General features: G+C 40.1%; 1 long non-coding RNA gene across 4 annotated transcripts; it reads left to right on the forward strand.

Moving 5' to 3' along the window:
* The first annotated feature begins 39,302 nt into the window (after window positions 1-39,302).
* Window positions 39,303-80,260, forward strand: LOC120248031. Of its 4 annotated transcripts, XR_005532474.1 has the most exons (7): window positions 39,303-39,475; window positions 43,348-43,521; window positions 47,045-47,137; window positions 53,211-53,280; window positions 64,492-64,604; window positions 72,487-72,537; window positions 73,308-73,779. It is a non-coding gene; the product is annotated as an uncharacterized LOC120248031 (long non-coding RNA). The 4 variants fall into 4 exon arrangements; XR_005532476.1 differs by lacking the exons at window positions 72,487-72,537; window positions 73,308-73,779 and adding an exon at window positions 80,110-80,260; XR_005532475.1 differs by lacking the exon at window positions 72,487-72,537.
* The last annotated feature ends 63,919 nt before the right edge of the window (window positions 80,261-144,179 follow it).

Here is a 144,179-nt window from a genome sequence, read left to right on the forward strand (position 1 = left end):
ATAGACAAAGGTCAGATTGTGAGAGGTTTTGCAAGTTCTCTGGACTCATGGCAGTAGAAATAGTGATTTTATCAAAGGAAAACAATATCACAAATTGGTTGCACTGGTAAAAAGAATCCTTTACACATGTAGACTTTTGAATGATCATCACGTCACTTTGGATTAACCAAGTTGTCAAGAGACTTTACGTTCTATGGTCATGCTTGGGGTCCAGTGTCTCTCTTTTAGAGCCACTGCTCTCCATGGAGCCAGTCTTGCATATGTCTCATTTCCCCAGTTGTCCTCTCCTACTCGCTTGGTATTAGCAAGAAGTATGAACAGGGGATCCCTGTCTTTATTCCTTATTGATGCCACCACTGTTTTTCTTTCCTCTTTATTTTTTCCACAGCAATGGCTCCTCCCCCAGCCATGCAAACTAAGAAAAAAATCCCTTCCCATTTTCTTTTTCCATGTTCTTGTGCTGAGTCATCAAATCTGGCCAATCTTCTGCCCTTTGCCCCCCCGAAGCAGTGCCCATTTTCTTAGTTTACCAGGGACTAAAAATAAAAGTCCACACTCTGGTAGCAAAATTGCTACTCCAATCCCTATTGAGTTCCTTTGGTGACACCTTCCTTTCTGCTTTTGCCCTGTCCCCAGGGCTTTGGCTGCTAGTTTGAAAAAGAAAGAGTGCTAAAGAATGACTTCATAAATGGATATCCTTATTGCATTTCCAAGATGACCATTCTGCAGCCTGAAATAAAACCTGGGAACCCTGAGTCAGGTCACTGAGGCATAGATGGTGCTGACATGTTCTCTGTTTTCACTGAGCATCCAACAAAGGGAAATGACTCAAACTCTAGTAGAAAGTATTAGATAAACAACATATAGGGCCATGTCATCTTCTGCCCAAAAACATGATAAAATTACCTTCCCAAGGTAATCCTGGAACCTAAAAATACATTTGAATGATAATAGCAGAACATTCATTTGCTCATTCACTAGTCATATCTTTTCTAAGCTCCTGGTGTAGGGCAAGTGCTTTTCTAAGGTTTGAGGAAACGAATCAGTTAGATTTATTCTTTCCCTCATAAAGCTCTCAGTCTAGTTGGAGATGGAGATACATGTGTGTACATGTTGAGTCTTATTAGACAGCCATGTACAGGGTACCTGAGAAGCAACAGATGAAGCACAAAATCACCTGGGAAGAGTTAGGCAAAGTCTCCCATAAGTGATGTTGAGTTGATGTTGAGACAAGTAGGAGTTCTCCAGGTAGGCCTGAGGGCAAAACCCCTCTCTCTTTTTTCTCCTGACCTGGACACATACAGGAGCACTGAGGACTTGGGTGGAAGAGATGCTGTTAAAGGTGGGGAAAATGGGAGACAGGCCACAACTTTTTCCCATTATATACCTGTGACTGTATTAGACCAAGTAAGAGTGAAGTAGGTTACCTGTGTTGGGCAAAAATGGCAGGTGTCATTTTTTCAAGGTAAAAGTCCAAGGATACAGAATCTATATGGTACCAACTTTTGGTAGGAAGAATTTTGGGGGTCCCTCAGGCCTGGGAGGGCCGTGGCACCAGTGAGTGCCATGAATCTTCACTAGGGCTGCTCTCTGGGTTCTAAGGGCCATTGGACACAATTATACAGGAATACCCACCATGACTTTGGAAGGCGTATTAACAAAAGATTTTCTAGTCCTCCAATTCTTTTCAGTTGTTTGTATTTATTTATTTATCATTTTATTGAGATATAATTGACATATGCTCCCTTCCCCCCATTTCACTGTTGAAGAAGCTGAGTGACTTGCCCAGTGCCACATTCTTATCCTGGCACCAATGGGCACGTCTTCTTGGCCAATAGTCTGGACTCCTATTAATAGTAATAAAGGCAAATCACTACAAATTTGGTTTGTGGCACTGCTGGAGAGTGAAGGAGGGCAGGCATGGAGGCCATATTTGATTACCAATACTTGGGAGAAGGTGGAGGAGGGTGAACTTGGCAGGGAATACACATGGACATTAGTAGCATGCAGGGCTGTGCAAAGTGTGGTCAGATGGGCTATAAAGTCACATCCTTGCTCTGAGCCAGAGGATGAGGAGAGTTAGTTCTTTGAGCTCTTGGCCATTCCTTTTGTCTGGCTTATGGTCTTTATCTCAAGATAGGAAACATCTCTGGAGCCCTGACCCAGCCTGGCTCCAGACTGCTGCAGGCCCCCTGTCCAGGTAGTCTCAGCTGGTTTTTGGTGTGTTGTCCAGAGTGGAAATCTTAAACCTCCCTGATGGGCAGATGCTTCTTCTGAACTCACTTTATGTGGCAGTAACAATATTGGATTTATAGAATCTTAGCATAGTAGGGCTAGAGTCCAGACCACGTAAAAGTAGATATAGAGAAAAAGAGGTTATACATCTATAAACTTGGATCCTTGAGGTACATTTGAGAAGAGCTTTGTTTCCTTCCTGTTTGCTATGCTACAAATGCTCTCTTCTCCCTCCCTTCATTCTCCTCCACCGCTGTAAGATACATGCTTAGTTGGCATTTTGACAACAAGAGTTGTACAGAAAACCAAACTGTAACAGTGAGTTAGACAAATAAAAACATTTCTTTTTCTGGAAAATTCTGGGTGGATGGATCAAGAATGTGACACTCCATGGTGTCAGGGACCCAGGCTCCTACTCTCTTTCTGCTTGACCATGTGTAACCATAACCTCGTGGTCCAAGATGGTAGCCTTGTGTTCTAGGTTAAAGGAGAAAGGGACAAAGAAGAGGCAAAGGGTGTGCTATGTGCACCTCTTAAGGATAATGAATAAATGCTACCAAATGCCACTGCTGTCTGCTTCCCATTGGCTGTAATGTAGTGACATGCCCACACTTAATTGCAAGGGAGTCTGTGAAATATAGTATTTATTCCAGGTAGTCAAGCATCTAGCTAAAAATTGGGAGGTCTACCAGCAATCTCTGTCACATATGCATTATTTTACTTGATTTTTACAGTGACCCAGTCAGGTAGGCATTGTTGATCTTTCTTTAAAAATGGAAGTAAACATCAAAAAGACCACACAGATGGAGGTACCAGAAATGGACCCCAGTCTAATACTGTGCCTGTCCCAATATGTTACTTTACCCCTAATGTTTATCAAGTGCTTTATACACAGTAAGTACACAGCAAGTGAAGATAATTTCTATTTCTGCAAACATACATAGTATAAAATAGAGCTCTGTTCTCTCTTTGGATTATTTTAAGGACTGCTTTTAGTTTGCAGGGTCCCAGTTTTCTACACTGTGCACTCTTTCTTGTATTGCGGGATGATTTCAGCCCTATGACAAAACCATTTCTCTCCTAGGGAGAAGCGTCTCCTTAAATATTGGAATTGCTTGGATCTGCATTGCTTTCCAAAGTGAATCAAGCCAATGGTGTATGAAGGGCAATGAATACACCCAATTCTTAATCATCGGATAGGTTTTCTCATTTTGGTCTTGTTAGTCAATTCAGTGCAGTACAATTAAATCAGGAGAGAGGGGGCATTCAGTTAAATGGCTTCTCTCCCAGCCTGCAGCCTTTCTCTTCTGCATTGGAACATTGTTGGATGGGAGATTTTCTTTTCTTCTGCCCCAGGTAGCCAATGTGCAGTGGCTTAATTGATTTGTATGAGTTCTGTTTCCATGGGGCCAAAGGTTATAAGATTATATTAGGAAAAGGGTTAATATGGGTGGTTGAATTATTGAATTAATTGACTGATTAACTCATGTATATTTGGCCCCAGAGGTGGCTCACAGCAACCCAGTGCTATGTGAACTGAGCAATCTCCAGCCTTGCTTTGTAAAATCACCTTGTCCTGTGCCTGAAAGGTACCATGGACACCAAATTAAATATTAATTCTTTGCAATTCAAATGCATCATCTTACCCTTGTTAATCTTCCTGTAGCCAGTCAGATATTATCTGACTAAAAGAGAGGTCTTGGAGTCTATACATACTTAAAAAGCCATTTTATTATGGTCATAACACTTTTCTCACCAGAAGGTTTTCTTCCCTCTTTATTTCCTCTTTAGGTCTTGCTGAAGAAAATACAAGTCCACAGTGTTTTGTACAAAAATGCACATGAACATACAAACAGAAAGCTACTTACTGAATTGAATAATTTATCTCTACATCCCCAAACACTTGGCAAAACCTGAAAGAGTGAAGCGGCTTCCAGAAGCCTTGGTCATGGCTTGACACAGAGACCGTGGAAACTGTGAAACCAGAGTGCGGTCTTGGTGAGAGTGGGTGGAGGTGGCGGTTGGGACCCTAGCCTTGGCATCCACCTGTCTGCTTCTGAACCTCTGCTTTTCCACTTGGCAGCCATGTCACCTTGGGCAATCTACTTAATTCCCCTATGTCAAAAATTACTATCTATACATTAGGACTGACTGATAATACGGAAGTGATAAGGTTTTGAGGATTAGTAAGAAACCTGTGTTATATTTAGACAGTGCCTGACACATAATACATGCTACACATTAAGTGCATGCTAAAGTCATTTGGTCTTTTTCTCTAAGGCATGGTTCTTACTCGATGTGAACATTAATAAAAGACATACAATATCCCCAGGATGGCCCGAAAGACACAAGCACCACTCCAAGTGGCCCGAGGCAGTTGTTGATTGGGCCATTCATCTGTCAGGATGGCTCTGGGCTCCCCAGAGTGGAGCTGTCAGAAGCAAGGGCTTTGGGGTCAAACAGGTCAGGGATTAAATCTTGGCTCTGTAACTTGTAAACTGGGTGACCTTGGGCAAGTCACTTATTCCTTCTGAGCCATGGAATGTTCACCAGTGAAGGATCATTGGGGGAGGGATTCAAAGAGGCAAAGCATGGAAAGCACTTTGCATAGTACCTGGTCTGAGGCGAGTGCTAGGATGGGTAGCTTTTTATTGTAGTGATTACATCTGGAGAGAGGCTATCCAAGAGCTTAGACTAGGAATGGGTAAGCATTTTTCCCCTGTAGGTCTTTATTTTCCCTGGCTGTACGGTTGAAACAAATTCTTTTGCTTAAGTAAACTCTCAAAAAGCCACTAGGGTTAACTGCATGTTGACTAGTTAACTTCAATTATTCAGGGTAGGTGGGAAACCTTTTGACAAATTAGACCAAATTACAGCAGAAGGGTAAGAACATGAACATTCCAATTCACAGCATGTATAGAAATTTCACTGCAGGGCTGGGTCTATCCACAAACAATTAAAAAAACCTACAGTCTTCTAAATTACCATTTTGATGGAATTTTTAAACTTTTCAAATGGTTGTTTCTCTGTCACGTTACAAGCTAAGGTACGAATTAAGCTATATACACATTTAAATGCAAAAGTCACTATCGCTGATAATTTGCCTCCAATTTTGTACAATACACTTGTAACAAATGTGAAGTGGGAGCATAATTACATGTGCGGTGTTGAACACAGAGGCCTGGTAGTTGTAACAATCACTGTTTGCTATTCGAGTTATCTTATATTTTGCATAATGCATCACATCAACAAATATTTATTGCCTTTTATATGCAAAGTAACATGATAAACTTAGAGGGGAAACTTAACGCAATGCCATTAAAATTTGTCTTAAGAAATGGATTTTTATTTTACCCCAGTTCCAATAATTACCCAATAGTGAGAGAAACTCTCTCTGATAGGACATGATGTGAAAAGCACTGGGGAAGTAATGGGGAGCCAGCAGCCTGGGAACAGAGCCCCAGCCCATTCCTCTCCCTTTGCTTTCCTGGATATAACTCTTTCCTACCCCCCAGAAAGTACATTAACTTTGTGGGGAAACTGTCTGGTCACTTGCAATGGCTTCCTGTGGGTCGCTGGTCATTTGAGACAGATGTTAGTGGCATGTTTTTGCTCAGTCCATTTGGGTTGTTCAGTAAATATCAACTAATGATCAGAAGACTTATTAAAGAGTTCTCAGTGTCCAATGTTGACTTCGCTATATATAAATCTTTTTATTTTCAAAAATATTTACACAAAAAATAAAAAAAATAAAAGATTAAAAAGATTTATCATGAAAATATTTGAAAATATTAGAAGCCTAAAAAGGCAAATAAAAACCTGCAATCACAAATTAACTTATATATACTGTTAATATCATGGTGCATGTCTTATTGGAAAGACTTTTAAAAACATAAGTTCTGGGGACTGAGAAAACCTGGAATGGCACCGTATATATATTTTTTGTTTATTTATTTATTTTAAGAGACAGAGAGAGAATCTCAGGCAGGTTCTACACTATCAGTGCAGAGCCCCGCTAGGGGCTCGATCTCAAGAACCATGAGTTCATGACCTGAGCTGAAATCAAGAGTGAGACGCTTAACTGACTCGCCACCCAGGTGCCCCAGCACCATATTATTTTAAATAAAAAGTGCTGAGTGCTCAGTATGAATTGGTCTCCTGTTCTAGCCCTTTCTAGACTCCAGTTCCCAGTTCTTTACCCCGCTCTGCACATGTTGCTTTCCTCTCCTCACTCCCTCCCACTCAGACATTTTAAGTTTAAATCTAACTTGCCATCATGACATAAGATAGGGTTAATAATAGTTTTCATTTATTGTTAGCCAGTGAAATACCATGTTAATTTCTCTCTCTCTCTCTCTTTCTTTTTTTAAGGTTTTATTTTTAAGTAATCTCTACACCCAACACGGGGCTCAAACCTGCAACCTGGAGATCCAGAGCCATGTGCTTCACCGACTGAGCCAGCTGGGTGTTCTGGTTTTTCTAGCATCCCATCCTCACAACTGCTGTCTGGGGCAGGTACCTTCATTTCACAGATTAAAAAAAAGATGAGGTGCAGTGAATTGATTAGCTTGATCAAAATCACATGTTACGTGCCAAAGCGGGGCCGGGGGGGGGGGGGACTCAAGCTCCTGCCTAACACTGATGGCCTTCCTCCACCTGGACACTGCTTCTGTTCAGAAACCCTACTCACGCCTGTAGGTCTATTTACTGTTCTTCAGCCTCTCCATCAGGACTCTGTGTGCTGCCTTTCCTACTATCCAGTTAAATCCCATCTCCGTCATTTATCTGTCCCTTCATTCATTTAACATTTATCACATACCTCTCTATGCCAGGCATGATCCTAGGTGCCCCTGTGGATCATTTCCCAGCCTATGCTGATTGCTCCCTGATGGTCATATCATTTTTTATATTTTTGTCTCCTCAGCTAGATTTTAAACCGTTGGTTCTCAATATATATTATGTACAATTTAAAAAATAGATAAATATGTTATATATTATGTATATAACATATTATTTATACATTGTATATTATATTAAACTATAAACATATATAGTATACTATATAATATACATACTAAAATCTGCATAATATATAATGTATATTATAATGAGGTGCTACTGGCATTTGGTATCCGGAGGACTGGGATATTAAATATCACACAATTTTTGGGAGAGTAGTGCACAATGGAGAATTATGCCGCCCAAATGACAATAGTACCCTCCCCTAGAAATGCTGCTGCAAAGGGACTGAGGGCAAACACTTTCCTTTTAATAACCCCCTGTGCCTTTATTAAGTCCGGTGTCCTACCCGCAGAGAGTGTTGGTTGTCTGTGATGATGAGGCTCCCTTGATTAACCAAAAAGTTTAAGCAAGGTTTTCAGAGAAAGAAATTCATTCACAGACATGTGGAATGTGAGGATTTCTGAGATTTATTTAGATGAAGGAAAATTATGTTTTCTGAAACAAATAGAAAGCTTCCCCCTACTCATACATGAAACCCTGAGGCCACAGGAATATAAAAACTCCTTCCTTGATTCATAAAACGATCCCACAAATATTTCTTTGTACCTTCTAAAGAAGGCAATGAAGTTCACCGCTGTGCATAAGGTTATGTCTATGTGTCTTCTAGTCACCAGACTGTGAGCCAGGGCCACAACCCCTCTAAGATCCACTGATTTTCAGCAGATTAACAAGGAGCTTTGATAAAAGGTAGTTGAGAGAAACGATATCTTTATCCGTCGTGGACATGTGCCATTATGATTTGGTCATCCAGTATCTAATTTCCTTCCTATTCTTGGGGCAATTCCTCATCAGGTATGGTCCTGGTGGGAGGCAGGATTTGCATCTTACTGCCTTTTGGCTGCCAGGGTGTGAGCCCAGGATTTGGGCTTGGACAATCAAGGACTGTGGCCCAGGACCCTGGCTGTCAAGTGAGTGACTGTCTTAAAGATGTAAGGACAGCTAGAATGTATTCACAGCAGCAGGGAGCAATGTCCTCTGCTGATGGTGGAAGATTCTGGGGCAGCGGTGGTAGTCACCTCGCCACTGCTCTTGTTCAGAGATGATGTCTCTCCTGTTTCTTGACCCTCCAGGGCATCCTGGCTGTCTTATACTGTCGGGCTGCTGTAACAAGAAACCACAGACCAAGTGGCTTATAAACCACACTTATTTCTCACCGTTCTGGAAGCTGGAAGTCTGAGATCAGAGTACCAGTGTGGACGGGCCAGAAATTTGGATTGTAGACTTCTTGGCCAGGGATTTTCTGGACTGTAGACTTCTGGTTGTATCCTCACATGGTAGAAAGTTCTAGGGAGCTTTGTGGAACTTTTTTATAAGAGCATTAATTTCTTTCACCGGGGCTCCACCCTCATGATGTAAGTCTCACCCCAGTCCCCACCTCTTAATACTGTCACCTTGGGGATTCCGATTTCAACATGTGAATTTTAGGGGGACACAGAATGCAAACCGTTATGTTGGGGTTGCTGTGACAGAGGTCACTAGATTCTGCCATATCCATTCTCCAGAATAGACCCCTCACATCCCCAGATTTTAGCTTGGCATGGAGCTGCGTGGCTAGAGACTAGTTTTTTTTCTGGTTTCCCTTCTAGCGAGGGATGACTTTGTGACTACTTTTGGTCAGCTGGCAGTAAGTGGGACCGATGTGCACAACTTTCAGGTCACATCTTAGAAAGGAAGCTGTTTACTCTTCCTCGTTCTCCTTGCCTGTGGTTGGAACCTGGCAGTGGTGCTGGGAACAACCATGTAGATGAAGACAATGCTTAGAGAATGGAAAACTGGGTACAACAGCTTATACCCCTTGCTCCTTTCTCCCCCTAGAGAAAGAAATGGGTCTATCTCGGTTAAGTCACTGTTGCTTGATCTCTGTTAAAGCAGCAAGATCCATAATCTAATTTGTATAGTAACTACCTGTTTTCTTTCTTTCTTTTAAATGTTTATATATTTTTGAGAGAGACAGAGCATGAGTGGGGGAGGGGCAGAGAGAGAGGGAGACACAGAATCCAAAGCAGGCTTCAGGCTCTGAGCTGTCAGCACAGAGCCCAATGTGGGGTTCAAACGGACGAACAGTGAGATCATGACCAGAGGCAAAGCCCGGCACTTAACTGACTGAGCCACCCAGGCCCCCAGCTACCATTTTCTAAGCCTGGTCTTCCAACCTGCTGCTGCTCTGTGGACTCTCAATAATTTTTCAACAATTTCCTTTTTATTTAAAATTGTCAGAATCTATTTCTGTTCTTATGCAACTGTTAATAGGAGTATTTTATTTATTTTTTTAGGTTTATTTATTTATTTTAGAGAGAGAGAAAGAGAGAGAGAGAGAGAGCATGTGCATGTGAGTGGGGGAGGGGCAGAGAGATAGGGAGAGAGAGAATCCCAAACAGGCTTTGTGCTGTCAGCACGGAGCCTGACATGGGCTTCCATCCATGAACCATGAGATCCTGACCTGAGCCAAAAATCAACTGAGCCACCCAGGTGCCTCAAAATGAGTATTTTAGATAAGTACACCTAAAAATATGGAATTGGTTGATCTCAGAACATTGAGGGCAGTGAAGTCTCACTATTCAAGTCTGGAGAATCATCTATTATCATTCCCACTAGTAAGATCTTTTGCCTACAAAGGCAGCCATATTAGGAAACTTGGTGGAAAAACTTGAGGACATCGGACTATTTTAACTCCTTCTTCAGCTTTAGTAAGGTCTTACTAAAAGGGCTATACTTACCCCGAAATTGAAAACAGAGAAGGAAACCCCCCTTACAACTTTGCAGAGGGGCCTTTTATGTAGTAGGATATAAATCCCAAGTGGTTTACGGTCTAGGAGAGCTTTCCAAGCTAAAGTTAGTTCAAACAAAAGCAAGAAGGTCAAAGACTCAGCTGAAAATAAGATTGGAACTGAGACAAGCCTGATTTGTCCAGACTTCTTCCAGGCTCCTCCTGCTCTGTACTGGCTGCTGGAGGGCAGAAGCAGTTACTGTTCTCTTGAAGATACAGTTGAGATGGAGTCTTCCTTGTACAGTCTGCTTGGAGCTGGCCCAAGGTGAAAACCATTAAATCGAGAGCTATAGCAGATCATTGGAAGAAAAATACTTCTAGCTATAGACTTAAAGTCCATGACTTGACAAGATACCTGACTTGGTTACTAGGCATATTGACTGGTTCAGGGGCAGGCACAGGATTCACACCAATGAGAGTTAAGATGTTTCTGGAATTTTCTGGAAAGGGAATTTTCCTGAGGTTTTGTGGGTTCCTAGGCAGCTGCCCTGTGCCCTGAGCTTGAATAAGGAAACACGTATGGCCCTGCGACCTACTTGTGAGTATGAGAGGGCCAGACCTGAAAGAAAATTGGGTGTTTCCTGTCGTGGTGAAATGGTGTATCAAGCCTGGCCTAAAACTCTCTTTATCTCTGGGCTTTTTAGTTAAGTGAGCTAGTAAATCTACTTTGCTTTTCAATCTGGGCCTACTGAATTTTCTCTTAGCTGCAATAGAAAGTATCACGAGTGATGTATCTTTTTTCTCAGTCATCCCACTTAGAAGTTTGGCTTTATAACATTTGAGAATCTGCAAGGTTTATACCAATATGACCAACCCTGGTTTAACACAAGTCTTGCCAATGAGAGCTTCCTGTAAGTGCCAACTAGCCGGCACCAGATCCAACCTTCCCCCGAGGGTTCAGTATCATCTTAGTTAAGATCTGGATGGGTCTTGCGGATAGCTCTAAAGCCCCAGACACCTGCTCTTCCACCGGTATAGTTACCCAGTCATCTCTGTCCATAACATTCCCATGTAAGGTGCTTCCTGGGGCAGAGCACTTCCCAAAGATTTGCCTTCAGACTTTCCACCTGCAGTGAGAACTTCTGTCATCATTTCTTCCAGAAGCCCTTAGTCAATCACCCAAAGAATCACTATATTTAATGTTTCTCTTCCTTTTCCTTGGGAAAGATGGGGAATTAACAAATTGTTCTTAGGCAAATCACCAAAACTGGTATGCACGTTTCTCAGAAGAGGAAGTTTCCATTATTGCACCAAATAAGGTATTTATTATACTTGCACACTTGCTGTGAAAAATGTTGGTTCAAAATGGTGCCGGATTGCTCTTTTATGTGGTTAGTAAAGATCCTAAGAGACCTGTTCATTTAAAAATCCTCAAATAAGGTGATCGAGTTATGGTTGAATTCCAGCATTTATATCCATAGTTTATAGGGGCATTAGGTCATTTTCTCCTACAAGCAGTCACCTGTCTGAAAACTAAACCCTTTCTTACTTACCAGGTAAGAGGTCCCAATCTGCTTGTTCCCATGAAAGAAGAATCCCGCACAAACAGGACTCAGACAATGCCATCAAGTAGGGTTATTCTGGGTAGAGAATTCCAGACAGAATAATACTTCATTCCTCTCTAGGCCTTTGGGGACAGTTCCAAAATTTCTACCTCATTGCTTATTTTTAAAAAAATCTAAAATTAGGCCTAACCTCGAGAAGGGAATCACCACAAGCTGTGGCATGAGCTTGTGAAAAATAGTGAAAATCCTCTGGTTGTGGAGGTGATGATCCTTCCTAACCCTAAGAAATAATGGATATACCACTGACGGTGTTTCCTCTCTTTTTGGGACTCTACAAAGTTAGTGTTTATCCAGTGATTTTAAAAATGACCCAATGAGAATACACTTTGGAGTAAGTCATCCCGTATGCAGAAAGAATATGCATTTTGCTCTGACACCTCTTCTTCTGCTCAGAAATTATGATCTGTGCCCTAGGCTATCAAACATCAGTGCACAGAATTATTCACAAAGGGTTTATGGTTCAAGTGGTAAATCTAGGCATTTGCAAAATGTTGACCCAAGTGAGTCAGCACAGAAAGCTTGATCTTTCAGTTTGATGAAAATGTAATTTTATGGATGTCAAGTTGAAGTTCAAAAGTGACATATCGTGTCACACAGATAAATAGTTTTGCCAAAAGCAATGCCATAATTCATAAGCACTTGTCTGGCCAATAGTAACTATCAGGCTGATTAAGCAAAGTGCTTGCTAATAAATGCAGTCTTTATCCCATATTATACATTAGTTTTTTTCTGAATAATTAAAATTGCCCTATTTAAGAACTGAAATTAGTGCTGCAAGTCAATATCCAACATAGAAATACTTCCATACGAACTTCTTTTGCCTTCACAAAGATTAATTTTAGAACAATGCCAAACAGCAAAGTGGGAATTTCTCCTATGATTTCCCTCATGGACCAAACAGATAATCATGCTGGGGGCAAAAATAAAATATAAATACAGTACTTAAAAAAATAAATGGCTGTTTTTCTTGACATACTTACAGTGCCGATGCAGAAATAGACTTGTATATGAATAACCTTCTTTACATTCAGGCTTCATCGGCTTTCCATGACACCTACGGTCCTGAAGCTTCTGGGCTCTGGTCATGTGGAAGCACCGTGTGCTCTTCCACCTTGGTGTGCTGCTGACCGTGCATGGTGGCTTTGGTCTCCCACTTCTTCTTTTTTTAATTAAAAAAGGTTTTAAACTTAAAAAATTTTTTACTTAATTTATTTTTTTAATTTACATCGAAGTTAGTTAGCACATAGTGCAACAATGATTTCAGGAGTAGATTCCTTAATGCCCCTTACCCATTTAGCCCATCCCCCCTCCCACAACCCCTCCAGAAACCCTCTGTTTGTTCTCCAAATTTAAGAGTCTCTTCTGTTTTAAACCACTAAATAAATATAATTTTTGCTTCCCTTCCCTTTTGTTCATCTGTTTTGTATCTTAAAGTCCTCATATGAGCGAAGTCATATGATATTTGTCTTTCCCTGACTGACTAATTTCACTTAGCCTAATACTCTCTAGTTCCATCCATGTAGTTGCAAATGGCAAGACTTCATTCTTTTTGATTGCTGAGTAATACTCCAGTGTGTGTGTGTGTGTGTGTGTGTGTGTGTGTGTGTACACCACATCTTCTTTATCCATTCATTCCATCGATGGACATTTGGGCTCTTTACATACTTTGACTGTTCTCAATAGCACTGCTACAAACATTGAGGTGCATGTGTCCCTTTGAAACAGCACACCTGTATCCTTTGGATAAATACCTAGTATTGCAATTGCTGAGTCATAGGGAAGTTCTATTTTTAATTTTTTGAGGAAACCCCACACTGTTTTCCAGAGTGGCTGCAGCAGTTTGCATTCCCACCGGCAGTGCAAAAGAGATCCTCTTCCTCTGCATCCTCACCAACAACTGTTGTTGTCTGAGTTGTTAATATTAGCCATTCTGACCCTCCCACTCTACTTACAGAACTTGTGTTCTCCTCTCAACTCAGCTTCTAGCCTTTGAAAACATCTTTAACTTGCCAGGTAGAACCGTCTTTCTCTTGCAACTTGACGTCGCTTTTGCCGCCTTCATCACATTGAATTAGGGGACTGTCTCCTCCACGAGGCTCTTTGAAGACAGGATGCAGTGTTTCCGTGTCTGTGTTCAGAGTGCCCAGCACAGTGGTTGACACGTGCTAAGCAGTGAATGAACAACCGAGGCATAAACAGTCGCAGTTTAGAAGGGTAAGTGGAAGGGAAGCGAGGTTCTGAGATCCTCCAGACACCATTCGAAATTTCACTTATTCAAAAATCTTTCCCAGAAGAACACGCTGCCTGGGCCTTCATTTGACAGCAACTATTCTGTTATTTGTCTTTCTCCTAGTTGTCCCATATACACTCTGCATTAGATGATTTTGTCCCTGTGGATACACTACTTTGTATTTTTAGCGTCATCTTCTTAATAATTTTGCCTTCTCAGGTAAATTCTTAGGTTCCTTAATAAAAAATTTTGCCTTTTGAAATGGAAGTCTCTATTTTATCTTTTTTTTCAAGTCTCTTTTGTCACGTTATACATAGTGCAGCGAAAGCCTTGCTCATAGGGGGATCTGAGTTCACACTTGAAGAGATAAAATTAAAGAGATTACTTGGGTACATTGAAATTCTGTTTTTGATTTTCTTCTCTCATTATTCAACAAAAAATCAAAAAGGTAGTTGTCACACCTTTAATTTTAAAAACTTGATTTATATTAAAAAAGTTAGCATGGTCATTATCTTGAATTTATAAGGAAAGCTGCTCTGAATTTCTGTGAAAAGTAAAGGTCAAACCATAAATAATTAAGTGTGTTAATATTGGCTATTCCCATCATTCATGAAAGAGTGGAAATGTATATATTTTCTGTGGAAAGAACTTTTGATCACAAATCACTCTTTTCAGACGCCCTTGACAAATTGATTGCAAGAACATTTTTGAAAAATGGATTTGCCGATCTTCTCTTTACGGGGTTTAATTTGGCACACCTCTCAAAATGATACAGGTGAGTTCCTTAACTTCTAAACAATTTGACCTTTGAAGGTGTGCAGTCACTGGTAAGAGGGCCGCTGTGAGGTCATCATCAGAAAAATTCTTTGTTTCTTTAGATTCAGGCAATTTGATATTACTGCATTTCCCTGGCACACTGAAAATGCATATCTTTTTAAAAATTTTTTTAAATTTATTTTTGAGACAGAGAGAGACAGAACACGAGTAGGTGAGGGGCAGAGAGAGAGGGAGACACAGAATCTGAAATAGGCCCTAGGCTCTGAGCTGTCAGCACAGAACCCGATGCACATCTACAAACCGTTAGATCATGACCTGAGCCGAAGTTGGACGCTTAACTGACTGAGCCACCCAGGCGCCCCTGAAAATGCGTATCTTATACATTAATCAGTAGATGTGGTACGAAGCAGAGAGTTTCTTAGGAATAATAGTAGAAACACTTCTGGAGTACCAAATCCGCATTGTGGGGGAGGCTACCCGCTGACAACAGACTTTGTAGTCAACACTTTGTGTCTGCTAAGCAGATATTGACGGCAGAAGTTTCACCTCACTGACCTCATACACTTCTTTTATGTAGTTCTTGCCCTCTAACCTCGTTTTCAATCCTTGGAAGCTCATAAAAGTACTTTTTTTGGGGGTAATGGTTCACAGAGATTATACAGAATAATTCCCTCTTTAAGGGAATATTTCTGTTATACTAGCTTACTAATGAGCTCAGCCACCTGTCCCACAGATACTGTGCTGGGTCTCTGAGTTCTAGGTTGGGAGATTTTGGTGAGGGCTGTAACACATCCGTAATTTTGGAACCGATCTAACTTCTTGACAGTTTCACTTTTCTCTCACATGAATATTATTTAATAACTTATTGTGAACACAGATATACTCAGGAGGACTTTTCAGGGTCAAGTGTTTTATCTTTAACCTGCTTAAGGTTAGGATAACCTTAACCTGCTGTTATCTGTAACCTGCTTTTTGCTTTCGGTTAAACAAACGTTATATTTTGGTTGGTGGTCAACCTGTTGACCTTGCCTCGTTCTTATTTCCAAACAATATTCTGAAGATTTCATTTTTCTCCTTGCAAATGTTTTTTCTTCAAAGGATCTTCCATCCTTTGAGAAGTCCCATGTAGATATTTTGTCTAACAAAGTAGTCCATTAGAGGATAGATTGTGCAAGAAGTGGAACTGAAATAGCCTAATTTGTCTTTTTTTTTTAAGGAGGATTTTTGTAAGCAGTTTTAATTCTGTTCCAGATCTGTTCCAGCATCAGTTTTTTTTTTTTTCTGACATGTCCCCTGTCTTTATGTTTTGGTAACATGCTGTCCCCCACAAAATATGGAATCACTCAGTTCCAGTCTATCATTATATTTTATATTATTTACTACATCCCATTGATTGGAGTATGAATTTAAGGCTCTCCAGGCTGATCCAGCAAGCGAGCCCTTTGATCAGATTAGAGATGGCGCCGCTGCTGTGAAGTCACTGCCTCTCCTCATCTGTAGGTCTCTCCCTCGGTTGTCTCTAAATGAAACCTGCCTCAAGTCTTCAATGACCTACTGCAGACCCTGCCAGCAAAACGGTAGTCCTGAAGCGGACTGCACTTTGTGGGAATAGAATGATATTACAAATCACTCAAATCTATTTAACGATAATGGTAAGCTATCTTTCCCACCATCCCTCAGCATTCAAAAGAAAATCATGGTAAACGAAACAAAAAGGGAATGTATGCACAGGCCCCCAAGGTCAAGGAAACCAACACTTAAAAAAGGCAAAGGAACTTGTTTGTTCAGTTGCTCCCCGTCAGCAAATAGCGCCCACTTGGATTTTGTGCCTTTGAGAGCAAGTTCAAAGAGCATGGTTTTTGTTTGAAGGTTTTTAACATGTAAACAGATGTGTAAAAGATTTGGCAAAAATTAAATAATGAACAATGAACAAATAGAGCAGTAAATATTCATATTTACAAAACATGGCCAGTCACGGACCACTATCATTAACGCCTACAGCATAAAAGTGCTGTAGAATAATTTTTTCTCTAGAGTTTGGTTTTAGAATTCTTTTTGTTCACTCGAATGAGAACATAATTTGAAATTCATCATGCCCACTGTCTCATGATGTTTACTGGCCTTATTTGTATTTAACATAGGTTTGTGATCCCTAGCACGGGCTGCGTACTATTCTCAGCCTGCTATAAATAGTAACTCACATAATCCTCATGACAGCTCTAGGGGTAGGTCTGCCTGTTATTCCTCTTTCCCTGCATGGGGAAATTGAGACAAAGCCATCAGGCAAGTTGCGTGGGTCACTTACCTAGTCAGGGGCAGAGGCTAGATTGAAGCCAGACATGCTGGGGCTCAGGAGACCAGCCCTTAACCATTATGCTATGCTACTTCTTGATGTCCCAGGGGCATTTCCAAAAGAGGAGATCCCAAGCTGATGTGGGCCATTCCCACATCGATGTCAATGACATTGTATGTATCATTGATATTGGTGTCAACGACATAAGGATGTGGCCTCCCCCAAATACCATGCTGATTTTGCTGTTTTCCTGTAGTTGAAAAATCCATTTTATTCCTATCCGGATGAAACTTATATGTGAATTCAACTTATTATGTAAACTATTTAAGATATTGATACTCTTACTTGTGGATATAGAAATGCAAATCAAATAAGAGTCTTATTAATTCAAACACATTTTTGACACAGATGATAATGATGAAAATGGAAGATTAATCATTGGCCTGGATGCTCATAGATTCTATGACCAGAGAGGCAAGACCCTGCATCTCCCCACGTGGTTATTGGAAAGATGAACTCTAAACTGTCCTTTGAAGAATTAATACTATAGTAGTTTCCAATTATTTTGTCAAGTAGAATTGAACCCGTAGGACCTTGTGTGCCTCTTTCATTGTACCTGCCATCTTCTCTGTAAATCATTGGCTTTCTTGCTTGTCTACCCTATTGGACTGCGGTTGGAAGATGGAGACCAAATATTTTAGCTGTGTCTTTCTGGTGGCTCCAAATGTTTGGCAAAGTGACGATTCTCAATGCATGTTAGCTGGATAGAAGAACGAATAAAATATGAAGCTCATATTTATTACTATAGGCTGTAGTTAGATTGATAATCAACTCTCTTCAACTTTAGTTCAGCTCTAACTAGTGTGGAGTTGCAATTTCTAGAATAGATTCAATGTTAAGAAAGAGAGAGAAACAGAGAGAGAGAGAGGGAGAAGTCGTAAAAGTAGGTTGGGACCTGATACACCTTATACAGTGAATATAATGTGAAAGGAAATGGAAGAGTTTAAGGAGCAACCATTGACTTTTTTGTTGAGTGAGAATTATTGTTCATTTTTTTTCAGGGCAAGCATTGCAGAGGAAACTCACCAAGAGAACATATAGTTCCATTCCTCTAGAAGTTCTCAAATAAGGGAAAAGTGGTAATTTTAGGTTGAAGCATATGAATATTGAGAATTTCATCTATGTCAGCCTATTTAAGGCAGAGTATGAAGCTAGACTCAGAAAGCTTCAACCATGAATGTTCAGGGGAGAATGATATCTTATTCAACTGATGGAACCAGAAGGGTCTTCATGGGGGAGACAGCCTTTGAGATGAATTTGAACAGGTCGGTAGTACTTCAAAGAGAGAAATAGTATCAAAAGGGGCAACATGAGCCAATTTTATAGAAGTGACAATTACTAGGGCATGTTTTGGAGGTAACAATAATCCATTCTGGATGGATCCTAACAGTGAGAGGGGTTATTGATGGGGGCTTTGAATGCCAGGCCAATGGTAAGTAATATGGAACTCTTGATGATTTCCAAGTAGAGAGGAGGTTTAATTAGAACTTCACTGTAAGAATAAGCTGACGTGGGTTTGAGGATGGATCAGTATATCTCAGCTCAACACATGAATAAGACACATAGTTACTGAGCCTGAGCCACTTGGACAATGTGCTAGGTTGTGGGATACAAAGAAGAGAGAAACAAGGGCGCCTGGGTGGCTCAGTCCGTAAGCGTCTGACTCTTGATTTTGGCTCAGGTCATGATTTCATGGTTTGTGAGTTCAAACCCCATATTGGGCTCTCTGTTCTCAGCCCAGAGCCTGCTTCAGATCCTTTGTCCCCCTCTCCTGCCCCTCCCCCACTCTCTCTCCACCTCTCTCTCAAAAATAAATTAAAGAGAGAGAGAGAGGGAGAGAAAGAGAAATAGTATGTGTGCTCAGGAAGCTTAAAGTGATGCCCACCAAGTTTGTTTTCCAATTCATGCTTTTCTCTGGTCCACCTCCTATTGACTTAGTCAGGTATTTACATGGTGTTCTGGGGAGTTGTGCTTTGGGGAGCTATTCATAGGGTGCCCCCTCGTGTTGTGCAATGTGCTGCCAGTGTTCCTAAGCCTTGAGAGGGGCCATCACCTCTGGTTCTGAAGCCACGGCTGCGGGGTTGGTCTTGATACTGACCCAGAGGTAAATGTGGGGTCATGGAAAGAGTCCCAAACAAGGTGTGAGTGGTCTGTGCTCCATCCTTCCACCACTGACCAAAACTGTGAGCTCCCATCCATGCTTTCACTTTGCCAAGACTCCGTTTTCTCCATACCCCTGGCTCTGCAGACCTTGCTGAGCTGGAGTGGTATAAATGTGACATGTGTAGGTGTTCATGTTTTGTCCATTACGAAGTCCTATGCACTTTTATGGGCTCTTTTATAGTAACCTCTGGAGAAGATCATGGAGAACTCACCTGCTGTGTTTTTACATAAAGAATATTGCTTAATTTTAAGACTTAAAAAATATCTAGTAAACCAGCCAGGAAAGCTTAAATTCGCCTCTAGTGGCAGGCATTCAGACTCAAAAAAAAAAAAAAAAAAAAAAAAACTTAAAGATTTAAATCAAACCTAAACCAAAGCTTAGCCCTGTAACAGTAAATGGGATTCAGCAATAAGGCTACTGTAGCCATTTTTCCCCTCTGCACTGAGTTTGCTAAAAGCAATTTCCTGTTTTTAACCCAAGTAGACAGCCCTAGTCCCCCAGGGGTTCATTAGCTTGGTGTTCCAACAGCCATTCTCTTTCCTGTTATTTGTTTGCAGCACAAAGGCCCGACAACAGATGGGGAAGGTTCAGCCTCACCTTTGTGGTTAATACTTAGAATCTTATTACAGGCTAAAGAAATACATGATCAGCTAACTCCTTGTATCACTAAAAACTGATTTACCAGCATCACATCAAATATTTACTTTGCCCTAAGCTACCAGTAATTACAGGCTGATATTGTTCAGGCTCAAACAAACACAGAGTAATGAATTTCTGCTAATTATTAGGCACGGATGAAAAATGGGATTCGCCCACTCCAAAACATATCCTGGCCATTTCATCTTTCTGCCCGGGATTGGGGGGGGGGATGGGGGGGGACTTCAATTGATACAACTATATTCAGTGTTGCTGGAAAGCACTTCAGGGGTGTCAACCAGAAGTAATTACCAGCGTGTCTGGGAAAGTGATTAAAATGGCTTAAAATGAAGGTTTTGCTTTGCTATTTATTTCTATGCAAATATGCCACGTTTTTCAGCTGACATGGTTGTCTTAATTAAAAACAGGCTAAAGTTTTTAGAATAACAAGAGATTTTTAAAGTCCGCCGAACCTCACACTATAAAAAATAATGATTCTGGCCTTCGCTGCAAATGAAGCAATCTTTCTCGTCGTAGATCACGGGGCCTTTAAAAAAGTTACACTGCAGGCTGTTACTGAATCATGCATTTCCTGATGGAATGTTCTGATATTTTAGACACTTGCCTTTACTTTTCGGCCCCTCTGTTCAAAGACGCGTAGGGGATCAAGAGCCCTGTCTGCCCTGTCTTGAAAGTCAGATGCTGCCTTCATGCGTTTTGCCTACAGTTGGCACCCGCGAGGGGCCTCCAGCGGTGACTGATTTTTTCAGTCCGAACTGGAAGGGAGGTAGGGAAGAGCATAGACCCTACGGTGGGCCCAGACCACAGGCCCCTTGAACTCCTTTCTTTCTTTGCATTTCTTCTGTTTCCCTTAACTCTCCCATTTAAATAGATACTAGAGTGTACAAGGTATATGAGAGAACTTTAATTCCTTCAGGCTCAAGCTGAGAGACCAACTATAACCAAGGTTGTGCAATGCAGTCACAACCCAATAGGTAGTGCGAGTTTTCTCGTTCCGTTTCCCCATCGGTTTGGAAGTTGTGCGCTCTGGGTCTCTTCCCTCGGCGGCTCTCTTAGCCGTGTTGACTTGCTTTGTATCACGTCGGAATGCTTTTAGTGACTTAATCCGAGGCAGGAGTAATGTGGACATTCTGGGAGTTAAAAACAAAAAATCTGGGAGTTGTAAGATCAATAAGGAAGATACTTTAAGGCCATGGTTATTTCTTTAAATTGCACTCGTTGGAGAACTCCCAATGATATTGATTCCATCCGCAGTCTTCTCTCTTTCTTCTGTACGCACCCCCTGGGCAAACTTGGTAAACTTCCCATGATTTAACTACCTCTTACATAGGATACTACCTTCCAAAGCCACTTATCTGGTCCAGACCTTTCGTGAGGTTCGGATCCAGTTGTCTGCTGGCTATTGCCACTTTAAAGTCAATCTGTCTAGCAGACCATCTCTTCCTCACTGTTGCGTCCCTTGGACCAATAGCCTATCTGCCCATATTCTAAATTCTTAATCTTGGTTATTGTGTTACCATCCAGCTAGCCCCAGTTCATCCAGAAACGGAAGAACTATCCTTGACTATTTAACATGTCTCATTTCTCCAAGTTCTACTGCTTCGATTCCTAATTACCTCTCAGTTCTGTCCCCCATGGCCCCAGCATCCCCTCCTGCCATCCCCAACTGGCACTGCTTTAAGCTTGGGCAAATAGTCTCCTAACTCCTGTCCCTGAATTTCCTTCCTCCAATCTTTCCATCTGTTCTTTCCATCCACTGCCTTTACGCCTCTTGACTGATTAAGACTCTTCCATGATTGCCCACTGCCTACAGATAAAGTTAAGATGTACCACCATGATGTGGTGGGCATCAGATTCTGCCCTCCCCACCCCCAGGATCCATTCACTCCTTTATTTCGGTAGCGTCATTACCAGTTCTGCCTTTATTTAAAACCACAGCCAGAATGGAGCCCAAGGCAAAAGGAAAAACCAGTAATACCGATCTTATCTTTGTTTAGAATGTTGATACTTGCTCATCACAGATTTATTTGCTTTCATTTTGAATTTTCAGAAGATTGCATGAAAATGTTGTTTATCTTGATTACTGAATTTTTAGGTTCCCCCTTGATTTCTGTACCTCCTTCCACTTACCCTAGTCTGGGCACTGGAGTTGATTCTGGAAATTTCCATGTGGAGTCTAAGAATGAAGCCAACCTAGCAGAAAGCTGGGGAGAACTTGATCCCCAATGGCCTCATTTGAACCCTGAATCTGGCTGTACCCCTAGCCTACACCTAGATCTTTCAATTTAGTGAAACAATAAATTCCCTTTCCTTTGCTAGGCCAGTTGGAATTGGGTTTTTTTTCGCTAGCAGCAGAAAAGTCCTTGAATGATAAATGGGGACAAATGGGGGTGTATGTGGCTTCTTATGAGGTGGCCCCTCTTTGTACTGCTCCAAACTCAACCCCTCACTAATTACCTGAGCACCTTGTGTCTCTGTTGCACCGTAGAATGTACTGGTCATTGAACACACTCTGACTTTTTGTGCCATGTTCCTCTCTGCATGGGGCTCTCTTGTCCTGGAACATTCTTCCCCACCTGGTCTACTGGTGAAAACCCACTCATTCTTTAATACAATGCTTAAATGTCACCTCAGGTGTGCCTGAATAACATCTGTGGTGGTTTTCTTTGTTCCAGGACATCCCCCCACAACCTACTCAGTCTATTCTGCTTTGCAGACTTAGAATTTTCATCCCCAAGTGATGTCCTATAAAAATATAATGCAACTTAACTGTGGAAATTAAAAACTTGGAGCACTCTGATGGTAAGTAGTGCCAAATTCTAGATGTCTCTTTAGAGAGACCCTGCGTGCCTTTCCCCTCTCTCTTTCTCCTTAATACACACTGACCCGATAATGGACATTTCTTCTTATAAAATAAATATAGTATTTAATAACATAGATGGCGAATGCTGGGTCTTTTACATCTTAGCCAGTCCTAAAAGCCTCATAATTATGGAAAAAAATGAACAAAGGAAATAGTTCAGCAGACCCTAGACTTCTGAGATTTAAGTGCCTCTTCCATGGTATTTCAAATTAAACACAGATTGTAAACTCCTTGGGACAGCATTTTACCCTTGTAGCTTCTATTTTACACTGCATGCACTACAGCTTCAGAACATATGCCACCTCAGCTGCTATCTGCAGAAAAGTCATCTCTTTACAAAGCTGGAGCCCAACGTACCTTCCCAAATATAACGAATCCACCTTCTTTCCTACAGTTCTACATTCTGCACTCAGATTTGTTAAGCTGTAGAAAGAAGGGTAATGAAGACATAAAAAACAAAAGCAAGCCTGACGCTTGAAGGTCTTTCCTGTGTCCTCAGGGACTGAAGTTTCAACAGCAGAGTGTCTGCCAAAGTATGCGCATGCCCAGTCATTCGGGCCCCCAGTTGCCCGGTGTGTGACCCCACAGGTGTCCTGGATTGGCTCTGTGAAGACCCTTCCCCTCCATCATCACCCCGGGTGATGAATGTGAGGGAGGCAAGTTCTGCCAAGATTTCAAGTCATAGGAATTGGCCCCTGGAAAGGCAAGGTGGGGAGAAGGGACAGAGTTCACCTTAGGGAAACTTTTTTTTTGGTGTGTGTGTGTGTGTGTGTGTGTGTGTGTGTGTGTGTGTGATTTGAATGTTATATACATAATGTGTGTTCCTCTGTGTGGTATATGGACGGTGTGTGTATGGTGTATGTGTGACGTGTATAGAGTATGTGAGACATATGTGTGTGCCATGTGCTGTGTGTATGTGGTATGTCTGCGGTATTTGTGTGGTGTATGTATACTGTCTGCACTATATATGTGGTGTATACGTATGTGTGTATGTGCAGTTTGTGTGCAGTACACATGTGTTGTAAATGTGCTGTAGGTGTGGTGTGTATGTTGTTTGTATAATATATGTTTGCTGTGTGTGTTGTATGTATGGTGTATATGTGAGTGTTGTGCATATATGCACACATAGGTACTTGTACAGTATATGTTGTGTGTGTTGTATGTTTCTCTGTGACCTTAGGGAATGTTTTGAAATGGCATCTACTCAGATCTTTGTCTCCCTGTTTCTTTGCCACTGTGGGTCCCCTTTGTCCCATCTGTCATGCTGTTTTCCGCATATACCCACTTTGGAACTCTCTCAAACCTGCTTTCCTAAGAGGTCCATGCTTCAAACATGGTCGCCCCTCCTGTCTAGAGCAGCCATGCCTATCGGCACTAGAGACCTAGGGAGCCATGTTGCTAATGCACAAATGTTTCCATTAGGGTCACATTTGCTCTAGGTATTGGACCTCTTTATTAGGTCAAGACTGTGGATCAGTGTTGTATTTGATAAAATTATGGATCAATGTTGGGTTTCATAAAACAATTTTCCTTCATTTTTAAGATAGTCTTATGGTAATTCTCTTTAACTCACTAATGTAAATTATATGTATGGATTTTATAATATTAAACTATGTGTGTATATTGGGAAAACTTTAGGTTGGTAATAGTATAGTGGGGTATATGTTGAAAATATTCCTCTTTGTCTTGTGTCCAATTTTTCTTGTTCCTTCCTATGTTATTGCTCTTTTTTATTTTTTAAGATTTAGAATTTTCTCTGTGTTTCTGACAGTCTTAAATTGTGCTAAACGTGAAGTTTTTGTTATCTGCTCCGTGGTAACTTCTGACACCTTTAATCTACAGTCTCTCCTTTTTTTAAAAAAAGTTTTATTACTTATTTAAATTTTTTCATGTTTATTTATTTTTGAGAGAAAGAGAGAGAGAATAAACAGGGGAGGGACAGAAAGAGGGAGACACAGAATCGGAAGCAGGCTCTAGGCTCTGAGCTGTCAGCACAAAGCTTGGTGCTGGGCTCGAACTCCGGGAAGACGAGGTCATGATCTGAGCTGAAGTCAGAGGCTTAACTGACTGAGCCACTCAGGCACCCCAACCCGGCCCCTCTTTTAGCTTCGGCTACACTCTTTTCTCTTTACGGAGCCTTCAGGTTTTCCTGGGGGTATGAGGGAAGGCAGTTTGAAACTGAGCGTGCCCTTTTCCTGTCAAAGTTCTTTAGTTACTTGGCAAACAGTAGCTCTAAACCAAGATGGTTTCCTGAACTTTCTCTTCTCTCTAGTGAGTTTGTTTTGCTCATGGAAAAGCAACCAGGAGATTATTTCTTGACGGTTGATGGGTCAGAGTCCTGGGTCCAGCATCAGATCTGTTTAATGGGTCATTGTGCCAGGTGGCTAATGAGGCTTCATGCCAATATATACCTGACTTGTCCTGCCTCAAGGACTTCCTGGGCTTTCAGTGCCTCCTGAAACTAGGGCCGTGCACTGCCAGTTTATAATTTCTGCAGCTTGTGCTCTGTGCTGACAAGGAAACTGAGGCTCAGAGAGGTCATGGCAGAGAAAGTGACAAAACCCATGTGCTCGAACCTGGATCCAAAAATATTGGATTTTTTCCCAATCAAGATTTTCTGTGAGTGTAAGAAAAGATCACTCAAAAGAATTATGTTGGAAGGTCCATCGAATATTCCCAAAAAGCACAAACTATACCACATTCCTAAACTGCTGACTACTAAAATTGTGTCTTGTTTGTTTGCTGATAGAAAAAAAAAAGTCAGGACAATTTCAGGGAGAAAAAGATTTTTCCTTAGCTCTTAACATTGCTAAACATTCCACGCCTGAAAATTTAATGAGCAAGCAGCTTGTATAGAAGTTGTTTTATATTCCTGTATTTAAACAATGATTTTATACCTGTCCTACATATTTGTAAGTCTTTATTTACAAATTTCTAGCTCTGTCTTAAAGGAACCTTTTCCTCTACGCATCCCTAAACACCATGGTTCCAGAACTTATTCTTCCTTCTTTAAATTTTTTTTAATGTTTATTTATTTTTGAGAGAGAGAGAGAGAGAGAGAGAGAATTTACACAAGCAAGGGAGGGGAAGAGAGAGAGGGAGACACAAAATCTGAAGTAGGCTCCAGGCTGTCAGCACAGAGCTCGACATGGGGCTTGAACCCACGAACTGTGAGATCATGACTTGAGCCAAAGTCTGACACTTTACTGACTAAGCCACCCAGGCACCCCATCTTCCTTCTTTTCCTACGTCAAAACCTTTCTTCTACTGATGTATCTAGTATAATGTGACAAAATAAACATAAACTTCCTTTCCATTGTTTCACAATGGTTTCCCCTTGGCCTAATGGGTTTCTAATGGGTCAAGTATCCATCAAATGGTGAGAAAGGCTTGTGTGTATGAAAAATAAGTAGGCATAGATGCTTGACTTATGGCAGAGGGTTTTAGGAGAGGACTTGGAGCAGGATTTCTCAATCTTGGTACTATTGACATTTCAGCCAGGCAATTCTTTGCTGGGGGTGGGGGAGGACTGTTCTTTGCACTGTAGGATGTTTAGAGGAATCCTTGGCCTCTTCTCAATGGATCAAGTAGATGCTAGTAGCCCCCACCAGCCCCACCAGCTCTAGCTGTGACAATAAAAAAGTCACAAATGTCCTTGCGGTGTGTGTTTGTGTGTGTGTGCACATGCAAAATCACCCCAGTTTGAGAACCACTCTCTTAAACTATTCTCTTGTAACAACTTAACAAAAATGGCAGCACCACTATATTATTTAGAGTATCCCATGTGGCAAGTGCTGAATTAGTAAAACATCTGTGTGTGTGTGTGTGTTTGTGTGTGCGTGTATGTATGTGTAATCTCAGGGGTTCTCAAAGTGTGGTTTCTAGCTCAGAAGCTTCAGAACTTTCTAAGTCTCATCTGCTGAGTCAGAAACAGGGTGGAGGGTAGGAGTGGGGCTTCAACAATTTGAGTTTTAGCAAACCCACCAGGTGATTCTGACACTCGATTCAGCTTGAGAGAACTTGTGTGTATGTGTATATATTCTTACACTTTGTACTTACTCTTTATGTATATTAAATCTTGTTTCGTGTTCATGTCTAATCTGAGTGGTATTTAGTGTACTTTAGAGATGTTGAAACTGAGGCTTCGAGAGATTAAGTGATTTGTCTCAGATTACCAGGCAGATAACCAACTTGTCCAAGGTAACGTTGATAATACCAGAACTTATACTTAGGGGTGATTGAGTAGTTCAATAAATAGCGTTCTTCTTTCTGCCTGAGTTTTGGTTAAATTAAAAATAAAACAAAGGAAGCAGATGGAGGCCAAATAATCACTTGATTACCTGGAAAAGCAGAGTTAGAATATATGGCTTGGTGTGAAAGCCAATGATGCCTGATGACTGAATCCAGGAATTGGAGAGAATGGACCTTGCAGTCATGGCAGCCTTGGGAGGGACAGCAGAGAACACTAACATTACTCAAGTATCCCCGTTCCCACTGGGAAACAGGGAAGAGCTGAGCAACACATGCCCTGTTAAATCTCCCCAAATTACCAATCAGATCCATCACTCCAGCTCCCCAGGGTGGAGTGAAAACAGGGCAGAGAGAGTCTGAGTTAACTCTTGACCACCCTTCTCATAGACCGAATGATCAAGAATGAGAGAAAAGTGTTCCCCCAAGTAGACACCTTGATCTACTGTAGACTCTTAATATTTGCGTGATATTGACTCCGTCTCTGTTCGCTTGCTCTATGAAATATCTGTCTCTCCTTCTTCTTCTTCTTTTTTTTGTGCTAGTTGATCTTTCCTGTCAAATGTTTAGATTCATACAGTAGCTTTAGATTCATACCGACTAATTGGTGTATGTGCGTGTGTGTGTGTGGGGGGGGTGGTGTGATATTGTCAAAAACACATGGAAAACATTCTAGGATCTCCGTTTCACTCCATTTCTTTGTAAATCACTTAAACTTTATGAGCATTGTTTTTTTTTTTCTTTTCTAAACCTAGAAATGAAGGGGCAGTACTAATGAGACAGCACAGTTTTCCATGAGAATCAAATTAAGCGAAAGCTAATATTAAAGTAGCCGTCATTGGGCACATCTCTCCTCTCCATTTCTAAATGATCACTATGCTGAGAATAACAATTGTTGTATTATTAAATGGATGGTAAAACCTCTACAGATGTGCCGTAGCTTTATTGTTGATGGAGTGTGGTTGTTTTCTCACAATTGAAAACAATTCAAGGGAACAAAGCAAACCCACTGTGAGAGAGACACTGAGGATCCAAAGAGGAATGTGAGCTGAGTCCAGCAAGGAGGCATAATAGCCCCGTACCTGTGCAGCCATTTGGGGATGACAGAGGAAGGTGTCATATGGATAGGGCCTCCCGGGATGGAGGGGTTAGGGTGCTGGTCATGGGGCTGAGTCTTCCTGTTCTCAGAGCCCAGAGACTCACTCTCAATGATGACAATAGCCCTCCAAAAACCTTATGGCATTTAATCACCCCCACCTGGGAGGAGTTATTATACACATTTTTATCAGTGTGTAAAACAAGGCTTGGGGAAGTTAAACCTTGCTTAAAAACACACATTGCCTTACAGAAGGCAGAACTGTCGTTTGAGCCTAGGCCTATGTGACTTACATCTTGTGGTCTTTGGCACTCAGCCCTGCCTCCTACCTCTTGTATGAGTACTGGGAGGCCATCAGGCCCCAGTGGCTGGCTCGTACTAATTAAAATGCACATAGGGCTGATCTAGGCACCAAAATGTCCATGTACTCATTGGCAGTGAGAGAGTAGTTCATGGGAACCAGAATGAGCTGTATTATTAGGGGCACCAGAACAGACCAATTTTCTCTATTCCTTATGAAATCGGTAGGTAGGCCAAAATGAAAGGAATTTAGCTATATCAGGGAAAATCCTTTAGCATTATCTTTCCTGAGCCTCTCTATCTCCAGGAGTAGCCTTGACTTCGGCCCACTATACTCCGAGTCTGCTGGCCAGGGTATGCTAGTCTAGGTCAGCTTCTCCTTTGCTCTTCCCATGGGGTGGTTCTGAATATTTTTTGTTGTTTTGTCTCTCTCTCTCCTTCCTTCCTTCTCTCTTTTTCTCTCTCTTTCTGTCTCTCTGGATGTTAGGTATTCCACAGCTTTCATATGATAATTAACTTTGCTTTGAGCTCCTCAGATTACTTAATTTGAGATCGTTCTTCAACTATAACGGCTGATGACTTATGGTAAAAATCATTTCATCATCTGACTCTCAAGAGGGAGATCTTATTTCTCATATTTCCAAGTTCCTGGGAGATAGCTTTGTGTTGTCCTCCAGTATCAATAAGAGATTAATGAACAAAATGTAAATACGATTATATAACCCAATTAAGAAAGCATATATACTGTGACAATAATGTCTTATAAATATTAATTCTAGCTTGACAAACTCTATGTGAACAAAGGCACATAAGAAAAAAAAAGTCCAAACACTTATTGAGCTTTCATTAGCCCTGATAATATTGCCAGTTTGCTGTGGTATATTTCTGTTTTTTTAAAATATTTTATTTATTTCTGAGAGAGAGAGAGACAGCATGAGCAGGGGAGGGTCAGAGAGAGAGGGAGGCACAGAATCTGAAACAGGCTCCATGCTCTAAGCTAGCTGTCAGCACAGAGCTGGACACTGGGCTTGAATCCACAAACCGTGAGATCATGACCTGAGCCGAAGTCAGACCCTTAACTGACTGAACCACCCAGGAACCCCTGCTGTGGTATATTTCTATTAAAGTTTTATAGCTGATGTTTGCTCTGATTGGTGGATGACCATGCCATATTGATTGTAAAATCTTTTGAATATCACCCTGGGCTTTTACCAGGTTCTAGGTAGGTTCTGGGCACTTTCACATGGTAGCCAATTGAATCTCAAAGTATTAAACACTATTTTTTCCTACAACCCTGACAGCTAAAGCTCTGGTACTTTCGAATTTTTAAAAAATAGTGAGGAGAGAGAAAAATAGGAGAGAGAAAAAGGAGAGAGAAAAAATAGGAGGAGAGAGAGACAGAGTGTGAGTGGGGGAGGGGAAGAGAGACAGGGAGCCACAGAATCAGAAGCAGGCTCCAGGCTCTCAGCTGTCAGCACAGAGCCCAATGTGGGGCTTGAACTCATGGTTGGTGAGATCATGACCTGAGCCAAAGTCAGACGCTTAATTGACTGAGCCACCCAGGCACCCCAAACTCTAGTACTTTTGAAGGTTAACCTATCTACTGAAGATCTAAAATAGTTTTGAAGTCAAATGTCAGAGATCAATGGATGCATGCATGGTCCATTTGTGTGTGTGTTTATAGGCATACAAAATATGTGATGGATTTAAAGGAAACCTAAAGCTTGAAGGGACTGCCAGAGACCATCTGTGTCATCTCTCTGCCTATAGAAAGAAAAAGTTTGATATATCTTCTATTATATTATATTATGGGGTGGCCCATCTATGATATAATAAGAATATTTGATCTTTGCCTCCAGTTTCTAGTACATAACTCCTAAAATCCTTGTAATTTACTGAGTGACAGGAATGATAAGAACATCTTACACACAGCTCCCAAATCCCTTGGAAATTCCTGGGTGATAGGAATGTCTTTGTTCTAATGAGGTGAGCCTTGACAGGCTCCTGGATAACTTCAGGTTGGGAGCTCGTCACCCTAGACCAAGTCATGACTACAAGCTTGGAACTTTCAACTTTCATCCTCTGGGGAGGATGGAAGTCTGAAGATTGAGCTAATAACTGATCATGGCTATGTAATGAACCCCCCATAAAAATGCCCAATCCATGGGATTCAGAGAGCTTTCAGGTTCATGAAAATACCTGTGTTCTGGTGCACCCCAACTCCACCGGAGCAGAAGCTCTTACACACAGGACTCTTCCAGACCTCACCCTATTGCACCTCCTCAACTGGCTGTTCAGTTGTATACTTTGCAATAGTGTTTATAATAAGCCAGTAAACATAAATGCTGTGTTTCCCTGAGTTCTGCAAGCCACTGGAGCAAATCATTGAACCTGGGGAGGGGTATGGGTACTCATGATTAGTAGCCAAGCCAGACAGAAGAGTGGGTAACCTGGAAGCTAACTACTTGAAATTGGCATCTATAGTTGAGGGCAGCCTTATGGGACTGAGCCATTAACCTGAGTTATCTGTGGTAATCAGGGTAGTCAGTATCAGAATTTAATTAAATTGGACACCCCGTTGGTGTCTGCAGAGAACCGGAGAATTGCTTAGTGTGGGAAACTGACACATTTGTGTCAGAAGTATCCTGAGTAGAGAAACACTTTTCCTTTACCACTTGAGTTTCAGAATACTTGGGGGATTGACACACCCCTTGGAGACCCATTAAGAAGCATTTCTTTATATCCAGACTCATCTCTCTTGCTGAGCTCTTTTATTTAAAGTGCATTCAAAATATATAGTGGCATTTACATTTTGGGTCTTAAGCTCTGGAAACAAGACTGACATTTGATTGCACAAGAATATTTTCCATCAATTTACAATGCAAAACCTATCATCTAACTTAAATATGGTATTCAAAAGAAGAAATCAGATTTTTAGAGATCGTAGGATGGATTGTACCATGTAGTGGAATTGCTTGACAACCTCCCTATTTTCTCTGGAGATGAAACAGCCTTTTGACCAGCAAGAAAGTTTCAGAGGGGATGGTAATAGCCATAGCTCTTTTTCAAATGACAGTCGATGCAGTTATTTTTCTGAAACTGAATTTAAGGTATACATTTGTTGACTTAAATTGCCCTGCTCTTATTATCTGAATTAAATGATTAGCTTTTCAAAACACGGGAGACAGATGCAGTGTCAGAAGACTTAATGGGAAATCACAATGTAGGGGAAACAATATCAGTCGAACTGATACGTGAGCTAGTCAGTCACAGACAAATACCACTTCTTCGATGCAGTTCAGTGAATGAAAGAGAGTAGCTAGGGGTAATGATTCAACATGTTCTTATCAACATTTTAATTATTCTATAATAATTTATAAACATAATATATGCAAACTCCAGAGATTAAAACGTTGAAAGGGTGCATAACGTTTAAAATAGAACGTGGTCTCCCCTTTACCTTTGTTTCCCCACTTGTGAGGGAAACCACTGTTAATTGTTTGCTCTGTATCATTCCAGTTCATTTGGTATGAACTCGTATGTTACGTATGTGTTTATCAGAATGTCTGTATTTATGTATGCATATTTTATTTGGATCACAATGAAATTTTTCTATACAAATTGTTTATTATATCTTCATTTATATTAAGTATGCTATAAACATATGTGGGATGGCTTTCAAGATGCTGGACATTAGAAAACAAAGGTAGGGGATCCCTGAAAGAAAAGAAGTAAATGAGATGAGTTCTGTGCTTGCTACAGCTTATCACCTTTTGCTTCTGTTCAAATCTATAGCCCATCTGATCTGCTACAGGTATACATACAATTTATTTTGGAAGGATGTATAAAAGAATAATTTTATTATGTTGAGTGGGGAAAACCTCCCTTACAGGGCATGGAAAGCAGAAGCATTAGAAGATAATTTAAAACATCTATAGGGTGAAATAACTTCACAAGCAAACTTAAAGAACCAAAGAGGTGCAGAAAAATGCTGGCTCACTTCTAAATGCTTTACGGTTCAAATCTGGGCCCTCTTCTCCTCTGAGTTCTATGACTTTAAACACGTATATGTGCTGTTGATTTCCAAGTTTATATCTCCAGCCAACTTTACATACAACATTTGCTCAGTACTCATCTGGGGCAGTGGGTGTCTTACAAGCACATAAGACCTAACAAGTTCAGTGCTTGATTCCCAATTCCTTGCCCCCACCTCCAAATCTTTCCTCCTTTGTGCCACTGCGTTTTCATTTGAGCAAATGATACACTTAACCTAGGTGCTTAACTAAAATATCTAGTGGTCATTTTTGATTCCTTTCTGTCTTCATGCCAATCTCTCAGCAAGTGCCACTGGTTCTATCTTCCAGACAGGTCCCAATCCAATTAGATTTTTTCTGTTTTCACTGTTCAAGTGGCATCTTCGCTTACTTGGACTATGGTGATGGCACCTAATTGTTTTCCCGACTTCTATTCTCTTGCTCCTTTACCTATTCTGCACAGAATGGCCAGAGTAATAGTCTCATTGTTAATTCAAATCACTCTACTTGTTTCAAAGCTTTTAGTGATTTCCCATTGGATATACCAAAATATCATTTATGTCTCTGTTTTCTATATTAGAGAATTTTTTTGTCATGCTTTTCCTGGGATTATTTCCCATATATTTTATCTTTGTCTCTGCTTTTATAACTTTTAAGTCCTTGGCAGTCATTAACAATTTGGTTTTAAATGTTTATTTATTTTTGAGAGAGAGAGGGAGAGAGAGACAGAACATGAGCAGGGGAGGGGTAGAGAGGTAGGGAGACACAGAATCTGAACAGGATCCAGGCTCTGAGCTGTCAGCACAGAGCCTGATGTGGAGCTCAAAGACATGAACCATGAGATCATGACCTGAGCCAAAGTTGGATCCTTAAACAACTGAGCCATCCAGGTCCCCCGAGTCCTTGGTTATCATTTTGTTGGAGTTTAGGAGAGTGGAACATTTATAAGGCCTTGCTTTCAACTCATTATGTTTATCCAGTCCCTTGATTTTTTTTTTTTTTTTTTGTCCTCCCCAGCCCTAATGTAAATGTCTTAAAGGTATGGATTTTGTCTTCCTTATGTTGTGTCAGGCTTCCAACAATGTGTGGCCTAAAGAAGGGCTTATACAATGTTGAATAAATGGATAAAGGAATTCCGTAGGTGTGGTTATCCTGTGTCTTAAAAAAAAAAGCTTATTGAGATACAACTTACACACCATATAATTCATCCATTTGAAGTTAACAGCTGAGATGTATCAGAATGCTCCATCCCAAAACAACAGAATACACATGGTTTTCCAGTGCACATGGAACATTCTCAAGAATAGATCATAGGCCACAAAACAAGTCTCAACCAATTCAAATAGATTGCCATCCTACTATGTGTCTTTTCTGACCCCAATGCTGTGAAACTAGAAATCAGCCACAAGAAAAATCTGGTAGAACACAAATACATGAAGGTTAAATAACATGCTACTAAACAATGAATGGGTCAACCATGAAATCAAAGAGGAAATAAAAAATACATAGAGAAAAATGAAAATTAAAACACACAATCCAAAATACTTGGGATGCAACAAAAGCTATTATAAGAGGAAGTTTTATAGCAATATGGCCTACTTCAGAAAGCAAGGAAAATCTGAAATAGACAAACTAACGTTACACCCAAAGGAGCTAGAAAAAGAGCAAACAAACTCAAAACCAGTAGAAGGAAAAAAATAATAAATATTAGAACAGAAATAAGTGAAATAGAAGCAAACAAACAAACAGAACTATAAACAAAGCAAAAAAAAAAAAAAAAGATCAATGAAACCAGGAGCTGATTCTTTGAAGATCATCATAATTGATAAACTGTTAGCCAGAATCATCAAAAAGGAAAAAGAGAGAGAGGACGCAAATAAACAAAATCAGGAATGAAAGAGGAGAAATAACAACTGACATGACGGAAACACAAAGAATTATAAGAGAATGTTGTGAAAAATTATATGCCAACAAACTGGACAAACTAGATGAAATGGATAAATTCCTGGAAACATAACCTATCAAAACCGAAACAGGAAGAAATAGAAAATTTGAACAGACTTACCAGCGAAGGAGTTGAATCAGTAATCAAAAAACTCCCAGTAAACAAAAGTCCAGGACTAGATGCCTTCACAGGCAAATTCTATCAAACATTTAGAGAAGAATTAACCTATTCTTCTCAGACTATTCCAAAAAATAGAAGTGGAAAGAAAACTTCTAAATTTATTCTTATAAGGCCAGCATTATACTCATACCCAAACCAGACAAAGACAAAACAAAATGGAACTATTGGCCAGAATTTTTGATGAGCATAACTGCAAAAATCTTCAACAAAGTACTAGTAAACTAAATATAACAATACATCAAAGAATCATTCACCATGATCAAGTGGAATTTATTCTTGGGATACACAGGTGGTTCAATATTCTCAAATCTATCAATGTGACACATCACATCAATAAGAGAAAAAAGAAAAACCATATGATCATTTCAATAGATACAGAAAAAGTATTTGCCAAAATACAACATCTATTAATGATAAAAACCCTCAACAAAGTAGGGTTAGAGAGAACACACTTTAACGTAATAAAGGCCATATAGGAAAAACCCACAGCGAAGGTCATACTCAATGGTGAAAAACTGAAGAGTTTTCTCCCTAAGATCAGGAACAAAAGACAAGGATGTCCACTCTTGCTACTTTTATTCAACATAGTACTGGAAGTCTTAGCTATAGCAATCAGACAAAGAAATAAAAGGCATCCAAATTGGCCACAAAAAAGCAAAACGTTCACTATTTGCAGATGACATGATACCATATACAGAAAACCCTAAAGACTCCCAAAAGAACCACTAGAACAGATAAGTGAATTCAGTAAGGTCACAGGATACAAAATCAACATACAAAAATCTGTTGCATTTCTATACACTGAAGATGAAACAGCAGAAAAAGAAAGTAAGAAACCAATCCTATTTATAATTCCACTCAAAATAGCAAGATCCCTAAGAATAAACTTAAGTGGGTGAAAAACTTGGTATTCTTAAAAGTATAAAACAGTGGTGAGAGAAATTGAAGATGCCACAAACAAATGGAAAGATACTCCAGGTCATGGATAGGAGAATAAATATTGTTAAAATATCCATACTGCCTGAAGCAATCTATAGATTTGGAACCCTTATCAAAATACCAATGGCATTTTGTCACAGAACTAGAACAAACAATCCTAAAATTTGTGTGGAATCACAAAAAACCCCGAGTAGCCAAAGCAATTCTGAAAAAGAAGAGAAAACAGGAGGTATAACAATCCTAGATTTCAAGTTCTATTACAAAGCTGTAGTAGTCAAAACAATATGGTTCTGGCCCAAAAATAGACACATAGATCAATAGAACAAGATAGAGAGCCCAGAAATAAACCCATGGTTATATGGTCAATTAATCTTCGACAAACGAGGCAAGAACAACAAATAGTGTTGGGAAAACTGGAAAGCTACATGCAAAAAATGAACCTAGTCTACTTTCTTACACCAGACATGAACACAAACTCAAAATAGATTAAGGACTTAAATGTGAGGCTTGAAACAATAAAAATCCTAGAAGAGAGGACAGGTAGTAATTTCTCTGATATCAGCTATAGTGACAGCTATAGGACTAGATAAGTCGCCTAAGACAAGGGAAACAAAAACAAAAACAAACTATCAGGACTACATCAAAATAAAAAGCTTCTGCACAGTGAAGAAAACAGCAAAACCAGAAGACAACCTACTGAATGGGAGAAGATATGTGCATATCACATATCTGACAAAGGATTAGGATTCAAAATATATAAAGACCTTATAAACCTCAACACTCCAAAAATGACTAATCCAATTAAAAATGGGCAGAAGATATCAATAGGCATTTTTCCAGAGAGGACATCCAGATGGCCAACAGACATATGAAAAGATGCTCAACGTCATTGATAATCAGGGAAATGCAAATCAAAACCACAATGGGACACCATCTCATACCTGTCAGAATGGCTACAATCAAAACCACAAGAAATTAGTGTTGGCAAGGATGTAGAGAAAAAGGAATGCCTGTGCAGTGTGGGTGGGAATGCAAACTATGGAAGACAGTGTGGACGTTCCTCAAGAAAGTAAAAATAGACCTACCCTACAATCCAGTCACCATGCTACTGGGTATTTACCCTCAAAATACAAAAACACTAATTCAAAGGGGTACATGTATCCCTATGTTTATTGCAGCATTATTTACAATAGCCAAACTATGGAAGCATTTCAAGCGTCCGTTGATGAATGTATAAAGAAGATGTGGTGTATACATACAGTGTAATATTATTCAGCCATAAAAAAAGAATGGAATCTTGCCACCTGCAATGACATGGTTGGATCTAGAGTGTGTAAGGCTAAGTGAAATGAGTCAGAGAAAGACAAATGCCACATGATTTCACTCGTCTGTGGAATGTAGGAAGCAAAACAAATGAACCTAGGGGAAAAAAAGAGAGTCAAACCAAGAACCAGATTCTTAGCTCTAGAGAACAAGTCGATGGTGACCAGAGGGGAGGTGGGTGGGAGGATGAAAGACACAGGTGAAGTGGATTAAGAACACAGTTATCATCATGAACACTGAGTAATGTACAGAATTGTTGAATCACTATATTTTACACCTAAAAACGAATATAAGAGTATATGTTAATATAAAAAAAGTAAAAAATAAAGTGTATAGTTCATAGATTTCAACATATTGACAGAATTGTGCAAACATCGCCATGATGAAGTTGAGAACATTTTCTTTTTTTTCTTTCATAGTTTATTTTCCAGTTGGTTTCCGTATAACACCCAGTGCTCATCCCAACAGGTGTCCTCCTCCATGTCCATCACTCCCCCTTCCCCTCTCCCCTAAGCACTTCCTTCCCCCCTCCTCCAATCCCTAGGCAACCACTAATCTATTTTATGACTCTATAAATATACGTATTCTGGAAATTTCATGCAAATGGAATTATAACACATTTGGTCTTTGGTCTAACTTGGCTCTTTCACTTCATGTAACACTTATAAAGTTTATTCATGTTGTAACATGTATCAGTACTTCATTCTTTTTGTGGCTCAATAATACCCCATTGTGCAGATAGATCACATTTTATCTATCCACTCATTATTTGATGGACACTTGAGTTGTTTCCGTTTTTTGGCCAACACGAATAATGTGCTATGAACATCGATGTACACATTTGTGTGTGGATGTGTCTTGATTTCTTCTGCGAATGAGCCTAGGAGTAGAGCTGTCATATGGTAACTCTATGCTTCATTTTTTGAAGAACTGCCAAACCGTTTCTAAAGTACCCACACCATTTTATATTCCTACCCGCAATGTATGCGAGTCTCAGTTTCTCCATATCCTCTTATATCTACACTTGTTATTCTGTCTACTTTGTTATAGCCATCCTTATGGTTATAAAGTAGTATATTTTTATGGAGCTTGGTAACTTTCCGCTCAAAGAGATAAATGTTTGCTAAGTACCTAATATATACCACACACGGTGTTGTAAAAGACTTTAAAAATTGCATTAAGAACCCAGTTTCCTATAGAGATGACAAACAGGTGGCCTTTGAGCTGGGTCGTCCCGTCCCTTTTACAGTTCTTGCTCAGTAACCTCTTCTTTTGCTCTGTTTTGTCTTTCATTCATAGCTAAATACAATCTTTATGATGACGAGGAGTATGAACAGTGCTAGCGAAATACCTGTATGAAGCCAAAAGGGAATCTGCATATTCTTCAGTGTGACGAGAGATAATTAGACCCCGAGAGTTCTCAGATTCTCATCAGAATAGCCACACCACACTTCTGTCTACTTCCTGGGATGACATTTCTTTCTTCATTTTTCTGGCAAACTCCTTCTCATCCTTTGAGCACTAGATCAGAGGTCACCTCCTCTACAAGGCCGTCTTGATCTCCCCCAGGAAGTTGTGCTCCTTGAGTGCCTAGGACATATCTCTCACCCTTCTCTTTGTTTTCTCATCCCTTCCAAGCTTCTGTAGTTTCTTGGAGACAGGCATTACTCAATCCCTTAATACCTGGTATATTCTTGCTAAGTGACTACTTATTAAACCCACTTTTTTTTTTTTAAGCATCAACATGCATGATAATGAGAAACTAATGATTTACTTTGGAATGGATTGCTTTTATATTTTCTGTAAATTGTTAATTGCGAAACTTGCACAAGTGTTGTTGTTTTCTTTTAAAAATTTTTTGATGTTTACTTATTTTGAGAGAGAGAGAGAGAGAGAGACAGACAGAGCATGAGCAGGGGAAGGGCAGAGAGAGAGGGAGACACAGAATCAGAAGTAGGCTCCAGGCTCTGAGCTGTCAGCACAGAGCCTGATGTGGGGCTCGAACCCATGAGCGAGATAATGACCTGAGCCAAAGTTAGATGCTCAACCGACTGAGCCACCCAGGTACCTGCTACTGTTTTCCATATTACCTATGGCATTGCAGTTTTGTCATAATTTTAATACATATATGTGAGTTGTTTTGGCACCAATCCACCATTTCAGTATAGTTCAAATTCTAACCCACTGCTTTACAAAGACTTTGAACACATTGTGGTCGTAAATACAAAGGTCCTTCACAGTTACACCAGGTATTGAGCATAGCATCCTTTTAGTAGAAAAACGAGATGTTAATCTATTGATACCTGCAGTCCTTTAGACCAATAGTGAAAGGGTGCCCTGGAATGGCATTTTACCTATCAAATTTCAATCAGAAGTCACTGTCGTATAGCGGAAAGAGCATTTCTAAGGATAGAGTTGACCTTGGGCAAGCCACCAATGCTCTTTGGATTCCATTTCCCTCATCTGTGAAATGAAAGAGCTGGATGAGGTGACTTCAAAGGCCTCTTCCTGCTTTAACAGGCTAGAGTATATAAAAGGAAAAGTCACTACGTTAGCTTGTGATTTTTCATTCCAAGTTTAAGGTCTTTTTGTTTTAATAATTGATTCTTCGTTCCTCAAACGGACTCGTAAAACCACTACCCACAGTAAAATCTGACTCCAGCTGAATTGAGGTCAGAGCCTACTACGGAGAACTGGAGCTGTTGGAGATTTTTCATTTATCTACTGGAGGGGCTTCCTCCAAGTTTCTCCTTGAAGTCACTGCACTGCTGACAAAGGTAATTAAATCCAAATGTACTTTTCACCCAGCCTGCTTTTCCATAATAAAAATCAATAGTTCTTATCCATGTATGGACTACGATGATACATTTATCTCATCCAAGAAAGAGTATGTTAGGGATGTTAACTAAAGAAGTTAGGTTTGTGGCCACAGATTGGGGCTCTGGAGAGGAAGGAAGCACTGTGTACCAAATGAGGTGTGGGCTGTCGATCTTCCTCTGATACCCTGGGCGTTAGACTCACTACCGTGGGGTAGTGCGAACTCAGGATTAAGGGCCTTTGAGATGTTTGCAGCTGTGTTCTGTTTTCCTCTGTTGGAAGGTGAAGAGGATGTGAATTAAAGTGGCTTTCAGTGCTGTTGCTGTGTTTTATTAAACAGCAACATTGTACTCATTGTACTCAACTTCTTCCCCAAGGAAGCTCGTGGACTTTGGTTTGGCAAATGCCAGTTAATTTGTCAAAATGTTTGGATCCTTCGTGTAAACAAGATTAAGGCTCTGTCTATCCGCAGATACATTTTCTTGAGAAAGATGGCACCGGTCAAGCACTAGGTACTTTGGAGAAATGTGTGCTAGTGGCCATTTGCATGTTGGTTCTTTGACCCAGTGAGACCATATCTGCAGAGGAGCCTGAATGAAGCAGCAATTTTGAATTTTCATAAGTGGACATTCTTGGGAGCATTTTAGTTTTTCTGCAGGCTTTTGCTCTGGGCACTTTTGAAAAAGTTGAGGCACAGTGGGATTCTTCCTCTAGGTACTGAGCTCCCCAAGTCACTGTCAGTGGGGTTTGGGAAGCTGTGGGCTGAATGTGACCCCATCCAGAGCCCTCAGGGTTCTCCCGGCCATGACCACAAGTTCGAGCCCCACAGTCCTTGTTTGTTCCAAAAAGTCATCACCTGCACCCCTCCAGGTGATCGGTTAGCCCTGACCCTCCCGGACAGCCTCTGTCCCTGTGACTGCTGATCTCTCCCCCTCTCCCCAGGGAGGCGGGCACACTGGATCTCACCAGTGGTCTCCAGCCTCACTTTGTGCAGCCTGGAAGTCTCAGACCCACGACATCTTTTAGATGTTCCAAATAATGAAATAGGATATGTGTGAGCTGTGTTTTCACAGTACCATTCTAACCAGTCTTGTTTGTTTTGATCTGTGCGTGTGACCAGAGCACAGCTTTTCTGGTACGTAAACGTATCTGCTCCTCATATTGTGGGGATCTTACCTCAGTTAACCTGGATTTTTCTAGTCCTGCACTCGGGAAGCCAGATCTCCAAATCAGTTCTCCTTCCCATGTGATTGGTGATTTGATCTCTAATTCTTCCTCAGAATGGCATTAAGGTGTCTCTGGTTCTGGATGGTGTTCTTTCATACAAGAAAACAACAAACAGTTTGTGCAAAAAGTCTTTCACACCCACACACACTCACACACAGGGGAATGGAGGGTTTGTGTCTTCCATTCTCTAAATGAATTAAAGTGCTGTTTAGCTGACCTGTATTTGCATGTAAAGTTATAGGCCACTATGGAAGCCTTCTCTGGGGCTCCCTGAGCTAGGTTCTTTATATCTTGTATCACCTCATTCTTCTCCGCCACAACCCTGTAAGGCAGGTCCTACTAGCATTCCCATTTTACAAGTGAGAAAACTGAGGACCAGAGAGGTTGTAACTCACTCAGGTTCGCACAGCCAGGAAGTGTGTATCCAAACTGGCTCCAAGGTTGTGTGTTTAGTGACCGTTCTCACTACCTGTATATCTGCTGAATCCCTAAAAAACCTGGAGCCCTCTTTCTCCTCATCAGTTAACCTTCGCTTTCTGCAGGGGAGCCTGAGTCAGGGGACGCAGGAAGACAGCTGGTGTACAGACTTCTCCCTCCATCCTCATGATCCATTCATCTCTTTTGGCCAATCTCTTGCTTCCTAGCGCTTCCTGCAACCACTCGGATTTCTCTTTTGATGACTCTGCTTATTTTACTTTGAATGTATCACCAATTACGTCTTCCAAGGGGAATAGGGAGTGAGAAAATGACTTTTCTGGTGTTGAATCTAATTTCAGATGCTGGCAGCCTAACGGGAGGAGAGAAAAGAGTGCTGGGGTTGGTCACCGGATTCAGGAAGACAAATCACACTTCGTGACTCCACTTTAGACCTTTCCACTCTATGGAGACAACTTTTTTTTTAAAATGTTTATTTATATTTGAGAGAAAGAGAGAGAGAGAGGCAAAGTGTGAGTGGGGGAGGGGCAGAGAGAGAAGGAGACACAGATTCTGAAGCAGGCTCCAGGATCTGAACTGTCAGCACAGAGCCTAACTTGGGACTTGAACCCACGAACCGTGAGATCATGACCTGAGCTGAAGTCAGACACTTAACCGACTGAGCCACCCAGGCGCCCCTGGAGACAATTCTTTCAGAGGTCGCCAGTTAGATACGGAATCCTTCCCACCATGTGCCGGGCCCTGCACAGCATAGCAGCAATCAACAGTATTTCAGTTTGCAGCAGGGAAAACAAGTGTCAGTTCTGAAAGCTATCCACCTTTAATGCCTTTGCTAGTGCTTCACCTTTACCCAGTGACAGGACACCCACATAATCTAGCCCAAATGTCACCCATGGGGTCTTCATTGTTGCCCTTGTGTATTTCTATATTTTGCCTTATAATATGTATGACATTTTACCTACAATTGCAGTAATTAGTGTACCTGCCTCATCTCCCTAGTTAGACTGTGAGCTCTTGGAAAGTCAGTTTCAAATCTCCAGTACATACTATAGGGTTTAGTACTGGCCAGCTGCTCCAGGGATTGGAAACAGGGATTGAAATGGGAAAAGCCACGTTGTAACAAGTGTCTGATGGTATCCTTTCTTATGGGTATCCTCTTCATTCTCTATATCGCTCCCTTCTGCTGGTTTTAGGTAAAAGGACAGGTATTCAGGGAATAGAAATATGCCATTACTATGTCTCTAAATTTTAGTGTCTGTTCCTCCCCACCCCCCACTCACCAGTTGTGTCTGGATTATATTCACAAGGAAGATGGCACTGAATCACCTTCAACAGACATTTATTTTAGTTCTAAAATTGCTTTTACCAGTTGCTTTCAGTAGATATTTGTTCTGGAAAATGCCCTAGAGCTCATCATGTAATACATAGTTGGATAAAGAATAATATTTTATGACTCTTTAATTCTATGCTAAACTAGGTAGTTTGTAAGTTTTAATCTATGGCTTCATGACGAGGTTGAAATCTTCTAGGATCTTTGTAGGCTGTTTGGAAAAGGCACTGGGGACCTTCTATCTTCCCATTGACCCCTTCTGGGTGTTGTATCACCTCTGTGCTCATTTAGGGAGGCTGCATAATATAGCAAAAAGAGTCATGATAGCCTTTAGAGTCAGACTAAATATATGCTCCAACTGAGCCACTCAGGAATGTCACTCTGATCCTCAGTTTTTAAATCTGTAAAATGGAAAGTAAAATACTCACTGCATGTGGTGACACAATGATATGATGTGTTAAAAGTCACTGACAATGTCAAGTCAGTGCTCAATATAAGTTCCCTTCCTCCTAATCAGAACTAATATTATTCATTATGTAAAACACAAGAAATTCACCTGCTACATTTAAGCAGTAACATTTACATGGCCCATCATAATGCTGAGGAGGATTTATGTGAATGTAACACAAACTTTTTAAAATCCAAGTTTATCTTCTGCAGGTAGCGTTTTAATCTTTTATAAACTTTTCTATGGGTGCACATAAATCAGTGAATGTCTGGTTCTTCGCAGGAGAAAGTGGTGGGTATCATGAGTTGTTTCTCCTTAGTAGGGATCACAGCTTTAAATTGTATGATTGTGTATTTTTGCAAGACTTAACGTTTCTTCTACTCCTTTTCCAGCTTAATATTGTCAGTGAATACCAGTAACCATTAAGAAGCATAAGAGTGGGAATCGAAGCTTGAAAGAAGATTCAAAAAGAATAAAAGAAAAAAATGTTAATTTAAATATCTGGCTAATGTGAAAGTAAATAATGAGCCAACGCACTGAATTCCTTATTTTGGATGCTTTTGAAGGTAAACACTACGACATTAATCATTTAATAGATTATAGATAAGGGAAACCTGATTTCCTAGAGCTAAGCCAAGTCGGAGCATTTAAAAAATAGTTATCTTACCATCCAAAGTATAGTGTAACACAGCAATAGTATGAATTACTTTCATTTGCCAGCTACATATGTTTTCTGAGGCTGAAGTGAATTTTTAAAGAAAAATATAGAAAACAATCTGCCTTTGCTCTTTCATTTGAGAGATTTGGCAGTACGCTGGTGAAAGAGAAAATAGTGGAACTGGTATGAAAGCTATGAGAAAGCCACAGAGCCAGTGAGAAAAAGGACAGTGAGAAGATTCATTTCCCAGTTATGAGGACGCAGCTTCTTTTTAATGTTGGCAAAAATTAGTTACTATCATTAGTTCCAGCTCAAGTAACTTTGTCTAGAACCGTAGAATGTTAGGATGCTGGAAAACCATTCCTTGTTGTAACTGGTCAGAGCTAGAGGCCTATACTATGAGGATGAGCTGAATGTTTTATCCTGAGTTATCCTTGGAACTGGAGTGGGGTGCATAGGCTCTGTTCAGCCACACTGTATCCAGAATTTAGATAACTAAGAATTCTTGTAGTTTTGATGTGCTGTCACACACACACACACACACACACACACACACACACTCATGGTCCATTATTTATACACACACACTATGGAGGTCTTAAAGGGGTGGGGGAAGATCACTCTTTAATGAGAGTCTTCACCAAGGAAACGAAATAGAAGTTGGGTCTCGAATGATGCATACTCTTTAGTTACGCTGTTTTGTTGGGAAGGCTTTTCTTGGAGAGGGAGCAAAATCAACAAAGGTAAGAAGACGGGGAAGCACTTGGATATTTGGAACAAAATGTATTTAGAAATGGAAAAGCCATGATTTCATAAAATAAGAAGCTTCCAGGTTTGAATTTGTGAGTTGAGTGCTCAACGGTGTGTAGTGACAAACAACTTAAAGCCGCTGCGTTGGGGTGGCAGGTACAGGAGCCCTGATGTAGGCTCATGGAAAACGGAGGGCCCCGTGTTTCCTACGTGAAGACTGCTAATGCCACTCTCATCACTGTGAGGCTTCTGTTCTAGATCTCAGTGCTGCAGATTCAGGCAAAGCTGTAACACAGGTTATGATTATCTTTCGTTAACTCCATGTTTATGTTCTTCCCAGAGACTTCTTTTATTTTTCTTCCCCCTCATCAGACACCTGTTATTCTGTGATGGCTCTCCAGACCTGCTCTCTGGCTTGCCCACCTGACTCCATCCTTGTTAGCAAGAGCACATGTTGGGTGTTTGGTTACGAGCTTTAACTTGGGTGAGGCAGGCCACTGTGGGAAGCAGCTTGGCTGCTGGAGAGGAAAGGTGTGGCCATCCCCATCCCTCAAGAGACACCATCTTCTAGCTGGACATACATTTAGGGGGACACTGAGCATCCTCCTGGGGAGGAAGTCATACTCACAGTGGGCGCTGCGTGTCTCTCTCTGTCATGGGAGAGAGGCTGATCCTTCCTTGGGGTGAAGTTAATCTCCTGAGTGTGCTTGTTTTTTTGTGCCTCTCACATGCACTTCTCTGAGCCTGATGGTGGGAGGGAAAAGCTAAGAACCTGGAACGGGACTTGTCACCTTGAATACCCAGTGGTAATTGGATAACCAGAGTGCACTGTGCATTTGAGACCTATCTGATATTTGAGAGATTTTGGAATATAAATATTTTCCAGCTCTTTGTCTTGACAGACTGAGATGATTAATGATATGTGATGTCTAAGGAGAATAAAATGAGCAAGGCTAGAACACGTATAGTTTTTCTGACAGGGGACTTTTAAAAGGCATTAGAGAAGCATGAATATGTTTAACTGACACCCTGGGTTTTTGTCTTTCACCACGTATGACAAATAAGAGATCTCCCCATCTACTCTCCATAGCGCTCTCTGGGGAATAAAACCATTGAGCTCTGCCATGTCCATGGCTCAGGTGCGGAGTCCCGCTTACTTTTCACATCAAGTGGAGCTTTGGTTTCATTTATTTCATTGCGAGAACGGAAAAACTTGTGTTTGGAAAAGATTTCCTTCATTCGTTTAAGAGTCCCTTCTCCTTTAAAGTTAAGCTTGTTATTTTAAAAAGAGATAGATTTTCAAGACTTGCGAAAGAAAGTCTGACGTTTGCAGTTCTAGGACTGCTTTGGTGGAGAGTAAAATCTCTCATCTTTTGCGAGGAAACTTCATTAACCGGAGTAATAATCTTGGTGGAAAGGTTTTGAGGCACAGCCGGGTTCGTGGTTATTAGAGAGTAAGTGCCTCACAAGGCACTCGGCATTTTAGGTGGAGCTGGAAAGGACAGCAGCAGCACCTGGTAATTGTGGGGTTCCCCCGGTTATGAACTGAGCTCTCATTTTTAAACTTGGGAGAATACTCTAATACCCTATTTTAACTTGTTGCTTCTGGGTGGGATAAAGGAGACTCCTGAGGGCCAGGGTTCACCATGTTTCTTGATTATTAGTTCTTTCTCTCCTCCACCTGCAAAAAAAAGAGAAAGCTTTTGTAATATTTTCCTAGGGAGACTCTGAAACTCCTATGAGAACTTTCACATATTCCATTTATGCACCCGGACAATTTTGGGGTGCTTCTGGTTTGTTAGGTACTGTGTTAAGTGCTACAGGGGAAGCCAGAGGAACTGGGCACAGACCTGCCTTCAAATTACGTACAGGGTTGGAGGCGAGGAAGGGCGTGCACACCCAGGCACATCACACTTGGATAGCTCTCTACTTTATCCTGCATTGAGTTGGGCCCAAGGCAGCTGATCACTCAATGCTTTCTGGCTGATAGTTAACCAGAAGAAGTGGTAGACATCATCCTGTCCAATTCACCCATATCACAGCTGAGGAACCATATTCAGAGAGACCAACGACATGCCCGATGCAACACAGCTAGTTAGAGGCCAAGCTTCTAATTCCAAGTCTGATTCCAAGTCTGAGGAGTCTCTGCCTTCTCAAGAAGCTGCATTTTCTGGCTTCACTGCATAGGAACATACACTCCAGACTCGTAACCGGTCTTCATTCACTGACCTCCTTTGAGGGCTTTGCCAAAATTTAGTTAGCCTTTGGGGACGCGGGATTGGGTTAGTCCAAAGAGATCACACTTGGGTTTTTGTACTGTACGAAGTCCCGTTTCCAATATGTAACAATTTCCCCTGTCCTTCAGTTTTTCTTTATTTTACATCTCACATTTTTGTCTTCAGACATGGAATTGGTAAGAAGGTGGAGGATGTCAGTTTCAGAGCCTGCCAGCCCTGCTACCGAGTTCATTAACTCAGCATGTAAATAATGTAGTGGAGGCAGGAGGAGTATGAAGAGAGGAGGAGAAAGCATCTCAGGAAGTATAAGTATTTGCAATCACTTCCACATATCTTTTTGCCTTTAATTAAAAATCAGATTGAAATTACTTCTGGTTTAGAATTGATGTTTTTCATTGAGCACTTACTGCCAAATCCTCCAATTACAACCGATTTTTCCTACAGGCTCACAGTGGGTCTGAAGCTGGACTAATGAGTGTGAAGGAGAATTCTGACAACGGACACGCCTCGGCCCACTTGGAAGAATATGTTTTCTGTGTACGTATGTTTCCCCCAGTGTAACACAAGACCTGTATGTGGAAAATACCCAAAAGGCAGCTCCAAGGCACATTGGAAAAGTAGAAAAGGGGAAAAGCAACACTCTATTAGCTGTAACATTACACGGAATTTCTATTCATAGAGAAGGGGGAAAATGACCCTTTGGTTTCATCTTTTGTCAAAATAAACAACTGGCTTTGTTTTAAAATCAATGTTTCCTCTTTCAGAATTATTTTTTATTGAGGTACAATTGGCATATGACTTGACATTGGTTTCAGGTGTACAGCATATTGACTCTATATTTGTATACATTTCTTTATATATTATATAATGTACTTATTTATTTATTTTTTGAAAAGTTTATTTATTTATCATGAGAAAGAGAGAGAACACAAGCAGGGGATGGGCAGAGAGAGAGTGAGAGAGAATTCCAAGCAGGCTCTGCACTGCTAGCACAGAGCCTGATGTGGGGCTTGAACTCACTAACCTGTAAGATCATGATCTGAGCTGAAATCCAGAGTCAGACACATAACCGACTGAACTACCCAGGTGCCCCTGTATACATTTCTAAAGTTTATTAATTTTTAGGAATCTCTGCACCCAACGCAGGGCTTGAACTAATGACCCCAAGATCAAGAGTCACATGCTTTTCCAACTGAGCCATCCATGCAGCCCAATATTTATATACATTTCAAAATGGTCCTCGAGATTAGTCTAACTACCATCTGTCAACATACGAAGTTAAATTTTAGGATTTACTCCCTTGGCAACTTTCAAGTATGCTGTACAATATTACTGACTGTAGTTGCTATGCTGAATGACAGTCTCATGACTTATTTTATAACAGGAAGTTTGCACCTCTTGACCCCCTTCATCCATTTTGTTCACTCCTCTGGCAACCACCTTTGCCTTCTGGCAACGACCATTCTGTTCTTTATATCTATGATTTTTGTTTTGTTTTGTTTGCTCATTTGTTTTGTGTTTTAGATTCCACATGTAAGTGGAATCATGTGGTACGTGTCTTTCCGTGTCTGACTTATTTCATTTAGCAAAATTCACTTGAGGTCCATTCATGTTGTTGCAAATGGCAGGATTTCATTCTTTTCATGGTCAAGTAGTATTCCATCATACATATTACTGCATTTTTATCCATTTATCCTTTGACGGACATGTAGGTTGTTTCCATATTTTGGCTATCGTAATTCATGCTACGATGAACATAGGGATGCATGTATCTTTTTGAATTAGTGTTTTTGTTTTCTTTGGATAAATACTTGTCCGAGACCCTCTCTGGCCAGGTCCAGGGGTCCCTGAAGTATGGATGGTGTCGGCGAGGGAGGGATGAGAGAGGCCATGAGAATCTTTCTGGTCACCAGGCAGGCATCTCTGCTCTGACTGGGGCTCAACTTTATTTTATAATTAAATGTTTGGGGGACAGCACAGAAATGGCATTTGCCTTAGACAATGGTTTCTGATGACAAATTTCTTTGATATGTAAGAATTTCCCAGAACAGAGATTTGTAGAAGACTCATGCATAACCTTTATCAATAGTGATTGAGGTAGGGGATTTAGATGCTTATCCTATGGGGAAGGAAGGTATAAAGATACCTTGCATACAAGACAATGTTTTTAGCATAAAAAGGGTGAAGTTAGTTCTTTGTGAGCAGGGGTCAATAGCTTGTTTGTTGAAGGAGAAGTAATAAGAAAAACAGGTCTTTCAGGAAACACAAATGTTTGCTCCCATAATCACAAAAGAAGTTCCTACAATAGGTTCCTTCACAGGGTGTGATCAGCATATTCGAGGCCAGAATAAGACATTCCCAATACTGATCACAAATGCCTTGGGGGTCGATGCTCCAATCAGAAACAATTAGGTGGGGGTGGATATCTGTCCTTAACTCTAAATTAGGCTCTTTGTCTCGGGGCCAGGCTCAATTGTAACTCTTGTGTTCTTAACCACCTTTATTATCTAAGTCTTGGATCTGCAAGGCCCATAGGAAGAGCCTTTTGACAATCATCCACAGAGCTTTCATCTGAAGTCTCTTTGGAAAAGGCAGGAATATGCTTTTCCTTATGAGGAATCTGTGTGGGGAATATCGGTCTGATTTGGAATATTGTGAGGCCTGGTCAATACCGGCAGCCTCATTTCCAACATGAGCCAGTAGTAGCAGAAGGAGATACCAGTTTTGCTTCTCATGGCAGGAGCTGTACAAACACTGCCATTTCCTCGCTGTGACTGTCATCCAGCAAGGCCGGGGCGGCTCCCAGCAAATTGCTGGATCATGTGGTAGGCCTATTTTTAATTGCTTGAGGAACATCCATACTCTTTTCCAGAGTAGCTGCATCAATTTAATTCCCATCAACGGTGACCAAAGGCCCCCTTTTCTTTACATTCTCACCAACACTTCTTACTTCTTGTCATTTTGATAATAGCTATTCTAATAGGTGAGGTGATATCTTATTGTGGTTGATTTGCATTTCTCTGATGATGAGGGATGCTGAGAATCTTTTCATTTGCCTATTGGTCATCTGTATGTCTTCTTTGGAAAAGTGTTTATTCAGATCCTCTGCCCATTTAAAATCAGTTTCTTTGTTTTAGTATAGTTTTGCTATTGAGTTATATGAGTTCTTTACATATTTGGGATATTAATCCTTTATCAGATATATGATTTGCAAATATTTTCTTCCATTCAGTAGGTTGTCTTTTCATTTTGTTGATTTCCTTGGGTTTGCATAAGCTTTTTAGTTTGATGTAGTTCCATTTTATTTTTGTTTTTGTTGCCTTTGCTTTTCGACTCATATCCAAACACTGATTGCCAAGACTTATATCAAGTAGCTTACTGCCCATGTTTTCCTCTAGGAGTTTTATGGTTTCAGCTTTTATGTTCAAGTCTTTAATCCTTTTCAAGTTAATTTTTGGGTATGGTGTAAGATAGTGGTCTAGTTTCATTTTTTTGAATATGGCTGTCCAGTTCTCCCAACACCATTTATTGAATATTTCATCCTTTCTCCATTGTACATTTTTGCCTTCTTTGCTGTAAATTAACTGACCACATATGTGTGGGCCTCTTTCTGGGTTCTCTATTCTGTTCCATTGATCTATGTGTCTGTGTTTTTTTAATGTTTATTTTTTCAATGTTTATTTATTTTTAAGAGACTGAGCACGAGCAGGGGAGGGGCAGAGAGAGAGGGAGACAGAGAAACCAAAGCAGGCTCCAGGCTCTGAGCTGCCAACACAGAGCCTGACATGGTGCTTGAACTCACGAACCATGAGATCATGACCTGAGCCGAAGTTGGACGCTGAACTGATTGAGCCACCTACGCACCTTATGTGTCTCTTTTTATGCCAATACCATCCTGTTCTGATTACTATAACTTTGTAATAGAGTTTGATATCAGGGAGCATAATGTCTCCCAATTCATTCTTTCTTAAGATTGCTTTGGCTATTCAGGGTCTTTTGTGGTTCTATGCAAGTTTTAAGATTATTCATCATTTCTCTGTGAAAAACATAAGAGAATGTGCCAGAAGAGTGTATAAACTCTTTTGTGGGATGTTGTTTGGGCCACAGCAAGGCCAACAGAGAGCACAAGGAGAGTGTTTCCCTATGTTACCTGAGAGCGCCTGCCTGGTCTCTAGATGTGCAGCGAATCTGAAGTTTGACCCTCGGCTAAAGTTCTAGCATAAGTAAGTAGGCTTTTTTCACATGAAGACTGGGGCTGTGTTTCATTCTGCTGTCCTTGCAGGGCCCTAGAGTGGTAGCCTGCCGGGAGCTGTCTTTCTGATTGATGGTCCCATGGAGCCTAGGGATGCAAGCCCGATTGTCTACCTGGGCCAGGTGATCAAGGGCAACCCCTTCGTGGATTGTACTCACCTGCCGGCTTTAGTGAGGCAACCACAGAGTGAATGGGGTGGAACATGCCTGCAGGCTTTAGCTCGGAAGTGGGAGAATGTCATGACTGCCGGTGATGGCCGGCCGGCCCCAGCCAGGGGGCAGGGATATGCCACAATCCGTACTGTCTGGTTTCAGCAATGCAGCAGGATGGTGTCAAGACCACTTGACCCGACAGCCCTTAGCAAGGCAGTGGGTGGGTGTCACCTGCAGGTGTGCCTACTTGTGCTAGCAGGGTACGGGGAGAATTCAAAATGGCGTCTGCCAGTGCCTCTGTTTCCAGAGAGAGTCCCAACTGTCTCCTGCCCTTCGAGCAGATGTTTAAGATAAGCAAATAAATCTCCTTCATATATAGTCTGGGCACTTCTCAAACTGCTGATTTTGCACTGGGTCCCAGGATGACCACACGTGAGCTATTGAAAAGGAGAATCTCAGTTCCCTCCAGCACTTTGGTTCTCTTGGACATAAGTGCCATTGTTTTTTGAGGCCAGACATTTTAGGGGCTTGTCTTTCTGGTGCGGGTCCCAAGGACTGGGGACCCTGATTTGGGGCACAAACCCTTCACCCCTCAGAAGAAGCTCCAGGCATGTGAGATGCGTCTCTATTGCGTGGCGCCACTCCAATGGTATCTCAGCCTCTCCTGCCCTTCTTGATGTGTTCCTTTTATCCTTTGTTGTGGAGAACAGTTCTGTTAATTTCTAGTTCTTTCTCAGAGGGAATTACTCCATATGTAGCTGTAGATTTGGTATGTCTGTGGGAGGAGGTGAGTTCAAATTCTACTATCCCACTATCTTGGGACACCCCCTTCCATTTTCCTCTTTTATATTTAATCTCTTGAGCCATTAAAACTGTATCCAAAATGACAGAACAGGAACTAAAATAATACCATCAATAAATTACAATTACCTTGTGCAGTGGGTTTCATTTTGTTTCTGTTTTTGTTTTTACATCAATTCTTCAATGCTGTCTTGGGTGAAGTGATATGCAGAACTGAAATTCAACACCTTGCTATTTGAGAAGTTATTATAAGAACTACTTTTTCTGGGACACCTGGGTAGCTCAGTCAGTTGAGCATTCGACTCTTGAATTCAGCTCAGGTCATGATCCCATGGTTTGTGAGTTCAAGCCCCATGTTAGGCTCTGCATTGAAAGCATGGAGCCTGCTTGGGATTCTCTCTCCTTCTTTCTCTGCCCCTCATTCCCCTGTCAAAAATAAATAAATAAGCTTAAAAAAAAGAAATATTTTTCTTTCATTGTCTGAAGAAAACAGCTATCTAATTAGAGGAAAAGAATGTCCAGAGAATATTGTCAAATTATTGACTAAATAGGCCTTGGTTTCCTTCTGTCTTAACTCAACTTGTCCTCAGAGAGAAGAATGTCAATTTGAGTCTGTGGTGTAGGAAAGGCGTGGACATCTTTGATATAGCTTTCAATCCCCTTCCATTGACCCCACTTTCCTCGTTTCTTCCTGTTCTGTTCTTTGACAAGCTGCGACCTGGATTAGCAGAGTGACTTACTTGCAAGAAAGGAGAACCAAAGAAACAACTCATGGCCTCTGTTGCCCTTGGTTTTTTAGCTTTGGGAGGAACCTAGCAAAGTAGCTTCTGAAATGAGTTACACACCTAGAGAGACTTTGTTATCAGTATATCACTGCTACTGATTTCTGCCAAGGCAAATGCCCCAGACATATTTGTGTGTTTGATATCGCATATTTGGCAATTTGGTGAGCTAAGTCTTTTAAATAATTACATTTTGCTTTTGGTATTACCATTTTTGGTATTACCAAAATGTATAGAATTTGGAGCACAATCCCCTGAATGGCCAAACTCGATTTTAGGCCTCCCTTAGACGACCTCAAAGAGTTGGCTGAGAGGTTTTATGATAGGACAGAGGTGCACAAGACCGGTCAGGTGTGCGCTCACTCTGCACCACACCCGAGTTCATCAGTGAATCTTGTGGCAGGAAGAGAGGTGGCTTATCTCCAGGGCAAGAGGCTAATCAGCAATTCCTAAATATCCTGGCGTTTCAGGCCACCTGCTGCATGAAGACAAAGGAGCCCATGATAAGAAACACTTACGATGAGAAAAATGTTTTATATTGTGAGGGGGGGAAAATCAACAAAACTATTCTGAAGGCGCTAATGTTTTCTCTTTCCCTTCAGGTGGGGATTTGACCTTGGGAGTATTTTATCTGTTGACTGCTACGGAAAGCATACTGAATGGGCCAGAAGATTTTCAAGGGCCTACAATAAGGTTTGAAATTTTAAATTGCTTTGTTGCCTCCAAAACTAAAAACAAAACAAAACAAGAAAACAAAAACAAAAACAAAAACTCAATCCTGCAAAATTGAAATGAATAGTATTTAATTTAATCTTTAGAACATAATATTGTATCAAGTAGTTCACTGCAGCTCAACCTGTAAAGTTGTAAGTGATTTCCAGGACTTATTTTAATATGGTTGATATATTATGGAGGTGGAATCTCCAAAGTCAGAACTAAATTTCTCTAAGGCCTTAAAATTCTGTGTGTACATGTGTGTGGGAGGGGGGAAGAGTGGGGGATGGGGAGGAGTCACGGTGGCATAGGATATACTCGGGAGGGAATGAGCTCTGAGTGGAGCGAAAATTTCCTAAAATTATGGCCAAAATTAAAAGACTTGGTGTTAAATACGACAATTTCTGAGAAACACATACAGTTTCCAAAAGTGTTTCTAAAAACCGAATTGCATCCTTTTGGACAAAGACGACCACTTACTTTGGAAATGATCAATGGGATTAAACACAAGTTGTGATGTACAGCTCAAGGAAGTTTTAGAACTGGCAGTCATCATTCCCAAAGCAATGAATTAGAAAATCTATTCTTAGTGATCATAATGAGCATATGTGCAGATGTGCTTTTCTTGGAGGAAAACCTGATGTACTGAAATTGGAATTCACAAAACGGTTATGTTAAGGAATTGCTTTATCAAGTGGTTCTTTGCTTTATGAATGGGGCCTCCTGCAAATTAGGTCATTTTAAAAGCATGCACATGCTTGTTTAAAAACCACTGTCTATTGTGGTGGGGGCCAGGGGGCGATTAAAGATTCATGAAGCCTAAACTCAACATGTCCTTTGTAGTGCATTTGGGCTGCTATTACAAAGTGCCACAGATTGGTGGCTTATAAATGGCAGCAGTCGACTGCTCACTATCTGGAGGTTAGAAGCCCAAGATAGAGGTGCTGGCCTGATCTGGTTCTGAACCCACTTCCTAGTTCACAGTGGTGTCTTTCTTCTGTGTTCCAATATGGCAGAAAGGGTCAGGGGGCTCTGTGGGGGCTCTTTCATAAGGCACCATGAGGGCTTCCCAAAGTCCCCTAAATTGTCCTTTTGGGGATTAGGACTTCAACACATGAATGTTAGGAAGACACAAACATGCAGACCATAGCAATGACTAAAGCCCAATCCATTACCATCTCAAACCCAATCCATTGCCATCTTTCCTTATAGTTTCTACTTGTCCCATCCTCTGCCTTGCCTGCCTCCGTTCAAGTCACCTTTGTTCACTCCGTCACCTGAACCAGAAGACTTGCCCGTCTTCCAGTTCTTTTCTTCTCACTTTGCATAGTCATGAATTGATCCTATTACTTGTGCCTTTTCCGTGTGTCTTAAGTCTTGGAAGGAGATCTTTTGGTTATTTTTCTTTTAGCAGTTCTTTTTCCTGGGAAAGGATTTTTGCAGTGGGTCAGATGCTCCAAACACTTTCTGTGTGTCATCCTGTAATTAATCCTTACAGATCTCTGTATGGTAGGTTTTCCAGATTAGGAATAAAGGGGGAGGGATCAGAGAGGCCAAAGGAGAGATGTGTGACAGATAAGTAACCTCGCGTTCATTGAGCCCCAGTCAGGAGTCTGGCATTCTGCTGGGTGTGTAAGCCATGTTACCTATCTTAGTTCTTACATCCACTCTAGAGGCAGGAGTTATATACACTTTGACTAGTAAGAAGAAGCTGAGTTTAAGGGTTAAAACACATGCTCAAGCTCACACAAGTGGCAGGTGGGAAGTCAGACTTGAGTCAGAGCCAGGATGGGTTCTCACCATTATACCTTTCTTCTTTCACTGGATTCCCTGACAAGAAAACAAATGCTTGAAATTGAAGTCTTTTGATTTCTGTTCTAGTTTCCAAATGCCTTTCTGGTAATGTATCTTGTTAACAAGTTTACCTATCTGACAGGATTATAGAAGACATGTTTTTAATTAGTAGTAATTCTAACAATAGAGGACTCCAAGGCATTTGGGAGTGACTGCTTGCTTTACTTTTGAAAAATAGTTTTTATGTTTTTGCTAAGGAACCTTGCTTCTCCAAAAAGGGCCCAGATAACTTCTCCAGAAATTGCAATTCCTTACCCTGAACAGAATTTCAATGGATTCTCAGTGGGATTTTAAAATATCGGAGTTAAATATATGAGAGCCCAGCGCAAACTGAGTTGCCTGGAAGCTTTCTTTACAAGGTCATGGTGTTGAACACCTGCATAAAACCACTCAGATCCTTAGGGGCATCTGGGTGGCTCAGTTGGTTGAGCGTCCAACTATGGCTCAGGTCATGATCTCATGGTTCGTGGATTCAAGCCCTGCGACGGGCTCTGCGCTGACTGATAGCTCAGAGCCTGGAGCCTGCTTCCGATTCTGTGTCTCTTTCTCTCTCTGCCCCTCCCCTGTTCATTCTCGTCTCTCAAAAATAAGTAATAAAATGTAAAAAAAAAAAAAATGCTCAGATTCTTAGTAGTAGACTTCATAACAGAGCTGGGTACTTATTGATGGTGGAATTTACATAGCATATGTATAGAAAAAAAGTCGATAAATAACAAGAAGTGAGTTAACTCTCAAAAGCGATAAAAAATTGATTATTTGGGGGCGCCTGGTGGCTCAGTCAGTTAAGTGTTCGACTTGGGCTCAGGACATGATCTCACGGTTCATGGGTTCAAGCCCCGTGCCAGGCTCTGTGGTGACAGCTCAGAGCCTGGAGCCTGCTTGGGATTCTGTGTCTCCCTCTGTCTCTGCCCCTCCCCTGCTCATTCTCTGTCCCTGTCTCTCAAAATAAAATAAGACATAAAAATTTTTTTAAAAATTGCTTATTTAGATTTAGTTTAGGATCCTGTGTTAAATGTGTGAAAGAGGGCACACATACAGAAGACATTTTAAAAAAATTTTTGGTTTAATTAAACAACAGAATATTCATTCTTACAGTTCTGGAGGTTGGAAGTCTAAGATCAGGAAGCCAGCATGGTCTGAGGTCTGGTTCTTGGTGAAGGCTGTCTTCTTGGTTTGTAGATGGCCAGTTTCTTGTATCTTCACATGGTGGAGAGAGCAAGCAAGCTCTCTCATGTGTCTTATTTTTCTTTCTTTCTTTAAAAATGAAGTCTGAATGACTCACCAAACCCTCCTAGCTTCAGGTGTATGTCATGGGAGAAGACTCTTGATGGTTTAGAAAAACTGGAGTCAGGGGGCTATTTGCCCCCCTCTTGGGTCAATAATAAGACTCCTGATTTGGGGAGTCCTCAGGTCTGTGCTATCTTTGCCCTTAACTCACCACATAAAGGTGGCCAAGACTCTTAAAAACATTGGTTCTCTATTTCCTGTGGGTAAGCCGAAGTGTTAGACTAAGTCTCTGGGGCCCTTCTTGCTGCATTCCAATGTACACCAAGATTCAAATTTGTAGCGACAGTTCTCTTCAGCTCATGAAGAGAAAGATAATAATTCACTTCTTTCCATATTCATGAAGATTAATGTCATAACAGCGCTCAGTCTTCACATTCGCTCTCTTTATGAATTGCAACCCCAGAGCTTGTGCTGTGCTGGATTCATGGAAAAACAAATGACTTTCATGCATAATGAGGCCCTTATCTTGCTAATCTGTCTTGTAGAAACCAAGTCCCTAAGGTATAGCAATCATTCTTAACTACACATTTGTTTAGATTTTCTGACACGCAACTGTAGTTATTTAAAAAGAGGCTTATGCTTTTATAATTCTGGAATAAGACATTGATTTGTTATTATTACTTTTATTACTTTTCTGGAAATGATTCCATCTATTTGCAAAACCACAGTTGAACCGAATTACCTTAAATAATATAAATAGGTATCATGAATAAAGTAAAAATTCAGCTGCCCCTTACGACCTGCCTTATTTTTTCATAAATTTATGCTTATACGCCAATTAAGATATGAGGTCAAAATGTATTTCATAACCTCAGAAAGAAGTGAAGGAATCGCTGTAGCTCGGAGAGCAAACTGCAAAACAGGAACTCTGACAACTGAGTGCAAGGTTCTCCCTTTCCTCCCTCATTCTGGCTTCCATGCTGGGTCCTTGCTGCTCTCCACGGGAGAGGAAATGAAAGCCCTCAAGCCCCAGGCAGTCCCCTGGAGGCTGTTTCATAGGACATTTCTGAGGAGAACTTGTTTGTGAGCCACAAAATTGGATTCATAACAAAGCAAGTCACTGAGGGGAAAACACAAACTAGAGATTTTTAGGGCAAACTGGTGTCTAAAAATTCTTCAGAGAGAAAACACTTCATGGAGACGGATGAAGCAAGAAGTAGAAGACTGGGCCAGCTGAAAAAAAAAATTTTTTAATGTCTTTTTAAAAAAATTTTTAATGTTTACTCATTTTTGAGAAGGAGAGAGGGAGAGAGAGACAGACAGATAGACAGAACTCGAGCAGGGGAGGGGCAGAAAGAGAGGGAGACACAGAATCCGAAGCAGGTTCCAGGCTCTGAACTGTCAGCACCTGATGGGAGGGCTTGAAATTACAGACTGTGAGATTATGACCTGAGCTAAAGTCAGATGCTTAACTGACTGAGCCACCCAGGAATCCCCTGGTGAAAAATTTTAAGTACATTGTGGCCTTATTCAGTTTTTAAAATAGATTGATTCCTTTAAATAGGAAATAGAAAATATTCTCCTTAGGAAGAAAAGCCATTAGCAATTCCATTTCTGGAAGGCCAAAGCTAGGCAAGATGCTGGTTGGGTTTCCAATCACCAGCCCCTCTGCCCTGCTCCATCAGGGCTCTTCTTTCTCATTCTAGACCCTTTCACATTTCCCCTACTTCTCTGGTTTTCAATTGTACCCTCCATGAACATTAGTAATATTTTACTGTTCATCAAAGAATTCTTCATGTCATTTTTCCTTAAGATTCTGACTACATGTCAGCTATGTTACCTGTCAAGAGAAGGCATTACACTTTAATTGTTTTCTTACGAGTATGACCTGTGGTGTGTAGTCTGTGGAGCATAACATACAAGTCCCTTGAAAGTGAGGTCCGGAGTCTTCTTTGATGGTTTCTCTGACTTCTCTGGGGGAGGGAAACAGTAAGAATTAACATTTACTAAGGAGCTTATGGTGTGTCAGTTACCATCATTTAAATGTGCTAAGTCATGTAATCTTTATGATGGCCTCCTCAGAGTACTATTTTTGTTTCCATTTTACAGATAGGGAAGCTGAGGTACATAGCTAAGGAGGGGTTTGGACTGACTATGCTGATTTTAGATTCCTTCCCTCTCCTCTGCCACCTGGCTGCTAGACTTCACTCTTAGCTGTGGCCCTGGGTCAACCGAATCTGTTACTGGACACTTCTTAGTTTTAGTGACCTACATGTAGACTGAACTACTTGACTCATGGATCCCATGTGTGATTGGATTTGTTTTCAGATGATTCTCTTGGCTTGGTGATATAGCCTTTTCCATTGGCTAAAAGTAAAAATGATGCCATTTTTTTTCTCTCTTTTCCCTCAGCTCAATAATATTTCTTGGCTCCAATTATATAAGGAAGCAAGTTTGGGAAGGATGCGGTGATCCCACCACTTAGGGCAGAATGCTGGCAAGGGCATGGTTTCATTTTATTTTATTTTATTTTTTAATGTTTTATTTATTTCTGAGAGATAGAGACAGCGTGAGCAGGGGAGGGTCAGAGAGAGAGGGAGTCACAGACTCTGAAACAGGCTCTAGGCTCTGAGCTGGCAGTCAGCACAGAGCCCGACGCGGGGCTCGAACCCACGAACCGCGAGATCATGACCTAAGTGAAAGTCGGAAGCTTAACCGACTAAGCCACCCAGGCACCCCCCCATTTTCCATTATTATAAGCAATAATACAATGAACTTCCTTCTGTAAGCCCCACTGTATACAGGTGCAACTGATTCTCTAGTACATACCTAGACACAGAATCTGAAACAGCCTCCAGGCTCTGAGCTAGCTGTCAGCACAAAGCCTGACCTGGGGTTCGAACCCATGAACCATGAGATCATGACCTGAGCCGAAGCTGGATGCTTAACCAACTGAGCCACCCAGGCGCTCCAAGAGCATGGTTTCAGAATTGAGTAAGAAGACTTAGATTTGAGGGTAAGACCTCTTGTTCTAGAAACTACCTATCTGACTGAATGCTCCATGAGGACAGGGACCATTTCAGTTGTGTTCACCTTTAGGTCCCCAGCACCAACATAGTACTTGGAAATAATTATTTATTGAATAAAGACTTGGATTAATGGCTGAATAGAAGGCAGTGGTGTTGGGCAGACTATGGAGTGGGGCGTCAAAGCAGGCTATATATATATATAATAATATATAAATATATATATATATATATTCTAGCATCTTGCAGTAAGCTTTTTAGCAAGTAGCAGGTAAGCAGAATGGATTGACTAGAAGGTTGGCTTCTCTAGTCTCCGTTCACTTTCCCACAGTAATCTTGACTGCATTGCAATGGCCAAGTGCCCAGCAGTGGGAGGCATTAAGAGAAGCAGAGGTTCTAGTTAATTCACAAATTTTCCAGTCAGCTCCTGGAATAATTGCGAGTCAACTGTAACAAATCTTGTTTCCATGTCGGGCACGAATAATGCTAGGCACCATCTCTGTTGTTTTTTTTTTATTTCCTCTTTTGTCTCAAAACCATTCCAGACCATAAGATTCCTTTTCTATTGCTTTAAACATAAGCAAATAGGGGCTCCTGGATGGCTCAGTTTGTTGGGCATCTGACTTGGGCTCAGGATCTCGAGGTTAGTGGGTTCAAGCCCTGTGTCTGGCTCTGTGCAGATAGCTCAGAGCCTGGAGCCTCCTTCAGATTCTGTGTCTCCTTCTCTCTCTGCCCCTCCCCTGCTCATTCTCTGTCTCTCCCTCTCTCAAAAGATAAAATCAATATTATAAATTTCTATAAAAAATAATCAAATAAAGAATAAATCTATCTTTTTCGGACCCAAACACCATTCATTTCATCTAGAGAAATAAAAATCTTAAAAGCAGTTCAGCAAATGAACAAATACAACATACTTTTTTCAAAATTTCAGCGTGACACCTAAGATAAGTATATTTATCTTCTTTCCTGACTCTTTTTTATGTCTGAGAAATGAAAGAACTGGTTCTGATTCATTACTTGCAAATGCATTGGAGATTTACTGCTCTGTCAGGAAAAAATTATATAAAATAATGGGTATTTGCAATTGTATGCTTCTCTTACCTTCTGTGGAGGAAAGATCCTTTGTTCTCTGGGCCTGAGAGAGGGCCTCTGGTTGTGCTGAATGAGGTGTGGGTGAGGAGTGGGGAGGAAAACGGCAGAAGCCAAGAACAGGCCAGCTTATGGTCTATTAGAAAAGAGAGGAGAGGGGAGTTCAAGGACATTCAAGGGCAGAGGCGGGGGAGGGTGGGGGAGTGGTGGAGAGAGAATATGAATGAATAAAATAAACATGAGGAGGGGTAGAGAATGAGTAGAGGTGAGAGCAGATTTTGGGTGTGCTATCTGGCAGGCTGGACTCCAGGAAGCCCGGTTTTAGGCTGGTTACACCACTGAACACAGGGGCTCATCATTCATGAGTGTGACAAGTGTCACGACGAAATATACAAACGCTTCATGACTTAAGTTTTTTCCTTTTGTAGTTTCTGTAGTGTGTTCTTGCATTATCTTTCATTCTCTTGAGCGTAACCTAAACGACAGTGACAGTGTATGTTTTTATAACATACAGTTCTATTGAGGATGAAATTTAATTTTTATAGTCAAATTGGAGTGGTTCCTCTCAGAACTCTTAAGTATAATTTTCCCTTTAACATATTTTATGTATTTATACATTTTTATAAGTTGAAAAAGCTTTCTCAAGAAAATCAACTAAGTCATGGTCTATACCCTGAGAATGTTATTACACATTAACATTAATATGACTGATACTATAAAATGCAAACGCCTTTTTAAATTTTTTAAAATAAAAATCAGATTTTATTTTTGCACTGATTCTAATTTTAACAACCTGTATCTTAGTCTTAAATCCTTCTTGTCATTATTTTTGTTTTATTCATTAGAAATTTCTGATCTTGTTGGTGTCTCACTTTTCCTTCCTTTTCTGTAGTTTTTCTATACAATGAAATAATTTTCCTCTAGTGCATAGCACAGGGCTTTGCATATAGTAGGTGCTCATATATTAAATAAATGTAGACTAGCAGAGTTTCCCAGTTAGTTTTAGGGGGCAGTGAGTATGATGGCTTTTTCTTTTTCTTTTTCTTTTTTTTTAATGTTTTATTTATTTCCGGGAGAGAGAGAGAGACAGCGTGAGCAGGGGAGGGTCAGAGAGAGAGGGAGTCACAGACTGAAACAGGCTCCAGGCTCTGAGCTGGCAGTCAGCACAGAGCCCGACGCGAGGCTCGAACCAATGAACCGCGAGATCATGACCTAAGCGAAAGTCGGACGCTTAACCGACTAAGCCACTCAAGTGCCCCTCTTTTTCTTTTTTTAATGTTTATTCATTTTCGAGAGAGACAAAACACTAATGGGGGAGGGACAGAACCAGAGGGAGACACAGAATCCAAACAGGATCTAGGGTCTGAGCTGTCAGCACAGAGCCTGATGTGGGGCTCAACCTTGGGAACAGTGAGATCATGACCTGAGCCGAGGTCTGATGCTTAACCAACTGAGCCACCCAGACGCCCCAGTATGATGGCCTCTTGATTGGCACTTGGTTGGCCTGAACTGGTCAATCAAACACTAATTTAGGTGTTGCAATTAAAGGATTTTGCAGCTGAAAGTCCCTAATCAGTTGCTTTAAATTAATCAGAAGGAAGATTATTCTGGGTGAGCCTGACCTAATCAGGCACACCCTTTCAAAGAGGCCTTCCCAGGGCTCAGAGACTCCACCAGCTTCTTGGTCTACATTTTCTCTTCCTCTCCAGTGGATCTTAGGGTTGCAGTCTGCTTATAACTTTCTATTCTTGGCAGCCTGTGGACTATAAGCTTTAGTTTATGCCTCAGGGGCTCTAGACTGCTTGCACTCTTTCTCCTTGATGGCCTGTGGATAAGACATTCAGTCTGTGCCTGTGGGTAACAGCTTGCTCATTTCTTCCCTTTCTGAATGTTGGACCTATAGACTGCAGACTTGTTTAACCAGCCCTCACAAATCAAGTACTAAGTGCTTGTAACACACACACACACACACACACACACACACACACACACGTCTCCTACTATTCTTCTTCCATGGCTGAACTCTGACTGGTTCAGTGGGTATCTGTTTCCTTTACTTTTATCACTGGTGAGTCTCATTAAGTTTACTTCCCAGTAAATCGTGGCCACAAGGTTCTTGTAATCCTCAAGGTCTAAAATGGACCCCAGCCAAAATGTAAGCGGCTATGTTAAAGGCATTTGTAGGTCTGTACTCTGGTTTTGGGAATCCAGTGCCTGGAATTCCTCTAATCTGATGGCACCCTGGGGAGGAAGCCGGACCACGGTGGGGCCAGGATGGAAGAGAGGAAAAAGTTGGCTATCATCCAGACTTGTGCCAAAAGCTAGAGAGGGTCTGAGGTCCATTGTTGGTGTGGTCCAATTCACCAGAGCTGGAGGGAGAAACGGTCGAGAGCCAGGCCACAAAGCACATTTTCTTGGAAAGTCCTCTTGCGTGTGTCTCTGGGAAAAAAACGGAGGCAAACTGGCCCTGGTACTGAAGGAAGTGGCTGCCATGCGGCGATGATGACCGGCAGATGGTCTTGGATTTAGGGGCTCAGAGTCCTGTTTGCCTTTTGGAAGCACAACCGAAAGAAACGTGTCCTAGTTCTGACGGATGGACTGAGACAACAGGAAAGTCTCTTCAAACACGTCTTATTTTACTCAGCCCTAATCCTACAGCGTTTGCTTTGTGTAAGCAAAGTAAATAGAGAACTAAGAGAATAGAAAATTACCTAGACTTCTTTTGGGGACCTATTTAGTTTGGCTCGTGGTAAAGAATAATTCTGAGGAACATTATGCAGAGAGACTTAAGGGAGATTAAGGCGATTATGAAAATGTTCTTTCTTGGATATAGCAGAGGTTTGTAACGCTTTTAAATCACTGTCAGGAAACAAAAGGATGTGTTACTAAGGAGTGTTGTAGGAAATGCATAGAACAGGATATTTTAATATGAATCTCTGTTTTTTACCTCCCGAAATACCAAATGACAGAACAATTGTGTTACGCGCCCCCAAATTACAGTTTACCATAAAAGGGTCACATGCTCCATTACCTTACAGGGGAATTTTATTTGAATTATAACTCATCTCTAAAAGCAGTGAATGATTGGTAAGGGGTGTAGTCTTTTGTAACACAAAGGGCTGCTGACTAGAATTACAGTGGCCATTAACGGGAGCTTAAGTGAAATAATTTTGTTGCAACAGTCATATCCTAAGGGCAAATGGGTCATAGGGAGTGATTAAATTGAAAACACGAACCCAGTAATAATCACTATATATGTATCCCCCGTGGATGACCTCACTCTTTTTTTTTTTGCTCAGAACTTTAGCTTTTTCAGACATTTACTGTAGTAGCAAGATATACTGATAACAATAACAGCATGATTGAATACACTATTAGATTTTTCACTCTAAAAGTATTCTTGGCACAAGAGACAACATATTGACATTCCTTTCTAAATTGAAATATTATACAGAGGGCAAAAGGATTAGATAGATGTAGCAAATAATATGATGGCAAGAAAAATATCATAGATCAGCAACAATGAGGTTCTGTGGTAAAAACACAAGCACCATCATGAGAAAAACAATGCTCTGCCAACTTATGGGGCATATATTTGAATCAGAACAGCTCTTCACACAGAAAATAATGGAAACATTATGAATGTTTACTTAAAGTAGTTATTCTGACCCAATAATCCCGAATGATTGGCAAAAATGGGAATTTATGTTTTAGCTCATAAGAAGGAGGTTTTACTTCAGGAAATTATGTATGTCTTCAGAGCAGTATGACTCTCTGAAGGCTGCTTATTTCTAATTTATTTTTGGAGTTCCTTTCGCCTGAACCACGATGGCACTCTGAATATTTAATATGGGGATGTATATCGACATTAACTCCTCTGGGTACCCTTCTTGCAGCTGGTGGGGGAGGAACAACCCCCAACAGACTCTGGTTGGCTGATTTGGGTGGGTTTCACGTGTGTTAACGGTGCACTATGACCTCATGTGCTTTTTAGGGTCAACAAATGTGTGGAAGGCAGATGGAGAACAGGAGCTGAACATGGATGAGGAGAGAGCAGCTGATTTGGAAGTGACCATTCAAGATGCACCGAGAAACACAACGTACGAGGTGTGTCAGAATTAAGCCACAGTGATGGAAGAGAAAGGGAAGGCAGCCTTGTCAGGGGGAGATGGTGGCATCAAGTCCGGAGATGTCCAGTAGGCCAAGAAAGAAGCTGTGGTGATCACATTTGCAAACATGTGCGATTAGGTGTGCTTTACATGTGCATTTACTACAGGAAACCTTGGTCTTTTACTTTGAATGATTTCACTGTCCCAAATAGGTAAATACTCCCCGTTACTTGAAAGATGCATGACTTTTTTTAATGTTTAATTTTGAGAAAGAGAGAGAGAGCGAGAAGGAGGAGCAGAGAGAGGAAGGGAGAGAGGATTCAAAGCAGGCGTCTGCACTAACAACAGGGAGCCCGATGTGGGGCTCCAACTCAGCAGCCCTGAGAGTGTGACCTAAACTTAAGTCAGATGCTTTAACCGACTGAGCCACCCAGGTGCCCCAAAAGATGCCTGATGCTTTAATACAAACTTTGTTGGCCTAAGGAAGAAGAATCTGGAGTAAGAGAAGAAGGCAAGAAGTGGTGGCAGGGTACCTATGGGAAGGCCATGTGGGGGGGGGGGTGGCAGTGTGCTGGCTTCAGCTGCTTCCTTCACGCTTGTGCTTGAAGTTGTTTCCAACTGACCCTGTGCAGGGTTTTCTGACATAGTCCCCACCAGCCTTGCTGCACTCACCGAGGGCATTCACATTCGGCTCTTTGGGAAAGCAGCACCCTTTTTCATCCTACACTGATCTTACAGCAGGACAAAGACATTTGTAGTTTTCTCCTCCCTCCCTCCCCACCCACCCAATTCTCTCCACATCAGAGAAGGGATGAGTTTAACTCAAACTGTTGGACTGACTGACTGACTGATGGTTTAGCTTCTCCTGCCTGCACACAGCCTATAGCCACTTCCAAATGTCTGTTCTAAGTTCTCCTCTCCCCTCTCTTCCTCAGGGACTCTCCTCTTCTTTCCTTGGTTGAATTCTGTGGTATGCTCCCAGATCTTATTCTTCAGAACTTGTTTCTCTCTCTTGAACTTCAGAGCTGAATTTCCAGCTGTTGGTTGTATGTCCTAAAAGTTAAAAAAAAATTTAAAAAATTAAAAAAATTTTTTTTAATGCTTTTTAAAAATTTATTTCTGAGAGAGAGAGAGAGAAGCAGCGTGAGCAGGGGAGGGTCAGAGAGAGAGGGAGTCACAGAATTTGAAACAGGCTTCAGGCTCTGAGCTAGCTGTCAGCACAGAGCCTGACACGGGACTCAAACCCAGGAACTGTGAGATCATGACCTGAGCTGAAGTCAGACGCTTAACTGACTGAGCCACCCAGGTGCCCCTAAAAATTTTTTTTAAATGTTTATTTATTTTAGAGAGAGAGAGAAACAGAGATTGAGCAGGGGAGGGACAGAGAGAAAGATGGAGACACAGAATCTGAAGCAGGCTCCAGTCTCTGAGAAGTCAGCACGGAGCCTGACACAGGGCTCGAACCCACGAACCATGAGATCATGACCTGAGCCTAAGTCATGCACTTAACCAACTGAGCCACCCAGCTGCCCATTTAACATTTTTTTTTTAACTCAACATGTCTACATGGAATTCATTTCCTTCCCTAGGTCTGATTTTCCTGTTCCTTCATGCTGTACCTTAAACTTCATGATCCTACCTTCCTCTTTATTCAGGCAACCTAGACATTTGGTTCTTATCTCCCTTAATTTCTGCATCCAGTGAATCACGAAACCACATTCATTTTGCCCCTTCAAGACTTCTGGACTCATTCCTTTTTTGCCATTCCCATGAATGCTGCCCTAGTTCACAACTTCGTTATTGCTACATTGTCATTTGAATTATTTCCTAAAGCTCTTATGGTCATGTCATTCCCCACCTGAACCGCTTAGCAGAGGTGCATTAGGATAGAACTTGTCTCTGCCCCTCCCCGGGCTCTCTGAAAGGTCTGAAAGAGCCCAGTCTCTAAGGCTGAGTCATGCTTTGCGTTTGAAGGTACTCTGCAAAATGTACAACGGAAAAATTCTTTTAAAAATCCAATATATTCCAGAGGTGGAGGTGCTTCTGATTTGATTCAGCCATGACCTAATTGTCTTGGTGAGAGCTATTAATACACTGGAAGGAATTCCTTCAGGTCCTCTTCTTCCCATAATGAATTTTTTAAGGCAACATTCAAAATCAAGGTCAGCTCACAAAGGCATCATTTGCAATGGCACCAATAGAGGTTTGAAGCCAATCTGATTTCTGAGGTCTAAAAAGGGTTTTTATGTAAAAACTAGCTATAGTTAATCTCATTTAAAAAGTCACAAGACATAATATAACGAAGTCTAATGACATTTATTTTTCCCATGGAAGTACCCATAGATGTCTGGAGTGGTCATCGTAAGGCATGGGACCATTGGAGAGCTATCTTCTCCTGCCTCTATAAGATATATAATATTTTTGCGAATTTTCTCACTGCCTCCTTGGTCCCCTTTGCTTTACTGACATTTTCTCTTTTACTGGGCTCTTCAGCTCAGACTAGCTTTCAAAACACATTTGTTTCAGTGAATTAAAATATTGAATTGCATCGACTAGGGCCTTTGAGTTAAGTGTATGTACTTGTGTTTTAATTTTAAGGACATGGTACGCATATACATAATATATTTGAGCAACTTAGCCAGGGACCTAACCTTCACACTGGCAGGTATTTAAAAAATACCTGCCTAGTAGATAGTAGACAAGGTTTGTTTTTTGTTGTTGTTTTATAAAAGGGGTTTTGGTTTTGATAAAGGGCTTATCTTTCTTTAATAATTGGAAGCAGAAATGTAAAAGTAGTAAGGGAATAGTTTTTATTTTTTAACATTTATTTATTATTGAGAAACAGAAAGAGACAGAGCATGAGCAGGGGAGGGACAGAGAGAAGGAGAGACACAGAATCTGAAGTAGGCTCCAGGCTCTGAGCTGTCAGCACAGAGCCCAATGGAGGGCTTGAACCCACAAACTGCGGCATCATGACCTGAGCTGAAGTCGGATGCTTAACCAAATGAGCCACCCAGGTGCCCCTGGAACCAGTTTTCAAAAAACAAGAAGTCATTGGAGTCTGAACAGAGAGAGGCAAATTCCCTGTTTGTGGGATTTGGTTTCAGGTGTGTGAGGCATAGAAACAGGAATGTTTCTGGTTTCCTCAAGCCCTTGAGACTCCTTATGTAGAATGGGATTCAAGAAGGGGAAGGCCAGGACACCGTCTCTGCCTTAATTATGCTTGCAGGGGCACCTGGGTGGCTCAGTTGGTTAAGTGTCCGACTTCGGCTCAGGTCATGATCTCACAGTTCGTGGGTTCGAGCCCTGTGTCAGGCTCTGTGCTGACAGGTAGCTCAGAGCCTGGAGCCTGTTTCAGATTCTGTATCTCCATCTCTCTCTGACCCTCCCCTGCTCACACTCTCTCTCTCTCTCTCTTTCTCAGAAATAAATAAAACATTAAAAAAATTAAAAGAAAATTACACTTGTAAAACTGTATTTGTTCAATCCAAGGCATGATGAATGTTGATACTTGAAGTCTCAGGAGACCATACATCTTATAAAGCAGAATTACAGATTTATCCTACTTTGAACATGTCCCACATCGAAATCTGGCTTTATAAACCAAGAAAATTAAGAGTTCTTAATTTGCTTTTCAAAAATATTCACCAAAATATTATTTTATTTTCTTTATTTTTTTTAAGTTTACTTATGTATTTTTTAAGAGACACTGTGTGAGCAGGGGGAGGAGCAGAGAGAGAGATTCCCTAGCAGGTTCTGCACTGACATCACGGAGCCCGGAGCCTGGGCTCAGGGCTCAAACTCACAAGCCATGAGATCATGACCTGAGCCGAAATCAAGAGTCGGCTGCTTAACCGACTGAGTCACCCAGGCTCCCAGCTTCCCCAGTTATTGTTTTAAACACAAACTCTCCTGGCTTACTTCAAATGTGCTAGATTTACATAACTGCAATTACTCAGAACTACCAGAACTTTGCACAGAGTGAGGAAAATATCTAGTAGCACGTATGAACTTGGTGTGAACTTGCTTCCGTGTGATAAGGGCCTGAATGAAGTGTATGTACAGAAGATCCTTCAGTCCCCATTTGGCCTTCAGTTTAAACCAAGTGCTAGACACGTGCAGTTTCTATAGAGGCACTATTTCTGTGGTCACGATAGAACCAAACATCGGCGTTAGGATTCTGTCAGCTAGATTTCTCATTCTTTCTGACACACAAGAAGGAAATATTATACTTTTGATTTTGAACTCTTCTCTAAATATTCTAGTCAGAAGAGATAAAAACAAACAATTTCTTTCTTTTGTCCACTCTCTGGTAAGATTCGCTAAAGGAAATAGAGTGGAAAGAATTTAAAAAATTAAAAATTAAAAAAAATTTAGGGACCTATAGCCACTCCGGGTTTATTGAGATATAACTGATGTATAACTTTGTATAAATTGCAGGTGCACAATGAATTGATTTGATACATTTACATATTGCAAAGTGATTACTGCCATAACAGTAGCTATCACCTTTATTGGGCACATAATTCCCGTGTGTGGTGCGTGTGTGTGTGTACACGAGCACATGTGCATGTGTGGTGAGAACACTTAATTTCTACTCTCTTAGTGACTTTCAAGTATACGATACAGTATTAACTATAATTACAATGTTGGACGTTGGATCCCCAGAGCTTATTCATCTGATAACTGGGAGTTTGTATTCTTTGACCAATATCTCCCCATTTCTCCCACCACCATTCTAGTCTGTTTCTATGAGTTTGGTTTTTTTAGATTCCACCTATATGTGAGCACTTAGCATATTTTCAAGTTCCAACCATGTTGCAAATGGCAGAATTTCCTTCTTTCTCTATGGCTGAATAATATTTCGTTGTGTGTATAGTAGTAGTAGTAGTAATAATATTCATACTGAGTAGTATGAATAGTCCCATATTTATGAATGAGACAATAGAGGCACAGAGAAATTAAGTAACATGTTGAAGGATACACAGCAAGTTAAGTTCACATCTCTGGATGTGAACCATGACAATTTGCTGTGGAATCTGTGCGTGCGTGTGTGTGTGTGTGTGTGTGTGTTTATTTCAAGTATAATTAACATAGAATGTTGTATTAACTTCAGGTGCAGAATAGATTCATTCAACTGTTCTATACATTACTCAGTACTCAACCATGATACATGTGGTCACCATCTGTCACCGTACACTCTTATAATATGATTGGCTATATCCTTATGCTATACTTTTAATCTCTGTGACTTATTTATTTTATAACTGGAAGCCTGTACCTCTTAGTCCCCTTTTGGAATCTGTGTTCCTAAGCACTACACTAAGCAGTGAAAGTTTAGCCACTGCTCAGGCCCCCAATCCTTTTCCAGTTCTCAAAGACCATTTTCTGTCAACAGTCTGGGTTCTAAACTTCAGACCTCCCCATATGCAAACATATATACTACTAACAAATCAGCCCATGTTATATGATTTAAGGGTTTTTTTTGGCAGCCATGTTTTTCTCATCTTCAAGAATGCTTTCTTGTTCCTGATTGTTCCTTTGTCTTCATAATCTGTTGAGAATGCTAATATCTCTGAGTATACTACTTATACTTTTGTTAGTAATAAACAATAAACTTCTTTCATTCCCCAAGTCATGTTTCTCTTCTGTGCTACCAGTGTTTTTCAGAGGTGTATTGAGCATTGGTATTTAATACATGACGAGCTGGATTCATTAGTATAGACAGCAAGCCAGATTTCCTCTGGGATTGCATACATGTTTCTATTCCACTTGTCTTTTCAATGAGTAGTTTTAGATTCAGATATAAACTATATTAGCTTCCGGTTTTATGATTAGGTTATGCTTTTGTCATCTCATCCCTTCTTTCTGCTTTCCTCAGGTTTATTTATTTATTAAAAAAATTTTTAATGTTTTATTTAATTTTGAGAGAGAGATAGAAACAGCGTGAGCAGGGGAGGGTCAGCGAGGGAGGGAGACACAGAATCTGAAACAGGCTCCAGGCTCTGAGCTACCTGTCAGCACAGAGCCCGACACCGGGCTCGAACCCACAAACCGTGAGATCATGACCTGAGCCAAAGTCGGACGCTTAACCAACTGAGCCACCCAGGTGCCCATCCTCAGGTTTATTTTGTCCTTTTATTCTAGCTGTGGCATTAACCACTTACTCTGGCATCCAGGCAAAGCATAGGCAAAGTTGCTTGGCTTTTTCCTGGTGCATCTGTTTTTCTTAAAGATTGTAAAGAAAAATATTTACATCATTGAGATTTAGCAGGGGATAGGATGAAGTAGACTTCAGAATTTAGAAACATGTTAATGATAGAGGATAGAGAGGTGAGTGGGGAAGGGCTGCTTTGGGCTATATCCATCTCTAGAAGTGCTTGGTCTTGCTCCTCACTTCTGATTTGGTGGACTTTTTTGACTCAGGTGTCATGGAGCATTTGAAGCCCGAAAATTTGACTTCCAGGCCAGAAAGGTCTGACCTTGCCAAGGACCAGCCTGAGTGGTGTGTCTGAAGTGGGATGCGTAGGGGCTGTTTTCTCCAGCTTCTTGGGGACCGTGGAAGATCCCACAGCATCATCCAGTACAAGAGGGTCCATCGTCTCTTCATTGCTAAGCTTGCTTCTACTAAAAAGCATTCCTTGCTTTCCGTTATCTAGACTCTCTCCAGAATCCTACACCTGCTTAGCCAAACCTCATTTGCTTGTGAGATAAAGATGGGTGCTCTTTTCCTCTATTGCTATTTGGCCCATTTCAGAGCTCCATTTACTGAGAATTGGCCTCAAGATTTGAGGGGGGGAAAGTGTCAGAAGCAACACGTATATAGGGAACATCTGTTCTCACAGAACAAGTTCATATGTAAAAGTTCATCTCTGTAGGTTGTCAGACGTGTCCTCCAAAGTAACCTCACCCCAGGGAGTGAAGCAGAGTGACCATATGACGTGCCACCCCCTTCAAGTGGAGCCCAAAGAAGTCAATATGATATCTGTGTGTATTTTGGCATAAAAATCATATTTATTTTCTCTAATCTTTGCATAAAATATTTAATGAAGGTGTGTCACATGGTTTCTTGTCTCCCTCAGGGCGAGTACCCTGGTTTGAGAGGGAGAGAAAAATCCAAGCTCTTTATATGATAACTATTATTTTCATTTGACCTTTGAACAGACAAGTAAAGATCTCAAAGGATTAATTGAGGTGGATCTTAAAGAGACTAGACATATTTAGGAGGGAAGGAAGCGAACACTTACTGAGTGCCTACCCCATGCCAGGGGCTATGCTAGTGGTTCACAGTGGTTCACAAGGTGTTTCTGTCTTCACAAACATCAACAAGGTTGTGGATTGATGGTGTACATGGCATACTTCTTCACGTTTTGCCCTGCAACTCTGCAGCACCCTTCCACCAATTCTGTTCTCGGCCACGTGACTTGTTTTGGCCAGTTGGAGGTGAGCAGATGTGATGCAGGCAGGGGCTTAAAAAAATCTTGTGCGACTGGCTTTGTTCTCTCCTAACACCTTTGCCGTGTCATGAGAACCAGCCCAGGCTAGGTGGCTGAAGGATGGAGACACATGATACAGGGCAAAATTGCCCTCTTGTGCAGACTGAGACGTCTTAGATCAGCCAACTAGCAAGCCAAGCCCCAGCAGAGCCACGTCACACACATGAACAGGCCTGCCATACTGTAGGCACGTGCCCAGCCGAGCCTGAGTGAGCTCACTCTGAGCCAACTAAACGCCAACTAAACATTTATTTAAAAATAAAATAAATGTTTATTATTGTCTGCCATTGAGGTTTTATGGTCATTTGCTACGCAGCATTATCGAGGCAATAGATAACTGATATTGCAAGGTTGTGTTACTAACCACGTTTTTTTTCCCCCTAGATGAGGAAATGAGGCTCAGAAAGTTTAATGACTGTACCTAAGGTCACATAAGTAAGTGGTCGGGCAGGATTTGATCGAAGACCTCCTGAATTCCCTGAATTGCACTGAATGGGGCTGAGAGCCAGGAATCATGACATGATAAATTTATGATCTTTAAAATAACACGTTTAGGCTTCTCCTGCCCCCAATGCCGATCCTTTAAGAAGTGGTCAAATATGAAAAGAGATTATGACATGTAGGAAAAGTAGATTAGTTTTGAGGAAGGTAAAGCCATTAAAAATGTATTTCTTGCATTTGCTAAATTTGTTTTTCCTTTTGCATATTTGAAGCTGAAATAGCTCCTCACCCAAGCACTCATGCCTTTCTATTTGCATGATATATGCCATGAAGACTGTGTAAAAACATAAAAAGAACTCTTACCTTTCTTAGGCGAAGAAATAGAAGTATTATGTAGTTTTCTCTGTTAGTATAAACGATCAGATTAAGCCTAAGTAGGAGATTCAATGTAGCTCCATTTCCCCGACACAAAAAATAGTGCGTTTGACCACTTTTTGGTGTTTCAGTACATTTTTTGTTAACAATCTTTTATTATATATATAAAAAAAAACCCCATCTCTACTCCTTACAGAAGTTTTAAAATCATTTCACAGCTGAGTGGAACCCTAAACAGAGCTATCTTAGTGTAATGAAGCAGAACACGATTGCTTCTTAACAAGACTGGTATATGGTGACAAACAGCTCATAAAAATCCCATCTGCCACAAAATGCCTCTATTTTAGTTGCCTTAGAATCTAAATAGTATATTTCCTATTTCCTTTCAGAAACAACAGAGGAAATCTAAAGCCTTCACCACTGTGAAATTGTCCTCTGACAAGGAAAGCACTTGGTTTTAATGTACTGATGTGGCTCATGCAGAGGACCATGCCTGTCTGGTGATGCTCTTCAGGCTCGTGGGGATTTTGACTGTCCGCTTTCAACCCCCGCCACATTAGAGGCTTCAAAGGGGTGACATAATAATGAATGCCATTTCCGATGTTTTAACATCAGAGAATGACCTGTGTGCCCGTCGGCTTTATGCTTTGTTCAGTAAAAATAAGACGATTCTAGAGTTTGCCAAGAGAAAGAAATGGGATCATTTGTACAGTCACAAATTTGATCTTATTTTGTCAGGGGAGGCACTGCCATCAACTTCCTTTTACCCTTTTAGATGACAATTACATATATGTTAGCTGCTTTACTTGGGCAGCCTTTTTTTCTAATGTTTATTTAGTTTTGAGAGAGAGAGAGAGAGAGAGAGAGTGAGGGAGGGGCAGAGAGAGAAGGAGACACAGAATCTGAAGCAGGCTCCAGGCTCGGAGCTGTCAGCACAAAGCCCTATGTGGGGCTGGAGCCCATGAACTGTGACATCATGACCTGAGCTGAAGTCTGGCACTTAATGGAGCGAGCCACTCAGGCGCCCCTGGGCAGCTTTTTTGAAGTGTTTTCCCATCCCCTACTAACCAACATACTTATCTCAGCCGGACAGTTTCAGCTTTTGAAACATTTAAGCTAAAACATCTTGATAAAACTATAAAATTAAGATTCCAGTGGTTTTGTCTAAAACTTGACCACTTACCTTTGTACAGAAAATAAGAGTACTAGAAATTTCAACAGCTTTCAAAATATCAAATATCTATAGGTAACCAAGTATGACTTTTAAAATGTAAATAGATTGCTTTGTGAAAGAAATAAACCAGCTCCTTCAGTTAAAATATATTTACTAACTTACAAAAAGACATTTGCTTTTAAAAGAAGCAGGGAGATTTTCTTGGAAATGAAAACTGATATTTAAACACATTTCACTTTCAAGTGGAATGTTAAGGAATTTTCTGATCTCAAGTTGCAGCTGACTTTCATGTTACTTGTGACTCAGCTCTTATCTTACTTCATTAATGTCAGGTGGAATTTTATTTAGAAACTTTTAAAAGTGTTTATTTTTGAGAAAGAGATAGAGACAGAGATAGCACATGTGAGTAGGGGAGGGGCAGAGAGAGAGGGAGACACAGAATTCAAAGCAGGTCTAGATTCTGAGCTGTCATGGCTCAAAATCACCAACCACAAGATCATGACCTGAGCTGAAGTTGGACGCTTAACTGACTAAGCCACCCAGGTGCCCTAAAACTATTTTAAAGGAGATAGCACACTGAGTGATTACTATGGCATTCACTCTTGCATGAACTTACCCTTACAGAGAATCTCTGAGGTGGGTATTATTGCATCTCTGTAACACAGAGGGAGGTAGACAGGCTGAGAGAGGTTGAGGCCACCTGGCTGGTCAATGGTGGGACTGAGGTTTGATTCTAGTGCTCTTTCTACCATGTTGTATTGCCTTATCGAGTAGCAAGAGGGACAAATACAGTGGAAAGAGCACTGAGTTAGGAATCAGGAACCTTGAGTGCTTGCCTTAACTCTGCTAATTGCATGTAACTTGGGGCATGAGACTTCCAGTGGGTGAGGAAGTTGGAGCAATGCTGCTGAGGCTTCTTTAAGCCGATAATTCTGTGATCTATAAGGACATTCATAGAGGAAAGCATGCAGACTGAAGTGAAGGAGTTCAGTAATGTGTGCTATGTATATCAGTTAAGAGGCTCCTGCTCTTTATTTGCTTATGGTACTACTCTTATGCTTTTGAATCCCAACAGTGTGCTTACCCATTCTCCGACTGATGGACATTTAGGTTATTTCTGGGTTTTGGCTATTTTGAGTATAGGTGCTAAGTCCATTCTTGTGGAAATATTTTGTGGACGTGTGCACTCATTTCTGTTGAGTTTATAACTGGGTATGATATTTATTCATTCATTCAATAAATATTTATTGAGAAACTACTTCTATGCCAGGCACTGTTGTTAGCACTGGCAACAAAATTGTGAAAAAGCAAAAAAGATGTCTGTTGTCCATGAAGTTAGCCAAACAGCGGGAGGAGGCAGATGATAAAAAAGCTCAATGAAGGAAAAACATCAGAGGGATATGATGAAGAGTGGGTGTGCATGGTGAGGAGGGAGTGGAAGACCACTACTTAACGCAGGGTGGTCAAGGAAGGCTTCTTGGTAATAACATTGAACTGAGACCCCCAAAAATGGCATACTGGCCCTTGGAAGAGCCCAGGAAAGTTTGACCGGGTGGAGGAGGTGGTACAAAACAATGTGCTAGAGTATAATCCACATTTATGAAACATCCAAAGACTGTCAGTCCCAAGAGGACTAGCCAGCATCTAGTCCCTACCCCTTTCATTTTGCAATGAGAAAACTAAGGCTGCATTCCCAGTCAATGGTGGGGCCAGGCATAGAAATTGGTACAGTATTTTGGGTACGACTCCACGGAACTTCCATTGTAGCCCACCCGCCACCACTGTGGCCCTTTCATGAGCACTTACTTTGTGCTAGGCATGATACGAAGCATGTTCTTCCATTGTTTTCACTTAAGACTTTGATTTGCAATGCCTTAGGATATAAGGGATCCTGCCTATTTTAATTATTAATCAACAAAGTTTTGGAGAAGTTTAATAACTTGTCACATAGTTTTCATAAGTGATAAAGTTTGAATTTGATGCCAGTTCTAGTCAACTCCAAAGTATGGGCCTTTTACTACAGGCTACAAGGTCTTGCTAATGTGTTTTTATGTATCTCTAAACTTAGAAAGCTGTATTACATATTTTATATTTTTATAGGTGGAAAAATACATCTGGAAATAACTTCAATTTTATGGAGTAATCAGAGTGTTGAATACAGTGACAACTGGTAAAAGAAGGGAATATAAAATGCAAGGAGTTATTAAATGGCTTTTTTTTTTTACAATAGGTTTAGTTACTGAATAGTTAAAAGAAGCCAAGCTGTAAAATATGAACATATCGATTCTGTTCAGCATAGTACACATTTTGACATAGAATATTGAATTAGTCTTGCTACAATACATAGACTATAACTTCTAAAATAAATGCTATGCACACTGGGAAAGAGAAAGAGAAGTGAGTTCATGCCCATGGTATAAATATAGATGGGGAGGGCGCTCATTAGAAAGGAATGAGCCGGGGTAAAAGATGCTTATTTTTCCAAAAGCCACCATATGTCCATCAACATGTATCCAGCTATTCCACGTGATGTTTCTTGTTTTCTCTAAAAAAATAAGGAGAGAGATTTTGATCCATAGAGCTCAAATTCCCACTAAATATTTTCTCTTTTGCCTTAAGAATCTGGCTGTTTTTGGTAGTTGTTTGCAGGATTTAGCTGTAATAGTTTCTGTCTTGAAGAAAAGTATGAGCAGCTGCTAGGCTCTGTAATTTTTAATGATATAATGAAAATGGATACACAATGTGCTGTGTCTCTTGATGTGTTCCAACCCCAGACTTTATTCCAATTGTCTAAAATGGAAAGGATCGGAGGCCAAGACTGTGAAAAAATGAGGCATAAGTAAATACCTATGCTAATCATACCAGTTCGTGTGGCAACAGCACTGGCTGCTGAGAAGCCCGTATTTCCATCCTTTGTCTCAGGGAATTTCTGTGATCTATCTTTCCAGATTTCCTTTCCAGTCATTTCCACCTCCCGATTTTTCCTTCCCTCCATTTTTGGTGTGTGAAGGCATATTGTTCTAATTCCCTTTATGATGAACATGGGAACATACAATATTAAAACCGTTCTTTTTAAGAAATGAGAGATATCCGGGGCGCCTGGGTGGCTTAGTCGGTTAAGTGTCCGACTTTCGCTTAGGTCATGATCTTGCGGTTCGTGGGTTTGAGCCCCGCTTCGGGCTCTGTGCTGACTGCCAGCTCAGAGCCTGGAGCCTGTTTCAGAGTCTGTGACTCCCTCTCCCTCTGACCCTCCCCTGCTCACTCTGTCTCTCTCTCTCTCCTAGAAATAAATAAAACATTAAAAAAAAAAAGAAATGAGAGATATCCGATTTTCCTCCCAATTTCATTCTTCTGTCTGATGGCTTCCATTCTAGTCTGGTTCTCTGTTTTGTCTGCTGTTTGATATGACAGGTATGTTTGAAAGTGCTAGCTTTTTTCAGATGCTGTCATTTTGTATCTTTATGGGTTTCTTTGGTAGTATAAAGATAAAGACAACCATAGTTCATTTTGTACAGCTTAAACTTAATGTGTTAGAGGTGAAAGAAGCATAAGATCATTACTCTTATGCTATAATTCTGCAGGAGGTACATGAATGAGGCAGAAAAATATTCAAGAAGGTAAAAATGAGGCTTATTTTTTAAGATTGTGGTTACGGCTTCCTTGCATCCTTATATGGCCAGAGTTTCCTTTATGTGGCAGTGGAGATATAAACTGACAGCAGGTGTTTTAGGATTTGAGGAGAAAGATGAAAAACAGATCACACTGAATTAATAAAATCAATTCTTGGCTTTGACAACTCTCCGGCAGGAAGGAAATAGCACCAAATGAATATAAACATTCACACACACACACACACACACACACACACACACACACACACACACAAAGTAAGGAATAGAGTGCTGGTTAGACTCTCACTCCCAGCAGACTTAAGGACTTCCTGGTCTCTGGCTATGGCACATAGCACAAATTCTTGTTTCACTTGGGGTGAATTTAGGGTGAAGTCCCTACTAACTCGGAGGTAGATGGCAGTGAGCAGACTGCTAGAAGGCTGTTTCTAGAGGTTTGTTTGGACTTCATAACAAGGCAATGGTTATCTTGATAGAAAAAAAAAAAATCTACCTGCCTGGAGATACTTCATAGCTTTAGGCTCTTTGAAGTGAATTAAACCAACAAGAGGTAGTAAGTCCTTTTTAGCTTCCACTCTTTATCTCTTGGTGTTCTGTATAAGGTGTGTGTGTGTGTGTGTGTGTGTGTGTGTGTTTAACTTCCCCTGTTATTTACAAGGGAATATGCCATACGCTTTTCTTTTTCTCATGCCACTCTTTTCCTTCCAGAGTGAAGAACAAATAAACAACAAGCTCAGACCTCACATATGGGTGGCTCTCATGAGAGTGTACGTCAAAGAAGGAGGTGTCCTTTCCCAAGAGGACTGCTAAGTAGTGGGTCCACTGTGTGCATAGACATAAAACATAAGATAGTAGCCGCATTAGTAAACACAAAACACAGATAGTGTGCTATTTAAGAAAAGCCCTTGGGGAGCAGCTGGTTTTACATGATATTTAGCTTTAGTTGGGCAAAATGCTAAAGCTGGGGGAAATGTTTAGTTTTCCTTTTCTTTCCACGTATGAAGATGTGATCTAGCGCACACGATACTGTTTACGACAGGCAGTGTCTATAAGAGGCGGTGCTATGGAGATGTGTAACAGTCAAGGTTATTTGGACGCAAGCAACAGAAACTGAATCTGGATAAAAAGAGGATTTGTTGGAAGGATATGGAGGAGCAGGAATATTGGCAAATTAGGATCAGAGCGGGAAAAGGGCCGAGGGCCCTCAAGGAATTCACAGAGCAGGAACTCCACTTTGGGATCCTCAGGTTGTAGCTGCTAGAATAAATGGGGGTTCCAGGGTCAAGCTCCAGGGAGGGGTGTCTAATTGGGTCAGTATGATATTCCCTCCCACAGTCCCCCCACAGTTAGTGTCAGCTGGGTCCCTTAATGAATGATCTTGTCACACTGTACCCAGTGGAGAAGAGGGAATTCCCTAAAAGAACACCAGGGCACTAAGATGAAAGAAAGGAGGAATTCATGCTCATCTGCTCAGAGATATAATTGTTTACTGCACCATGTAACGTGCTAGTGATTTATGCCATATTTCCTGTGGCTTTTAGTTCTCAATCTACGTAGTTTGCCAGGAGAAGGGGAGGATGTAGGAGGAGAATGAGAAAGGACTCTTACCATGTGTGTTATATAACCTGATGTGGTATAAGTAGCACATGGGTACTGGGCATAAATGGTTGAACTCTTGAACCTCTGGTCTGTTGCAGTCAGCAAAGACGTTGACCTTTAATCCATAAGTATCATGGCATTGACTTTTTGCCTAATGGAGAAATCTACCTTGGTTGGCATCCAAGTTCTAAGATTTTCTTCTTACCAAATAGAGAAGTTAAGATAATCTCCCTCCTTGTCAAGGAGCGGGACTGAACACAAAAGTAATTAAACAGGAGGACCCCCACCCCCCCCCACCCCCACGGAGCAGCTACAAGCCTCACAAACTAAAAAGATACGAGTCCGAGCAATGAGAAGCCACTGGTGCCAGGCCTGTCTTGCAGAGCACATGAGAGAGAAGGAGAGCCTCCTCAACGGCATTGTTGATAAATACCACGTACTTACAATTACAGATGTCAACATTGCTAATTTTGTGCAGATAATGACCAAGCCTCAGATACTAAAGCATGAATGTCCCAGAGCAGGTTGGCAAGTGACCAGAGCAGAAGAGGCTTAGCAAAACCTGAGTAAAAAGAACATTTCATCATGGTGACGGTCTGTCCTAGGCAGCTGGGTAAGAGTTTTCATGGACTGAGAAGTGGTCATTAATTATTCTGGCCTCTCTTTCCATATTGTCTATAATTCATTGTATTTAATTTGGCATGGATTAACTGTGTGGGCAACGGTTTGAGGTGTTCAATCTATAGTGGTAGCTTGGTCTATCCCACAGTAGCTTTCTGCTGTTTTCAGACAGTTCTTGGAGAATCAAAGAAGAGCTTGGTAGATTTCTAGATGGATCCAGAGGACCTTACACTATAACTTAGTGGGGAAGGAGAAAACAAGCAGCTGCCACTGCAAAACAGAACCTGTTTGAGGATGACGTGGAGGTGACTTAGCAAGAACAAGATTAGTGAAGCCTCGGGGGCTTTGGCACAGGTGGGTTTAAATTTTTGCTGTTTACTGGCATTGTGACCTTAGCAAACTCTCTAAACCTTATCTTTCTCATTGAAGAAATGGAGATGAGAGAAACCCTATTCCGTGGAGACTCTGGGAGATCGGGGGTGTAAGTGGTTGGCTCAGCTCCTGTACGTAGTGAGAGCACGGCGTATGTTAGCTTTTTGTTTATACAGAGGCAAGAGGCTACTCATTTATGGGGCAAAATTATGAGAAAGTGAATTTGAGTAAAAGCTTTGGCTGTAGAGCAGGAGATGCTGAGGTTATTGATAATGCACAGCACATATGTAATAAAGGAACTGCAAGCATATTAGCATGAATTCATGGTAAGCACTTTGTGAGCTCAGTGATTGACCTGTGTGATGTATCTGCCTCAGATTCCAATAGAGTCTCAGGTTGTTATATCCATGAAAGCATGATGGCTGGACTATTAGAGAATATTCCCTCCATTGTAATTGACTCTTCTTAGATGATGTCTGTGGCATTTGGAGCAGTTCTGGGGGTGGAACACATTTTAAGGAGGTCGTTGACACTGTAGGTTGACAGAATCGGTAGAGGGTCTGGCTATTTGTGTCAAGTTAGAACTATTTGAAGGAACTGGGGATTAGTTGGAGCATTTGAGACTAAAAAAGTGATGGGATTGCTGTCTTTAAAAGTTGAAGGGTTGATGGTGAAAGAGAGATTTGCCTAGGTGCAGAGGTCAGAAATAATAGGGGGAGCAGATGATGGCTCAGAGCGAGGAGGTTGATGGTTAGAGCTGCTCTGAGTTCACATAGTCCTCTCCATAAGCTGATTGATTGGGCTCCCCTTCCTGGGAGATTCACATGTAGGCTGGGATACACTGATCAGAGATGCCAAGGAAGGTATTTTCACCTGGAGTTGGAGCTGTTAAGCGATTTTTTACCTTGGTAGGCTGTTTCAGCTTTTTTGCTCAAAAATTTAATAAACATTCTACAGGACAGAAAGGAAGAGGTAAGAGTCATGAAGCTAGAGGAATTCCTAGTGTTTCTTAAGACTAATGGAAAATTTCTGCAAAAGAGGGCCTGCTTCCACTGTGTCGCAGGAAGCAGTGTCCTGTATCCAGCTGCACAAAGCTGTGACTAGATAATTAGAGGCTCTAAGCAAAATAAAGTAAAAATAAAGTAATCATAGTAAAATCAAGGCTTATGAAAAAAAGTGGCTACACTTTTCTCATTACATCCTATTGACTGCCAGGCTTCCTCTGTTACTGTCGGCTTCTAAAGTGAAGAACATTCAAGATGTTAGGCTCAAGTTTCTTGACACAGAGTGGATCAGACTCGGAAGGGACCCTATGAAGTCATATTTAGCCTATTTCCTAAATTTCTTAACAATCATAAGGCATATCATGTTTTTCAAACTGGGTGCAGAAGAATTGGGCAAGCGCCCTGTCTGTGTTCTTAATCACCACTTTATCCTACCTGGAGAAGAGAAAGGGGAGGGGTCGACGAGCCACAGCCTTTGGGGACAGACTGCCATGGCCATCTGGAGATCAGCTCTAGAGACCATGGGCAAACTGCTCATGCATAGCCTTGCGTTACTCATCTCTCCAATGGATGCAATAATATAGTGTTTATAGGTTATATAGGTTTATAGGTTAGTTATAAGGACTGATTAAGATAATACATAGGGGCACTTGGGTGGCTCAGTCGGTTGAGCAGCCGACTTTGGTTCAGGGTCCCACTTTGGGTTGGCTGCTGTCAGCCTGTCAGTGAAGCCGGCTTTCGATCCTCTGTTCCCCTCCTCTATTTGCCCCTTCCCCGCTTGCACTCTCCCCAAAATAAATATTTTTTAAAAAGGCAGTGTGTAATAAAGTACTTAGCATAGTGCCTAGCACATTGCAAGCCCTCAGTGACCTCTTATTAAAATGAGTTTTTACCCATTTCTCCTGCTCTGTCATGGCAGGAATGACACAGATGGTCAGCAGTTTTAAAAAACAATTTCAAATATTTTTTATTGTTATTAACCACCTTTTGATTATTTGGGGGGAAATTGATTCAGAAGCTGGCGATTGTTCTTTGTCTGAAATATTTACTGACCATTAGTTCATTTCTAGCCTCCCTAGAACTCTTCCAGACTTTGACATATTTTTAAAACTTTACTTTCATATGGTAAAATGCTAGTCAATATTTATCTGCAGACTTTCCTGCAGTGTACTTCATGTTTAGCATTAAGCCACATAAAATAAAAATGAAGAATTAGTTCTAAGTTATTGAAGCTACACTAGTTATACATAGCAACCCTGATAATTACTAATGTAAACCTGAAGGTGAAGTGCCTTGAGAACTTCATATATCCTTAAACACTTATACTACAAGTGGGGAGGAAAGCACTGAATTTCTTAATAACTATTGAAAAATTTATATTAGAGAGACCTGTCTTTATAAGACTAATAGAAAAGGGGTCCAGTGGATTCTAATTACATTTATGTTAAAAAATTCCTTACTTCCTCTCAGTAATGTAAATTACTTCTTGTAAATGTTATAAAACAACGGTTCTTCAGCCCTTAAATTTATTATGGTACTTAATTATTACAGAAGACCACATTTTACAACCGAATGGAAATTTCAAGAACTGTTGTGGACTACATTATGTTGTATTTTAAGAAATTTGATGATTATAATGCTGTAATTTCTAACCTTCCATCAAAAAGAATAAAACAACACTCACGCCTAATTGAAACATCTGTAATCAGGCAATATGAGGAATTAAAGATAAAAATCAACTGTGTTATGAAATTTCATGCCCAAAGTTACTTTCCCTGGGTCATTAATATTTATAACGAAACTGTCCTTTGATGTGCATTAATAATGTACCTTGGGATTACACAAAGAATAATTCATAAATATTCTGGAAAAGGGAAAGATGCCATAATTAAATCACAGTGATTAACATCGGTATGGGGTTATTATTTGAATGAATTCATACTATGCAGTTTGATATGTTGAATTTTCCATGATATTCAGAAGGTTGAGATTTAGCAAAGAAATATGTATGAGTAAATCTTTAGGAAAATAGCTTTTTCTAAAATCTGTGCTCACAGTGAGAAAATATAACATGTAACCAAGTTATATATTCATTTGTTCAATATTTTTAATATTTAAGTTGTCTGTTATGAAGCACAACATTAATATCACATTTTTTAGTGAGAGTCCCAAAATATTAGTCCAATGAAGTTTCACTGATGTGAGGCTTTTTAACCAGTTTTTAAAATGCAAATTTAAAAGCCAGATATTGCCTCATCTATTAAGAAATTGAAATAACGTATTTAAATATTTAATCTTTATGATGTTTGGGAGTCCTTTAATCTTCAGGCAAAAGCGATTTTGTTTATTAATAATTTAATTTTTCTTCTGGACTTGAAAGCCTTCATTATGTGCCACTGTTATATAGAAACTGTATCAAACCACTGAAATGTATTATCAGCATTCAAACTCTAAACTTTAGCTGGAATTTTAATGTCTAAGGTATTACTTTTTGTCATTCTGGGATATATTTATATCTGTATTGATTAGGTGATTTATCATCAGTGGTTTAGATGGTTCCCCAAGTAGCTTTGCTTTCTCTTTTCCTTTTTACAAAAAATGGCACTAGCATTTACCTACATCGCCTGATAGAGACGCCTTCACTCCTTCCTCACTTCCACTTCCTGCCACAAGACATAGAGGTTTTCTACTACCTTAGCATCTCTTGAAAGAGAATCCATTTCTTTCCTTCTTCCCTGCCACTATCTTTAAAATCTTTTTTTTATGTTTATTTTTTTGTTTTTGAGAGAGAGACAGAGAGGCAGAGAGCTCGCTCAAGAGGGGAGGGGCAGAGAAAGGAAATGCAGAATCTGAAGCAGGCTCCAGGCTCTGAGCTGCCAGCACAAAGCCTGACATGGGGTTTGAACCCATGAACCATGAGATCATGACCTGAGTTCAAGTAGTTCATGCTATCAGTATCTTAATTGGAACCACCATGATCTCACAGGATTTCAGCAATGATCTTCCCTTTTCCAATTTCTATCCCTTTCAATCTCTTCTCCTTCTTGTAGCAGGAATGTTTCTAAAATGTAAACCTGATTACTGTGTTTCACCTACTTCTCCATTTTGAGTACTTTCAACATCCTGTGGTGACTTAACCAATACTCTGGCTTCTCCGTGTCGCTCTTGGCCATCTCATCCCAAATGAATGATTTCTTCCTCTCCCACTCAACTCCACTTTCCATTGCTGCAATTTTAAAATAAAAATGTCAACATAAATTCATGCTTCCCATTCTCTAAGCAATGTCTTAAATATCCTGTTTATCTCCTCGATCATCCATGAAAACAATTCTTTGAAGACCCTGAGAGATTTAATCTATTTTCTTTCCGTCCCTCAGCCCTCTTTGTCTTCAATCCCATCCTCCTCATCTGCTTTGGATCCATAATGATGGTAATCACATAGTTTTGTGTATAATTGAATTGTTATATTATCCCTTGGCAAATCCACAGCCCCGGAAGGGCCAACCTTCTCTCATTGCCATGCCTATGCTCACACAACAGAGGTTTGCTACACGACAGGCAGTTTGGAAATAATGTGACTTCATGATCCCCACCCTGGATGCAAGTTCAACGCTGGCACACCATCCCGCCCCTGATCTCTAGTGAGCTCGATCTTTCATTTGCACATGGACTCACATCTTCTCATTTCCTGAACTTCCACTGAAGATTTTGCCTCAAATTCACTGAGAGAATGAAAATTAACAAAAGGGACCTTCATCGTCCTTTCTTCCCAGACTTCCATGTCTGTTTCATTTTCTCCTTCTTTCCTGAAATAATAGAGGTTTGTTTCTTTTTTTAAAGGACTTATTTTTTCACATGTTCTATGAGCCCCTTTCCCCTACTCCTGTCAGACTCTGGCCCTGAGGATAATTCATCTCTTTCCTGTGCCATCAATCTTTCCCTCACAACTGTTTTATTTTCATTAGCTACAAACTGACTCAACTATCTCCCATTTTAAATAAACCCTCCCTGGACCTCACATCCTGCTATAGCTGTGAACTATTTTCCTTTGCTTTTCTGGGCCAAACTTCTCCAAAGAGTTGTCCAATTTTTTATATTTCATTTATTACTTTAAAAAACTTAACTAAAAACACCCCCACCACAATTAATGTTTATTTCTTGAGTGCCAATATAATGTGCCAGGCACATGCATTAGCTGATCTACATCCAAATAGTCCTATTAGGTAGGAAATATTATCAACTAAAATTTACAGGTGATGAAAGTGGGACACAGAAAGTGGCATCATCAGGATTTGAACTCAGGCAGCTAGCTCTGGATCTGGGCTATTAATCACGATACCTTACTGCACCTTTAGAAATAGAACACATGTACAAAGACTCTTCCTAGTCCCAAAAATCTGCCTCTCTTCCTAGAGGCCATCATTATTATTATTTTGGTGACTACCCTTTCAATTTACATTTTGATACCATCAGGCATGTGTATCCCACTGTAATTGATAAAGTTTCTCAAGTGTTTTCAAAGTTTACATACATAAGCATAAATTTACCATACTTATCATTCAGCCTCTTGCTTTTGTCACTCAATAAAATGTTTTGAACAGCTATTCATGCTAACATATAGTTCTAATTGATTTATTTTAGCTCTTCTGTAGCATTCTGTTATATACATACATCACCCTTTATTCATTCTCCGATTTTTGGACATTTAAGTAGTTTGCAGTTTTTATGGCATCATAAAGATGCATCAGTGAATACTGTGTTAAATTTATATATATATATATTTACTTTTTAATGTTTATTTATTTTTTGAGAGAGAGAGTGAGCGAGTGGTACATGTGCTGTGCATGTGGAAGGGGGAGGGGCAGACAGAACAGGGACAGAGGATCTGCACTGACAGCAGAGAGCCCGACTTGGGGCTCAAACTCAGGAGCCAGGAGATCATGACCTAAACCGGGGTCTGATGTTTAACTGAATGAGCCACGCAGGTGCCCCTATTTGTTTACATTTAAATAACACTGTGTTCAGGTGGTTTTTTTTTTTTTTTTCAATCATCAGTTCTTTAGACTCTGTTAACACTTCTTTTGATTTTTGTTACCTGGTCAATTCATGTGTATATATCATGTATACCTAAAAAGAATATATATTTGATATTTGCAGAGGAAAGATTCTTTATAGATCTATTAGTTCAAGTTGTTTACTCTGTTGTTTTAATATTCTCTATTTGTCTTCTAAACTTTTCTGCTTGATTATTACTTTCTACAAGCAGTATATTAAAAGGATGTGATGTTAGATACTTATTAGTTCATAATTTCCCCCTTGTATTATTTATAGTATTCCTTCTTATCGTTATTAATGGTTTTTTCTTTATTAATATTAACATTTTACCACAGGCTTCTTTTAGCTGTTAGTATTTGCCTGGTATATAATTTTTCTTTTCCTGTTAATTTTACTTTAAAAACGTCTCTTATTACAACCTTATAGCTGGCTTTGATTCTGTTTTACTTTTACCTGGTTTATTTCCTTTTACTACAGAAATTTAATCCATTTACATGAATTATAATTAATGCTCTAATTTGTACTTATTTATGCCTTATATTTTACCATGCTTTTTCCTTCTTTCCTTGCCCCTTACCTACACTACTCTTTTGTGCCTTGTGTTGTAGGATTCAGGTTTCTTTATTCCTTTTTTTCCATTTGTTTTTCTTGGAAACTATAAATTCTGTTTCTATATTAGTTTTCTTTAGAATTGATATTTACCCTTAACTTTTTAATACTTAAAGTTAATCAGCATCTCCCTTTTCCTCTGGAATAATTAACATTCTCTCTGTTTTTAACAAGATATTTTATTTCATCTTTCTCCTGAAAGATTGCAATCGGCTTCTAACTGATTTCTCTATGTCTTCTTGCCTCTTACAATCCATTCTCAGCACAGCCAGCAAAGCAATTAAAACAACAAAAAGTTGAATCATGTCACTAACTTGCTGAAAATTCTTCAATGACTTGCACTTGAATTATACTTAGAATAAAATTTTGATTCTTTCATTTGGCTTTTAGGATCTTGCATAGTCTGGCCCTTGCCCATTTCTTTTCTTAATTCTATCTCCTTCTTGATCATATGTTCCAGGCTTTTTTTTTTTTTTTTTTTTTAAAGCTGTTTTGCCATATTCTTCTGTGGTCCTCTTTGAACTATTCTCCTAGATCTTCACATAATGGCTTCTTCTCAGCTTTCAAGTCTTCCTTTAAGTATGTATGTATATATGTATGTATGTATGTATGTATTGAAAAAGACAGAGTGTGAGCAGGGGAGGGGGAGAGAGAGAGAGGGAGAATCTCAAACAGGCTCTGCACAGTCAGCACAGAACCTGATATGGGGCTGGACCTCATGAAACCTTGAGATGATGACCTGAGCTGAAATCAAGAGTCAGATGCTTAAGTGACTGAGCCATCCAGGTGCCCCTCAAGTCTTACTACAAATGCTACTTCATAGTGATTCCTTCCTTAATCACTGAATTGAAATGGATTTTTCCCCAGGAGAGAGAAGATGGAAGTGGAGTAGGAGGGCCCTAACTAAGCTCACTTAGTCCCAGGAACACAAACAGGTTACTATCACATCATCATAAATGTCCCAGAAATTGGTCTGAAGACTGACACAACCAACTCTACAACTTAAGGGAGTCAGGAGGCCACATTGAAGAAGGTAGGAGGTGCAGAGAGAGATGTGGTCATGGATGCCACGGAGGGGAGGGTGCTGTGGTTGTGGAGAAGGTCGAGAGAGAGAGGAGCACATGGGGAAAGTGCAAGAATTCCCCAAATCCATTGGCTTGGAAAATGAGAGGGGCTGAATTTAGTGAATTCTTGCACCCAACAGAGTTTAAAGCTTGGCGTTTTAAAGGTCAGTGAGCTTGGCTGAGATAGAGCCCCGAGGGCACAGTGCTGCTCCTGGAGAGAAGGCAGGCAAACAACCCAAAGCAACCCAGGAGCAGACAGTGTGGAAATAGCCATCTGAAGAGCACCTGGGCACACAGTGGGGAGATAATCCACTCTTCTCAGAGCATGTCCCTGAGAGGCAGTGTTTATAGAGACTGTAAGCCAAGACAGAAGTGACTGCTGTCATTGCAGAGCCTACAGCCTTGTGAGGAATACAGGCGATGACAGCACATAAGATGGACACTTCCACCAATCTTGGTACTGGTGGAAGGGGACAGAGAGAGCCTCCTGGAGAAAGTGACATTGCAACTGAAGCCTGATGAATTAATAGGAACCCATTCATGGAAGTGTAAAAAGAAAATGATGTAGGAGGTGGAGGAAACAGTATACACAAAGACTGAGAGGTGAAGGGAACCATAGTGCAGTTGAGGAAGGTAAAGTTCAGTATGGTTGTATCATAAAGAGTATAGGTGAGGAGTGATGGAAGGGTTTGAGTCATGCAGCACCTTAAGCCATGTTAAGAAATTTGAACTTTCCCCCCAACAAACAGTGAGGAAGATTGAATAGTTTTTCAGGGGCTGATGGGTATAATTATATTTGTGTTAAAAATCTGTGAGGATAAGCTGATTGGGGAAAGATGGAAGAGATTTCTGCTGAGCAATGGGCAAGATATTGTGGGTTAAGCAATTGTGTAATAAGCATTATTCTCAGATGAATAATACAATTAAAAAACTGCTTATTTCATAATATGGCTATTTAATCTATCATGTACAATACATGATTTACTAAAGAAAATTAAATTCGTATCTTCATGGACTCATTAAATGGGAATAAGTATAAGGAGATGCAAAAATATAAGAATCAGGGAACAAAGAGAGATATCTATAATTTATCATTAGGAATTCTGACTCCTAACTGGTGAATTCTCAGATGTCAGGTCTCTGTTTAACTGTCTTGCTTGAGCACAATATCTTCATAATTTGAAATACCCATAACCAACATTTAGCTGCTGCATTAATAAAGATTAGTCTCTATTGATTAAGTAAAACACGAAGGCAAGTCACCAATGACTAGAAGGTTTTCTATTACCCATCCACATCCTTCATCACCATCCTTGTCTCCAAGCCACCCTGGCTGTCTCTGGGTGGTGGTGGCATGTTGAGATAACACTGGAGTGGGGAAGGGGCTATGCCACCCATGGCAAGGGGCCTGGTAGCAGTAGTGACGATCGGCTATGATGATTGGAAAAAGCACAGCAGAGAATTCCCAAGCAATGGTAGGCATGGGACAATGTTCTATTATGATTTTATAGCTACATCATACTTTTTAATCTGAAAGTCTTCCCTTGGTTGCTACTTACTTGAATGTCACAGTAACCCTTTAATGGATAGTGGTATCCCCATTACACTGGTGAGGAAGGTAAGATTCCAATTATGTTAGTGACTTACCTCAATCATACATACACCATTGTGAATGGTGATGTAGGGGTTATGCCACATTGTATTCCTTTCTTCTTTTTTTCTTTTCTTTTTTTAAAAAAAATTATTAAATGTTTATTTGTTTTTGAGAGAGAGAGAAACACAATGTGAGTGGGGGGTGGGGAGGGGCGTGGAGCAGAGAGAGACAGAGACACGGAATTCAAAGCAGGCTCCAGGCTCTGAGCTGTCAGCACAGAGCCCGACGCTGGGCTGGAACCCATGAACTGCAAGATTAAGACCTGAGCCGAAGTTGGTCGCTTAGCTGACTGAGCCACCCAGGCACCCCTCTTTTTCTTTTTATCTTTCTTTCTTTTTTTGGTTTTATTTAATTTTGAGACAGAGAGAGACAGAGCATGAGTGGGGGAGGGGCAGAGAAAGGGAGACACAGAATCTGAAACAGGCTCCAGGCTCTGAGCTATCAGTACAGAACCCGATGCGGGGCTCGAACCCACGAACTGTGAGATCATGACCAGAGCGGAAGTTGGTCGCTTAACCAACTGAGCCACACAGGTGCCTCTTCTTCTATTTTCTTAAGACAGTTCACCTCCGTCTTTTAAATCTGTGCTGGTAAGTCTCTGTTCAAATTAACTATAGTTTATTAAATGATCTTGAAAGAAAAACAGAAAGGAAATCACTTTACAGAACTTTACTGTAGGGGAATGAGGATCCTGCCCAAGCTAATCATCCAAATAAAGGCATTAAAAATCATTTTTAACAGAAAACTTCCAAACATGCATTATACAACTTCCTGGTTAATTTATTTTTTGTCTGTGGGGACACATTGCCCAGTAGCTAGAAGGTAGTCAGTAAATATGTATTGAATTATCATCATAAACAACATGTTGTATGCTAAGGGGTCCCTGCTGAAGCCTGGAAGCCTCTTTACTGAATGCCTTCAAGCTACTATGTGTTCATTCACTTCGTTATTTCTGTACTTGCCCTTGTGGCCCTGTTACACTTTTGCATTTATAGCAATATCTCTCATGATTTGCTACTTCTAATCTTTTGTGGTCCCAGATATCATATATTTGAGTGTCTTTTAGGTAACTCTGTAATAGGAGTGAATAAGATCTAAGTGAGAGCCCAGGTGCCTTTCCTAAGGTTACAGGACATGATTCTATGATACTCACAAGAACCCTGCTTCTAGAGTCTCAAGTTGTTGAATCTACCTTCCCCAAAATGGCCAAAGCAGGGTATCCAAAATAGAAGTCTGCTCATGTCACCTCTTCAACTAAACACCTTTCATTGGCATCCTGTGATATTTAGAGTCAGAATCCAGCTCCTTCATCCACCAAGGAAAGGCTTGATGACTTTCCTTTTCCTCCTCTTTATCTTCTTTATCTGTTTCCCTAGACCCATCCTATGCTTCCATCAAGCTAAATTATGTCAATATTCCAACGTGTCTTGCTAGATCTTGGTGCTATCCCTTCCATATATGGTATTTCTTGAGTCAGAGACATTCTTCTGCCAGTTCTTGAGAATGTAACTGTGACTCACTGTCAATTCTCAACTCAAGCATCATTTTATTGGGACATCTTAGCATGCAACTTTCCTTCCCTCGTACTCCATACTGCAGGGTGAGGTGGGAGCCCCTTCAATTTTGCTAAGTTACTCTATCACCCATAATTTTTATTGCATTGAATACAATCTCTGTGAACAAGATCTGGGTCTTTAATTTCAATGCCTTGTGCTGTGCCTGCCACAAAGGAGGTGATCATTAATGTTTGCTGAATGACTGAATGACTTAAATTGGATAGCCATGTAGCATGAAATGATGTACAGCAAAGTGCAAAGTAAATCAATTGGCAAATACCGTGTTATTGCCATATTACTGCCGTTTCAATTGATCAGGTACTTTTCTCATGTAAGGCTCTGCTGAGGCTAGTTTGCTGATAAATAGAGGACTCAATTAGCTATGTGTTCATTTATCATCAATACAATTTTTAATATTTTTAAATGTTTATTTGTTTTTATGAGAAATGGGATGGGGCAGAGAGAGAGAGAGAGGGAAAGAGAGAGAATCTCAAGCAGACTCCATGTTCAGCATGGAGCCCAACACCAGGCTTGCTCTCACAACTGTGAGATCAGGACCTGAGTCAAAAATCAAAGGTCAGGTGCTCAACTGACTGAGCCATCCAGGCACCCCTAATTTTTGATATTTTTAAATGAATTTCTGATCAGGAAAAATTATTCATTTTTGCTATTTCTTTGAATAGTTCTGATTACTGTTATTCATCCTAGCATTGTTTATTATTTTAGCTTATTTTATTTCTTCTATTTTTACTGTGCTTGCTTTTCTCATACTGAGAGAGCTTAGGACATGGTGACCTAATAAAAACCTTACTCAAATTAGATCTCTGTATTCAGACTCCCTGATGGATGCTTAATATGCTGGGTCTTGTTTCTCCTCTGGGGCTAAAGTTATGGGACCAGAACATGAGATAAGCTTAACCCTAAATTATGTGCTGTCTATATATTTTAATCAGAAGCCTAAAATCCCTGCAGACTTTGCTTCTGCAAGTCACTGATTTTGAACTCTGTCGCTGTGTCTGATTGCTCATGTAATATTAAACCCTAGCTGAGCCTTAATTTCAAGAAATATGAACCCAATTCTGTAAATGAGGATCTCAAGAACTGCTGAACTATGAAAAGTAGTTTCTGTGCAGTTGCAGAAATATGCAAATAATGAGCAGTTTCTGATGTTTTTTGAATTTGCTTGTCATATTCAAAAAATGGACAGGAAGTATTAGTGGTCAGTATACTATACCACACAGTCCATTTTATTTCATGATATCTTCATTTGGATGTCTGCTAAGCATCTCAAACATAATGCCAAAACTCTTCATTTTTAGCCTTTCCCTCCCCAACCTATTCTCCCCAAATCTTACATTTCAATAAAATCATCATCTGTTAACAGTTGCTCAAACCTCATACTTAGAGAGCATTTTCCATTTCTTCTTTTCCCTCTTCCCCCATAAACAATCCATCAGTGAGTTCTATTTCGATCTCCAAAATGATTTTCTGACTCGTTGTCTTTCTTTCCAGCTCCCCTGTCACAACCTTGGAGTAGGGCCTCATCTTGTCTCTCCTGGCCACCACACAGCCCTTCCCTAACTATTCTTCCTGCTGTCGAGGCAGTCTGGTCCAGGAGTGTGGGCTTCCAACCTCCATATTTTGCCGCAACTTTTGTGTTTCTCACTACTCTTAGAATACGATACAACCCCCTTACTGTAGCCATTGGCTTTGGGAACATGGATCTCACTGGAAGCCTCTGTGAGGAATTTCAGTGAAGGTGGGCAAGTGAACAGCAAACTAGGGAGTGCAGGGGAGAGAGTGACAGTTAGAAATTATGGACAGCAACTCATTACTGTAGGGAATTTGGTATGAAGAGGAGGAAAGAGGTAGGATACAACATGAGAGGCCAGAAGGGACAAAGGAGACTTTTTGGTTTTGGGTTGTTTTGTTTTATTTTGTTTTTTGAGAGAAAGGAGACTGAGCAAAGGGAAGCAGATAGAATAGGAAAGGCTGAAGTATAGGAAGAAAAAGATTACTGATGCCTCTGAAGGTGCAAGAAGAAGTGGGTAGTTTAAACACTGCACTAACTATCTGTTGCTGTATAACAAATTACCCAGAAGCTTAGTAGCTTGAAATGAGAATTGTTTATTATCTCACACAGTTTCTGAGGGTCAGGAGTCTGGGGGCTGCTTAGCTGAGGAGTTCTGGCTTATGGTCTCTTGGGAGGTTGCAGTCAAGCTGTTGGCCAGAGCTACAATCTCTGAAGGCTTGACTGGACGTGGGTCAACTGCCCCCACCAAGCTGTTGGCGAGAAGTGGAAGTTCCTCACCACCTGGAGCTTCCCACAGGGTGGCTTATATCAAGATTTCACCCAGAGTGAGCGATCCAGGAGAGAGCATGGGAAGAGAAGCCTCAGACAGAAGCTACAGTGTCTTTTACAACCTAATGTTGGAGTAATACCATCACTAAATGTCACTTCTGTCATATTCAGTTGTTCTTACAGATTAAACCTGGTATAATGTGGAAGGAGACTACACATGAGTATGAATACCACAATTCAGGGTCCAGCTTAGAGGCTGGCTACCACAGAACTCAAGAAAAGTATCCTTGTTCTGTGAAAAAAGAGTGTGAGAGAAGGGGAGGAAATTGAGAGAGAAGCTGACCTATGGCTTCAGTTTCTTCAGTAAAGTGAGAGGCAAAGTCATTTTTTAAAAAATTGTTTGTTTATTTTTGAGAGAGAGAGTGAGTAGGGGAGGGGCAGAAGGAGAGGGGAACAGGGGATCCGAAGCGAGCTCTGTGCTGACAGCAGAGAGCCTGATGTGGGACTCGAACTCTCAAACCATGAGATCATGACCTGAGCTGAAGTCAGATGCTTAACTGATTGAAGTCAGGCACCCTCAATATCATTTTCTGAGAATGAGAAGATGGGAGAAGGACTGTGGAGAGGGAAGTTGAGGTTTGGAATCGCTGTTCAGGAGAACGGCAAAGGCAGCCCTTTCTGTGTGTGGAATTGGGAGCTCAGTGGAGATATGAAATCAAAACCCTGTGGAAGTACCAGTTTGCCAGGTCCTATCATTTTTCTCCCTCAGACAGAGTGAAGTAGCAATGGCGACACCAAATCATTGGTGTGGTTCAGGTTTGACTTTTGTCAAAAGAATGTGACCTAGGAAAAAGAACACAGGATAGTTGTGAAAAATGTAGGGGAAATGGTTGACATAATTTATTATGAGCTGAAGTGAAGGACCTGAAACCAGAGGAAGCTGAAAGATGTGAATATGAAGGGTCAGGAACTTAAGATTTTGATATGGCTGAAGTGAAGGGAAATTGAGAGAGAGAGAGAGAGAGAGAGTGAGAGAGAGAGAGAGAGACGTGGGGGGGAGGTGCTGGATGCAGGAGATGAGGGTTAGTGATGACTTTGGAGTTCCAGACACTCCATATAATGGATATGGGGAAAGGTTTTTAGGAAAATGAACTAGACTGATAAAAACCTAGATCTGTATATTACATACAAAATGGAATTACTGGTTAGTCAACATGTATTTGCTGTCCGCAAATGTGTGAGGTTCTGTGGATAATAAAATCAACTAATAAAAGTTCACTAAAGCCTCTTCCACATGACTTTTTGATTTTTTACTTTATGCAAGAAAGTTGCATAATACAGGGTTTATAAATAATAAATGTCTTTTTATATGAGCATACTATGATAGAATTGGAAATATATAAATGGCTGTTGTACATCAATTTAAACAGATGTCTTATGTAAAGGAAATACGGATTCTGTCTCAGTGCTCCTAGGTTAGAAAATACTTTGGAAAATCACCCTCTTATGATTGCTAGCAGCTGTACAGAACAGCGGTTCTCAAAGTGTGGCCCCTCAGTGGCAAGATGAATGAACACTACCTAGAAACTTATCAGAAAGGCAGATTCTAGGGTCCTTCCTGAGATCTACTGTATAAGAAACTCTGGGAAGATGGTCCAACAGTCTGTGTTCTAAGAGTCTCATCAGGTGATTTGGATGCCCTCTGAGGTCTGAGAACTTGCATGAAGGTACTAAAGCAATCATAGAACAAAATAAAAACAAAAATTAGGTAGGAAGACCCTTCCCTCTTTGGATTTTAGTTTCACTTCAGCAATTGATGTCAAAAGCTATTTTCCCTTTGTCACAGATGGCTCAATGAAAACAATACTGTTTTTTTTTTTAAATTATTATTTATTATTGAGACAGAGAGAGACAGAGTGTGAGTGGGGGAAGGGCAGAGAGGCAGACACAGAATCTGAAGCAGGCTCCAGGCTCTGAGCTGTCAGCACAGAGCCTGACATGAGGCTCGAACCCACTAGCCATGAGATCATGACCTGAGCCAAAGTCTGACACTTAACTGACTGAGCCACCTAGGTGCCCCAACTATTTGTTTTTTAAATATAATTTATTGTCATATTGGCTTACATACAACACCCAGTGCTCATCCCAAAAGTGCCCTCCTCCATGCCCATCACCCACTTTCCTCTCTCCCCCAACTCCCATAAACCCTCAGTTCTCTGTAATTAAGAGTTTATTATGGTTTGCCTCCCCTCCCTTTCCGTCTGTAACTATTTATACAGTACTGTTTTAATGTTGCCACTCCTTACTGGTATTTTTCAAAGTTTTTATAGTCAGCCTCTTATAACCTCTTCACAGAGACTTTTTACTAAAATTTTATGCGGCAAAGTCCGCCAAAGAAAGTGAAACCCTATTCTGTAAGAAATAATGTCTCCTTATGAAGCATATTTGTGATAGTGGAGATTAAAATTCGGGGCCTTCCTTCTAGACTGTGGATTTGACCATTCTTTTGTCCCTAAACAATTTACTTACCCAAACTTAGCCCATAAAACACTGTTCAAAGTCATAAGATTCCAAATACTCAGTATTTTGATAGTAGCGACTGTGAGTGTACTATTTTACATGTAATTCCTGTATATTCTATTTTTCCTACAACTCGGAATAAATGTAAAGAAATGAGTTTGCTAAATTTCAGTTTTCTAAAATAGTGAAATACTTAATTCAGCAATGTTGGGGAAGGAAGTCTTCCATACAAATGAATATTTTTGGAACCTGACTTATACTTGTATATCTTCAGCTATTTCTTTTTTAGAGTTATATCAATAAAATCTGAAGATGATTTGGTAAGGTCACCAGTTGGGTTTTGCACTATTGAAGCCCTGTTTTGAATACATTTTATAATGTTCTTTTACTCTAATTAAATAAATGTTTACTGAGCACCTACTATTTTCATGAACTGTAATGGGTGGTAAGACAGATAAAAAAAAATAAATGAGAGACATTATCAAGATGGCAACATTAGAAGGCTTCTGAATCTCCCTCCTCCCAGGATATACTGCACATGGTTCACTTCTCTCTGAGAGAAATCCAAACTGTGTGACGACTTCTACAGGTTGACTGGCTGAGAAAATACCAGATTGAAATGGGTAGGAAAGGCTGAGACATACTCTTACCATAAACCCCACCCCTGCATGGTGCCTATTAATCAGGAGGGGACGCTTGACCCCCAACTTCTTCCTGAGGAAAAAGGAATTTAGATCTCACATATGGTTCCCCAACTTTCATGTATAAGGCTATTGTTATAGGTTTTACCTATAGTGCTTTGAATTTGTTACCATTCATTTTGCATGTAAAATACTCTTAGTTGAGAGGACCTATCCTTAACTTTTTTTCTTTAAGTGTATTACTTGACAATGTTTCCTCTCAATCAGCTAGTGCAAAGGCCATAATTAAAGTTGCATAACAATTGTATTGCGTTTGTATTTGTTGAATGTCAACTGCTCACATTACTGATCATGCAGAATTACATTTGGATTTTTACAGAGGATCTTTCTTTGTAAACTGTATTCTACATTAATGACTTTAAAAGACCTTAGCCCTGAATGGATGTGCTAGACATTCTGTATTGCATGTAAATTATTGTATAAAATCACAGGTAATGAAGGTGGTTATAAGCATGTTCCTGTTGCTTTGTGGAGAATAGTGTTATTTCATGGAATGGATGTGATGGACATTCTGTATACATGTCGAGAAGTAATGAAGGTGGTTACAAGAGTACTAACTGCTTGCTACATAGAAAACAGTGTTATTTCAGGGGATGGGTGTGATAGCAATTCTGTAATGCATCTGTTGAGTGGTTTAGAAACACGCATAATAAAGATGGTTATAAGAAAAAAAAGACCCTAGCCCTGTTTATCTGTTTGCTTCAATGTTCTTCTTGCCCCCTCGATGTTAATATTAGCTCGAGATAACCCAATTTCCTTGAACTTACTCCAAACATTTTGCAGGGCTTTTTAATTTTTGCAAATTTGCATGATTAGTAAGACCTACTGGACCTCAAATGAAAATGTAGCAAATGCATTGCTTCAGGAAAAGCTAGCAAAAGCCAAATTTCAATCCCTTTATCACCAAAGAAAATGAACCTGAATCCAGGGAAGGGCTGAGCAGCCATTGTCAGTGGTGAGGTGAGAGAATGAACTATGGAATTAGAAATTAACATTCACAGCATGAATCAGAATATTAGAGAATAACTTACACATTGACCCTTCTGATGTTTTACAGGGAGAAGCATTCAATTTGCATTTCATTAAATATTGGAAATCAGATAGGATTTCTATTTCTATTTTTCCTAATAAAAAACTTTTATCAAATAAACTTTGAGTCATCTATTGAGGGAATTTTAGTATAGTTTCTAAACTTATAATGTCATTTATAGTAAGTTCTTATTTACAAGGACTCTAAGAAGTGATTATAAGGGATCAGAATGTAAAACTAGTTTGGTGGAAAAGTTGTTCAGCTTTTATTAATGGTAGTAGAAAAATTATACTCTATCTTTAGCTCATGAACATGGTGGATTCATGAGGCACATTTCTTATTTAAATAGATACATTTTTAAAAAGCCGTGTTGCCTATGGCATGTAAGTAGAATATTAATATCATTTATTTGTGGTTTCTGCCTAATTTTTTCTTTTCTGTTTCCTTCTTCTTCTTTTTTTTTTTAAATGAGAGATTATAGTACCCCTAAAACTAATATAACACTGCATGGTAATTATACCTGAATTTAAAAAAATAAATAGAGGGGCACTAACGTGGCTCAGTTGGTTAAGCGTCTGACTCTTGATCTTGGCTCAGGTCATGAACTTGAGGTTGTAAGATTGAGCCCTGCATCTGGCTCTGCACTGATAACATGGAGGCTGCTTGGGATTCTCTCCCTCCCTCTCTCTCTGTCCCTCAAAATAAGAAACAAACATTTAAAACATAAAAATAAAAAATAAATAGAAATTAATCAGAATAGGGGTGCCTGGGTGGCTCAGTTGGTTAAGTGTCTGCCTTTGGCTCAGGTCATGATCTCACAGTTTGTGCTCTGCTGTCAGCGTGGAGCCCACTTCAGATCCTCTGTCTCCCTCTCTCTGCCCCTCCCTGGCTCATGCTCTCCCTCTCACTCAAAAAATAAATGTTAAAAAGATTAAAAAAAAAGAAATTAAAAAAATAAGAGATAATCTAGGGATTGTAGAAGTTATTTAAATAATTTGGTGGTAAAACATTGGTATTCTTATATTTTAATTTTTGTGTCTGTGTTTATAACTTGTTACTGTTAATAAACTGCTGATAAATATAATTTTATACTTAAGTAAGTTGATAGAAGTTAGATAAATTTGAAAATTATAATGATATTTATATTTTTATTATCATATTTATGCTGCTAGTTATATTATGTACTGTATTTGGGTATTTCTTTCATCAAAATCTACTTGTTCTGTGTACCTTAGCATAATTCTTTGTCAATATAGTATAGTTTATAGTATAGGAATCAGTCCAGTTCATGTTACTGAGTTAAAAACCAGGAGTTGCTTTTCATTCATCTTGGTAATCAGATGGTACACAGACATTTAAATAATATTGTTTAAGAGAAAACATCTTGGTTTCATTAAACCACTCAAAGGACGTCTCTAGCAGGATTTTATAGACTAGTAGAAATTTAGGCTTATAACATCACTGATTGATATGGGCTATGTTTTTGTACAGGGTTTCTGGAATGTCTCTAAGATTATAATATAAGAAAATCTATTATTGATAGAGATAATAATAGCTGTTCCTAGAGACATACTTCATAAATTCTGAGAAATTATATAATCCAAGGCTTTTGCTTTTACAAATGATGAAACAGATAGCCAGGGAGTTTTAAATGCCTTGCCCAAGGTCATATAGCTCATTGGTGTGAGACCTGAATCAGCAAAAATCCCGAGGTTTTTAAAAAGTTTTTTGGACAGTGTTCCTAAATCTATGGATTGATACCTTTCCTCAGTTTGAGGAAATTTGTACCATATTTACAGCTTAAATATTTCTTCTTCCTTAGTTTCTCCTTTCTTTCTGGGACTCCAATTAAATGCATTTTACGCATATGTATTGTCAATATCCCTTATTTCTCTACTGTATTTTCCATTTTTTTGGCCTTTTCTATTCTTTATTCAATTATTTTCTTTTGATTTATTTTGTAATTTGCTAATTTTTGTTTATGTCTAATAAGCTATTAACTTTGTAATTTTGGTTATTAAATTAAATTAAATTAAAATTTGCTAATGTGCTCTATATGTTTTTTAGTTTCTAACTTTCTGTGAGAATGTAATATTGTTGTTTGGCCCCTTGAACATTGTAAGCAGATTTATTTTAAAAACTGTCTAACCCCTGTAGATCTGTTTTACTCTGTTGTTTTGTTGGTTTTTGTTCCTATGGCCTCATACCCTTATATGTCTGGTTATGTTGGACTGTATCCAGTCTTTGTATTGAAAAATTATTTGTGAAGATAATTTGAAGTCTAGGATGAAGGTCTTTTGTCCAGAGAGAACTTGCTTTTGCCAGGGGCCTGAGGGCACTCGTAATCTAGGATCATCTTAATCCAATTTTAGGAGTTGAGATTTTTTTCTGGGCCACCTAGAAGATGTAGAGATGAGTTTCAGTCTCCGTGAGATCCAGCTTACTTGCAATTTTCCCTTGTGCATATGTTGCAGGTCTTCGGGATCCCAACCCCAAGCACAAGGGATTTATCAGAGCTCTTACACATAGCAGGTCTGGGTTCCAACTTTTGCTCCCCTGTGAAGAGACTGTCAGCACTACTGCTTTGCCCTTAGCAGCTCTTCCGGAATCCGTCCTAGGGCAAAAGCAGACTCAAAGGAAAAGCTCACTTCTCTGTATTTTTATATTTTCCAAAATTTTAGCTTAGTTATTCTTCACTATATTGTTAAGTCTTGAATGCCTTCAAGCAGGTTTGATTTTTAAATTTTATTTATTTACTTATTTTTATTTTTATTTATTTATGTAATTTATTGTCCAGTTAGCTAACATACAGGGTATACGGTGTGCTCTTGGTTTTGGGGGTAGTTTCCCATGATTCATCACTTACATACAATGCCCAGTACTCATTCCAACAAGTGCCTTCCTCAATGAGAATCACCCACTTCCCACTACCTGCCACTAACCCTCAGTTTGTTCTCCGTATTCAAGAGTCTCTTATGGTTTGCATCCCTCTCTGTTTGAAACTATTTTGTCCCCTTCCCTTCCTGCATGATCCTCCATTACATTTCTCAAGTTCCACATATGAATGAAAATGTGGTAGGAACCCCTCCCTAAGGAAAGAGAAAAAAAAAATGAAGAAGAGAGGAGAGAAGACTTCAAGGTCACCTAGATATGCGTCCAGGTGCTTACATCCCTCATGTTCTTGTAAACTGAGACAACTTAATCAGACTGTTTATGTGTGTTACCATATATGGGAGACAAAGAAATAGAAAATGTATAAAAAAAAACCTATGCCATGTGATGTGGGCCACTCAGTTCTTTGGGTACGAACCCAACTGAGTGATGCCGGCATGAATAGAGTTGCTTCCTGGAAAGAAAAGCCTCGGTGTCACGACTCTGCGAGAATCCTGCAACAAAAACATGATATTTGTCTTTCTCTGACTGACTTATTTCACTTAGCATAAGACCGTCGAGTTCTTTCCACGTTGTTGCAAACAACAGGATTTCATTCTTTCTCATTGCCTAGTAATATTCCATTGTATACATAAACCACATCTTCTTTATCCACTCCACAGTTGATGGACATTTAGGCTCTTTCCATAATTTGGCTGTTGTTGAAAGCACTGCTGTAAACATTGGGGTACATGTGCCCCTATGCATCAGCTCTCCTGTATCTTTTGGGTAAATTCCTAGTGGTGCTACTGCCGGGTCATAGGGCAGCACTAATTTTAATTTTTTGAGGAACCTCCACACTGTTTTCCGGAGCAGCTGCACCAGTTTGCATTTCCACCAACAGTGGGAGAGGGTTCCTATTTCTCCAGATCCTCACCAGCATCTGCTGTTTCCTGAGCTGTTAATTTTAGCCACTCTGGTGTGAGGTGGTATCTCAGTGTGGTTTTGATTTGTATTTCCCTGATGATGAGTGGTTCAAATGACCAATTTTCCCATTACTAAAACTATGTGACCTTTCCTTCTTTGTTTTAATAAAAGGTTTATACTTACCCAAGTACTCACCATTATAACAAAATTTAAATACTTAAATATAGAAAGAATAGAAACTCTTTAATAAACGCACTCCTTGATTATATTTTTGTATATTTCCTTCTGTTCTTTATAATTGTTCACATTATATTGTTAATATTATATTGCATTCTGAATGTATATTTTTATATCTTTTTAAAACTTGACACATACCATATGCATTTCCATGCTCTTGTGCTGCATACTTATCATTTTGCTAACTACATGACCTACTCATTAGCTGTACTTCAGATTATGGAAGCATTGCCTTTTGCCATGTAGGGTGTATTAAATTTTCACTATTACAGGTTAAAATATTTGTAAATATATTTGTGCTCAAATTATTTTGTGTCAAAATTGGGATTAATTTAGGATGCACTCTTAGAAGCTGAACTGCAAGGTAAGGGATTCCTTGGCTACCTTGTTTGTGGGTCAAACTCATTTTTAACATTTGTGTTAAGGTAAACATTATTTTTAGGAGAGTCCAATATAATTAAGGATGATATGGAAAGGCTATTTAATTTTTAACCACACTGTGAATGTGACTATAATTGAGTGGTTTTTCTTAGTAAGAAAGGAATTAATTAGATGTTACAACTTCTTGCAATGATAGTTTAATGATGACCCTCCTGATACCTTTTTATATATTACATTTTATTCACCTCTAGTATAATTGATTTTGATTTTGGCGAGGCTCAGAATTCCAAGTTTCTTTTAGAAATAATGATCATGTTTTTGTATTTCCATATTTTTGGCTATTTTGGTTGACTCCGTTGAAGAGAGGACTTAAATAGGAGGTCTTCTCTGTCTTAGTCATGGGGTAGAAGAGAAATGAGTCCCTCACTCTGATCCTCAGTTTCTCCCTTTGTAAAATAGAGATCAGCTGAGCTATCTTGTGCTTGTCAATATCTGGTGTTGCTCAGACATGGACAAGTCACCAAACCTCCTTCTGACCACGTAGGAGGCAAAAAAAAAAAAAAAAAAAAAAAATCCCCTTAAATATCTTAACAGCAACAATAACAAAAAAACACTGCTGACTTTTCCTTATAATAATATCATGAAATCAAAGTATCTTAAGTATTGTGAAAAAATCTTGAGCTCTTAGAATGGAGGGGCACAATTTCATAAAAAAACAGAGATGAGCAAAGCTTCTTGAAAAATGCTGTCTTGGAATAAATGCAGATCCAAGCATCCTAATTATTAAAATGAAGAATATGAAGTTATGCAGAATTTAATGGCAGTATCTAAAAGTCACGACATTTTTGTTTGATGTGTTGGGCCTAATTTATATGTAAATTAAATATAGGTCTTGTAGTATTACTTAGACATTTGAGGATTGTCTTAATGGCTTATTCAGGGGAGCCAATGTATATCTCTGCTTGAACATTATGCTTGAAAGCACTCTGTAAAACGTATTTTAATAAGTATATTTTGAAAAATAAAAGGAAGAGGCACAGTGATTTTGGAAATTCTATGGTTGAAATAGGCTCTAAAAATGTTGAGATGTGTAATTTAATCAATTTTCAGCAAAGTTACTTTTGTACCAACTCCAGAGATTTGCAGGAGAGTTGGCAGCTGGATAGAGAGCAGTTTTATGCTGATCTGGGGGAGTTCTAAAGCCTTCTGCCTGCATATGGGTACAGGATTCCATGACCTAAATCCAAAGCCTCTTGGGGTGTACTGAAGATATTCAACTAAATTCTGACCAATTTAATATAAGAAGGTAGAAAAGTAAAGTAATAGAGCTTGTCAGCTGGGATCGCTTGCACAGACCTTCGTATGGCCCAACATGTAAAGATTCATACCAATCATGAGGCGCCTGGGTGGCTCAGTCTGTTAAGCGTTCAACTTTGGCTCAGGTCATGATCTTCTTGGTGGGTTTGAGCCCCACGTCTCTGTGTTGACAACTAGCTCAGAACCTGGAGCCTGCTTCAGATTCTGTATCTCCCTCTCTCTCTGACCTTCCCCTGCTCATTCTCTCTCTCAGAAATAAATAAAACATTTAAAAAATTTTAAAAAAAAAGATTCAGACCAATCATGTTGTGTGGACATTACACATAGTTCACGCTTCTATTTATTTATTTTTAATTTTTATTTATTTTTGAGAGCGAGAGCGAGAGTGAGCGAGCGAGCGAGAGAGAGAGAGAATGTGATTGGGTGAGGGGGTAGAGAGAGTGGGAGACACAGAATCCGAAGCAGGCTCCAGGCTCTGAGCTGTCAGCACAGAGCCTGACACGGGGCTCGCTCAAAGTCACCACCCACCAGATCATGACCTGAGCCAAAGTTGGATGCTCAACCGACTGAGCCACCCAGGTGTCCCTAGTTTACTGAAAATGAAAAATATTTTCACTGTGTGATAAACCTGTGGGCTTGCTAGTGTTCTGATGCTTTTGTTACTCATTACAGCTGGTTATCAGTTCATCCCTCTCATCTGCAAAAGCTTCCTCTTTGTTCAATAGTAAAAAGCAGGACTACAAAAGAGGCTGGGACAACTGACGACCGATGACTGGCGTTTGTCATTCAGCTGAGAATGAATCTCTACAGGTTCTTAAGGTACCCAGAAACAGACTTGGCAATCATAGATCCCCAGAAATGCAATTCAGTCATGATGGACCACTGATTTTTGTCTTTTTAAGAATTAGGGCACAATATAAGTCACATATATTTTTCTTCCTAGCAACTATATCGTGAACAGCGGCATCCATATACATTGCAAGTGTCGTATATGAAGTTGAGATTAAAGTTGTCTTTGTATAGTCAAAAAATCTAACCCAGGCTTAGAAGTGACACCTGTGTTTTACACATCACTGGGCTAGAAAGGAGAGCAGGTTTCTGAAGTTATCAGGATAAAGATAGTTCTTTCAAAAAGAAAGTTTGACTGGAAATATAAGCCAGAAGGACATTAGAACACTAGATGGCCATAATTAACACTAAGGCCTTCCACAATGACTTCTAAGGACTGCTCTTTTATCTGCAGGCTGCAGGCTGAAGGCAGACAGCTTTGGAATGCAGATCTAATCATATACATTTGCAATTGTGGGGATAGCTGAGGCTCTCATCACTCCAGGATTTTGATTGCCAAATGGGGGTTAACCAGAATAATCCTCGGTGTCAAGCTCCCCACAGGACACTCCTCTCCTCTTATTAGTAGAGTTGGAGTTTACTCAGAAAATTGGAAATCACCACTGAAATTCTTGTCTCTGGTCAATGTCCATACAGGCATGTAGCAGCTTAAAAAATTCCAAAGGTAGCAAGCAGAGGAAGGAGGGCTTCTTCTTATTTAAAGATTATTTCATTTTATGGGAGTTTTACAATGGTGTCCAACAACTTATTGGAGAGGCCAGAGGAGGGGCAGAAAAGACAGAGAAACTTTAAAAAAACCAAACAAACACGAATGTGTTAGGAATAATTCACGTTAGAAGATCTATTGGAGATGAAAACACAATATATTTGATATTACCTAGAAGGATCAGGTTAAATGTGCACCCAATTTCCCAGGAGCTTATTTACTTATAAAATAGAGCCCTTCTGTAGGAGAGGCTGTGCATAACTAACCAAATGATGACATCTCATTGTACCTCCCTTGGCCAGGATAGCCAGGGTGATCATGATTGCTGTATTGAGATGTTGTTTGGATTCAAAATTTGCTTTCAGCCTGAAATATTTTATTAACCAAACTGCCTTTGTGTGAAAAACGGCAGATGAGGCTTTGTTGATTTGGGTGCCCTTGACAGCTTTTGGTTTGAAAAAAAATCTAACGATTTTCGAATAACTTCTTTTGAGAGTTCCAAATTGATGAAGACAAATTTTGGTAAATCTTAAATAATAATCAAACACATTAATGTTTAAACCTAATGAGTTTTTTATTTTTCTTGAGGACTTCAGTATGTCTCAGTTGAGGGCATATAATCATTTATTTATTTGCATTTTGGAGGGAGGAGAGTGGTTAGTAGAGTAATTTTGGGCTTTGGTTTTATCCAAGATGAGCAAATGTCAAAGGAACTTAAAATCAATATCACATTCTCTTCATGAAAATACAAACAAAACATCCTTAAGCTAATACAAAAATAAATATCCCTGCACATTTCTGCTTCCATCACAAATATTGAAAGAAAAGAAGGTGTGGACTGTTTTCTAATATGGCCAAATTTTCTTTACAACTGCTAAGAATAGCTCATCTTTCTGTCTTTTCCTTCTTTTTTTCTTAATTAAATATTTTTAAAAAAATATTTATTTACTTTTGAGAGAGAGAGAGACAGACCACGAGTGGGGTCGGGGCCAAGAGAGGGGGAGACACAGAATCTGAAGCAAGCTCCAGGCTCTGAGCTGTCAGCACAGAGCCTGATGTGAGGCTGGGACCTACTAACCAGGAGATCATGACCTGAGCCGAAGTCTGATGCTTAGCTGAATGAGTCACCCAGGCGCCCCTCTGTTCTTTCCTTCTTTACTTTAATCTATGAATAGCCAAGTAGGCTTTGAATAGCTGGTTCTGAAAGAGCTCACTGCTTTTAGGAAAAAGTACAGAAAAGCTCATATATGGGTCTTATTCTTCCCAGGGTATTCTGGATGACAGAAGACAAAAATTTTATTGCTCATCATAGACTTTCCTCATCTTAAAGCAAATTTTCTTCTTTCTGGTAAATATTTACTAATGTTTTTATTTGCAGTTCATGATATTACTCAGAATGCAGAGTTGGTATCTATCTATCTTGATTAGACCAGTGACCATGGCTCTTGTCCAAGAGAGGATGTTCCAGACCCCAGTTGTGCCTGTAGCAAGCATGCCACTGGCCCATGGAGCCCAGTATTGTTTTAGAGCCTTCCAGGGATTGAATGCTATTTTCAAAGTTGTATTTTGAGACTCTGAAACTGAGACTCTGTTTTTAGCATTTCTGGAGATGAGGCTGGTTTGCATGTTCATAATCTTAAATGATGGACTAGAGTTAACTATTGATGCATAGTGCTATGGGGCATCAGGGCAGCACCGACGTTAAATATTGCTTCCAGAGAAATGTATTTACACACATGCTGACAGTTCATTTCCAGGTGGGAGCCTCACGTCTGCCCCGTACCCGGCAACTTCAATCTTCCTACTGTGAAATTTTAGACAGCTTGTCTGCGGAGGCTCTGCCAGACCTATTAATATTTATACATTCCATTCACACTCCAGTCAGAGCATATAAGTTGCAGATCTTTCTGATTTGGAAGCTATTAAGATTCATGACCCCTTTAGCTATTTACTTCGTGCAGTCCAGAAGCCTTTGCAATCAGCTTACACTTAAGAAGAAAGCACAAATCATTAATGTTCAAATATTGTCCTGTATTGTGACCATTTGTGGCCCATCAAAGGATTGTTAAGAGCTTTAATGCATTCATTTATCTCAGAGACACAGCTTATTAGATGCGGCATTCTTCTCTTGGGAAGGGATGGAATAGAAGTATTACTTGCACCAAAAATTACTTTTTTAATTCCAAATTAGTGACTCTGACTGAAGCTGCATATGTTATTAAGAAGTAATATCCAATCAACTTTTTCTTCTTGAGAGGAGACATTGATTGAACAAGTGATGGAGGCAGTGTACCAAATAGAACAGAACAATGATAATGGAATATTTAGGTGTGCATTATGCCCGTATCTAAAGAAGTTCTATTCTCTTAACCTGTTAAGACTTATGTATCTCTGGGTTACAAAGGGTTGTGAAATTGGAGATGGTCTTACATTGAATTAATCTGGGGGATTATTTGATATGTTTTATTAGTGTCTCCAAAGTATTTAATCCTATTCTATCAAAATAATCTTATTATATTGAGAGAAACAATGAGAACATTAGAAGGAAATGGTGATTGGGGTGGAGATTGATATTCACTCAGTGCTTACTATGGGCTAAGTATTTTACATTTATTAACTATTTTGAACCTTACAATGATCCTTGAGGTTGGTATTAGTATCCTCCTTTGCTGACTAGAGACTGAATCTTAGATCAAATAGCTTGCTCAAGATCAAGTGGTTAGTAAATAGAATTCTAACACAGGTTAACTTGCAATATTTCCAATATCTTATTCTTTAGATGCTAATTCATCAACATTTCTCATAGAAATATCATGTTCTGGTCCTCAAAAGACCTTATTCTATATAGACTATCTCTATGAAATGCTTCAAATGCAAAATGTGAGTCTTATGAATTCTCAAAGTACCTAGGCCTGTGGTTTGCTTCATGCTTTGTCTTCTGTTTCCTAGCCTTCAAAAAAAATCAAATAGAGCTCATTTATTAAAAATCATCATCACCTCCATCACCTCCACCTTTCCATGATCTTTACCACCATCCTTTTAATGCCTATCTTGCTACTTATAGGGCAAGTCATTACCTTAAATTAGGCCAACGTAGTTTTTATTTTCTTTCCTTGTTTTGCCAAATAAAAGTGTATTGCATGTTTTGCAATCAAAAAACATTTTTGCAGAGATCCTACAGAGCATTTGCTAACACAACCTTTTGGAAAATTTTTACCCAACATGACCTTTTTTTTAATTAAAAACATTTTTTTTATTGTTTTACTTATTTCTGAGAGAGACAGAGTGAGCAAGGGAGGGTCAGAGAGAGAGGGAGACACAGAATCTGAGACAGGCTCCAGGCTCTGAGCTGTCAGCACAGAGCCTGACGTGGGGCACGAACCCACGAACTCTGAGATCATGACCTGAGCTGAAGTCAGATGCTTAACCCACTGAGCCACCCAGGTGTCCCATCATAACCATATTTTGAAATGCTGTTATAGAAAACATAATCAGCTGCTTGATTGACATTTTTTTTTTTAATGTGCTTTGAAGATGAGTGAGATTTGAGTATGTATTCCTTTGGCTTCAAATTATCGTTGTGTTGAAAAAAGCAGTGGGTGTGTGACATCTTGCCTTTCCATGAACAATGTGCCTCTTGGGGTCTGTGACTCCACTGTGGCTGAGTTGGGTGTTCTGGGGCAAGATCTGAGGAGAAATCATTTCTTCCACACTGAGCACAGGCCTGAGCATGAGTCATCTTAACTCCTGAAATAGGCCATGGTAAGTCAGACTTAAAATGATTTAGTGTTTAATTAGTTTTACAACATGTTGGAATGGGTGAAATGAACTTGAGGGACATAAGCTCCAGGAAAAAAAATTCACATATATATATATCAATATATCTATATCTGTCTATAAATATATTGATATATATGTACAGAAAGAGGAATTGTTATATATATATAAATTGCTATGTATATTAAAATATAGTTATATTTAAAATGTATAGATATATAAAAAATCAACAACAAAAGAAAGCATAAAAATCATTACTTACCAAAATCAGAATGGGTTTTTAAATGCTGTGTCTTGGGAAAAAACTTTTGATTTTTGGATGCTTTTTCAAGATTACTCTCTTTTATCTGTCTGGTTTCCTGCATAGTGGGCAGAGGATGAAGACTGACAAGATTAAATAAGCTCCTATTGAAGGAAGGAGGCAAGCCATAAGAGACTTTTAAATATTGAGAACAAACTGAGGGTTGATGGGGGTGGGGGAGAGGGGAAGGGGGGTGATGGGCATGGAGGAGGGCACTTGTCAGGATGAGCACTGGGTGTTATATGGAAACCAACTTGACAATAAACTATAAAAGAAAATAAATAAATAAGCTATTGCCTTGATTTTATTTTTTATTTATGTTCTCTGGCATTATCTGGTTTGATGAGAAAGAGGATGTGCTTTGGTGTTGAGAACCACTCTCTCTCCCTCAGGCATTAGGTTTAAAGACTCAAGATCTGTTTCATTCACGTTCTGGCAATCATAGCCTGTGGGATGACTTCAAGAAAACTCAGGGTTTGTGGTGATCAAGAGAAACAACCGAGGTTTTCCACCACTTGGTACAAGCCTAATTTGGCTATGCCTAAAATTTCTTGTCAGTTTCCTTTTGGTAGGAGGTTGAAGAAGGTAGATATTTAATCTCTGTTTAATCCTGAAAGTGCCTGCCAAAAAAGGATTTCACATCTTAGTCAAAATAGCTTTTCCTTGCATATTTTCACCAGAAAAAGGTTTAAGTGGGATTTTGAAATATCTTCAGTCATCTCTTTATCCACCTTAGTTATTCTCATCTCGGGGTGCCATTTGTACCTTAGCAGACACATTCAGGGGCAGAAGCATACTAACTGGAAATTTAAAAGTAAAAGAGAGATGAGGCAGATTTTTTTTTAAATTATAGTTTATCATCAAGTTGGTTTCCATATAACACCCAGTGCTCATCCCAACAAGTGCCCTCCTCCATGCCTAGCATCCCCCACTTTTTTTCTCCCCCACCCCCATCAACCCTCAGTTTGTTCTCAGTATTTAAGAATCTCTTATGGTTTGCCTCCCTACCTCTCCTTAACTATTTTCCCCCTTCCCCTCCCCCATGGTCCTCTGTTAAATTTCTCCTGATCCACACATGAGTGAAAACATATGGTATCGAGACAGGATCATATTGGATCATACTTGTGTCTTGCAAAGCTAATAGTACTTCAGAAACACTGAAATAAAGACAAATATTTAACATACTGTTAGTCATTATTATAGTATTATTAATTTCTGTTATCCATATATATGTAACAAAGTCATTTCCAACTCCAGTCTATCTGTGCCCAGAGGCCAGCTTTTTCTAATTTTTTTTAATGTTTTATTTATTTCTAGGAGAGAGAGAGAGAGAGACAGCGTGAGCAGGGGAGGGTCAGAGAGAGAGGGAGTCACAGACTGAAACAGGCTCCAGGCTCTGAGCTGGCAGTCAGCATAGAGCCCGACGCGGGGCTTGAACCCACGAACAGCGAGATCATGACCTAAGCGAAAGTCGGATGCTTAACCGACTAAGCCACCCAGGCGCCCCGAGGCCAGCTTTTTCTTAACCACCACGTTACACTGTTTTCCTGGATCTCCCCTCCACCATCCCTAATCTTTACTCCTGGCCACGTGGTGGCTGCTTCTCCTCACATTAACCCATCAAGACACATCTGTTCCCATTTGCAGCTCTGTGTATACGTGAAGGTCTCACCCACGGGGCTGTCACCCCTTTGAGAGCAGGGTCAGTGCCTTGTAGGTTACTGTATTTAAACCATTAATTTATGGTTTCCATTAGTTTGGGGCATGGTCATCTCTTCATAAATATTTACTGAGTCAAAGATTACTCTCCTGAATCATTGCTCTCTATTTTATCATTTTATGTTTTAATGCACACTTTTTGCAGTATAAATCTTCCTGAACAGAATCAACATCTTTAATAATTTTCAGGATTCACACAGAAAGAGGAGACAAGGCAAAGAAGTCCATCGTTGAAAAGGATTTTTAAGGACCTGTTTCCCCAACTATCATGAAAAACAGAGAGAATAGCTTATTGTAAACATTAAACCAAACCTATGGTTTGACGCTTATTGCTGAAAAAGACCACAGTTTGGACTGGAAATATTTTTGATACCCAGGCTGGTGGTGTGCCAATTATAGCAAGATCAGACAAACAGTTTTTATTTGAACTTCTCTTTAAGAAATATACACATCCCTTTAAGCACAAGTTCCCTGTAGGAGTTAAATCAATAGTCCTTTTAGACACCATATGATATTAATCTATCAAAAAAATGAGTGGCTTAAGCACAATGATTTCTACTTGCACCTGTGTTACAACAAATTAGATCGTTAGGAATTACTGAGTGATTACTCAACTTGTTGAAGGTCACATGGCTGGAAAGAAGAAGATTTCATGCCAGAGCCAAGGCCATGGGGTCCCTAGCCTAGTGCACTAGTGCACTTTTCACTATGTAAGCTGCCTTTACCCTGGAATTACTGGGGTCATGCTTTCTGATTTACTACTTCAATGGGTGGTTATAACTCATGAGGTTAATATACACAAATGAGTGGCATTAATATTGAGTCTATAAAAAGCTTTCCTCTCTGCAGTCTCAAGTGAGCGAATTTGGCTTCTTTAAGTTTCCTGATCCACTTCATTCCAGGAAAATGCTGCATTTAAAAAAATCCCAAATCCCCAAATCATGAAAGTAAAACTCAGGAGAACTTATGTGCTGTTGACATTTACAAGTAGACAAACTTTTAGAAAATTCAGTGTTATTAGCAAAGAAGAGATGGAAGAGAGATACTTGTAAAATTCAATTTTTTAGGATTAACCTTTTGTTTTTGGCTTTTTATTTTATCAGCTGCCCTCTGTCCAGAATGGTAATTCTTTATTTTTCTCTTAGGTTTAACTTTTTTCCTTCCCAACTCCAGAAATCTCTACTGAGGGAAAATTCTCTTCAGGATTGTTTCATGACCCCTAGATTTCTAAAAAAGATGTGTGGTAGGCACCAATAATTGTGATTTGATATTCACTTTCATTTTTCTGTTATAATAGAACCACTTTCTAAAAAAAAATTTTTAATTTATTTCTGAGAGAGAGAGGGACAGCATGAGCAGGGGAGGGTCAGAGAGAGAGGGAGATACAGAATCCGAAACAGGCTCAAGGCTCTGAGCTAGCTGTCAGCAGAGTCCGACATGGGGCTCAAACCCACGAACCGTGAGGCTTAATCGACTGAGCCACCCAGGCACCCCAATAGAACCACTTTAAAAAAAAAAGTCCCTTGCTCTTAGAACAAAAACTGTATTCTCACATCTACCTTGCAGCTGGATGTGGCCAGGTGACTAAGTGCTGGCCAATGAGATGCAAGGAATAGTGATGTGTGTGACTTCTGAAACTCATTCTTAAAGGCAAGAGTGTGCCTTTTCTTCCCACCCTCCTCCTTCATTCTGCTGCTCAGAATGTGAGTTGAGATGAACTACCTTGGACCATGTGAATGAATACAGATGCTTAGGTAGGGCCAGTGGAGCAATGGGAAGGAAGGGGTCTTGGTCTTTTGATGACTTTGCACCTACCAGCCCTCTACTTCCTCTAACTAGAGAGAAATGAACTTCTGCTTTATTTAAGACACTGTTATTTTTGGCCTATGAAATGTGTAGCTGAGTCTATATTTCTTCTAATACAAAGACAGAGAAGGTAGGAGAGTGTTTTCAGATCAAAAATTAGTTTGGACAATACTTGAAATAAAATAATGATAAAATAGAATCAAAGGTGGCTTAATTAGTTGGATAAGTGTCCAACTTTCGATTTTGGCTCAGGTCACAATCTCGTAGTCATTGGATTGAGTCCCACGTTGAGCTCTGCACTGGGTGTGGGGCCAGCTTGTGGTTCCCTCACTCCTTCTCTCTTTGTCCCTGCCCCCCAAAATAAATAAATAAATAAATAAATATCTAAAAAATAGAATCAGAAAATTCTTTTGTCCATAAACCAAATATTCTATGATGCCTAAAGTTATAATAATAGCTCAAATATCTGCTGATGGACCAAAGCAAAGAGAAATAGAGCACGAGCTCTATAAATCAGTGCTCATTGTATTGTATATCAGCACAGGAAATATTAAGTATTCAAGTCTTTTACAATCGTTACATTTGGATCTCAGGTCTACATTTAAAGAAATTGGCATTAATAATAGAGCATTTCATCAGTACAATGACAACCAACTATCCAATTTATCTTGCTTTGGAGAAAAGAACCTTTGTGGATAATGGGGAACACTACCTTCTCAAGATGAAAACTTTGCAAAGAAGATCTGACCTGTTAACAATTTGAAAAGATCTTAATTCAAACTCAAGGGCATTGCTGTAAATATCAACCTATTATCATTCCAATTAACAGATAGTCAAGTATCATTTGGGGATTTTAAAAATGGTTCAAGGAATGAAAACCATCTGAGGAAATCAGGAACCAGAGTGGGCAAGCCTGAATCTCACAGAGGGAGAGGGAGCCTCAACTAGAGATGAGTCATGAATCAGATTCTTGGAAAAGGAGAAAACATGAAAGCAGACTTACTGAGTAGAGGGCAGCAAACTGAAAGTTTACTGGGACATTGTTTATAGTGCCAACTACCTTGGATCTTACTACATTGTACTGACCGTATAGACCGTGGCGCAGGTGGCGAAACTAGCCTCTCCTCCCCTCCCCCCTGTAATTCACTAAAGTAACAGTTTAGTTCTTTTAGTTCAATTTAGTCTGTATGATGGTTTGGAAAGTAAAATAAACATACTGACTCTGATACACACATGTGTATGCACACACACACACACACACACATACTCCCATTCACCTATAATTAATGTCTGCTGATATCTATTGAACACCAGGCACTATACCTCTCTATTTTTTCACGCTTCACTGATGCAATTGCCCAACAATCTATTTATTGCCCTCCATTTATAGGTGAAAGTTTAACAACCACTTTTGAGTGCCCTCAAAGTGCAAAGTGCTTCAAATACATTATCCCACAGAGGGTTTACCTCTGCAGTAGTATTGACACCCATTTTGCAGATGTAAGAAAGCCGAGTCCAAAAAAAGTCAAGCAAAAGGATTCCTGTTCCAAGCTGGTGCTTCCTTACCATCCCCTCTTGTTCCCTCCCCAGTGCACCCCCAGCCCACCACCCAACATATACAGGTTCACGTGGTTAAGGAAACAGCTTGCTTTAGAATTACCTGACAGTTTAACACAGGGCTCTGACTTTATTCTCTCTTTGTTTTTTTTTTTATTAAAAATGTTTTTATTAGTTTATTTATTTTCAGAGAGAAAAAGACAGTTCAAGTCAGGGAGGGGCAGAGAGAGAGAGAAAGAGAGAGAGAGAGAGAGAGAGAGAATCCCACGCAGGCTCCATACTGCCGGAGCTCAAACTCACGGTCATGAAACCTTGAGATCATGACCTGAGCTAAACCCAAGAGTAGGACACTTAACTGACTGAGCCACCCAGACACCACTCTGTTTTTTAAAGCCTGTGTTGACTGTGATGCACTATTTGAGAACAAGATTCCATTATTAGTTTTAAAAATAGCTCAAGGTAGAGAATGAAAATAAGTAGTAAATACTTTGGTAGAGTTTGCAGGCCAAATTCAGCCTTGGGGAACAATTTTTTATAATAAGATTTGTTCTGAACTAAAGAATGAACACACAGTTGGTGTCTAATAACATACACATCCTGTAAAAATAGGTGAGATAAAAAATAAATGAAAATAATGAAATATGCATTGAACTCTTGTCCAGGCTTCAAGCATCAGTGGTGCAGGTGTGACTACAGATCTACATATTTCAATGGAATTACACTGTTGGCTAACTTTCTATTTAATTTGGTATACCCAAGAACTGAGTGTATATTTCATAAAGCACATTACATAAATGCGAAGGGCTAGGGCCCTGAATGACTCATTGTTTTAGTTTCTAAGGTGCCTAGTAGACAACCTTGCTGACTTGTTGATATTGAGTGAGTGAGTGAATAAAGGGAAGAGATGTTCAACGTTTAGAATAATGGCTTGTGTTTCTTTTACGTTTGTGAAGTAAAAGAGGTATTTGAGACACTATCTGAAAAGTCAACACTATTTGTTTCTTTCTATTTTTTTCATAATATTTACATTATTAAAGCCAAAAATTATTTCAAAGCTAGTTGTTATGGAAGAAAATATTTTTGAAGTTCCACTTTGGTTTTATTTAACCATTGTGACAATTGCCTCAAGTGTTTACTTTGTGTTGGTTTCCCATAATTCTGAATATTCCTTTAACTAGGTCATGGGGTAATATTGGCAGTGATAAGGAAAGGTGGCAAGAGTGACAGACTTTGGAGTCACTGCTCTTTTGGCACTCTGGTAAATACATGTTTAAGCATTCATGTTTTTTGGAACCTATGTTAAACAGCTGCAATATAAGACCTCTGGTGATCTCCTCTTGCCGTGAAGCACATTTGGCAAAGCCAAACCCATGAGGGTCAACACTATGCTCTGATGTGACAAATTCTTAAGAATTTTGGTCACGGCACATCCCAGATCAGAAATGTCCAACAGACCACTGTCAACTTGCCAAATATTCCTAAGAAGTGTGTACATTTGTTATGCAGGAAAATTACGCCATAAGGAACAAATTCATTTTTTCCCCTACTGTGGACCATGGTTGAATTAAACCAAGAGAATCTTGTCAGCTTGCCAGCAATTTATTGATAGAGGGCTGAATTAACTCCATACCCAGGCTTTATCCCTTAGAGAATATCCTCCAAGTAGATTTATGCAGAAAATGCAGGCATGCTTATGAGGCAGAACTACAGACACACTCAGTAGAAACTCAGTGAATTCTCTCTTTTTTTTAAATGTTTATTTTTGAGAGAGAGAGAGAATACAAGCAGGGGAGATAGTGCAGAGCCTGATGTGGGGACTGAACCCACACACCGTGAGACCTTGACCTCACCTGAAGGTGGAGGCTTAACTGACTGAGCCACCCAGGTGGCCTGAAACCCAGTGAATTCTTAAGCTAACTGCTACTGGCCTGACTGAAGTAACATAAATAAGAGGCATGGTAGGTACTCTTCAACTCTGAAAATCCTGTTTACTTTTCTGAAAAATGTCAAAGCCATGCTTTTCCAATTATTTTTAAGCCTCAGCAATGTGGCTCAAAACCTCAGTAGGGCATCTCAAAACACCGGAAGGTTTGTACTAATTTTTTTCTTTTTAAATAACATTATTTCAGGTGCTATGTTAATGACTTTCCAGTAGCAAAATTTCCCAAGCAACAAATACAATTGAGTAACATTATTTGTATGCTATCCCCTTTTGAATGAAAAAGCAGAATATATTCCAATGGAAGGAAGTAGTAGCTCAAACACCGATGTGTTGGACACACCCTTAAGATGAACCCGGATGAATCCTGACCTTGAATCCCCTCCCCTTGAATGTAGGTAGAACCTCTGACTTCCTTCTAACCAATAGAATATGGCATAGGTGATGGGATGTCACCCCTGTGATTATGTTTTGTTAAATAAGCACATTGTAACAGATTGGAGGAAGAAAGTCTCCTGCTGATCTTGAAGAAGCAAATCCATGTTGTGAACTGCTTATCAAGAGGGCCATGTGGCAGGGAGTGGTGCTGGCCCCTTGGTCCTGACAACCATGAAGAAACCAGAGCCTGTTATCACCCAGTTGAATTCTGTCAACAACTATATAAACTCATAAGTAGATTCTTCCCCATTTGAGCTTCTGGATGAGCATGCAGTCTGGCCAGCATCTTAATTGCCACTTTGTTGGATGCAGACTAGAGAACGCAATTCTACTGTGCCCAAATTCCTGATCCACAGCAGGGTGAGCTTATAAATGTATGTGTTAAGCTGGTACATTTGTGTAATTTGCTACGCAGCATGAAAAAAATCAATACAACCTACCGCAGGTCAAAAGATAAAGGATATATTGACAGCACATTAATTCTATGTCATTAGCAAAAAGTTTAACAAATCTGTTACCTGTCTGGGGGTACAATTAAATGTCCCAGGAGCTAACTGAAATTTTCTTATCAAATAAATATTTTGCGGTCATGTAGTCACAGGCCATGTCTACTCATTTGGATGCCAAAGAGATATTTGGAATAATTTACTGCTATCAAAGTATTTGTGTTATTCAAAGAAAGACATGGAACTTGGAAGCAGTAAAGTCTGGATGGGCCTGCATTTTGTTGAGAAAGGATGGATTTTAGGGATAAGCAGCAACTGTAATGGGAGAGCAGAAATGGCCACCCAGGAAAGGGAACTTCAGTGCTCTCACTTGGTCTGGAAGCAATTCTTTTCTCCACCCAGCATTCACTATCCTAGAAAGCATGCATAGAGTGTTTGAGTCGTAAGGTTCTTCTCTGGATAATTAAGTCTTGTTTTTGTTTTTGTTTTTTTTTCAATGTAGGGATCTGAATAAAAATACAGAGGAATAGAAGTAGTAAGAGCATTAGCTAGAGAATTATTACATGCTTTATATAAGAGAAAGGAGAACTTGAATTAATACAAAGCAGTGGTTAAGATTGCTGGTTTTAGGTGAGCTGGGATTGAACCATGAGAGAATTTTTAAAAAGTACTTTATGTTATAATTTTAAGACAGTTAAAATATCAGCTAAAATATTTTAAGACTTTGGAAAAGATTCACGCTCATGTAATTCATAACACTAATGGGAATTTTATTAACCATTATGAAATTATTTGACACCATTACCAATCTAAAGGAAGGAAAAGGTTACTTCTGAAATATAATTAACCTGTTTCCACTTGGGAAGAATAGGAAGTTAAAAATAGAGTTATGATCCTCATCTGTATCTTTGGGTAGATTCACCTCATGGATGAGTAGAAATTCATAGAACAATGGAGGCTGCCACATTACTAATTTTCTAGTAGAGCTTCATAAATATAGATTGTCTGAAGTTCTCTTTTAATATAGCATACATTATAGCATCTAGAACCCATGTGTAATTTTTAAAAAGTTATTTTGAATAAACTTCATGCAGGGTATTAAGGTTGGCACAGAAAGAGGTCATGGACCAGATATTTGACAAATCTGTATCAGGTACAATGACAGTAAGTCATAAACAGAGAGTGGATAAGGTGGTTGTTTCAACCCTTTCTTACAGATCTTGAAATCTGGAGCTGCCTGAAACACCTTCAGTTTCTACTTCAAGGGCCATAAGTTTCTTTTCAAAATCCAAGTTATATTCGATGGCGCTTTTGACTTTATTGTTAAAGTTCACAGCCTTCAGGGTGGCATGCAGTCTGTCATTCATCTTCTCCCTACCTGCTTCTCTGGCTTCTGTTCCTTCTGCAGCTGCACTAACCATTCCTCTGGCTGTTTCTAGCCTTCTGCCTCCAGGCCTTTGTAATGGCCTCTGGCTGCCACGTCTTCTCTGTACTTTTTCTTAGAGCTTGGCTCACATATTGGCAGCTGTGGAAGTCCTCTATCTGTGCTTCCCTTTGTCACAGCACTTACACTGTAAAGAGTGACTGGTTGATTATCTGCTTTCTTTGCTAGACTGTGATTTCCCTGAGGGTGTGATTACTCACTCAATTTTGTATCCCCTAGACTAGTGCGATTTATTCAACATGTTCTGTGTGCTAGGTGCTATCCTAAGAGATGAATATTAGCTCTTTTAATCCTTTTTTAAAAAAAGTTTATTTATTTATTTTTGAGAGAGACAGACAGCATGAGCAGGTGAAGGGCAGAGGGAGAGAAAGAGAGAGAATCCCAAGCAGGCTCTACACTCTCAGCTGCGGAGCCCAGTGTGGGTCTTGATCTTGTGAATCGTGAGATCTTGACCTGAGCTAAAACCAAGAATGGGACACTTAACTGACTGAGCCCCCCAGGTGCCCCTAGCTCCTTTAATCTTTAAAATACCCTTGTGAAGTAGGTACTAATTTAATCTTCACTGTATCAATGAGGAAACTGAGGCCCAGAAAGGTTAAGTAACTCATCCAATGCCACACAGCTAGTAGCAGGTGGAGCTAGGATTTGAACAGCCAATCTGACTTCAGAGCCTGTCTCCTTAATCACAGGCTCTACTCTCTTCCCAGTGCTCAGCATATAATGGGTTCTAAATGTGTAAATAGTGGAATGAATGACAGGGTGAGAGAGGCAGGCGGCACTGAGGCAGTGAGACCTGAGTGTGGGCTAGTACACAGGTACAGAGAGCGATTGTACAAGGTTCAGTTAGAACAAGGGCAGTTGGAACAAAGAGGAGACTTGCTGGGGAAGCCATTTTAATTTCTACCAGACCCATAGTTTCAGTTTTCTGTAGTTCATTAGGGACTGTCCCTGGACTCAGAAAACCCTCTGAAGGACATGAATGAAAACCCTCTGCAGAAGGAAATGAATGAAAGATAGTTGGAAGAGAGGAGAGCATGTCAAGTCAGGAAGTCATTAGGTTTTCAGATACAAAATGCTTTTACTGATGTACATACACATAGTGAAGTGTTTAGTCATGCAACAAGAAAATATTAGACACTTTTTTATATCCTGGACTGTTCTAAGTCCTGTGGGAGGTGCGCAAAATAGTCGGGGCAGTGCCCAAGTTTGACTGAAACATTTTACAGTGTATGAAGAAAATCACATTTTCACGTAGAAAAACATGTCATAAGTGGGTATGTGCTTCATATTCAGGGATGAGCATCATAAAATTATAAACATTATTAACCATATGATAAAGCTATGGCTACTAAAAACATTTATAATCATTTAAAATAATAAAACTGTGATCCAAATGCTGTAAAACTGGGCATAAATGTACCATATAGTTTGATAGTAGTTGTACATTAGGATGTAGTATCAAGTATACCCATAACACTTCAGAGTATAATGTGATTCTATCATAAATTTGATGAAAACTAATATGCCAACTTTAATTAACATTAAATATTTAAGTAGCAATAATTTTCTATGCCTCCTAGTAGTTTAGAAGGGCTTTGCTGGAATGATTTGGATGGCCCAGGTTCTCAAAAGCCAAGCCTAACAAGGCTCTACTAATGCCTTTTTTTACCTCCTCGAATTTTGCTGGAGCAAGCAGGGGCATTGAAAAGAATTTTACTCCTTTAAATTGACCTTGAAGTACTATAGCAATTACTGAAATGTTGAAGAGTCTATGGTAATAAAACTGAGGTTTGTCCCACTATGGAGTATTTAAGAAAAAGTTAGGGTTGACTTTCACATTCTCCTCTTCACCCTTACTCATTGCTTCTACTTAATCAAGGTAATAAGTACCTTTGCTCTGATCAGAAGTAAGTAAGGTAGGGGCGCCTGGGTGGCTTAGTCGGTTAAGCGTCCGACTTTCACTCGGGTCATGATCTCACGGTTCGTGGGTTCGAGCCCCGCGTCAGACTCTGTGCTGACTGCCAGCTCAGAGCCTGGAGCCTCTTTCAGTCTGTGACTCCCTCTCTCTCTGACCCTCCCTGTTCACGCTGTCTCTCTCTCTCTCCTAGAAATAAATAAAACATTAAAAAAAAAAAAAAAAGAAGTAAGTAAGGTAATCAACACACAGTGAGAGCTAAGTCCCTTTACCTGAGATTTCACTAACACCAATCAGAGTGTTGAAGGAAGCTTTGGGCTTCTATCCTAACTGCAGATCTTGGATTCCACGTAGTCTGTTGGCTATCCCTACCTGGGGATACATATTATCCCCATATAATAGCACACGCATATTAGTAAAAACTGAAATCATTATCTTTCTTCTGAGACCTTATTTTCTTCTCCACTTATCTATTCACTCAGCAAATGTCCATCAAGCGTTGAGTAGATGAATGAGTGAAATAAAAAAATCTGCCCAGGTCATCAGCATAGGCTTAAAAAAGAAAGCTATTGTATATATATCAGTCAGGGTTCAGTGCAGACAACAGAAACCAATGGACATCTTAGCCTGAAAAAGATTTTCTGCAAGGAATTAGGTGCTTACAAATCATGAGAAGGCTTGGAAGCAGGCAGGCGTTGGCTCCAGATTTTTTGATTCAAGGTCACATGTCTGAGCTGTGACCTGAGGTCAGAAAACTGCTACTACTGCCATTATTACTGCCTTTATAACTTCTTACAAGCCTTGAAACTGGTGGGCTGCAAATACTCATGCTGGTTGGAGCATGAGTCACAACTGAGAAAACAGGAATATCATGTCTTTTTCACTTTCCAAATCTCACACAAGTGCATCTTACTGGAAGAACTTAAATTATATTTAGAATCATGGCTGCAAAGGAGTCTGGGAGTTGTAGTTTTCAGCCACTGAGACCCAGACTCCAGGGGCAGCTGGGAAGAGATGGAAAACTGATGAGTGTCCTATACAGTATCTAGTATAGAACATGCCTCAAGATGTCTAAAATGGGCACGAGACTGGGTCCCATTGTTGGTGAATGAGTTATATCAAGTGATAAAGGGGGAATGAGGTGAGAAATAGAGAATTCTTATAAAATCTTGCTCTGCTCTCATGGTACTTTGGAAGATTAAATGAATTTCTAGTTAATAACCACAAACTCTATGCTGTAGAATTAAATGCTATCAATGTTGAGAAAAGACAGAGACAAGTTGGTGTTGGAGTGGTCTGAAAAAGTTTTGAGCACAGAGAATGAATGAAATCTGCACATTGACATGGGTGGAAGGAAGATGGAATTTTAGGGCCAGGTCATGGCCTAAGCAGGAGGTATTGCCTCAAATTTAGGCCACTTGGACTCATACTGACAGATAGTGGGTGGATCTCATCAGTGTGACCCACATTTCTGGGGCCAGCTGCAACATTTCAAGAGATTTAATTTCTTGTCTGTCTTTTAATATTATCAGTTGCTACACCAGTTGCAATAGGATCACAATCTGTTTTTATAGAAACCAGTTTACATATTAGATATTTTTGTTAGTCTCTATCTATTGCTATGTAACTAACGACTCTAATACCTAGCATGTTAAGTCATGTATTATCTCGCGTAGTTTCTAAAGATTGGGACTCCAGGAGCAGCTTAGCTAGGTGGACTGGCTCTGGATTTCTCATAAGGTTGTAGTCAAGTTGACTAGGGTGATGTCTTCTGATGGGCTCTACTTCCAAGAATGTTAGAAGGGCTTCTCAGCTCCTCACCATGTGGGCCCCATTCATAGGAAGATCAAGATGGTAGAGCAAGACAGAGTAACCAAGATGGAAGCTTCAGTGCCTTTTTAGAATCTAATTTCATAAGTTACATACTATCACTTGGTGTTATTTTTTGGTCACACAGATCAACTGTGGTACAATGTGGGAAGGAACTACACCAGGGATGATCTTCCTTGGAGGCCATCTTGGAGATTGGCTACCACAGTCTCCATAGTCCCTAAATAAATTAGTATTGATACATTAGTAGTGTTTCAGTAGTGAAGATTTAGAATAACTCTTTCAAGAATCACACAGCCATAGATAATATAAGATCCTGTTCCATTCCTGTGATTCTATTGTTCTAAGAATTTTATAATTATCAATGGAGGCATTAACTGGTGTTTCATGTCCTTATCTATGGGCTACTAAAATGTAAATATATATTTTTAAATCTCCATATGTTATTTCTTATATCTCTATCTACAAGCTAAGAATTTTATAGTTGAACGAAAGTGGAAATTGTAGCATGTAGGTAAATTGATAAAATTTAAAAATATGTTCCAAATGTAGTCATTATATGTTGTTATTCTGGCAGATGATATCATAAACATGCTTTTTTTGAATGAGGCTTCTTGTTGGATATAATGCATTATTTGGGTAAATGATTTTTTTTTAATTTACTGTAGGCCATTAGTAGGACTATTATATTTATTATAGTGGTTATACTGATGTTCCTTATTTACTAGTCTCACACCTGGAATTTAAATTTATCCAGAATTTATAAAGAAAGGAACAAATTAAGTATATGTTTCCTAAAGACTTAGAGCTTTATGTTTGCAGAAATAAGAAATAAGAAAGGCGTAAGCCTAAGGTTTAGAGCCAGGGTCAATAAACTATAGCTTATGGGCCAAACCCAGCCTGTCACCTGTGTTTGTAAATAATGTTTTATTGGAACACAGCTATGCCTATTTACTTTCATAATACCTGTAGTTCTTTTCACGCTACAATGGCAGAGTCAAGTACTTGTAACAAGAGTTTATGGCTCATAAAGCCTAAAATGTTTACTACCTGGCCCTTTACAGAAAGTTTGCTAACCTCTGTTCCAGAGGTCATTTTGAAGTCCTAAATTAAAAAAAAAAAAAAATACGTGTAAGTTAGACAGATACATCTTACTTATATGTAGTGCTGTATTTTGAATAAAATTGGTAGGAAATGGACCCTACTGCATGTGCCTGTTTATATTTTTAATTAACTGAGGATGACATTATAGAGGAAGGTTTGGGATACATATTTGGCAGATGGGGAGTAGATAAGAAGAAATTAATTCCTTTGCTTTTAGGCATGGGGAAGTCTCACAACTTCATTGTTAGGTAGGTAGGATTCACTTGTGTTTATTTATAGTTTAGGAGTGACTTGCTACTATTATTGTCACCAACCAAGCAAAGGGTTATTGTTTCCAGAACAGACATCTTCTGACTCCAAGTCCAGGAGAAGATTCTTGCCTTTCATACATGGCCATTCCTTAAGCTGTGTAGTATGCTGTTACTCAATATGGTAACCTCAGATTTTGCAAAAATCAATGGGAAATAGTTAGGAATTCTCATATTGGTTTATTGGCTCCTAAATAATATCTTAGTCTGGTGTGGAGAGATTCCTCTTCTTACAATTTAATAGCAGGTGGATTTAAGGAGATTTTTGGAAGAGGGGCTAACGTAGAGATTGAATGATTTCTGGATTATCAAATTCCTGAAGGGAAGCAAATGCATGGCCTGGGTGATCAGGGAAGGCCTTTTAGATCTTAAAATGCCAGAGTAGCAATAATGCATCCTCAAATTTTAGTTTAAAAAAAAACATAGGATTTTTCAATGAGGAACTAAGAATATAGGCAACTTTTTATAACAATGCAAAAAATCACACACTAAAAATTCCCAGTGTCATAGCAATGAAATATTGAGAATATTTCATAAATCTACTGTGAGGAAAGTCACAGATTAAATTTTATGATAATTCTACCAGATAATTCCTTACTTTATTTTCTTTTTGAAGAGTCTCCTTCATGTGGCTCCTGGGTGGCCTAGTCGGTTGAGCATCCAACTCTTGATTTCCGCTCAGGTTGTGATTCCAGGGTGTTGGGCTGGGCCCCATATCGGGGTCTGTGCTGAGCATGGAGGCTACTTAAGATTCTCTCTCTCTCTCTCTCTCTCTCTGCCCCTCTCCCTTGCTCATGCTCTCTTTCTCTATATATAATAAAAACAAAACAAAACAGAACAAACAGTCTCCTTCAAGTTTCTTTAGTGACTAATGGAGAGAAAACTTTTAAAAGCTCCATTTCTAGGAAATTAAAGTGGTAGCAATATCCTCCTCCAGTTACTCATTTGGGCCATGAAACTGAGACATTTCTTCACAAGAAAAAACACCAAATAACTAAAGTCCATAGCAGTAGGGTCCCTTTAAATCAAAGTGTGTGAGGAAATCATCAAGTTCTAAACATGAAGAGACACCATGGAAGATGGATCAGTAGGTAGAAAAGCTTTGTATTAGACTGACACTTATATCTTTAGCCTGGGTCTCTTCCTCTCAAATCCAGGCCTGTATATCTAGATCTTTACACCAGCATCTTCATTTGGATATTTGACAAGGAACTCAAGTTTAACATGTCCCGAATTGAACTGAACTTTTTTGCTTGTTTGTTTATTTATTTTCAGGGAGGGACAGAGAGACATAGGGAGGGGTGGAAAAAGAGAGAGAGAGAATCCCAGGCAGGCTCCACCTGTCATCCCAGAGCCTGATGTGGGGCTCTATCTCACCACCATGCGATCATGACCTGAGCTGATATCAAGAGTTGGATACTTAACCGACTAAGCCACCCAGGTGCCTCTGAACTCCTGATGATTCATTTCAGTTCACCTTTCCAACTATTCCTGTTCAAAATCTTGAAGTCTTTGACCCCTTTCTTTTATGTCATACGTCCAATTTATCTGCCAATCTTACTGCCTTTATCTATAAATATATCTACAACCCATTAATCTCTTCATCACCACTGCTTCCTCCTTGATCTGAGTCACCATCCTCTGTAATAGCTTCCTGAATGGTCTCCTACCTCTACTCCAAGCCTCAGTTTGTTTTCATCACAGTAGCTGGAATAATCCTTTTAAAATATAAGTTAAATCATGTCACTCAGAGTAAAGGCCTTTCTGTGATTCACAAGCCCCTACATGTTCTCTGTCTGTCCTCGCCATCTACTATTCTCTCTTCCTTTTTTCCATTCCAACCACACTGGGTTCCTTGCAATTCCTCCAGTGTGCAACTATGCTCTGCCTTCAGGCTTTTGAACTTAATCTTACTCCTGCTGCAGCCCCAGATAGTTGCCTAACTCACTCATTCACCTCCTACAGGCTTTTACTCAAATGTCACCCTGTTAGTAAAATGTCATCATTTAGTTTTCCTTGGACACTATGGAAAATTGCAAACTGGACCATTTTCCCAAGTCCCTATCTCTCCCTCTTGCCTTATATTAATTTTCTCCATTGTATCTATCACTCCTTTAACATGCTATATATTTACTCACCTTTCTAGTCTACTCACTGCTGTATCCCCAACACTCAGAGCAGTGTCTAGTTTAGAGTAGAAAATATACATTTGCTAAGCAAATCAATAAATGACCACTGTTGTTACTTGATTTGGCTGGGAAATTCTAAGGTTGGGTTTTGTCATCTCCCTTCCTTGCCAAATTTAGAGAGTTCATTTTGAGACCAGAAAAGCCATTTCTGCCATCATGGGGGTTCTCACCCTAGTTTACTTAAACTGCTTAGGAGGAATACCCTGTTTTGATGAGAGAAGCAAATGCTTCTTTGGAATTTGTTGCCCACGTGCCCACGTGAGGAAAACAACCTACAGGGAGCTGTTTCTTCTTTCTGCCCCTTCCTCATGGCAGGTCCTCCACTGACTTGGGTGGACTCCAACCAGGGGTCTCATTGTGATGATGACGATAGTCCTGAGAAGCTTGTTAATCACTAGAATGGGAGACAGAATACCTCTGGAATGAAGATATCATAACATGTGGAAAGTAGGGACTTTATGGAAAGAATGGATCCATGTGTATTAGCATTTGGACTGCCCATTGTATACAGAGAAGGTAGGTAGGCAAGAGACACAATCTGCTTTCCACCTCTTCCTTCCACCTCTTCTTTCTTTGATCACTCACTATATTTTTCCAGGAGCTTTACCATTGCCTGCTTCTATTTCTCTCAGCATACACACAGTAGAACTGAAGTCACGTATTCATGGCTTTGTGATCTTATAGATGCTGCTGGGAGTAGGAGCCTGGCCCTATCATCATGTCTGCAACTAGCCTTTATAGAACTGACAATATTTTTGAAAAGTTTAACTTTGGGGGGAAGATATTTTATAGCTTGACTTTAAATATTCTATGAATTCCTTTATTCTGAATACAAAAGAACCCACACATCTTACTGAAAATTTTGTTGAATTCTATTCTTTACTGGGTGATACAAAAGAAGCACCAGATCATATTAAAGCCCATAAGAAATAGACTGTTCATCAAAGGGACTGTGCACAATCATTGCTCTTGTACCCTATCAAATGATTATCATGTAGGAACCCAATATGGTGTTTGGAAATACAAAAGCCAAGCTAGGTGGGCTGTAGAAGTCTGATGAAATGCAGCAAATGAACTTTTTAAAAAATCTGATTGTGAGCATTTATGTTGCTTATTTTGCTGTGATCATAGGCTAAATGCTATGGAATATACATTCTAATGGTGTCTCTTCTCTGAAATAGTTGTTTCACCTCCTGTGGCTTTAGCTTTGGGGAACATAAGTGTAATAATGACTAACCTTTCTTAGTGGTTGGTTTTAGCCCTGGACACCTGTAGTTATTGACCCATTAGGCTATCTTGGGAAAGACTTAGGGACCTGACAGGTATCATATAGTGGAGGGTATCATGCCCAGATCTCAGGGTATCACACGACAACTTCTTTGGGGATGTCATCTTATAATTCCTTGAACTTAATAAGGTTCTGTCTGCAGCTCAGCCTCTATGTAGTTGTGGGGTCCTGGACAAATCACTTCCCCTCACTGGCCCTTATTTTCCTCATTTTCAGGAGTGGGTTGGATTCATTTTCTCTGTTGTCCTTTGCAGTTGTGAAGTGCCAGATAATCACCAAGTTGCCCAGCGATAATGATGGTTCACCTTTTATCCATCATAATAGCATGAATATAATACCTCTGATTTGTGTAGCACTTTATTAGATTTTAACATCCAGAGAACCTCTGCATACCACGTTAGCTAAGAATCATCCAGCACCACTACAAATAAATCTCCCTTTTCAGGGAGTGGTGTTTAGGAAAGCTTTATAAAGACATGATCCCAGAGCAAGGGCTTGTTAAGATATTTACAGAGAGAAAGGAAGAAAGGGAGACATGGGGAAAAGGCAAACTCTTTTACTTCAACAAATAGTGAAAATCAGTTTGTTTACATGCTTCTTTACATTCCTAACACTTTAAAAAGCTTTGTTGCTTAAACTGTAATTTCACAGTCAATTAATCTACCACATATTGTACACTGTTTTCTGTAGGTTGCTATTGCAGGCACCCAAAGCCTACAAGCTACACGTTTTTTCTACATGTTTTAGGTTGATTAGAATGTGGTCACTGAGAGTGGGCATCATCTGATTTGTAGGGGAAAAAGCTTTTAATAATAGACTTGAAATACAAAAGCCTTCTGTCCAAGATGGTTCCAGGTTAAATATGGCCAGCTTTCCATTCTGGGCTATCAGAATCTGGGCTTGGGACCTTAGGAAGCAGCTCCTGATCTCCTTCACTGATGCTTTTGTTGAAGTGCAGCCTAATGCAAATGAATTTCAGAGGAAACAGCATCAAAGTGTCACGTGATTTTCATAAATATCAATGGGGTCATAAACCAGTGGCACTTGGATGAGCTGATGTGCTTCTGGAGAGAGAAAAGAGAAGAGTACTAGATGGTGCGTGTGGCTTCGCAGGTTCGAGTTCCAGCTCCGCTAATTGGTGGAGTGACCTTGAGTGCGTTACTTCACCTTGTTGGGTCTCAGCTCCATCTGAGAAGTGAGCTGATCAGACTGCTTGATTGCTATGGCCTCCATGCTTCTCATGTACTTATTCCATGATTTAAGTTTTTTAATAAATCCTAATGGTTACCAGAGAAGTATCAGAGAGGAACCATGAAAGTAAACACATTTTCTTTTCCAAATATTTCAAAATGTATATGCAAAACACATACACCATGGCATGAGTAAGTCACCATGATCTCTAACAAGGTTTTCTGCTGGGGCTGTGGACTGGAACGTGCAAAACATCGATCCACTGTGCTGGTGGCACTCCTGTCTTCTCCAGTCACTGTGGCTGAAAAAAGGATTTTAAGGGTCATCATCCAGTGTTCTAGTTTATGTCTGAATGCGACTGTAAACTTCACAGGACAGGAATTCTGTCTTTTGTGCTTTATGTCCTATGAAGTACCATACATATTTACACGGCTCTATAAATTACAGGAGTAAAAATAAGTGCTGATCCAGCACATTCATCCATTTAATATTTAGCAGATTTCAGTGATGCCTTCAGTATTTTACCCTCAGATATTTTACAGTGTTTGGAGTTTTATGGTAGTCTCTCAGAGGCAGATTTTAAGTTTAAATTTTGCCTTTTGGAGAGGCATCAATTCTGAATGCCCCTTCTGGGGCCCATTTTTTAGCCATTGAAAGACTCACAGCTGACTTACCTCAGGAGCCTCTTTAAGGCCATTTTCTGTTGCATTAGTCGGCTCCCTTTGGGTGACATCCAGCACTTTTCATTGTTATGTATACTTTTCCAATTTTATACAATTTATGGGCAGCTCTTTTCAGATGAATCTTCCTAAAACACTGACTTCATCATGTCATTTTCTGGCTTAAAAAACTTACCGTGTTTCCAAAATTAAATCTCAGCCTCTCAACTTGGAAGTCAGGGTCTTCCATCAGCAGAGAAACATGTTCTAGTAGCTTCCACTTGCAAAGCAGTCAAATAAGCCAGCAAACTAACAACGACAACAGAACGCTTCCCTTGAAGTTGTGCATCCTGTCTTTGCTATATCTCTCTTTCTTTTATAGCAAAACTTCTTGGGATAACTGTTTATGCTCTGCCCACTTTCTGACCTTCTGCCCACTTTCTGACCTTCTACTCACTTGTCAACCCACTTCAGTCTGGTTCTTGAATTCATTCCTGTACTGAAACTGCTCTTTTTCATGGTTATCAAGAATCTCCATGTTGCCAAACCCTGTGGCCCCTCCTCTGTCCTCTCTAATGTGACCTCTTAGCAGTGTTCAGCACATTCTTCTGGCTGCCTTTCTGACTGACTGATCCTTTCAATCTTTGCTATCTCCTCTACTGGACTTCAGAATGTTGGATAGTTTCCAGCTCACCCTGGAGCTATCTTCTTTTTCTTCACTTTTCACCTAATTTTACTCAATCCCATGGCTTTAAATATCCTTTATGGGCAGATAATGACTAGGCAGACTTACCTGTCTTCTTTCTATCAGAACTTGGATATTATGACTCACACAGCTGGCTACTTTCCCAGGATCCACTTTCCCCAGTAGAATCCTGATATTGTTTGGGGTAGCAATGGGCACAGCTAAGGACTACATCTTTCAGGCTCCCTCACAGCTATAGGTACTCATGAGAAATGTCAATCAACGTCTCCTGGAGATTTCTGGGAAATTTTCAATCTTGATAAAGACAGATATCCTTCCTTATTTTGCTTCCTTCTTATTCCTGCCTGAAACACGGATGAGAAGTTGGAGATGGAAAACATATTGTGATCATAGGATGACCATAAGAATAAAAGTCATTCACTTTTTGGTACTTGAGTAGGAAAGGAGAAGGGGTTTAGAGGAGCTCTACCAGCCCTTAACTGCCAACCTCTCCCTGGGCATCTTGCTATATGAAAAAAATAAACACCTCGGTGGTTAGGCCCTTGATATCAAATTTCTGTAGACAATTCCTACCCATGAGTAATACAAACATTGAACATGCATAAAAGATAACATGTCCAATAAGGAACTCTTGGTTTTTCCCTTACCCTTGACCAAATTCTTTTTTTTCAAGTCTTCCCCAATTTGGTAAGAGGTTTATTACCTTCCAAATTGCACAGGTAAAAAGTCTAGATATCAGTCTGAGTTCTTTTTCCCTTCTCTGTCCTTTTGCTTCACAATCACTAGCAAGTCCTGTAGGTTCTTCTTCCAAAATACATGTCTAGGCATCTTGCTTCTTGCACTCTGGTCCCAGCCTGTATCACTGACCAAGACTCTCCCAATTGTCTCCTTGTTTCTATCCTTGCCTCTTCCTCCACAGTCCATTCCTCTCAGGGCTACTACTGTGATCTTTGGAAAATATAAATTACATCATCTGATTTGCCTGTCTGAATCCTTTACACAATCTAAGATAGTTCACAGACTTTCTATGGTAATGAAAATAAAAGGTGAATCCTTTACCCTGATGGAAAATAGTTGACTGGATCAGTCTCCACCTGCTTTTCCAATGTCACCCCCACCCCTCACCCCCTTCTCACTATGCACCTGCCACAGTGGTCTTCTGTCTTTGACTATGAACATGATCTATTTTTCTCCCAAGGACGTGCTCTCTTGCAATTCCCTTGCCTGATGCGTGCAGGTTGATTCCTTATAATTTAGGTCTGAGCTCAAAACTCATCTCCTCAGGGACGTTTCCCTCAGCATCTTAACAAAAGTGAGAAGCCTCCTTCTCTGATCTGAAATACCTGCTTTTTACTTTCCTTCAAATCAAATCAAGTCTACCTCAAGGCTTGCCATATCCAATTACTCCCTTTCCACAAAGATCTTTCTGTTTTTAATCCCATAGTACTTACCTGAGTCATCTTTTCCAGAATGTGACTAGACACTGTCTTTACTGCTCACAAGTTCTTTTGGTATGCATGCCTCATTTTCCTAAGTAGAATGTAAGCTTTTTGAAAATGGCAGATATTGAATTTCCTTGAATAATTTCAGTGCTTGGCTCATGGTTGGGGCTTAAAAATATTTATTAATTTAATGATGTTCAGATTTTTGGTAAATGGTGACTTCATACTAATCATCTGCTTTTGTCTTTATGTTGTAGGGATTTGGGCAGAAATACTTCCCTGCTTGTCTATAAAGAGAATCTTCTAATGTTTTAATTTTATCTTTTATCTCTGTGGCTCAAATCAAGATAAGGTTCTAGTATATTAGAAAATAAAGTATGTTTTGCAATAATTTTCTTTTAGTTGGGTTTAGAACTGAAAGTGAAGACAGCTATGGTATTGACTGACATTACTGTCTTCCATGAATATGCATACCGGGTGGGTAAGGCAGAGCCCAACATGAGACAGTGAACTTTACCTTTCAGAATTTTTATTTCGATGTAGGAGAAAGGTACATTTGTTTCTATTCAAAATGATACGATGGATCATTTTCAGCAGGACCTGAATTCTGGTTGATTTTTCCAGAAGTGATTAGTGACTATGGATTTGCACAGATCTACTCATACTTCTTTCCTGGTATCCATGGCAACATAAATGATACATCTTTGAGAAGCTTAATGGGGGCAATCAAAGGAGGTTTTCTTGATGCAAAGCAAGCTGGGTCTATTTGAGGTTCAAATCCCCACTGCAGGTCTCATTAGGACCAGTCATTACCAGGCTGAATGAACCAACCCAGGAAATGAACAATTACTCTGCAAGGATATCATATTCCTACTTTTATTTGAGATTTTGTAAGAGAAATAATAACTTGCTTAAATTTACTCCAGATTCAATAAAGCTAGAACTAACCATCTCTTCTCGTTTCTTGGGTCAGCTAGGTCAGAAATCTCACAAATGTACTCTGTTCTACCCTATTTAGATCAATCTTTGCTTTAAATTCAGAAAAACTCAGCTGAAATTTAAATCAAATCTATAATGAAAGGGATGAATCTTTAATAATAAAAGATCAAAACCTAGAGAAATGTATATTTAAATTAGGGCTTCACAGAACACTCTTTCTCTGGTAGAGTTACCATATTTTAAGGGGATTATAAAATTCTCCATATGTTTACAAGAAGGATATAATGAGCAATAATCTCAAAACAGGCACTCAGGAAACATTAAGTAAATTTAATACCCTTCCTTACTGGTAAAAGTAAAGAAAAACTTCTACATAACAGTCTGAAAATTATGAAGGGAATATGTCCATGCTAAAATACTGTAAATCAGTAGAAATTGCTCTAAAATGATACCATGGTCATATCTCTTACAGGAAAGATGCCTTTCTAAAAGCATTCTCGTTCTACATTTTTCCATTTTTATTTTAATTGAGGTTGTATGAGAAAAACGTTTTTCTCGGTGGAATGTATCCATTGATTTGGCATCCTGTCTAATCCGGGGCATTTTGTGTGTCTAGGCACTATTCTGTGCATATCAGTGAAAAGGTCATCTGCTGTTAATAGCTCTCTGCTGAACTTCTGCTGGCGTTTACTGCTTAGATAGTAGAAGACTAGAGGACGATGTATGTATGTATGTGCTGGTGTTGACGGTTTTCCGGAACAGATGGCAAAACGATAAACTAAAAACGTCTGTACTGCACTGTAAACATTTCCTCCTGAGTGATTTGGCAGGTTGACAATTTTCAGACAAGACAAGGGAGGGTGTCCGGAGCCTTCGGAAAAACTTAACCCTTGAAAATAAGGGACTAAGTAGGAGGTTATTTGCACGTTTACTTCTCAAAGCCAAAAAAGGGAGTCCTTTCAGTGGGGAGACGTTATTTTTGAACTCAACTCTGGAGGACTGAGAATCTGGATCAGTTTGGGGGTCTGTATCTTCTGTGAGCCTCCTACTCAGGCTTCTTTGAGGATTTTGTTACATGGCTTATTTTAAGTTCTGTCCTGTCTCAGAAAACCCTGAAGTACTTTACCGCTGACTGCTTTTGGTCATTCCCAAAGTGGGTCTTTTCCTAAAAGACCTTTCTGAAGTAGACTCAAGAAGCATTGGAGGGACCTAAACCCTGAGTGTCATTTTTTGGAACAAAAGCTTCACAAAGAAGCAAAGGAAGGGGCAGGTTCAGAAGCAAGATTTCTCTGAACAGTCAGTTACAGCAAAGAGGGTCATTCTCTGAGGGTGGACCTTGCCCCTGCTTCCTGTCCCCTGATGGGGATCTGACTGGAACATGAAGACCGTACTGATCAGTTATGAGCTCTTTTGCATGGTGTCCCTCTGGAAGTCACCGAACACTTTGTAGTCACCTTTAGGTCATCACTGCTTTCTCTTGGGGCAGACTCTGCCTCCTCCTAAGAAGTTCTGTCTCTCCATGAAGAACCCCACTTGAGGTGGGTGGCTTCTCTGTGTTCTGGCCTCTCAGAAGACCACCTTGCCTCACACTGACCATGGGGTTCTGTGACACAGCCATAAGAATAATCAGGGTGACAGGATGGAGGTTAATCCAAGTAAACAAAATAATGGCCAAGAAGAGGCCAAGATAGAAGGCCAACAATCATGTGGGCACATTCTCACTAGAAATACAGTAAGGGGAAGGACATATTTCTTCCAGTTCTCTGGCACTCCCAATGACTCGTGGGGGTTGGAGAACCTTTCTAAGTGGAGAATAAAACAACTTTTAAAAAACATTTATAGACCATATTTTATAGAGAAGTTTTAGGCTTAACAACAACAACAACAACAAAAAGCAGGAAGTAGAGTTTCCACATGCCCCCCCCCTTGGGGTTTCTCCTAGTATTGACATCTTGTATTGGTGTGCTGTGTTTGTTACAATCAACAGACCATTATTGATACACTCTGACTCACTAATATCCATAGTTTACATTAAAGTTCACTCTTTGTCTTGTAAAGTTCTCTGGGGTTTGACAAATGCATAATGGCACGTATCCACCACTGTATTATCACACAGAATAGTTTCACTGCCCTAAAACTCCACTGTGCTCCTGCTATTTATCCTTCTCCCCCCCCAAGTCTACCAGTCCTTAGAAACTACTGATTATTTTTACTCCCTCTACAGTTTTGCCTTTTGCAGAATATTATCTAGTTGTAATCATACAGTATGTAGCTTATCAGATTGGCTTTTCTCACTTAGCAATATACATTTGAGTTTCCTCCATGTCTTTTTGTGGTTTGATAGCTCAATTTCTTTTATTGTTGAGTCATATTTAATTGTATGTCTGTACCACAGATTATTTATCCATTCACTGATTGATGGTCACTTGGTTGCTTCTAATTTTTTGGTAATTATGTAGAAAGCTGCCATAAAAATTTCAGCGTATAGAGAGGTGTCTGGGTGGCTCAGTTGGTTAGAGGTCCAACTTTGGCTCAGGTCATGATCTTCTGGTTCATGAGTTTGAACCCTGAGTCTCAGAACCTGAAGCCTCCTTTGGATTCTGTGTCTCCCTCACTCTGTCTGCGCCTCCCCCACTCATGCTCTATCTCTCTCTCTGTCTCTCAAAAATAAATAAAAACATTAAAAAATGTTTTAAAAAATGTTCAGTGTGTAGGTTTTTGTGGATGCAAGCTTTCTACTCAGTTGGATGAATAGAAATGCGTTGACTGCTGGATAGTAGGGTAACAATATGTTTAACTATGTAAGAAACTGACAAATTGTCTTCCAAAGTGGCCAAATAATTTTGCATTCTCACCAACAAGAAATGAAAGCTCCTTCCTTTCTCCACATCCTCACCAGCGTTAGGTGTTGTTAGTGTTTGGGATGTTAAGCCATTCTAATAGGTATGTAGTGGTGTCTCATTGTTCTAATTAGCAATTAAATTCGCAATGCAGTTTTGAGCATCTTTTCATAACGCTTGTTTGCCATCTGCCTGTCCTCTTTGGTGAGATGTCTGTTCAATCTCTTGCCTATTTTTTAATTGGGCTGTTTTTTTTCTTCTTCTTGGATTTTAAGCATTCTTCATATATTTTGGATACAAATCCTTTATCAGATGTGTGTTTTGCAAGTATTTACTTCCAGTGGATACATTTCTCCGCATCTATGGCTTATCTTTTTATTTTCTAAATGGTGCCTTTGGAGTAGAAGTTTTACAGTTGGCAAATTTATCTATTTATGCAAGGTGTTTTGGAATTTGAGAGCTGCTGGAGGTGGCTGGTGAGGACGTGAAAAAATGGAAGAAAGAGAATTTTAAAAGAGTGGCTGTGACCTACATACTCCCTTTGGAATATTGGAGAAATGCAAGTAAAAAGTTCGAGTTAGTCTGAACTGACTTTGTGTTGCTGGATTCTACTTCTTGAGCATGAGAACTCCGAGCACCTGAAGTGCACGGGCACAGCTTTTCAGTACTCTGTGACCCTGGATACTGCGGGTATTAAATGAGTAACATGCGAAGGGCATATGGCCGTTGGTAGGGGTGCTTTAAATGTCAGTTTTCTTCTGTACGGGAGTGTCATGGGTGTGTGTGGCTGCCTGGGGGCAGGTCCAACACGAGAAAAAGCCACCCCTAGAGGCAGCGCTGCTGTTCTTGCCCTCCCCACCCTTTTTACCCCTCTGGTCCAGGAGGGAAAGAGGGTTTACCCTCCCTGCAACTTTGCATCCTTACTCTCTGAACCATAGCTTTCAGCCTTCACCAGTTCCAGTTACAAGAGAAAATTCTGGCTTGAGGAGTCTGAAAGAGTTTAGGCCATTTCATTGCCATAACTGATTCAAAGCTGCATATTCTACCTCTGTGACCAGCCAGCCAGAATCTCAATTGAAGCCTACTACCTTTCTTTGTATGATAAAAGGGTTTTCTTTTTTTTCCAAGAGAATAGGTGAAATGAGATGGCAAGGATAAGATTTTGTCACTTTAGAAAACATTGTCCACGTAGAACAACTGATGTGGCTCCTATCTTCTTTTCCACTTATTGGCCAAGAGTCACCTTCTTTGAGTCTTACAGCTCCCACATCTTAAAATGAGGTCAATGGCATCCATAGGTACAGTGTTGTGATGAATAAGTGAGATAGGCACAACAACCTCCTGACATGGTGACCGGGACAGGGATGGCGCTTAGTCCCTATTCTCGCCACCCCCCTTCCCCTGTATTACAACACGTGCTCCTTCTAAGCCCTCTGCTCTCCATCCTTTGGAAAAACCATTCTAGTTCCTGCCTCTGTAAATTTGTTTCTATTGTTCCCTCTATATACGTCTTCCTCTCCTCTGTAGCTGTCCATCTATTTGGTGGTTTCCTGACTGCTTTTCTAGAGGGCTGGCTGCTTTCACCCTTCTGATCTCCTTAGCTCATTACTGCAGTGCACTGCCTTGCACTGGTCATGTGCATATGTCTTTGACCACCTAGATCATATCCCCCTTGCATCCCCTCTTTGGTTGGGTCCTTCACGATGTGTGTCTAACTTTAACACTTTGAACAGAGTAGGGAATTATTGAACAATTGATATTTTGATTCCACATAATCGCTATGAGTTTCTTAAAGCCCAAGGACCTTCCAGGAGTGCCTGGGTAGCTCAGTCAGTTAAGCATCCAACCCCTGATCTCGGATCAGGTCATGATGTCACAGTTTGTGAGTTCGAGCCCTGCATCCACTGATGGCACAAAGCCTGCCTGGGATTCTGTCTGTCCTTCTCTCTGCCCCTCCCCATCTTGTGTTCTCTCTCTCTTTCTCTCAAAATAAATAAATAAACTTAAAAAAGAAAGCCCAAGGACCTACCTTACCTTACAATGCTTTGCTAATCTTACTTGGATACCTTTGCAAAATTTTTGTTTCCTTTAAAATATTTTTAATTCTCTTAAAGTTTCTTAGAAAATGAAAAGGTGAAACAAATTATAAAACATCACAAAAGATGCTTATGAATATTTTTAATAACCTAGGGGGATGCTTGGGTTGTTGTAATAAAAGTAGATCAGCATAGAAAATTATGCATTTGGCATGATTAGAACTAATATAAACACTCACCTGAAAAACTATGAAACTGGAAATAACTAAGAAAATAAGGTGGAAGCATGAATACTGAATTATTTTTTAGGAATGCACAAAAATTATTATTTTCTTCCAATTCCATTTGTAGAAAGAGAATATTTTTGCCCATAAACACCTTAGTCAACTGGTCAGGGTGCACGGAGAGCGCTTCTGCTTCTTCCCACTAGGGGTCACTGTTGTTCTTTAGTTATTTTTTCCGCTTGGCATCCCTTTTAGGGGCAAAAACATTCTGTCATGGTTATTATTTTTAGCAAAGTTAAGAGAAATGTTAAAATGATAGCCTCCTTTTTTAAATACAAAGAAATATTTTCCAGAGCAATTGTACTTCTTTTTCAGATTCTGTATTCCAAGCCATAACTATCTGAAACATTTTTATTTTACATTGGTGACCCAAATTTAATTTATTAGTGTGAAACATCATCACTATAGCATTTATTTTGCTATTAAAAGAGAATTGCACCCAATGCTTTCTATGGTGTAAGAATAACAGAGGACTGACCTTTTCTATTTTTGGCTTACTTTTTTTCTTTTTTAAGATTGTTTCCCAGCAATACAGAAATAGGGCTTCTAGAAGAACTCATGGCTAATGAAGTATTAAAATCAATTAATGATACATGGAATGTGCACATATAAAGACCATTTCTAAGGTGAATGCAGCAGGTCCAACAAATGCTACAGATATACTACTGTATCTTTAAAAGAATTTCTCACTGGTAAATTCAGCAGGGACATGGACTATGTTTTTTTCTGTTTGAAAAAGATCAAATATTAAGAATTAGAAAAAAGGAACGTAGCCCCCAATATTAATAAGATGCATGCTGAGTATAACATCATCTGAAATGCTTAAGCAACGTGAGAATCAAGGTCCTTGGCTTTCCTACTGGAGTCTTAAATTCATTTGACTATAAACTGGGAAGCTCTAAATTGTAGATTACTTTGAAAACCTTATTCTCTCTCTCTTCTTTAACCATTTGCAGCCTTGAAAAGTGGTGTCAGGATCATCTCACAAGATCATATGTACTTTTCACAACCTGGGTCATTTGGCTCCCTGCATATTCTTATTTCTTTAGCCTTATTGTTGGATTCATAGACATTTTCCCCCCAACTCAAATCATCTCTCCATGAATCTCATAGTTGCTTATCCATCATCTATCATGGACCCCAATGTTAGCAGGATTAGAGAGATTAGGGTTTGCCTGCATACCGGAAACTCACTGACCACCAATAATCTCCAATATCCATGAGAAATCTGCACAATTTCTGCTCCCATCTTCTGACTAAAATGAACAGCTCCGTTTCCCCGACTGCTGAAAGCCCTGCAGAAGCTCTAAGCAGCAGGCAGGGCTGCAGGCAGTGGGAAAACTGCCGAGCTCTGAGGCCTTTCTTTCTCAGCTGGTGACTTTTTTTGGAAACCCAATCTCCATTCTTGCTTTGGAAGGCCACTTGCACAGTTGGGTCCCTCTAAAGATGTGTGATTAATGACTGGACACACTTAATAAAGGATAACTGACCAACAAAGATTGGGGGGGGGCACTTTCCTTTTTCCCTTTAGAGGATGCATTCAGCTTCCTGTCTATAATCCAGAACCCCCCAAAACTGCATAGAAATACTATTTTCTTTGGGCCTGCCCAGTTGGGGTTTCCGTCATTTAGTTCAGTATGTCTCTCAAATTTTTAAATAATGCATTTCGAAATATGTGCTTTTGACAGGGTAGGGAGTCTGTCATGGTGGGTTTGGAGTCAGAAAAAACTGGATTTGAACTCTAGTTTTGTCACTTATAAGCTGTATGACTTTCCAGCCCCATAACTTCATTTAATTAATGTTGGGATCCTCTTCCTTAAAATGAAGATTGTAACCATGATAAAAAATGATTAGCATCCTGTCTGGTGCATGGTAAGCACTCAACATGTGATAGGTACTACTAGTACTACTACTAGTAGTAGCAGTAGTGGAAGTAATAAAAGTTTCTGTCGGTGTGATCGACATGCTGCCACAATGAAGGTGCATTTGGCTGGGAAGTGGGGGCAGGTTAAGGCTGTGTTCCCTGACGGAAGCCCGTTCACAAGGATGACATGTGTAGTAGACTGATTCATCTAATGACTACTTGAGTGCTTGCAGTGAGCCAGGCTCCATGCTAGTTCTTAGGTTCTCACTGGTGAGCGGGCTGAAGTCCCTGTTCTCATGAAGCTGACTTTCTGGCGAGGAGGGAGGGGGCACAGGCAGATGGTGATCAAGAAACTTGGGGAGAGTGGGAGGTGCTATGTGGGAAATATAACAGGCTGATGGGATCAGGTGACCGGGAATCCGGGTTTAGGGTCCCTAGATGGGGTGGTCAGGGAAGCTTCCTTGAGGAAATGGTATTTGACACGAGATCTTATGATGGTAAGGAGCCAGCTGGGTGAAGACTGGAGGGCAGGGAATACTATAGACAAAGGGAGCAAAGTGCAAGGGTTTGAGAGGAGAAAATGTGCTATGTCTCAAGAACATGTGGTGGGTGATGCCTGAACCAGAGTCAGGTGACGTAGGGCCTCATAACATGGTGAATAGATGTGGTTGATTATCATCACCTTTGATGATAATGAAGAAAGGAGAGAGAAGGGAAAAGAGAGCATTCTGGCCGCAACATCTCGGCTCCCTATGTTCTAACAAGAGCTCATTGCTGTCCTCTGAGTGTCTGTCCTGCCTGCCTGGTGACGCATGGGGCCGAGGTTCTTCCAGCCACAGATGGGTTTTGATCCCTCCCACACCCCTTTCCCTTCCCTTCCCTTCCCTTCCCTTCACCGGCCACTTTCCAAATTCTGCTCAGCTTCGCTTATCAGTATTCCTCGCACGTGCCCTTCATCCACACCCTTCTCTGCCACCTCGGGTCAGACTCTCATTTCTCAGCCCAGGCAATGGCTGTGAGCTGGTCTCCTGGGGTTCCTCTCAGCCGTTCCCTCAGGTACACACACCGTTCCCTCAGTTACACCCACCGTTCCCTCAGGTACACACACCGCTCCCTCAGGTACACACACCATTCCCTCAGTTATACCCACTGTTCCCTCAGGTACACACACTGCTCCTTCAGGTACACCCACCGTTCCCTCAGGTACACACACCATTCCCTCAGGTACACACACCATTCCCTCAGGTACACACACTGCTGTAGTCCACAGCATCCTCTATCCCCACACCCCATCTGAGTAAGTCACATTTCTGTCCTCCTGACTCCTAATGGCTCCCGAGTGCCGGGCCAAGAAATGATAAAACGTTTGTGCTGCATTCTCTATCCCTCACTCCATTTTTCAGCCATAATTTCCACTTCACATATTCACTTTCCTTTTAACTAAATCACACACTCCTACTTCCATAATGATGCTGTGAGCTCCTGTTTGGTTCCAAAGCCTCTGCTCCTGTTGACCCCGCAGACAGGGTTCTCTCAAGTCTCCCTGTGGTTCAAGGCCTACTTCATCTGTTGCCTCCTTCAGGAGGCTCTCCCTGACTCTCCCCCGACCCCCCTCTTGCCAAACTGGGAGGATCCCTGCCTCTGGACTCTAGAGGCACTTTGTTTGTGCCTTTCCCATGGTGCTTTTGTCCTAAATTTCTGGTAATTACTTGTGCACATGTCACAATGTGCCCTCTCACTGCAGACTCCTCCAGATCTGAAGTGACATTCACTTGCTTTCTGTCAAGGGCTCAGCCACTATCTAGTCCCTTCCCTCTCCTCCCTTCCCTCCCCTCCCCTTCTCTCTTTCCCCACTTCCTTCCTTCCTTCCTTCCTTCCTTCCTTCCTTCCTTCCTTCCTTCCTTCCTTCCTTTCTTCTTTCCTTCTTTCCTTTTCCTTTTACCAAGATAAGCTACCCTGGCACAAGAAGAAATAAATAGTAATTGCAGATGAGTATTACCAAGAGGAGAAAAAAAAAGAAAAAGGATGTGATCACTTCTCACAGGGGTGGTCAATGGAGCAGCTTCATGGACAGGGTGAACCAGAGGTGATTCATGGAAAAAAAATTGCAACGGCTGAGTCTTGGACCTAGTTAGAATGCAGTGCAGAGAAAGGAGCACAGGTTTGCTGTTTTATTGAACTGGGGTAAAACTCCAGCTGTTAATTAATAGTTTGATCTTATTAACTTATTAATCATGAGATGATTAAGGAGAATTAAAGAAAATAACATATGTAAATTAGCTAATAGTAGCTAACTTTGAGTACTTAGCTCATCTAATCCTCATAATGACTCAACGAGATAATCACCCTTCCTTTCAGCCCGAGTGTGACTGAGGTAACCCATGCATGGCCTTTGCCATTGTGCTTGGTCTGTGAAAAGTTGCCAAAAAATGACAGTGATTATTTTCTCATTGATATTTATTAAAAGGCAACTAGTAATTAACATGCAAATGCTGTCTCAAGGAGACTGACCAGTATTTTTCTTCCAGCACCGTGGTGAAGCTACAGAATAAATGTGGAACACCAACGTGCATGTCTATATGTAGGAGTAATGGCACAGGGGTTAAGTTTAAATTTCTGTTCTCATAGACTTTTTTGTTCTGTTTTGTTTTTGTTTTTGTTTTCTTTGGTGACAGAATACACAAGAAAATCCACTAAATCCACCTTTTCTGTGTTGACCAATTTCATCCTTTTTTGACAACTCAAAGAATATATGATTGGGAAAATTTATACTTCCTACTTTTGTGTTAAGGAAAATTTTGGCTATCAGAGAACTGGTTACATCAAAATGAACCAGATATTCTGTTTTGGGAGAATGTATGCTAATTTTATTGGTCCCAAGGGCAAGTGCAAACTTTCCAGAGCTGAGGCACTGGATCTGATGTAGCAAAACCCCACAGCTAGTCTTCGAAAAATGAGCTTTGTCACCTTACAGACTAGTGTTCGCGAACTTCTAATTATTCCAAGTAAAAATAAAAACCAGCTGGTTCCCACATATCAGTGTGGTTTCTTGTCACAATTGCACTGGACCAAATATTTTGTTTATGCCTGGAGAAAAAAAGAAAAATGTAAACTTATTTTGTTCTAGATTTAAGTTATTTGACATTAATGTTTCTTAAAAATATAAAAATAGACACAACTATATCGTCGCCTAGTAGAATTCACACAAATGTCTGACAAAAACCCATCTTAAATTAAACTTTGAACTTATCTCATTCAGTTTCTGTTCTCCCAGGCCCCCCACCCCCAGGGCTGGATTTGATATTTTTTTCTTTTCTTTTAGTGAGCGATTTTAAAAATAATACATTTAGGTGTGAAGACATTCTTAGCTATTAACAACTTAGCTGTCTCAACCTTATCAGTTTTACAGTACAGGGAGTGGAATGGAAGGGCCCAGACCAACAAGTTTCCATGGAGGGAACATGGGGATTGGCTAATGCTGAGGAGGGGACCAGTGCTGTGGAGAGTTCTCAGGGGCTGGAGGCTGGCAGCCACGAGGCAGTATTGGAGAAAAGGGGCATCAGCAAAGGAACGGCGAGAGACTCAGGACCGACTTAGCAAGTTTCCCTCTGCTCATCGTATCATCCCTGCCCCCGGGCAGGCCCTCATGCAACTGCAGGGTCAGTCAGGCTCATTGTCATCTCCTCTCACTCGTCTTTTCCTTCTCTCCTCGGGGATGTGGGGCCACCATGATCTCATGTGGCTGGTTCCTCTATTGACAGATTTTTCTTTTTTTTTTAATGTTTATTTATTAATTTTTGAGAGAGAGAGAAAGTGAGGGAGGGGCAGAGAGAAAGGGGGACACAGAATCCAAAGCAGGCTTCATGTTGTCAGCACAACAGCAAAGCCCGTTGTGGGGCTTGGAACTCACAAACTGTGAGATCATGACCGGAACCAAAATCAAGGGTCAGAGGCTTAACCAACTGAGCCAACCAGGCACCTCATATTTGACAGACTCTTAAGAGATCTTCATGGCCACATGGTCCAACCTCCTTGTTTTCTACATCTCAACAAACAGCCATCAGGACCAGCTTCATGGGTGTGTGACCTGTGCAGATGCACAGGGTTCTGCATTTAGAAGGGCCCACATTTGGTTTTAATGCTCTGCTCTCACCATCTTGAAATTCTTAATTTTTGAATAAGGGACTTTATATCTTGACGTTTTCATTTCACACTGGACCCCACAAATTATGTTGCTGGTCTTATAAGGTGTACTGATATGCTTGTGACTTAATGAATCACAAGACTGTTTGGTTTTATTTTAAATGTTTTTTTTATTTAGAGAGAGAGAGAGAGAGAGAGAAAGCACATGCTAGTAGGGGAGAGGGCAAAGGGAGAGAGAGAGGGAGAATCTTAAGCAGGATCCACACTCAGCACAGAGCCCGATGCAGGGCTTGATCCCATGACTTTGGGGTCATGATCTAAACAGAAATCAAGAGTCAGGCACTCAACTGACTGAGCCACCCAGGCACCCCAAGACTATTTGATTTTAAAAGAAAGGGTGGAACTTTCTGCCCGTGGACGCCGCCGAGTAAGCATCGATAAAGTCTCCCCTCCCACCGCCGTCATGTCTAAGTCAGAGTCTCCCAAAGAGCCTGAACAGCTGCAGAAGCTTTTCATCGGAGGTTTGAGCTTTGAAACAACCGATGAGAGTCTGAGGAGCCATTTTGAGCAATGGGGAACGCTTACGGACTGTGTGGTAATGAGAGATCCAAACACCAAGCGCTCCAGAGGCTTTGGATTTGTCACCTATGCCACTGTGGAGGAGGTGGATGCGGCCATGAATGCAAGGCCACACAAGGTGGATGGAAGAGTTGTAGAACCAAAGAGGGCTGTCTCGAGAGAAGATTCTCAAAGACCTGGTGCCCACCTAACTGTGAAAAAGATTTTTGTTGGTGGCATTAAAGAAGACACTGAAGAACATCATCTAAGAGATTATTTTGAACAGTATGGGAAAATTGAAGTGATCGAAATCATGACTGACCGAGGCAGTGGCAAAAAGAGAGGCTTTGCTTTTGTAAC

The sequence above is a fragment of the Hyaena hyaena genome, unplaced genomic scaffold (genome assembly GCF_003009895.1).
Source record: "Hyaena hyaena isolate Hyena2069 unplaced genomic scaffold, ASM300989v1 scaffold_560, whole genome shotgun sequence".
Lineage (NCBI taxonomy): Eukaryota > Metazoa > Chordata > Mammalia > Carnivora > Hyaenidae > Hyaena > Hyaena hyaena.